General features: G+C 33.9%; 4 protein-coding genes across 5 annotated transcripts in view; 3 read left to right on the plus strand and 1 right to left on the minus strand.

Annotated features, from left to right (window-relative positions):
* The first annotated feature begins 22,263 nt into the window (after positions 1–22,263).
* LOC129228067 (mitochondrial sodium/calcium exchanger protein-like) lies at positions 22,264–76,783 on the plus strand. The gene is made up of 16 exons (XM_054862702.1): positions 22,264–22,359; positions 29,079–29,231; positions 30,789–30,841; positions 31,859–31,916; positions 33,232–33,334; positions 36,097–36,264; positions 42,932–43,084; positions 46,877–46,954; positions 53,272–53,403; positions 64,344–64,513; positions 67,196–67,328; positions 67,413–67,612; positions 67,919–67,994; positions 69,502–69,582; positions 74,841–74,911; positions 76,540–76,783. Exons 1-16 carry the CDS (start codon positions 22,294–22,296, stop codon positions 76,729–76,731), a joined length of 1,887 nt encoding a protein of 628 aa, XP_054718677.1. The 5' UTR covers positions 22,264–22,293; the 3' UTR covers positions 76,732–76,783.
* Positions 76,784–100,098: 23,315 nt separating this feature from the next.
* On the plus strand, positions 100,099–112,363 carry LOC129228702 (glucose-6-phosphate exchanger SLC37A2-like). Its single transcript, XM_054863386.1, has 5 exons — positions 100,099–100,428; positions 103,114–103,387; positions 104,572–104,739; positions 105,624–105,910; positions 111,992–112,363. The coding sequence occupies exons 1-5, from the start codon at positions 100,099–100,101 to the stop codon at positions 112,361–112,363; spliced, it is 1,431 nt and encodes a 476-aa protein (XP_054719361.1).
* Positions 112,364–113,339: 976 nt separating this feature from the next.
* On the minus strand, positions 113,340–125,825 carry LOC129227869 (serine/threonine-protein kinase 19-like). 2 transcript variants are annotated; one of them, XM_054862489.1, is made up of 7 exons: positions 125,634–125,825; positions 125,406–125,544; positions 124,304–124,449; positions 122,825–122,954; positions 118,792–118,882; positions 116,300–116,545; positions 113,340–113,934 (listed from the first exon to the last, which is right to left on the minus strand). In XM_054862489.1, the coding sequence occupies exons 2-7, from the start codon at positions 125,491–125,493 to the stop codon at positions 113,874–113,876; spliced, it is 762 nt and encodes a 253-aa protein (XP_054718464.1). In that variant the 5' UTR covers positions 125,494–125,544; positions 125,634–125,825; the 3' UTR covers positions 113,340–113,873. The 2 variants fall into 2 exon arrangements, with proteins under 2 accessions (XP_054718464.1, XP_054718463.1); XM_054862488.1 differs by having other exon boundaries at positions 125,397–125,544.
* Positions 125,826–126,187: 362 nt separating this feature from the next.
* The window catches only part of LOC129227635 (ankyrin repeat domain-containing protein 54-like), a 46,703-nt gene continuing 28,711 nt past the window's right edge, over positions 126,188–144,179 (plus strand). The window contains exons 1-6 of the mRNA XM_054862223.1: positions 126,188–126,375; positions 131,423–131,639; positions 132,971–133,018; positions 136,914–137,012; positions 142,530–142,601; positions 143,012–143,059. Of these exons, the coding sequence (XP_054718198.1) occupies positions 126,280–126,375; positions 131,423–131,639; positions 132,971–133,018; positions 136,914–137,012; positions 142,530–142,601; positions 143,012–143,059 (580 nt within the window). The 5' untranslated portion in view covers positions 126,188–126,279. The remainder of the gene's footprint in view (positions 126,376–131,422; positions 131,640–132,970; positions 133,019–136,913; positions 137,013–142,529; positions 142,602–143,011; positions 143,060–144,179) is intronic.

A 144,179-nucleotide genomic window follows, 5' to 3' on the forward strand; every position in this document is an offset into this window, starting at 1 on the left:
TCCGGGGTAAACGTCAAAACTACTCTAGGGATTTTAAACATTTTTTCACCATAAATAGCTACATAATCGGGGAACAACTTAGGCTATAATTTGTTCCTTAAAAACTTAGTTTTCAAAAGTTATGGTGGAAAGCAGCAAATTTCTGTAATTTCCCCATTGAATGAATAAATATAAAATCCATTGTTAGGAAAATTCGTTGCCTAACAACAGCAATATTAAAACTAATCGTAATGTGAATTTCTAATCAAGGCCTCTCTGGAGCAAGCATGACATTTATAGCTTTCTCAGTAGTTGCATCCTTATCTTTATACATAAAGGGCTAATCTCTGTCCGGATGTCCGGGGTAAACGTCAAAACTACTCTAGGGATTTTAACCATTTTTTCACCATAGATAGCTACATAATCGGGGAACAACTTAGGCTATAATTTGTTCCTTAAAAACTTAGTTTTCAAAAGTTATGGTGGAAAGCAGCAAATTTCTGTAATTTCCCCATTGAATGATTAAATATAAAATCCATTGTTAGGAAAATTCGTTGCCTAACAACAGCAATATTAAAGCTAATCGTAGTGTAAATTTCTAATCAAGGCCTCTCTGGAGCAAGCATGACATTTATAGCTTTCTCAGTAGTTGCATCCTTATCTTTATACATAAAGGGCTAATCTCTGTCCGGATGTCCGGGGTAAACGTCAAAACTACTCTAGGGATTTTAACCATTTTTTCACCATAGATAGCTACATAATCGGGGAACAACTTAGGCTATAATTTGTTCCTTAAAAACTTAGTTTTCAAAAGTTATGGTGGAAAGCAGCAAATTTCTGTAATTTCCCCATTGAATGATTAAATATAAAATCCATTGTTAGGAAAATTCGTTGCCTAACAACAGCAATATTAAAGCTAATCGTAGTGTAAATTTCTAATCAAGGCCTCTCTGGAGCAAGCATGACATTTATAGCTTTCTCAGTAGTTGCATCCTTATCTTTATACATAAAGGTCTAATCTCTGTCCGGATGTCCGGGGTAAACGTCAAAACTACTCTAGGGATTTTAACCATTTTTTCACCATAGATAGCTACAGAATCGGGGAACAACTTAGGCTATAATTTGTTCCTTAAAAAACTTAGTTTTCAAAAGTTATGGTGGAAAGCAGCAAATTTCTGTAATTTTCCCATTGAATGAATAAATATAAAATCCATTGTTAGGAAAATTCGTTGCCTAACAACAGCAATATTAAAACTAATCGTAATGTAAATTTCTAATCAAGGCCTCTCTGGAGCAAGCATGACATTTATAGCTTTCTCAGGAGTTGCATCCTTATCTTTATACATAAAGGGCTAATCTCTGTCCGGATGTCCGGGGTAAACGTCAAAACTACTCTAGGGATTTTAACCATTTTTTCACCATAGATAGCTACATAATCGGGGAACAAATTAGGCTATAATTTGTTCCTTAAAAACTTAGTTTTCAAAAGTTATGGTGGAAAGCAGCAAATTTCTGTAATTTTCCCATTGAATGAATAAATATAAAATCCATTGTTAGGAAAATTCGTTGCCTAACAACAGCAATATTAAAACTAATCGTAATGTAAATTTCTAATCAAGGCCTCTCTGGAGCAAGCATGACATTTATAGCTTTCTCAGTAGTTGCATCCTTATCTTTATACATAAAGGGCTAATCTCTGTCCGGATGTCCGGGGTAAACGTCAAAACTACTCTAGGGATTTTAAACATTTTTTCACCATAAATAGCTACATAATCGGGGAACAACTTAGGCTATAATTTGTTCCTTAAAAACTTAGTTTTCAAAAGTTATGGTGGAAAGCAGCAAATTTCTGTAATTTCCCCATTGAATGAATAAATATAAAATCCATTGTTAGGAAAATTCGTTGCCTAACAACAGCAATATTAAAACTAATCGTAATGTGAATTTCTAATCAAGGCCTCTCTGGAGCAAGCATGACATTTATAGCTTTCTCAGTAGTTGCATCCTTATCTTTATACATAAAGGGCTAATCTCTGTCCGGATGTCCGGGGTAAACGTCAAAACTACTCTAGGGATTTTAACCATTTTTTCACCATAGATAGCTACATAATCGGGGAACAACTTAGGCTATAATTTGTTCCTTAAAAACTTAGTTTTCAAAAGTTATGGTGGAAAGCAGCAAATTTCTGTAATTTCCCCATTGAATGATTAAATATAAAATCCATTGTTAGGAAAATTCGTTGCCTAACAACAGCAATATTAAAGCTAATCGTAGTGTAAATTTCTAATCAAGGCCTCTCTGGAGCAAGCATGACATTTATAGCTTTCTCAGTAGTTGCATCCTTATCTTTATACATAAAGGTCTAATCTCTGTCCGGATGTCCGGGGTAAACGTCAAAACTACTCTAGGGATTTTAACCATTTTTTCACCATAGATAGCTACAGAATCGGGGAACAACTTAGGCTATAATTTGTTCCTTAAAAACTTAGTTTTCAAAAGTTATGGTGGAAAGCAGCAAATTTCTGTAATTTTCCCATTGAATGAATAAATATAAAATCCATTGTTAGGAAAATTCGTTGCCTAACAACAGCAATATTAAAACTAATCGTAATGTAAATTTCTAATCAAGGCCTCTCTGGAGCAAGCATGACATTTATAGCTTTCTCAGGAGTTGCATCCTTATCTTTATACATAAAGGGCTAATCTCTGTCCGGATGTCCGGGGTAAACGTCAAAACTACTCTAGGGATTTTAACCATTTTTTCACCATAGATAGCTACATAATCGGGGAACAAATTAGGCTATAATTTGTTCCTTAAAAACTTAGTTTTCAAAAGTTATGGTGGAAAGCAGCAAATTTCTGTAATTTCCCCCATTGAATGATTAAATATAAAATCCATTGTTAGGAAAATTCGTTGCCTAACAACAGCAATATTAAAGCTAATCGTAGTGTAAATTTCTAATCAAGGCCTCTCTGGAGCAAGCATGACATTTATAGCTTTCTTAGGAGTTGCATCCTTATCTTTATACATAAAGGTCTAATCTCTGTCCGGATGTCCGGGGTAAACGTCAAAACTACTCTAGGGATTTTAGTCATTTTTTTCACCATACATAGTTACATCACCATATGTAGAGTAAAGAAATATACATAGAGAGGCCCCGGCTATGGTAAAAAGGAGATGAAATTGAAGCCGGAATTGTGGGGTACAGCGGTGCAATGATTAGCGGGGTTATGATAACGTGATCGCTTCGCGAGTATAGTTTTCACCAATCTCACAAAGAGACGGTATAAAGTAGCTGGCGGATTGGTTTGCATTTTAATTCATGTATTAATGCAATTTCAAAAACGTGCTCCATAAACTTGCAACAATATCTAAGTTTAAATTAACAACCAATTGAGATTCAGTAATGGAATGTTTGGAATCAAGATGTATCATAAAATACTTAGCAAGAAGCTAAGGATCTTTGGATACAGCGGTGCAACTTCCGGCTTCAATTTCTTAATATAGCAGGGCCTCTCTATTTATTTTCTTCACTCTATGTGATTAAACATAAAAGTCATAGTTACAAAAATTCGTTGCCTAACAACAGCAATATTATAAGTAATCATAATGAAAATTTTGAATCAAGGCTTCTCTGGAGCAAACATGAGTTTAAAGTCATTTAAACATTTGGAAACTACTTTTCGCACCCTGAGGGTAGGAGAGATTTAGTTCAGAGTTAAAACTTATAGTAGGGAGCTTTTTTTTTTTCTTTTGTGTGCGTGTGTGTACTATTTAATTAAATGAAGCACGCGCACGGTTTTTTTAGTGATCTTTGGTTTTTGTTAGTTCATATTTTGGAAATTCTTCAAAATTTTAATATGCTTAAATTCGTGCTTTCGCTTCTGAATGAATATTCGTTGGTTCTTTACACTTATTGCTATTTTACTTTTATGGGTAAGGAAGAAGCTCGATTTTTAATCACGTCAAAGCGGTCTGTTTTGAGTTCTTTCAGTTAAAACAGAAAACGAAAGAAAGTAGCGATTGTTTCTTACAATTATTACTGACCCAGGCAACGCCGGGTACATTTGCTAGTATATATATATATATATATATATATATATATATATATATATATATATATATATATATACATACTAGCTGCGTTGCCCGGCTTTGCTCCGGTCCACCTTGAAAATAAAAATTGTGTCAAGTGACGGGTATATTCAACAATCAGGCGTAAAAAAATAAAGTAAAAAAAAAAAAAAACATTATGATTTCCCTTCCAAACAATGACGACAGATATTAAAATACTTTTAAGAAATTAAATCCAGAAAGATGGATTTAAAATGCGTAATCATGGAAACACAAAATAAAATAAGTTTAAGGAATCAAAATGCGAAAGAAAATGGTTCACAATTTGAATGGAATCGACATTTCTTAAACTGGATTTAAAAAGATTTGTAACTTTTTTTCCTTTCGAGATAAAAGCTTATTTTTTCGACCAAAGGTCGAGTTAGATCTGGAGTAAAAAAGGTCGCTTTTTACAATGGCGTCAAAAAGAAAGCTGTGGGACAATTCCTTAACTTTTTATTGATTTATTTAATGAGGAAAGTAGTGCCTAAATTTCAGCTAAGCCTAAAAAAATGCGATCTAAAAACGCAAATAAGTCCCGACATAATAACGTTAGAGCATTGAAACAAATTACGTAAAACGCGGAAAATTCTACCCTTTCTAACGATATGTAATATTAATATGTCCAAGTAATTTTTCACCCTCATATTTGAGAATTTATGTGAAAATTAGACGTAAATTGTAATAAAAAAGAACTATTCATAGAATTTCATTCGAACTGGTCTGTAAACCTTTTCAGGACTTAAAGGAGCAAACTGTGAAAATTTCAGCGCAATCGGCCGGGTAGTTCTTGAGTTTTGCGAGTTCAAACACACAGACGCTTTTTGGGGACTTCATTTTATAGTATGTAGAGAAGATATGGCCAAGTTGTCCTTTTAGGGGAATTGCACTTCATCATTATTGGAGTCTCAGCGAAAATGCGTTCTTTCATGAAATGAAACAATTTAAATAGAAGCCATGATTCTTTTCGGTACGAATATATGTATACTGTGCAGTTTTTAGCTGATTAATATTCGACTGAAGCGCGTATTCTAATGAAAATATATGTTCTTCGTTGGGGTGGGGGAAGATTAATTTTTTTGTGACTATATTTCATATATTTCAACGAAATTCTTTTTCCTTCAGGAGAAGCATGTATTTTAATTTTGTTCTAATTGTACGAAGTATTTGAATGACAGTTTTTTTATTCTTTTGGTAGGTGTTACTTTCACTCGATACTGATTCTTCGCTGCATGACCAATGCAATTCATTTATTCGAATTAAAAATTATCGTCGGATTTGTTTACATGCACAAATACTGTTTTTATTTTATTGATTTATTTTTACTTATTTATATTCTTAGACGATAAATCTAAACTTAGAGCTATTTTTTATCTGTTCAGTAAGTGACTGAGCTGGCGGTGTATTTCATGTATTTTTTATCTTTTTTTTTTTTTTTTTTTTTGTCAATTTCTTTCGGAATCGATAGTTTCGAATTATTATCTTGTTATTTAGTTTTAAATGCTTAGCTACTACATAATGATTGTTGAGATGATATGTTTCTATTTTTACTCTAACGTTTTAATTAATAAATGTTATTTTTAGGCAATGGGAAATAAAGGAAAATCGTAGTACATTAATTTTACCAGAAAGAAAGAGCTGTGTAGAAGATTTTATTTTTGAAGAAAATTATTTATTAAATAGGGCATTTTTTATTAACTTTTCCTAAAGTACATTGGTATTTTTATTTATTTCTCAATGCTGGCGACTTGGGAAAACAAATTCGAGATGCTTTATTATCACCCCCCCCCCCTTCCCCTCTTAAAAAGCGCAACACATATTTGTTTTTTTATTCGTTTTTATAAAACGCATTTATTTTGGTGGGTTTTTTTTGTAAACACTATTTTAAAAAACGATTCAAGTGTTTTTTATGGAAAAGAATATATTAGCTGCACTGTTTAAAAGGTGCTGCTACTTAATTTGTTTGTTTATTATTTTTTTTACGCATCTATTTCTTCAGAGCAGCAAGGCGTATTTCTTTCTTTTTTTCTAGAAATCAGCTGAAAATGTTAAAAAGGCATGTGTAACATAATTTGCTGTCTTACGTTAGCTAATTTAGAGAATATTGATTATATACTAGAAAGTCGATGTTGGATAGAATGGGAAAGTAGGCTCGTTTAGTACTGGGCGGAACTTCTCGTTTAGTAATTAAAAGACACATACTGGGTATTGTATTTACCAAGTTTCAGAAAAGAAATATGATGATCCATTTTTTTCCAGCCTTGGCTAAACGTGACGAATTTCAAAGATATTCTCTTGTTCTTTTTTTTTTTTTAATTTTTCATGTAAAAATACGCTTTAACATTTTTCCAACTTTATTTAAACACTGGATTCATGTACTTCATTAAACAGTCGAAATAGCTGGAAATCGCTACCAAAATTGTTAAATTTCAACCATTATTTTTCAAGTAGTTCCAATTTTCAGCACTAGTGTCAAATCCAAGACGGCCGAAACTGCCTAAAAAATAATCGTTTTTCAACTGTCCATTTTAAAAATGCCCCCTGTTTCTCTAGTTTACATAAATCTCTTATATAATTAAAAACTGAGCGTACCTATGTATGTCTAAGCTTCTTCTCCCGAACGACCGTGAACTGACCATAGAATCAGGTATCGATGAATTCGTAATCTTCCCGTCTTCATGTTTGGCTATTTAACATAATCCTCCGATAATAATTAGCGGAGATATCAATTAAGAACTATTAATTATGACTCTTAGATTTCAAAATCAAATCCCTATTTTTCGAAGGTTTTCCTCCTTTCAAATCATTATTCAGTGCTTATTCTCAACTTTCTGCAACAATGCTTTTATTAAAATGTATGGCGGTGAAGAAAATCATTGAGATGAAAGATCTGTTGCCATTTTTTTTCTCGAAAAAGAACAGGTAAAATTCTTGTTTTTGTTTTGAGGCTTTACTGTAATCAGGGGATTTAAAATGTTTGCTTTTAGGGGGTTTTCCGCAATCTGCCGCAAAATTTCACTGACTTTTTCTTTTTTTTTTTTGGTTCAAGCTGAGTGCTGAACTCGTGTCACTTGACATAACTTTTATTTTCGAGGTGGACCGTGCAAAGCCGGGCGACGCAGCTAATACTTCCTTAATGTCGGTTTTTACCTCGTGGGGAAAAGAGTCGTTTAAAGTATTTCATGTCCGAAAAGAAGAAAACGCTGAATAAAATTTTGCATTACGTAAGAAAAAGAAATCCGTATAGCTATTCTTTTGCACGACATTGACATAAAACGAATCATTTATTGCAATACATTTTTAACTGAAAGCCAAACAATTGAAATTCTATTTGTTTTATCTTCTTCCAACAGATCGCTTCATTTTATGATCGAACTCATTTTTGAAGCAGGGTAAAAAGTCTCTATACCAAAAAAAGTCCATAAATCCTACTGCTGGCGTAAAATAATAGCAGATGAATCAAGCTGTTCACTTGAAGTCAGTAAATCTATCATATTTGTGTCTTTCTGTTTTATACACACTTGCGTTTGAATATGAAACGATTTTTATTTTCGTATAAGTTTGAAGAAGTACCTTTTGCGCTAGAAATATATCATAACATTTACAAGCTTATCATTTTAAAGGTCAAAATTCCCAGTTTATGTGACTCAGAAGAAGCAATGAGTACATCGATAAAAATGTTTTAGGAGTCCATTAAACAAACTCGAGAACTTACTATGTCAGATTGAATATGAGACTATATTTATTTTCGTAAAGGTTTAAAGGAATTCTCTTAGCGCTAGAAATATATCATAATCATTTACAAGCTCATCATTTTAAAGGTCAAAATTTCCATTTTATGTGGATCAGCAGTAGGTATTAATGAGGACATTGGTAAAGGGGATTTCGAAGTCTATTAAACACACACACACACACAAACTCAAGAACTTACTTTGTCAGATTGAATATGAGACTATATTCATTTTCGTTAAAGTTTAACTACTCCTTTGCGTTAGACACGTATCATAATCATATACAAGCTCATCATTTTAAAGGTAAAAATTCCCATTTTATGTGGGTCAGCATTAGGTATTAATGAGGACATTGGTAAAAGGAATTCCGAAGTCTATTAAACACACACACACACACACACAAACTCAAGAACTTGCTTTGTCAGATTGAATATGAGACTATATTTATTTTCGTAAAAGTTTAAAGAAATACCATTGCGCTAGAAATGTATCATAATCATTTATAAGCTCATAATTTTAAAGATCAAATCTCCCAGTTTATGTGACTCAGAAGTAGTAATGAGGACATGGATAAAAATGTTTTTAAAGTACATTAAACAAACTCGAGAACTTACTACGTCAGATTAAATATGATATTTTATTTTCGTAAAAGTTTGAAGAAATGCCCTTTGCGTTAGACATAAATCATAATCATTTACAAACTCATCATGTTAATGGTCAAAATTCCCTGTTTATGTGACTCAAAACTAGCAATGAGGACATCGATAGAAACGTTTAAGCAGTCCATTAAACAAACTCGAGAACTTTAGGGGAGACTAGGGATTCTTGATTCCTAGGGACACATGATCCCATAGCAAGAAATGTACCAAAATCATTAAGCAGAAATTTGAAACCAGAAAATTATATTAAAATTATATTTGTACATAAAAACTGGCAACATTTTTTTTTTCAGCCATTTTGTTTTAGCTCAAGAAATGATCGTCTGAATGTGACAAGGGAAACTTTATTTTAGGAAAGCATTCCGAAGTTTACATTATCCGTTAAATACAACTTAAAATAAATTCCGAAGTGTAATGTTAAATTATAGACAGTCTTAAATAATTGAGACATATTTTTAGTAAATTGCCACTGATTGTTAATAACAGAACAAGTATGTTTGTAAAAATCGCATACATTAGAGATACTTGATCACTTCGTTTAGAGGGATACATGATCAAGTATCCATATGACAATATAAACGCATTGAAAACAATATAAATGTTGTTTATTAACTTTAAACATTCAAAACCATGTTAACACAATAAAATTAATCATAGTTTGAGTGATAGATTTAAACAATCACTACTGTAAATATGCTAAACAATTTAAATATCAGTTCGCACTTGTAACCCACATAACACCTCAAACATCTATACATAAACTCACTCTACAGATAAATAATGTTCTGATCAGCCAAATGAGCTTGAACAAGTTGAAATAGATGTCAAATCTTTGTTTGAAAGAAAAATATAAATGATTTTACTGTAGTTAGATTTACAGCAAAAAAGTGAGTTGCCCATTATGTTGACCCATAAGCGGATATAATGCAAAGTTGGATTTCTGGAGTTCGAAATAAGTTTTCTCTGAAGCGAAAAGGTAGTATGTTTAATCAATTAATTTTTCCTGAAAAATTGACAAAATGTGTTAAGCTGCACACATCCGGTTGGGGTGAGTGAAACTTAAAGACCTAAAACAAACGAATTGTTTGAATTGACTTTTCTGGTTTTGAAAACATATAAGCTAGGCTTTCTTTTTTAGGAGTACACTCATATTTACATTTTTCTTCCCTCTTTTTAAAAATTAATTCAAGTGATGAAACTCTTAATTTTATTATTGCAAGACAAGAAGCAAATAAAATGATTTTCGTGCTTGTCATCCTATTTTTACTTTCTTCTATATCTAATATATAGAAGAAAGTACTGGATTCGTGCAAATTTTCGAATTTCGATTTTTGACGGATTCGAACGTTTTGAGGTGTGCTGAGTCCATTTCGACTATTTTTGGAAAATGTTTGTCTGCCTGTGTGTGTGTGTGTGTCACGTGTGTGTGTGACCAGTTTTTGTGGCCGCTCTACAGCAAAAACTACCGCATGAAATCGAACAAAATTTGGTACACATTTGTGCCCCGATGTGAACTAGTTTTGGCGCGAATTCCTCCAAGGGGTGGAGCAATGGGACGTTTTTTGAGTTACGCGTGCTTGCTATTCCTCAGGAAGTAACAGGCGGAATCAAACAAAATTTGGTCCATATGTTGGTATTAACAGGAACAGGTGCTGATTCAATTTTGGTGTCAATAACTCAAACGAGGGTTGAGCTGTAGAACGTTTTTTGTCGTCAATTGTGACTGCTGTATCTCAAGAAATAATGAACGGAATGAAAGAAAAATTCATCGGCAAGTAGCCCTTAGTGGGTATAAGAGCTGATTTTATTTTGGTGTCAACAGCTAAAAAGGGGGTAGCGCAATCGCCCGTTCTTTTTTTCCATTGTGAGTGCCCTATCTCAAGAAGTAATGCTACCTTCTGGATGAAATTTGGAATAAATGTCAATCCATATGTAAACAGGCGTTGCTTCAATTTTGGCGCCAATTGCTCCATGGGGGGGGGGGGGGCTTTTTTTGTGTGAATAAAAATAGCGCTTTATAAATGCAGCAATAAGAAAGGTAAATTGTAATAGACTGTCGTCTGCGTATTACGCGTGATTTTAACTGTTGGAAAATAACTAGAAAATCGCGAAGATTTAAAATTTTTAACTGTTGCCATCTTATGTTTGTTGACAAATAAAATATTTGTAATTAATTCAAGCAAGGCTTTTAAAATAACTTTCAATTTTTACTCTTTGCTTTGCTTTTGCAAAAGTTTTTGCATGTTAATTTTGTTTTTTGTTGGGAATATTGCTTCCTCGTCAAGCATGGGGAGGGATCAGAAAAAAAAGAAAAATATATAAGAACGTTTCGTGATAGCCACAACATACTAGTTTTATTTGTTGTAATTTTAGCTTCATTACGCTACTTTAAAAAAATTGTTAGTTTTACTTAATATGGTGTTTTTTTTTTTTTTTTTTTTTGCTCGTAACTGTATCGGATAATAAGTAACTGATCAAAAGCATCATAAGTTCATGGAAGTTGGGTACATTTTTTTTACAAATGTCTAGTGAAATTTGAAACTATGTTATTCTGCGTTCACATAATTATAATCTCATAAAGAAATTCAGAAATTGTTTTTTTTTTTTTTTAGAAACATTATGTAGAAAACTAAAATCCATAAATAAATTGCCAATCAAATGAAAAGTCTATGTATTTTCTCAGTGGTATAAAGTATCCCCTATGAAGGGATCAAGTATCCCTAGATGTGGGGATACATGATCCCTTTATGAAATTTTTGAAAAAAAATTATTTTACCAAAACTATCTGTTTCATTTCAACAAAAAAAAATTGCTGTCAGATAGAGAAAAAAATTATCTTTCTTCACGTATTTATTTTATTAAACTGATAATTTGTAGCAGAGAGAGAAAAAAAAGAAAACTTAAGTGGGGATCAAGTTAACCCAGACTCCCCTAAATCAGGAAGGTGTTAAGCTATAATTTTAAACCTACCTTAGTTTTCTCTGAAGGTTCTCGAGGCATGCCTGGTTTTGACCGGCAGATTTCGGAGTTCTTCAGAAGCTTTTCAGGGAGGTTACTGAATTTTAAGCGAAAAACGTTCCTGGTTTTTTCAAGATATGGTACTGGCAGAACTTGGGCACATAAATTATTTTCCAGGAACGTTTCTGAATCGTTTTTATAGTGTATTGAAATATTTTTATCACTCATTGCAGTGAAAACTTTCAAGAAAGACAAAACCATAGTCTACTGCAGGAGTTCTGAAACGATGGGTCGTGACCCCCAGGGGCGTCGCGAGATGCGGAAGAAAAGTTTAATGAAAATTAATTTATTGCTGTTTTTATTAAAAACACGCATGCGCGTCGATGTCATCAGTCATCTTTGTTTGTTTCTTTTTGTACTGCGTGTAATGATAAAACCTGAACCAGCACAAGGTCAATAACTGTCATAAAACTACTGCAAGATTATAAAATCAGTAAGGTTTATTATTGTCTCTTATCTTTATCTTTACTATAAAGCTGGAAGTCTCTCTGTCCGGAGGATGTCTGGATGTCTAGATGTCTGTAGGATGTCTGTAGGATGTCTGTAGGATATCTGTAGGCTGTCTGTGATGCGCATAGCGCCTAAACCGTTCGGCCGATTTTCATGAAATTTGGCACAAAGTTAGTATGTAGCATTGGAGTGTGCACCTCGAAGCGGTTTTTCGAAAATTCGATGTGGTTCTTTTTCTACTCCAATTTTATGAAAAAAAATATCATAAGATGGACGAGTAAATTACGAAATTATCATAACGTGGAACAGTAACAGGGGCAGAAGCCAATTGGAGAGAAAATTCGCCATACATTATTTGTAAATATACAGGCGAACCAAAAGACCTTTTGATTTTTCTATTACGGGCAAAGCCGTGCGGGTATCACTAGTTATAAAATAATTCAAGAGACAAAAATAAAATTATGTTTATTTTTCTAGCTACTTGTGTTTCTAAGTATAAACCATAACCATTTGTGTAGTTTTTAGTTACTGTTTTAGGATGGTTTAGACAGAGTTAAAACTTTGAGGGGTTGCCAAAATATTATGCCTAAAAAGAGGGTCGCAATGTCTAAAAATTTGAGAACCCCTAGTCTACTGGATATAATGCATCATCAGTCAGTTGGTGAAAACGCTTTAGGAAAGTGTAACGGAGTTTAAAGTGATGAGACGGGGAAATAAATCTTTTTTTTTTCTATTGCAGCAAACAGCAAAAACAGTAATATATTAAAACGTTAATATACCAAACAACGCGTTTTTAAGGTTTGCAAGCGATTTGAAAGTTGTAGTTAAATGACACAAAAAAATAAGAAGAAAGGAATATGCACTATGCAGTTATAGCAATTTATGTTTCACAATCAAGTGAGAAAAAGATGACTGGAAGAAAAACAGGCGGGTTTTCTTTTTCAATCTTTGTATGAGCGATCTGTTTTTGTTTTTGCACTTTTAGTATTATGCCTTTAGAAACCGTTTGCATTTGCTGTTGCCAGCAAGAAAGTAATTGATAAAAGAAAAATAATTGATGGAAAAACGGAAGAGAAACGTTGTCGAAAATATCTGTCATAGAATAAAAGCGCTATAGAAGTCTAGGCCTTCGAGGAGGCTACATACCAAAAAAAAAAGGTCATGACGTCACTACAGTCCATGCATACAGTAATATTTGCTGATTCAGTAAGCTTTATTATTTTCTTTCTTTCTTTTTTTTTTAATTTTGTAAAGACATGTTTTTTGCGGTGAAGGAAGGTACGTTTACAATAAGCATTTCAAGTTTAGCATTATTTACTACATAATTTGGTGATGACTTTACTTCAGTTCTTTAATCTTACAGTAACAAAAAGATTCATTAGCAACAAAGAAGTACTATTCCAAACGTGCAATGTACAACATTGTGAAACACCTGTTTTCTGTGGTAACCGAGATGGCACATTTATCTAAAGTTTTGGTTGCACGGTGGTCACCTTTGGAAAAGCAATACTAAATTAGCAGAATTCGTTTCCATTTAACTCAGACATGGTTCAGCAAAAATATCAAAATACTTGCTAAAGCACTAGAAAATTCTGTTTTGTCTGCGATGAGCAATGCAATAACATTTTTCAGCGTAACAAAAATACACTAAAGCCTTTCGCAAGTATTGTATGTAAATGTCATTATTCTGTTCTTTAAAACTGCTTGCATATATCGAATATAAAAATTATTCACTATAAACAATTGCTTTCAGATGCTTGTAACCAAATCATCGAAGAGTCGTTGATTTTGTTTACATTTCTATTAAGAATTTGTGCTTCGTTAATTGGAAAATATTCCATATTTTCTAAATAATGTGGACTCAATTTACTAAACACTCATTTTTTCAATCTGTTTTAGAATTTTCGTTTCCTTATTTACAGTTTTTAAATTTTTATTTTATTTTTCCTAAATCAATTTAACATGATAATGCCATTTTTATGGGGGTGAAATTTACAACTACTGCGAAAAAGTAAGCAGCTTCTTTTTAATTAACATAAATTTGAAACACGTTTAAATGTTACCAAGGGCTCCCATATAGGGGGAGGGCAAGTGTGGGCTTAAGCCCCCTCCCCCTTACAAATTAGAACTTCCATGCTTTTAGAACTTTTTTCTTCGCAAAAATGAAAAAACATATCTTCTCCAGCCATAAATGAATAAGTTATTAAAAATGTCAAATTTTAATAACTCTAATCTGTACTGAAATCGGTTTCTACGGAGAAAATATCCTGCTAAACCATGGGAAAATATCTCAGCCCCCCCCCCCCCCTTTAAAATTTCGCATATGAGCGCCCTTGAATGTTACTCTTTTCTTCCTAATACATTAACAATAAATTCAAAACCACATAGAGGTGCTATTCCTCATGTAAATAAGTTCAACAATGTGTAAAACTTGTTTTTTTGCTGAAACCAAAACTTCACATTTACCTTTATCTTTTGGATGTAAGGTGGTCTTTTTTTGGAAAGTACCCCTAAACTTAGAGAACTCTTATTCTTTTAACTTAGGATTGGTTAAGCTAAAGTACCAAGTTGCTTGAAAATTAAGTATTGTTTTGTGTGCGATGTGATAACCCATAACAGCATTAAAACTATACTCTCAATCTTTTCGCAAGTATTGGATAGAAAATATCAGTATTCATCATTTCGCATTCTGTTGGAAAATGGTTGCATATATAGTAATACATAAAAACTTCTTCCGAAATGTAATTGCTTGAAGATGCTTTTAACCGAAACATCTACTGTGTTTAGATTTTTCTTTTTTATTTCTATAAGAAATTATGTTTACTAATATCGGAAATATCTATTATTTTCTTAGAATAAAACGGACTCAATTTTTTTTTTCGAGGTGTTTTAGGATTTTCGTTTTTATTTACTGTTTTTTAAATATTTGTATTTTGCTTGGTCTAAATTAATCTATTATTATGACAGTGCCGTCTTTAGAGAGAGATTTATTGTTGTTACTGAGTGTTATGTATGCAATGTAAACCGTAGTGTGTGTTTCATGTGAGCCATCTTTCGTCACGGGTGTAGGGTTCGTTCGCTGCGTAGCGTAGTGGTTTGGCGTTGAACTCTTTCGCCTTTGGGGACAGATTGAAATCTGGCTACAGTCGATAGAGTTTCAAGATGCAATAAACCCCCAACACCATATCACATGATTCAGTTGACTCAAATACTACCGGCAGAATGAAAATCCTAGTGCAGATTCGCACCGTGAGATCTCCAGTGCCTCCATCTGGTGAGAAACGGAGTATTCAAATTTCTCCAGTGGTAAAGGCAATCCCCAGATTGTTTTACCATATAAAATAATTAATGCTAATCCTGGGGAATGCACTAGGTCCGCAAAAGGCAAGGAGTTAATGCGCAGCGCACCACATTTCAAAAATAAAATTAATTTGAATTTTGACATCTTGAATTCAAATTATGTTTTTCGCAATCACGAGTGTGTGTATGTAGGCGTGTGTGTTTGTGTGTGGGAGAGGTATGTGTGTTTGTGTGTGGGGGAGGTATGTGTGTTTGTGTGTAGGGGTATGTGTATGTGTATGTAGGCGTGTGTGTTTGTGTGTGGGAGAGGTATGTGTGTTTGTGTGTGGGGGAGGTATGTGTGTTTGTGTGTAGGGGTATGTGTATGTGTGAGTAGGCATGTGTGTTTGTGTCTGTGTGCTGGCATAAGTGTGTAAGAATGTGTGTGTGGGGGGGGGAATATGTGTATGTGCGTGAAGGCATAATGTGTTTGTGTCTGTGTAAAGGCATGAATGTGTGGGTAGTTGTTCGTATGTGTGTGCGTATGTTTTTGTGTGTGTTTATGTATGTGTAGGTGTCTGTATGTATGCTTGTGCATGTGTGTAGGTTTACGTGTATGTTTGTGTGTGTAGTTGTGTACGTGAGCGTGTGTGTGTAGGACATGGATGCAACCTGGAGACGACTTTCGCCATAGGAGCAGCATCGTGAGGAAACGGTCGACGGTGATGGTGCGGAGGGTGGCGGTGGGAAAAATCAAAAGACGCCAAAAACAGTCAAATGAAAGCAATAAGGAATCGTGATTGCTCAAAAAAAGCTCGCATTCTTTGTGCCATGTTCTCCTTTTGTTTTTATTAAATAAATACATAAAAAATACTACCAGAGAAGAATTGTTTACTATGAAATGAGGTTTATGCCTGTTCTTGAACGTATTCATTTTCCAAGACGGAATGTCAGTCAAGGAAACCATAAACGCTATCTTCAGAAATTATCACAACTTCCAAAGATAATGGTAACATCTGATAAATAATCATCGCTTCTTTTGTTTGTCAACATTAAAGAGAATGTTTCCGAAAAATTCTTCGCTCTCAACTGAACTCTCAGAAAGTTCTAAATAAATGTGTTTTATCTTCGAAGATTATATTTTTGTGGAATGAGATTTTATCATTAAAGCTCTGGTAATTTAGTTTTGCAAATTAATGGTAGTTTCCGAGAGAATTTAGAATTTTTTTAAGCCGATTCCTATCAAATGTTTTGTACAAATTAAAGGTTGAAGATTCTTTCGCAGTAAGTATTTGAAAAAAATACTTTATTACTTTTTTTTATCGTTGAATTTGTTTCTTTTCAAATCCTATGGTAGAATTCTGCTTTATTACAATGTAAAAAAAAAAAATCGCAAAAATTACTGTTATTACCGTGCAATGTTTCTGGATTTCACTGGTTTTTGTCCAGTTCCTGAGAAAATTAAGTATCATTGTCAAAAAGTTTCCTGATTTGCTACAAGTTGCACGAATGCAGACTTATCACTGTTGAGAAAAATATTTTTAGCCCAGTTTAAAGATTAACTAAGCGTATTTATTAGGTGCATCGGCTTCAGTTTGATTATGGCCCTCCAGACTAATTAAAATCACAAAAGGAGCGAAAAAGTCTCTGGATTCCGTAGCTTTGATGGAAGTGCAGGTGTTTAATATTCGAGATACGCATTTGCAATTCTGTCTTAGCTTTGACCATTTTTGCAATTCTGCTTGCGGAGCTTTCTTGTTTAATAAAAAAGGTGCCAAGTCGTTACGTAAAACCTGTCTAAGTTTACTCTGAGTTCCAAATACACAACTGACTTTAAACGTCTAAATTTTTGAATTTTTCAGGAGGCTTGCATGATAATTTCAGGAAGGTTACTGAATTTTAGAGGAACACATTCCTGTTTTTTTGCAAGATATGTTACAGTCAGAAATTGGGCACATCAACTGCCCATTATTTTTAAGGAACGTTTCTGAATCGTTTTTACAGTGAATTAACCAGTGGTTAAATTACCCAGCGCGCACTGAACTTTAAAATCATTGTAATTTTTGTAAACATGTTGAAACACATGTCTTTAAACATCTACTGCCTATTATTTTCCAGTAACGTTTCTGAATTGTTTTTATAGTGTATTTCTGTATCATTTTTGCGCGATATTTCCTATTCCTATTCCTATTCAGAGTCACAACTGACTTCAACTGTATTTATGTCGAGAACTGCATACTAAGTGCCTTGCCTCCATTATTTTTTATACCGATGGATGGCAGCACCATCACCGGATCGAACAGTTAATGAGAATTTAGAACTAGTAAAGGAGCTAATAGCTACCTAGTACTAGCACCCCCAGAGGTATCGTTTCACTTGGAGGACCTTGAGACCACGAGCATATTTAACGTCGCCCAGTCTCCTTTAATGACGACGGTGGGTCTTCGACTATCGAGGTTCGAACCCAGGACCCTCCGGCCCCGAATTTAACACTCTACCGATCGGGCTACCACGGCCCTGCGCGATATTTATGATGAACTTTTAAAAACCCATAGATTTATTTGTCGCTTTAAGCGTTTTTATCTCTGTTAGTCTTTTATTAATCTACTTCTCTAAAAGAGGAAAATAAGATCACGAGAAAAAAAACTTAATATCTCGTAGAAACATCTCTAGTGCAAAAAATAATTGAAGTCAACAAATATTTTAAAGTAAAAAAAAAATGTCCTTCCCTTTCTCCCCAGCACTTTCACATATTCTCAGCCGCTCATCTCGTGGCCACCTCCCATCGCTTGATCTGGGCTGCGGAATCGGATTCAGGCTGATTTTGTTTTAGAGGAGTCGGAGTCGGGAGTAGAAAGTTTAAAATTTCAAATTCGGAGCCTTTGTCGGATTGATTTTGAGGTACACACTGTAAAAAAATTCCGTAACGTTACTGGTTACTTCCGTGGAACGTCTCGAGATTTCACACGTTTTCACCTTTTCCCCCGTGAAAGCAAGTATCTTTACAAAAAAGTTTCCTGAATCGCTACAAGTTGCGCGCGTGCAGACTTTTCACTGCAGTGGAAAAGATTTTTAGCAACCAGTTTAAAGATTGAATGAGCGTGCTTATTAAGTGTATTGACCTAAGGCTGCTCACGGCCTGTCCAGATTGACCAAGCTCCCAGTGAGAGCGAAAATGTCGTTGGATAGCTACAGCTTTGCAAGACCGAAAGTGCAGGCAAGAAGTATGCTTGGTTCCTTCTTGCGTAGTGTAGGCAGTGGGCGCTCTGATTTTTATGAAGCCTTCTTGGTAAATTAGGAAGTTTCTAATCAGTTACAGTGAACCTGCATAATTTTACTAGAAGATTCTAGAGACATGACTGGCTTTAAAAGAGGAGATTTCGAACTTCTTCAGAAAGTTTCAAGGTTAATTTCAGAGAGGTTACTGACTTTTAGCGGAAAACGTTCCTTGTTTTTCCCAGATATGTTACTGGAAGAAATTGGGCACATCAGCTGCCCATTATTTTCCAGGAACGTTTCTGAATCGTTTTTACAGTGCAGGAGGCAGAGTCGGAATCGAATGCTCTAAAGTTCCTAGAGTCGGAGCCGGAATCGGTCATTTTCCGTCAGACTCCGCAGCCCTGCTTTCGATGAATATGCAAATAAAATTGAAAAGGGATAAATGAAGATTTGGTTCAAACCATATCTATCAAGAGTTTTCACTAAAAAACTTGATTACGTCATTAAATCTATCCAAAAAATGCGATTTTCTGTTTTTTAGTGCATTGTATGTAGAAGACTATCCCACATCAAACCATGTAAACGTAATTCTTTAAAAAATCCTTTTCAATTTTTTACCAGGATTGAAAGAGCCCGCGTCCCATCCTTCGCATGCGCCGAAAAAAGTTTTTATTTTTTTTAAATCTCTGCTGTAAAATTATTGTAATGTGACTCCTCTGACTCTGAGTTACAGAAGTATGTCCCTATTTAAATCACACTTGAAATTTATGGGCAAGCAAAACCCTTTGTGTGTGTGTTTCAAGCTAATAGTAAAAATTGCTCTCTTCAAAAAGTGAAAACAAAAAGCGTGATAGACAAAAAAAAAAAAATTGAATTTTGACATCTTGAATTCAAATTATGTTTTCCGCAATCACGAGTGTGTGTGTATGTAAGCGTGTGTGGTGGTGTGTGTGTGTTTGTGTGTGCAGGCATGATTGTGGATATGTGTGTGTATGCGTGTATGTATGTGTGCGTGTGGGTGTGCGTGTGTGTATGCGTGTGTGTGTATACGTGTGTGTGTATATGTGTGTGTATGTGTGTATGTGTGTGTATGTGGGTATGTGTATGTGGATATGTGTATGTGTGTATATGTGTATGTGTACATGTTTATCTGTGTATATGTGTGTGTATATTTGTGTCTGTATATATGTGTGAAGGTGTGCATATGTATGCGTGTGTGTGTGTGGGATATGGACGCAACCTGGAGACGCTTTTGGCTGCAGGAGCAGCATGGGGAGGAGTCGGTCGACGGTGGTGCTGTAGAGGGAGGTGGGGGGAAAATAAAATCAGCGTAACGTCAAGGACAGTCAAGTGAGAACAATAAGCAATGTGATTGCTCAAAAAAAAAAAAAAGAAAAAGAAAAAGAAAAAACGAGACAAAAACATCAAACCAAAAAAGTGTACTACAAAGTGTTCAAAAAATGTTCTTAAATGCGTTCCCAAAAGAGTTAAAATGATGTGCTAAATGAAATAAGTGTTCTGAAAGAAAGATAAGTGTTCTGAACGATTTCTGAAGAAGTGTTTTGAAAATTTTTAAAAAAAGTGTGCTTTAAATAGTTTTAAAAAGGGAACTACTGCTCGTGTTCAAAAAGTGACTGAATATTTGCAGTGTATCAAATGAAATAATAAGGAACGTTTCGGATTCGAGTCGACAGCCAAATAATCTGTGCCTGTTTTAGAAATGCTGACAGTTTGATTTTTTTGGCTAAATGTCTGTTTTTTCTTCTTCACGTTATATTTTGATTTTTTTCTTTGTAATAATAGATGTGAATGTTATAGTCATTCAATGAATGAATGTATACATTTTTGGAACTCTTTAGAGAGTGATTTATTTTCTGATAAGTTTGATTTTTCATTTGAAAAGTCTTTTACCAAACGAATTGTTCACTACTAGTTTAATTCAAATTTTTACACGCGAAATAAAATTCTGACGAACTAATGCCAAACAGTTTCCTTATCATGCATTGTATATTTGATTGCATTTTAAAACTGTAAGTTTATTTTTAATACAAGAAATGTGTGTTTTCAGAGTTTCTGACAAACTAATGCTAAACATTCTAAACTAATTTATTGAAACAAATTTCTTTCATGACTTGTATATTTGATAACTTTAGAAAAGAGTAAGTATCTTTTTAAAACAACAAACAGATAAGATAAATAAATACCATTGCGCTAAGTCTTTGCAACCATAAGCTCATTTCTTTTGCATTTGAAAAAGGCGTTCCTTGTAATGCCGAAACACGTTTCGGCAGTAATATGCAATTTCTGCTTTTTGAGGTTGTTATTTTTTATTTTACTTTCACAAATAGGTATTTTGAAAGAGTAGGTTCTTGTGAAACTTTTAGTTAACAATTAATTAGACACGATGTCTCTAAAAAAATTTATTAAATATTTTCCCCTTTTGTTTTTCAAAGTTTTACTGTTATTAACTTCAAGCATATTTAACTTGAACTGAATACTTCTGTACAAATAAATAAGTGCTCAAATAACTAGAACAAGGACATATAGTTATATTAAGACCAAAACAATTTCTAAAAATATTCTTGTAGTTACTTTGGGAAAGATAGTGCACGCTCCAAATGTCCCGAAGAAAGCAAACCAACGCTGCCAATTTTCTTAGATTTAAGAAAATGTACTCGCGGCATCCCCCCCCCCCCCCAAGTTTTGGGAGGAAAACTAAACAAACTAAAAACAAAACAAGTGATGGAAATTCACTGTTTCGATGTTAAGATAATCAGCTTTAAAAGTTGAATGCGCAAACTTTCTACAATTACTTAGCAATGCAGATGTTCATTCTGCGGGAAAAAGCTATTCAACACTGTATAAAAACCGAGCCATACCGAATAAAAGTCGATATACTTACTAAACACACTCAGTCAATCTTTAAACCGGTAGTTGAAAATATTTTTCACAACAGTGAAAAGTCTGCATTCGTGAGATTTGTAGCAATTCAGGAAATTTTTTTGCAAAGATACTTGATTTTGCGGGGAAACAGATGAAACCTGTGAAATTATGTAACGTTCCACGGATATAACCACGAATGTTTCAAAATTTTTTGCAGTAAAGGTACATACACCATGGTTAAACGAGCCCCAGGTCATCTTACGTTCAAACCAAAACATACACTGTAAAAACGATTCAGAAACGTTCCTGGAAAATAATGGGCAGCTGATGTGCCCAATTTCTATCAGTAACATATCTTACGAAAACCAGTAACATTCCTGAAATTATCCCAGAAGCATCTTGTAAAATTCAGAAATCTTCACATTTGAAGCCAATTGTGATTCAGGAACTTTAAAGAATTTAATTAGGTATAAATAATATAACAACTTGGCAAGTTCCATAAGCAGTATGCAAACATGGCCGAAGACAACCAGAATTGCCAGCATTTCTTGCAAAGCAACGTCGTCCATGCCTATTTGCTCCCTTTGGGAGCTTAATCAGCATGGACGACCCGTAATAGAATAGATGCCGATTCACTATTAGAATCACTATTATTTATCAGTTAATTTTTATACTGGGAGCTAAAAATACTTTTCACAACAGTCAGAAGTCTGCATTCATGCAACTTGTAGCAATTCAGGAAACATTTTGACAATGATACTTGATTTTTCCAGGAAGTGGATAAAAACCATTGAAACACTGGAAACGTTACACGGAAATACTCAGTAACGTTTCGGAATTTTTTTAGTGTACGAATGCATTACTTGTGTAATTTTATTATCTAAAAACGTTATGTTTGTTAATTATGACTCATAACAGTTTAAAACTTTGCAGAATCCTAATTGGAATGTTTGAAAGATAATGGCTGAGCCCATCTTAATCCAGGATGACGAAAACAGCACATTTCCTTTCGATATTGATGCAGAAGTAAGTGGTTTTCTGCAATGAAGTTTCAAAAACAATGTCATTTAAAACTATCAAGTATTGTAGCAATGCTAATAATTTGCTATGAATGTAGTTCTACTTACTCAAAGTGTAGCATGATTAGCTAAAAAACTTTTTAAGTAAATTTCCAAAACGAAAAATAATAAGGAAATTAAAGATAATTGCAATAATACAAATGATAACAGAAGGTCCATACATTCTCTCTCCCTATAACTTTATTTTAAAGTTTAACTTCTACTTTAACAGCCTCACTTTGCAAGGCGATTTCAAACTTCGGGTAAAAACTTGGATGCGAGGTAGAGAACTTGATTGCAAGAAATAATCGCCTGGGAACATATAGTCACAATCGCAATGCTGACACGTTACATGCACACAAAGCCACAGACTGAAATATCGAAACAGACAACAAATAACGACAAATTATTGCACTTCACTTCCCACTACACTGTAAAAACGATTCCGAAACGTTCCTGGAAATTAATAGGCAGCTGATATACCCAATTTCTGTTAGTAAAACATCTTGCAAAATCCAGGATTGTTTCCCGATAAAAGTCAGTAACGTTTTTGAAATTTTCCTTGAATCTTTCTAAAGAATTGGGAAATCTCCCTGCCAGTCATTTCTCGGAAAGCTTCCAGAAAAAAATTTGTAGATTTAATGTAATTGATTAAAATTTTCATGAATTGCCAAGCAGGCTCTAGGAGCATTAGAGGAACTATGGTCAAAGCTATGCGAGAATTACAAATAAGAGCCAAGTATCTACCTCGACTGCAATTCCTGCGTGGCAAAGTTGTAGCTATCCAATGACTTATTCGTTCCCACTTGGGACTTCATCGATTTGGACGGGCCGTAATCGAACTTAAGCCGATGCATTTAATAAACATGCTTATTTAATCTTTAAACTTGTAGCAAAAATTATTTTCATAGCAGTGAAAAGTCTGCATTCATGTAACTTGTAGCAATTCAGGAAAATTTTTACGCGAAGATACTTGACTTTCCCAGAAAGTGGATAAAAACCTGTGAAATCCGAAAACGTTCCCCGGAAATAACCAGCAACGTTTCGGAATTTTTTTACAGTGTGCAGGGTCCTGCACACCTACCACTGCGCGTGGTTAAGCAGGTTGGATGCGGGCCCTGAAGACCTTTTTTTTTGTTTTCTGACCCAGTTCAGGAATCGAGCAACCCGTAATCCAGCACTCCCAGGTATATTGATTTGGAAGAGGAACTTGGAGGACTTTCTGACCTTGAGTAACGTGCCGCAGCCATCATCAATGAACACGTAGGCTCTTCAACTGGCTGGCATATGTCGAACTTAGGACCTTCCAGTTGCGAGCAGGGTTACCAGATTTAAGAACAGTAAATACGGGGCAAGCTTCTTGAAGTAATAAGGGGGGGGGGATTTTTGAGACGTCTATTCATGATAAGTCTGATAAATTCAATCGCAACAAAGCATTAAACTTCGCAAAATGTCGCCTATCAAAGTATAAAAATCGTTTTCATTGCGATTGATTGACGAAGATACGCAGAAATATATTTCTAGCATTAGTCAATGAGCAAAGAAGCAACCATATGGCTCCTCATGGTCTCCCACCAAAACAAAAACATACAAACCAAATCAAAACGAAAACAATTTTTGCGATTGCTGCCACATAATGATTTTCTTAGAGCTCATTATTTCACATTTTTTGTTTTACTTTAGTTTTTCCCCATAAAATAAAGTCTCGTTCTGTAAAATATTGTTATCAGCTAAAGTACGGGACTTTAGCCGTCCCGTAATAAAGTTCTCCGGGACGCGGGACAATTTTTCAAAATACGGGAATGTCCCTTGAAATCCGGGACGTCTGTCAATCCTGGTCGCGAGTCAGACGCCTTATCGATCAGGCCTACACGCGTAATAATGCATTGCACAAGGCAACTTTACGCTGCATTTTAGTTTTTAAGAAGGACTTAAAGCAGTTATTAAAAGTTATGGATTGTAGCCGTTATACCTGCGTCACCATGACAACACATCGACGGCCGCTATTAGCAGCTATACTGACAAGCTATCATCAGTCGCTGCTTTGTCGTTGCAATGAGTGAATTGCAGCAACTAGCCGCAACTTTAAACAATCGCCGTAAAACTTTCTTGAAATAAATCTAAAATGCTATGCGAAACTACAGGGAAACCTCAATAAGTAGTCGACCGGTTAAGTGGTCACTCCGTTTAAGTGGTCGTTTTTCTTTGGTTCCGAAAAGGTCTCATTCACAGTAATGTAAAATGATCCTCCTTTGCTGGTCACCAAATTTAATTTTACCCGGTTAACTAGTCACACAAAAATTGTTTTTTAAAATTCCTTTTCCTTATCGGATCTTAGAAACTAGTGTCGGACTTAGTTGAAAGGCTGTTTGATAGTCATTTATCCTTGAAATCTCGATCCTCCGTTCTGGTCGTTCAAAGCATACTTCTTGTTGTGACTCTGCCGAGTGCCAAGAGTATGAATCAAACTCCTTTCAGCAAGACATACAAAATCTGATACCTGGAGAAAGCTAGTCAGTATTTAACATCCGTTCAAGGAACTACAAACACAGAATTTAAAGCTTGATGTATGTTAGAAGAGATCATTCTTTTCCGTAAGCAACAACTTCATGAGTCAACATTGAAAGATTGTATTAATGTACCGTAACTACATTAAAATAAGTTGTTATTTAGTAACGTATAAGTAAGAGAAAATAAAACAAAGTAACTATCATTAGTATTTTTTCCCCTTTTTAATAGTTCTACTAATTTATAGACGTTGATTACATAAGCTATTGTTTTTCTCACAGCATTCTACTGCCATTCATGAATATTTGTAAGGCTTTTATTTTTCCTTAATTTCCAACTCCACATAAGTGGTCACTCCACATAAGTGGTCAAAAATTTTTTGGGCCCTTGAGTGACGACTTAACGATTTTTTACAATATTTTTGTATAATAAAGTTCTAGCTAAAGCCCAGAATCGTAGAATAAGTAGCGACACGTCGGCCATTTTGGAGCCAAACGATTTTTTCTTCCTACATCTGCTATGTTGAAGTAGCGTGTTTTGTTCTTGATTGTCATTTCTTATTAACTCCATCTTAATCCACAATCTAGAAACACCAAAACAAGGAAGCAAAACACAATACTTCATTATAGTAGCCATAGGAAGAAAGCGAATGGTGGAAAGGTCTGTACTGAAGCTACGATCTAGGGATTTAGTTATAGCCTGTTCTGTATCTGTCAGTGTCTGGCTTTGTGTGCTTATAGTGCGCAGGCATTATTCTTACTATCACAAGTTCTTAGAACATTTCTCCACAAGGTCTTCGGACACTTAGAACACTCTACGTTAAATCCCGGTTATCAGAAATTTGCCCTTTCAACTGCGCTTGCGCGCGGACTTAGCTGATTTCAAAAATCTTGCTAAAATTAATTACAAACATTTTAAATTTGTTAATAAATATGTGAGATGGCAACAGATAAAAATTAGAAATCACAAAACTTTCTCTGATTTAGTTTTTAGGCCTCGGTAAAAATTAGGTTTTGCGTCATAATTATTAATGGATTCGAAGTCTGATTTTGTATGAAAATAAGGCCATTTTCAGGGTGATATTTTTAAATACAAAGCCGAACCCTCAACCTAAATAAAAATTTATAATACTAAGCTGTTTACGCCTAACGTAAAATATCCGCAAAAGACAAATATCTATACTCATGTTCCAATCATTTTTGAAGTACACAACGTGTTATGCGTTTATGTTAAATAAATATTTCCAAACCAATAAATATTGAAGCGTCGTTTCTCTCTTTACATTACAAAGATTATCAGTTATTCATATAATATATCACGAAATCACTGTGAAAGTATTCTAATCGCATTCATTAATTTGTTGGGACTCTAGCTCAGCCTAAATATAAACAAGCAACACGAAATCTTAAAACAGAAAGCCCAAAAAGCTATGTCTGCGCGCAAGCGCAGTTGAAATGGCAAATTTGTGATAACCGGGATTTAACGTCTAGTACTTGGAACAGCTTACAGGATGTGACTGTATTGAACTCGCAACGGTTTCTTTGTAGTAAATTGCAAGGGAGTACTGTTCGTTTTCCTAAGCCGAGACTTAGCGCCAATTTGCGCATGCGTCAGGTCTGCTGTGATTTTATCAAAACAGGGAGGGAAACCCGAAAGTAAAAGGTTCAAAATAACGTGCTCAAAGACAGCAAGTGCGAGTGGTAAGTGCTCATCCTCAACCTATCGCCCCTTTTTGAAATGGAATCTGTCCAGAGTGGTAGTCTTTGCTTTCGAGAACGGACAGTATATACCCTTAAGAGGGCCAGTGATCTTTATTGGGAACTAATAAGTTGACTGGGATCAGCATAGCTGGGCCCAGTGCCTGTTGCTGGTTGCCACATTGGTATAGATATATATACTGGTTGCCACATTGGTATATACTCGAAGTCCCGAGGGACCGCCTAAAACGTTCGAGGTATTGGTAGTTCGAGTTATGGGAAGTTTCCACAGCAGTCTCAAGAGTTTGGGAGCTGATGAAAACTTCGAGATAATTGAATATTCGAGTTATAAGCTTCGAGATTCGACTGTATTTATATTTATCTCCGCTCCAAATTTGTACACGAAGTTTGGCATCACCCAACATTTCAACAGTGTTAATGCATCTATTTGGAATAAAACAGGATGGTAAAACTCTAAACTAATATTTTATTCAAAATTAAAAAATCATAATTAGAAAACCATTTTAAATCAATTATTACCCTTCCAACGGGCGTTGCCTCTATGCCAATATGAAAGGTTTTGCGTATTTCTTGGATACACTATTTCATACACATTACACTGTAAAAACGATTCAGAAACGTTCCTGGAAAATAATAGGCAGCTGACGTGCCCAATTTCAACCAGTATCTTACAAAAACCAGGAACGTTTTCCGATAAAAGTCAGTAACCTTTCTGAAATATTAAGAAATCTCCCCTATTAATGCCAGTCGTGAACCTTATAGAAAAATTAAATAGGTTTAATTTATTTGATTAGAACCTTCCTGATTTACCAAGAAAGCTCCAGAAATATTAGAGCAACCACAGCCAAGCTACGCGAAAATTGTAAGCAAGAACCAAACATATTCCTTGCCTGCAATTCCTGCCTCGCAAAGCCGTAGCTATCCAGTGACTTATTTGCTCCCATTGGAAGCTTAATCAATCCGGACGGGCCATTAGCAATCTAAAGCCAATACCCTTAATAAACACGCTCCGTCAATATTTAAACTGGTAGCAAAAAATATTTTTCACACCAGTGCAAGGTCTGCAGTCATGCATCTTTTAGGAATTCAGGAAACTTTTTTGCGAAGATACTTGATTTTTTGGGGAAATAGGTGAAAACCTCTGAAATCACGAAACGTTCCACGGAAATAACCAATAACGTTTCGGAATTTTTTTACAGTGTAGAGTTTTGGCATACCTCGGAGATGAACCTATTGAGCCCATCGCGCTTGTCATTTTGGATTATAAGTTGAGAAAATTTTTATGTTTAGTTAAGTTTATTAATCGAATAGCAACAGTATATCTGAGTGATACGTATGACTGTTTAAGCAAGTTCTTGTCACATCCGATTTTCTATGTTTTTATATGAAACTTTTACTATCTTAAAAGCACCATTTAAACATATTTCTAGGGTCTTTTCCTTAAGAAACATGCAGGGTAGACCGACCAGTGAATGGGCACCTAGGCGCATTTTCATTTCCAAAAATTCGTGGCAGGTAAAAAATTGTAGTATCTGCCACATGACAGTAAAAACGAATTAAATGATGTATGTATTTTTTTTTTAATGGATGATTTTTTTATGATTCTGTATTTTGGGGGGTTGCAATGAAAAAAAGTGCCCGACCCAGTGAAGGAACAACCCAGCCCGTGGATAAACACAGCATTTTCTAATCGTTTTCTTTCTGAAAATGGGTGGAAGGGAATTACTACTGCCAATTTATCTGAGACAAAAGTTTTAAAACTTAATTTTTCACAAAAAATTCGAGGTGTTCATTTACTAGTCGACCTTCCCTACAACTTAAGTATCTACATCACAGAAAATCTACTATGGGAAAAACTTACTTAAAAAGTCGCTCGTATCTCTCAGATGCAAAATATCAATTGCGCAGACTGCTACTGACGCTAAAAAAAATCAGTCAAGACAAAAAGTAGATCAATCTGCGTTCACGATAAAGATGGACCAGATCTTAAAAAAAAAAAAAAGAGAAAAAAAAAAGCGCCATTTCGCGACGCGAATTGCGTGTTTAGTTTTTGGATAATAACATAATTGCTGCCAAGCAGACAGTAAATGCGAATATTATTGGTTAATTTTTATTTATTATAGAAAAAAATTCCCAAGATTAGCCCCATAGTGCACACCTTCTGGCAACCTGTTTATTTTCTTCTGGGCCATCTTTTCTGCGAACGCAGAATAGGGGAGAGAGAAAAATAGTTAAACAACACACGTGCAAGCGCTATCTGGCGTAAAATTATAAACCAAAATTTCCATTTAGTGTCTCTCTTAGATACGCGTGCCCGTAGGAAGATTAATCTGATTTAAAGTTTTCTTGCCACTTTAGTTGACTTGAAATATAGTGCGAAATGTGCTATAAAATAAATTAGTGCAATATAGTATTTTAAGCAGTTATGTTCTTTTAAAATGTTATTGGTTTCTTGATTTAGTGCACAGAAATTCATACTATTAATTCTAGTCTGCAATGCTTTTTTGCCATGACAGTAGAAGACTGTGTAGAAATTATAGAATACCTGGATTATAATTATTATGCCTTCTGTAGCTTAGACCTACAACACTATGTACCAGTCACAATTACACTAGTAAGTATATCAATTATTTTTGATTAAATGAAAGAGTTTTATATTGAACAAATACATGAATGCTTAACTTCATTTAAAAATAATGTAATTATGTATGTTTTATTGGGTTTATTTTATATATTGCTGGTAAGTATAGTTATTTTGTTTATTTGTTGCATTTCTGAAGTTGTTGTGTAAACGAAACTGTGATTAAATGAAAGATTTATTTGCTACTGAAAACTGTTATTAAAACTCAGTTTTCCTGAGAAATATATTGAAATATATAGAAGTTAGAGGTTACATGATAATTACGCTTTCTGCAGCTGTACATAATTCATTATTTGTCACTAATTATTATGCTGATAATTTTATTTATTTATTTTTCTATATTTTTCCTGTTCTTTCAAAGAAAACAAAATTTTAAATAGTACTTAATTATGAGATTTTGCTATTCATAAACATTATGCTATGCATATACATTGCACAGTTTTAAAAAGTGCGAAATATATGTTAAGGAACGTAGAAACTGATGAATAATATTGTTTCCAACTTTTTTCTTCTCATGTATAGTTACTAATTGAATCCTGAACATAAAAATCGAAAATTTTGGAACTGAAAAACGAAAACAATTTAATGTTACTTTTAACTAATTTGTACATTAAACGAAATAACTACAATGATTATGGAACGTAGAGACGAAATTGGCCTTTCGGTACAAAATAACCCAGTAATCATGACAATGCACAATGACGTTTTTTTTTCCTAAAATCTGAAAGAATCACTTTCAATGCAACAAAAACAAGAATAATTTTTTGTAACGAATATTGTGCTACTTAAGGATATGATGTGGTAATATTAACTTAAATACAGGATGATCCTAAAGTCAGGACCAACTTTATAAATGAACAATTCAAAAACGAATGAAGACAAAAAGGAGCGGTTTGCACTGAATGAATCAAAAAGAAGGTGGACTTCGAGTGGCAATGAAACAAAAATAGTTATGTTTTCGACCAACAGATGGCACTATAGCTTTTCATTTCTCCATAATTCTTATAATACAGTTTAACTAAATGGGCTTTCTCAACTATGGACAGCCTTTCGATGCGTAGTATCTTCAACTACCATTACCTGCTTCCGTTGCTCCTTTTTATATCGTTTGTTGTTTTGCATGATCCTAGATCAGAAATCCGACAGCGCCATCTGTTGGTCGCTAACAGAACTATTTTTGGTTCATTGCCAGGCAAAACCCGGCTTTTTTTCCATCCGTTTAATGCAAACCGCATCTTTATTTATCTTTCTTCGTTTTCGAATTATTCATTTTTAAATTTGGTCCTGACTTTTGGATCACCCGGTATTTCTCAACACATGTGACTGAAGATTTTGGTACTTTTCCGTTAAAGGTGCATCTCTTGGTTGGGCTCACAATGGACTGTTCTAATGATGGGGATATTTCGTCCCTATCATGATATGAAAGGAAATACAATGATAAAATTTACAATGAAAAATACATGATATAATAAATGTTAAAGTTATAATGATTTATATTTTAAACTGATATTTTTTTATTCTTTCTTTTAGTTTTTGTGGCTTTTAATGCTATTTATTGCGCTAGGTGTGACGTCCAATTATTTGTAAGTTGAAAAGATATTTCTCAGTCTTCTTCTTTTCTTTATTATTAATGCATCTAATAAGAACGAGTTCCAACAATTTTCCCCGTAAAAATAAATAAATAAATGCTTTTCTTTTCTTTTTCTTTTTACTACCGCAACCAGTAGTTTTAGAGAAAAGTTCTCTCGAAACAATGGTATGCATTTGTATATGTATCCTAAATATTTCTGAAATCAATGTGAATTTTTTGATGCTCATTTCTTCTCATGCCACAAACGCTTAACAATTGCAACCTTTCAGTATTCGTACTTACTGAAAGTTCTTTGTTTCATTTTTGAAAAATATCACGGTAATTTTGACAGGCAACGCTCATGAAGATGTCCCTCGTATTCTATATCTTTTTTCTTTTCTTGCTTTCCCCCCCACCAATCTGACAGAAATGCTTTTCACCCAACAGTTGAAAGGGGAAAAAAGAAGGGTAATTTCTAAAGAATTAAAAACATTTTTCTATACTATTAACACTTTAGAATTCATTTGTGGAGAATTTCCCGCAAAACCATATAGTGTACTTAAAGCTTCCATTATTTTTAAAATTAAAATGAAAATCTATTCTTGACACGTAATTGAAATTTTCCGAACTTATATGTAGCTTGAGCATCCAGTGCAATTATGATATTATCTGGTTTTGATGGGCTGAACTTGAACAATGAAAATGTTTGGTATATAGTGTTGTTTGGTAGTGTAGTTCTAGATTTTCATTTATAGTTTCAGCAACCCTATGAAACTAAAAAAATTATTTCAGCCCAATATTTAACTAAGAAAAAACACGTTCTTTATAAAGTTGCAGTCAGTAAATAAATAAAAAAATTCAGATAATTTCTCCAGTCAAAGAATGCTTTTGAAAATTGAGTAAATCAACATTGCTCAAATTAAAATGCACCAAAATTTCTTATGTACTCGAAGTGATTGTATGAATTGTCAAACATAATTTCGTTATTTTATTGAAAACGTGTTTTTTTTTAATTCTTTTTTTTTTACAGTTTGTGTCCTGCATTGTTCACTATTTCTAACCATTTAGGGCTTTCACAAAATATGGCTGTATCCTTTTTGCAATATATTTTTTGATTGATTGATTGATTGATTAAGATTGCGCTTAAAAACATATAGAGCTCCGTCTAGGAAAGCGACGCATCTCAAAATTTGGGAAAAAAAGAGCTAGCAGTTTATACGAAATCTAAATTTAGTGATCTTTCTTGCCACAAAACTCGCACAAATTGAACTCACATTTCTGGTGCGTAGTGGCGTGAAAACGATATAATCAATGATGATAAATTATCAGTATTTAATAATTTAAGAAGATCGAATTAAGAAGATCAAAGTATGCGTCATTAATTTAGACAGTAAAAACTAATCAGTAAACATCCCAATATAATTTTCGGCAAGTAAGGTAAAATTTGTGACAAAATCACTTAAAACTACTATTGAGCAAAACTTTGATTTGCTCCAAAGCTGTTTTTTCCCTGAAGTTGTGTCACTTTCCTAACCGGTGTGCAATATCCTTAACGATAATATAAACTCTTAATTTTCTTGTTATTGCCGATTTGATTTGCACAAAAGATCCATACCGTGTTTTACATATTCTAAATTTCACACAATTCCTTAAAAAGTAGAGTTAAGTCGCTCCCATGAAGATTGATAACGGTGGTTTCTAAGATTGCACATGAAGCGTTTAAACGTTTCGAAAACATTTCAAAAGGTTTACTACACCGCTGACAACCATTTTAAAATATTCATGAAACGAAATGAGCTGCCTAGGTGATGATTGATTTGCAATTTATGTTTGGAAAGATGAAGGAAAACTTTCTTTAAGCTATACTCTTATTATCAGACCATGGTCTCACTGAATACGCTAACGTAAGTATTCAGTGGGGCCATGATCAGATCAACAGGTCAGATAATCTTAAACCAAAATCCACAACGCAAGTGATCAGTGTGGCACATTATTCTTTTCAGCAGAGTTTGCTATTAGCGGTTCGCAATTTAGGCTTAGTAACAGTTTGAGATCATTGGAAACGAGGATTCTGCACCTTTCCACCGCAATTTGAAGCATACGACGCATAAAACATTATTGGAAAATAATAAAATGATACTTTTTGAGTATTATTATTACACTTAAGACATTTTGATAAGTGGAGAAGTCCACAGGAGCGCTCGATTTTTTTTAAAAATCCTTCTAAGATCGGTGTGTCCCGTGCCTCAAACGAGCACACAATGCGGTACTTAATTGCAAAGGACGAAGCTTGAGTTCAATCTTTCTGAAAGTACTTCATTACGAAATTTTATTTTGTATGTAAAAAATTTATTTCAATTCAGATTTTTGTTAAAGCAGTTAACTTTCCTTATCGAAAATAAGGGTGTAACGTTATTAGCGTTTGGAAATGCTTCACCAGACATCTTTTCATCTGTAGCTGGTCTACACAAAGCATCAGCGGAGCTTGCTGTAGCGAGTTTAGTCGGTAAGTCTATCTGAATGTATTCCTATAATTTCATGTATATATTACAAAGTTTTAACGATGCTTACTTATCAAGAACAGAATTTTGCTTTCTAAAACCGTTATTTGAATCACTTCTTTTTTATCTTCAGCGTTCAGACAAAAATTAAAAATCCAAAACTCTGAGTTTTTGACAATAACAGTTTAAAACTTTGATTCGTTATGAGAAACAGCAAAGCTTATTGAGTCGACCCCTAACTACTGCCTTAGAACAGGAATTAGTAAACGAAAGAAGCAATTCCAATCATTTGCTCGTTTGCTCAAACGCTGAGACCAAGACCGAAAGTCATGTGATTGTGACCCAAAGTCATGAATAGTTGGTACGTTTCGTGTGATACTATCAAAAGAAACCTGATGGTTTTAAAACCTGTTACCTGACTTGGTATCTTTGCATCACGAATGGAAGTCTTCTCTCCCTCCATTTCATCTCTTCTCAATGACTGCCACAGTAGGTTAAATTCTTCAATCTTAAAAGTGTTTAGATCAGGAATGAACAAATTGGAAATCCTGCAAAACTTAAGCAGTCCTTCACACATGTTTTATGGATTGATTGATTTTTGATTGATCGCACACCACATGCTTTAAATTTCTTCCCAAATAAGTGTTGAAGGTCGTTTTTGCTCACACATTAAGTATAAAATTGGCTCGTTTTCATAACCATATCATTGCACTCTAGCCATTCCTATGACTGGACATATGTTCTCCACCCACATCGTCATCAATGCGGTGATTTTAATTCGACTGCTGTTGAGCTGGTAGTCAACAATATGCTTGTAAATTTTACAGTACGAGAAGGTCTGTTTTCTTATTAAGAGAGATTGTAAAAATGTGTATATGTATCATCAAACTAGTTAATGGGTTAACATTAAAGCAACACGTTTTGAGTGAAAACATTTATTTTCGCCGGAAAGGGAATACTGGAACGAGGTTCCGGTGTCAGTATCAGTGCTGCGGAGTTGGTCTGATTTTCGGGTAAATAAGTCAGAGTCGGAGTTGGGAGTCGAAGGTTAAAAACGCCATTAGTCGCCCGCAAGTCCGCCAGTGCTTGAGGAGTCGGAGTCGGACTTCTTTTGGGGCTGAAGTAGTCGGAGAAGGGCCGTATACAAGGGAGGGGTTCTTAGGGTTCAAACTCCTCCCGAAAAGTTCGATTTGACATTTAAATGTTCCTTTACATTTAAAAATTTCCAAAAAATATTGTTCCAAAACTCAAATGTCTTTCATATGTATGTTAATTGCATAAAACGCTTTCATAATAGATAACCCGACGACTTTAACATTAGCTCAAATAGCGCAAAGCTCCGCATGAAAGTTTTAAAACCCTCCCCGAAATTATTTTCTGGTTATGTGGCCCTGAGTCGGAGTCGAAACCTCTAAAATTCTTGGAGTTGTAGTCGGAGCCGGAGTTGGTCATTTTCCCTCCGACTCCGCAGCCCTGGTGAATGCGCATACTGCAGTGCTAAGCACATAAGTCGTATCTGCAGCTGCGCTCAAAATGAGAATTAGCTTGTAAAAATATTACGCCTCCATGTAGATTCCTCAGATTACACTTCTTCAGATTTTTTTTAAAAATATTTTCCATTCACAAATGACCACAAAACAATATATATACGTAAAATACGTTATAAACAGCCACCTCGGGACAATAACTCAATTTTGATAAGCAGCACAAATGTGACTTTTGTCCTCAGCAAGGCGGCATAGAGTCAACTGCAGCTACAGAGGTCTGTTAAGCACTAGCGACTGTTTTCTAAAGTGTGTAAAAAAAGTATTTTTTGTCTCCTGGCAGAGAAACCGAGGTTGAAGTTTTTTGGGTCCAAAATCCACCACTACAGAATGCAACACTTTCCTGAGTCGAGATTCAAACAATTTTATAACACTTCACGTCTTTCTCTTCAACATTTTTTTTCTTCACCTTCACTAACATTAAATGCAAAATCTGTCAAGAAATTCATTCATTATTTACATCTACTTTTTAAACTTACAGTGCTGGCCAAATTATTAGACTAAGACTGTTTTAAAATCAAATTCTTTATTGATTACCTAACTATAGACGCATTAACGAACAGTGAAATAATTATCTAATACTTAGTATGCATTCCCTTGATGAGCATTTTAAGTCTTCTTGGCATACTTTTCACAAGGTTTACACCATTTCTTAACTTTTTAAAAAAGGAGGTAAAAATTGTTTGTACTGAATATTATATATACTCACATACACATACTCACTAATTACCTAAAACTAACTTTAAATATAACAGAACACACTAATAAGAAGAACTAGTGAACTGTTTCAGCTGATTGAGGTTATGTTCCTGGTAGGTAGATAAACAAAGAACATAAACAAAGCAGACAGCGCTACCACCTGCAAACATTAAATTATGCTAAAATAACGTAATAATCAGTGTACAGTACGTACTGTACTTTAACAGTAAAATAAATAGTATTTTAGTACAAATAGTGTACAAAAAACAAAAAAAATCTTTAGTCTAATAATTTGGCTAGCACTGTAAACTGGCCAAAGTTAAATCTTGCTCCCACACACACACACACAAAAAAAAAGAGTTAAAAAAAATTAGTTAGCTGCATAAAGTAATTTCAATTGTAGACAAACTGGTAAAAGAAAATACAGATTTTTAAAAAACGAAGCTCACTATAATAGTATTCATATAATTTTTTAGTAATGAAATTAAACTTATAATCCTGTTATGTTTCCTATCTGATTTTAGGAGCTGGCGTGTTCGTGACATCTGTAGTAGCGGGTTCAGTTTTTATGACTGGGTCTTTCGACCTGATGGTTAGGCCGTTCCTGAGGGACATTGCATTTTACATGATGGCCATCAGTTGGGCGTTTGGACTATTTTTTACAGGAAGAAAATATCTTTACCATGGCATCGGTGAGTTTATGGAGAAATAAAACTATTTGTAGTAAATGAATTAAATGAATCAATAACCCAACGTTTTGAAGCACAAAAATGGCAAATAACTGCAGACACGTGTTTTGGTGTTACAAGTAACTCCTTTTTCAACGCAAATAAGTGTGAGCTTCTGGATGAAAAGTCATCCGAAGACAGCAACACAGTGGAAAATACCAAAAAAATGGAATTTGACAAAACAAAAAGGACAAAAATGACACCTGGAGCCGAAATTTATTATACAGTGGTGGTAAAAAAAATTGCATCACCCGCGCCGCAAAGGAGAGGAATATCATCCCGACTACACACAACACACAGTCAAGCATCCCGTATCCCAGATGATTTGGGGATGTATTTCTGATCAAGGAGTTGGTGGGCTTCACTTTGTGCAAGGAACAGTAAACGCCCAGGTGTATATTATTGGCATTTTGGAGGAGAAATTTGCTTCCTACTATCCGGGATCACTTTACTTCAGTTCCAAACGTAATTTTCAAGGATTACTCTGCTCCGTGCCGTAGGGCAAAACTGGCAAGTAACAACTTAAAAACCTTTATCCTGCCATTAGACTTAAATTGACATGTGTGGTTAAGTAATTTCTTTTTCTCTAAACTCACACGCAGGTTCAAAAATAGAAAAATGAGCATAGGGTCAGCAGTTTGCCTTGGCCCGGAAACAACTCCGATCTACGTAAACAATTATCGGATTCCTGCAGTTAAATGCTTATTTCATAAATTTTGCAGAATTTCACATACATTCATCGTTAATCGGTTGACCAAAACTTCTTACATAATCCCATTGTTGTGAAAATGCGAGGGGATGCAACTTTTTTTTACCAGCACTGTATACACTGATTATTCTTCGGATGACTTTTCATCCAGATGCTCACTCATATTTGCGTCGAAAAAGGTGGTCCTTGTAACACCAAAACACGTGTCTGCATAGTAATTTGCTTTTGTGTTTTAAAACGTTTGTTAATTGATTCATTTAATTTTTAGAACAAAGGTATTTATTCTGTTTCTTATTGTATTTGTAACTAATGTAGCCAACAACAACTGCATAAACAGAGGTAATACTAAAATTATGAAATTATCAGCTTTTATTAATACAAACTAAAATAAAACGTGATTGTTTAGTTGCGAAGCGAGACGCAATGACAAGTTTAGCAACTACATATTTGTTATTTATTTACCAGTATAGTCATGAGGTATAGCTTGACCACGAAAAGGTGGCGGATGATCTTGAAGTAGAAACACCATTTGTATCATTTGTAATAGGTTGTTTATTATTATTTTGGAATAGATAAGATTAGCGAGACCATCCCTCTTTCTATTCGGTGCTTTCTGACAGATTCTACCTGTTGATACAAATGATGTTTCACTTCAAGGTCATCCGCCTTCTTTTCGTGGTCAAGCTTTACAGAGTCCATCCATTCTTCTGTTGATTCAAAAATTCGAAATCGCAATAGTAGGAAAGTTTTCGATTTTTCAATTTTATTTTTATATGATAGAGTAACATGTATGAACATCATAGGTGAAAAAATTTTTGCGATACGATAAGTATTTTTTTTTCAAATTAATTTTTAAAGTTCAAGCGCTTGTGACGTCAAATGGCACAGGAAGTGACGTCATGCGTTCTTCCGCGGCGGGAGAAGCCGAAGGACGTGCAGTTGACTTCGAAGACGAAATGTAAGGCATACCTCCTCGCATTTCTGGAACATTAAAAGTCTCATCCTCTCGGAAATATTCGAATACCACCATTGATGTTGCTTGAGGAAGATTAGATTGTGCTTTTTAACGAATCCGGCCTCCATAGTGTGTTCAAAAGGATTATTGAATTTCTAAAAAATAAAAATATCAGCGCGCTCAAAATGTCCGTAGCGAAAACAAGGGATCTTCGGTGGAAGGCTGCCCTTTAGTGCCCTGTGACGTAAACTCGTGACGTTTCAAAAGAGCGCACTTTTGCGCGTGGAATTTTTAAAAAATCATTAAAAATCAATCACGGTGTTTTAAAATTCGGCGATGGTGAATTTTTTAGTTTTGAGGGTCAATTAACAATATCCACTAGTCAAAATATGAACATTTAATAGGTTGCAACTTCCCTATTAAAAATTTTGAAACCATATTTCGCAAATTGTTTGCAGTGAAAATTGATTCCTCTTTTCATTGCAAAATATATTTTTCAATAAAACTGAAAAGAATTTATCACCAAATACGTATTTTTTAGTAAAGATTCAAGCTGTTAAATGAATTTTACACCAACTGAGATTTTAAGCTGAATAAATTTTGCACAAAATTTTTCTTTTAAATGATTTCTAATATAAACTTAAAACTAGATATTTTTACAATAAAAATTCTTGGTTGCTTAAGCATTTTTGTATAACGCAATACTCGATGCTTTAATGGGGTCGTTTCCAATATTTTAAAATTATTTTTTTTTTCTGAAAGAACATGCTTAAAAACATAGGATCTAGCCATTTTTTAAGTAATTTGTTTAAGTTTAATATTTTTAAAAAATTACTTAAATCGGTGATCTTTCATTGTTTACATTTCTTGCCGATGACATCACAAATGATGAAATGCCATCTTTGTTGCCATTCACTGAGCAAAATATTTAATTGCCTTCTTTACTCACATGTGTTGGCAATGATATGGTTGATAGCAAGCGTAGAGCGCAATTTTAATTCGCTTCTTGATTATCATAACGTGGAAACGCAGTACAAAGATGCGCCAAAAAGCATCATTTGTGACGTCATCTAGACCACGCCTTGTTTGAAAAATCTGACGTTTTAAAAAATTAATTAAAAAATAACAGTTAGGAAAATGAAAGAATTTACTGGGTCCATGTTTTTTTTTTTTTTTTTTTGCTTATTCTATCAATTTCAGTGAGTAAAAGTAATACTTTTGACTGAAGGAAACAACCCCATTGCCTGTTTCAACTCATGCCACTTGAACAAGTGTAGAAAATACAAGGTTAGCAGCAAGGTAGCTTCCGGTAGACATAAGGAGAAAATCTCCAAATCGAAATTTTTATGCAACGATACTTTTCAATCATATGTACAACAATAATTCCTGTATGTGATTTCTCTAAAAACTACATTGTTTATTTAGAAGATTTCATAGAATACTTTTCAGGTAAAAGGTTCGAAAATACATGTAATTTCAGACACGGCAAGTACTTCAGGGTTGTAACCCGCATCATCAGATTTGTAAAACTCCGGTAAAGCTATTTCAGTTTCCATTCTAATGTATCTGTTATCACAATAAATAATCAATGTACATTCTTTGTAATGAAGACACAGAAAAACTCTTACACATTTAAAAGTTATGAAAGCTTTAATAACTCAGACTTTACTTCATAGAATGAATTGAGGTATTGAGCAGCAAAGGAATGTAAGTAGATCTTTTATACAAGGCCCGATTAAGATGTCCAGAAGCCCTGGGCCAGGTACTTTTTAGGGCTCCCTGCAGTCAAACATTATTTTTAGCCATTTGGGGGGCCCTAAGAAACTGGGACGATTGGCCAGGGCCCAGCTGGTCTATCTAGTAATCAGGCCCTGCTTTTACCTTTAAAACTTTTGAGTGAAAGGCGCACTAAAATCAAACCTCAAGAAGGCTTTTAAGTTTTTTCTGAACCATGTAGCAGCGACTACTAGGTTAAGTCTTACCATCTCCGAAACAGACACAAATGCGAGTTTCTCTTACCTTTAATACTGTCTCCAAATGCTTAACTTTGGCACGTACACCCCTTTGCTTTTGAGGTGCTTCAATATTGTTTGAAGATTAATCGTTAATTGAAATGAAAAATACGCTTCTTTTTGCAACAATGTTTGAAGAAAAACCAGTAGAACACAACGATTTATGACTCTAATATTCACAATCATTCCCGCTGTCCTTTATTTCTTTCAAACGACCGATCAAATTTCTACATTATTTATTTTTTATTGAACGCGGACGGCAATGAGAATTATTCTAACAGATACATTCTAAATTCATAATTCAATGATAATTTTAAAGAACTGTTGTCCAAGGTGCCTTGGCATTTGAAGGAAGTGTTGCCCATAAAAAAGTTTGTATCGAGACAGAAAGAATGCAATTCCACGCGCAAATGAGTGGGTGCAGACCTTTTAGAATTATGTCTGCACCTTTTTATAATTCTGGCTCAGACTTGTTAAAGTTCTTGTTAGACCTCATGAGAATTCTGGCACAGATTTATTAGAATTCTAGTTAGACCTAGTAAGTTAGAACTAATTCTAATAAGGCAGAGCAGTCCGCTGCTTGGAGTGGCAAATTCCAAAGAGAAGCAATTTTTGCTTTTTATACTTTTTTTTAAAATCATACTTCAGAAATAAAACATCGACAAATGTTTACTTTTCATTGCAAGGGCTTCTAATTATAAATTAAATATTTTTTCTACCTATTTCTCATAAAAATGCAATATTTTCGAAGCGCAAATAGATAAATCACTTGATAAGGTGTCACAAAAGATAGGCGGCGAAAGAGCTTAAAGAGTTGGGTTTTTTAAAGTCGAGAAATATTTGATCTTTCTTCAATAAAGGAGAGGGGAGGGGCAGATTTCAAGTCAGCTAATGAGTGGCAAAGAGCTAAATTTCGGGCTTATGCTCAGAAATATTCCTTCAATTTCTGCTTCATATAGTTTAACAGTAGGCTTGAAATTTTGGAGAATATAAATATCAAACAACAAATAAATTTAAACAACCGTAATTTCTGTTTTTCATAATAACGTTCTAGAAAACAATTTCCTCATTGCAGTGAGTAGGGTTTTGCGTAGCAATGGGGTTGCTTCCTTCAGTCAAAAGTACTACTTTTAGTCACAGAAATTGATAGAATAAGCTAAAAGAATTACATGGAGTGGGAAAAGACTTTCACTTTCCCAACGCTTAATTTTAAATTGATTTTTTCAAGTGCCCGATTTTGAAAATAAGGCGTGGTCTTTATGACGTCACAAATGATGTATTTTGGCGCATCTGTCTACCGCATTTCCCCGTTATGATAATCAAGAAGTTAATTAAATATTGTGCTATACGCTTGCTACCAACCAAACTTGCCGTCACGTGAGAGTAAAGAAGCGAATTAAATATTATTCTCTGTGAATGGCAGCAGTGAATGGCATTTCATCATTTGTGATGTCATCGGCAGAAGCGTAAACAATGCAAACAATAAAAGCGCACCAATTAAAGTAATTTTTAAAAAATATTAAACTGTGTCAAATTATTTTTTTAAAAAAAGGATAAATTCTATAGATTTTAAGCATGCTCTTTCAGAAAAAAATACTTTTAAAATTTTGGAAACGCCCCCATTAGCAAGTGTCAAGGAGCAGCATTCGTGATCTCGAATAGGTAAATATTGTTATATGCGCAGTCATTGGAATCCTTGCTCTAAGATCACTAAGGCTTTGTTTATAAAGGCATAATTTGCTTCAGGGGAAAAGATTTTTTTTGCTCTTTCCACCGAACCAAAGTCTACGTTTTTTTTTAAATCAAAGGCTTTGAAGCGTTATTTCTATGATTCCCATTATATGCTTTCATTTCAACAAAGCTTTTAAATTAATGCATTTTTAATGATGCAACAGAATTTCCTTTTAACAATAGTTCACTATGTTTTTGCACTAACAAATTTTTGTTATTGCTGCTATTTTTAAGAAAGAGTACTTATGCTTGGAATTAGAAAAAATAATTATAATTCAATAATACAGTGATAATTAATGAAATCTTTTATACATGATACTAAGAATCATTCTTGATCAGAAAAGTTTTAAAGAGCGGGGATATAGTATGCAGTAATATATAACATTTGAAACTGGAAATAAAATAAGAAGTGACGATAAAAAGAAATTCTAATTTATAATTTAAGATATCAGGCTTCTAATAATGACAAGTAGAAAAATTATACAAAAAATTTAAAAGTTATCTTTACTAATAATAAAGCTGAAAGACTGAATCTCTGTCTGGATGTCTGTGACGCGCATAGCGGCTAGACTGTTCAGCCGATTTTCATGAAATTTGGCACAGATTTAGTGTGTAGCATTTCCACCTCGAAGCGATTTTTCGAACATTCGATTTTGTTCTTTGCTATTATAATTTTAAGAACATTTTACCGAGCAAATAATTAAAACGTGGACGAGCAAATTACCATAACGTGGACAACATACTACCATAACATGGGCGAGCAAATGCATGTAGCAAATTGGCGAGAAATTCATCATCCATTATTTGTAAATATACAGGCTAAACAAATGTCCTTTAAATTTTCTACTACGTGCAAAGCAGTGCGGGTACCGCTAGTCTAATATTAAGGTTGATAAAATTGGTATTAGTTGATGCAGTTTTTATTAAACTAATTTAAAAATTGAGCTAAAATAAATTATTTTTTCGCAATGCAAATGAACCATAGGCGGATGAAATAGAAGAGGGGGAGCAACAAATCTCCTTTTCTTACAGTTGACAGCACTTATTAGATACTACTTTTGTGAACAACAAAGATTTAGTATTAAAAGTCATGTCGTACGACTAATATTACATAGTTTTTTCTTTTTTAAATTTTTATTTTTTAGAACTTTGCAGGTTTGACAGTTGTTTTCTTGTTCAATGTACTTCTTTTACAAAAATCTGGTGTTTAATCTATCATTTCAGGGTTTGTTCTCTTGTATTTTGTGTACATACTTGTCGTGTTAGGAAGTCGTTACATTTATGTCACCAAATTGAAGCAGAAAGATAAAAAAAGTGAAAAAGAAGAAATTAAAAGCAAGGAGATAGAAAAATCTGGCGATAAAGAAAATCCTGAAAGTAAGGAATTGGCTTTTTTTTTTCTTTTTCCTTTTTTTAAAAATTTCTTTGTAATTTATTTCGGTTATTTTAATTTCAGTTTGCGTTCAGCTATTTACGTTCATTATTTCATTTTTTTCCTTTTAACTGCAACGAAAAAAAAACACACTATTTTTGGAAAAAATAATTTTGAAAGAATAATAGTTAAAAAAACCATAATCTTGTACACGCATTAGAAGTTGCAATCGAAATATCATAATACTTAATGAATTTTTCATTTATCTAAGAGAAATCTTAACATGAAAAGCCAATTGTCCGTGGAATGTATGACGCAATGACAATAGCTGTTAACCAGAGGTCTCGCCCGGAGAAAAGTTTAGTTTTAAATGAAGGAAAAAGTTTGGAAGGATTACAACTAGTTGTCACACACAATCCCCACTAAAGGCAAGAAATATGAGATTTTAATGGGTTAAACATGAAATGCTGCTTTGGTGACAAAAATATTGCAGTAATTATAAGTGAATATTTGACTACAACTGTATGGGAACAGTTTGAGTACCAATATTTTCTGAAGAAAAAGTATGGTGTATTATGAAACAAAATAGTGAAGGATTATATTTACTCATAATAAGGAGTATAAAACATGGGAAATATAAGATATGGTACTTTCAAAGCTAAAGAAATTGAATGTTGTGTTGACGTCCGAAATCTGAAATTGCAATGAAATCGAATATGTTAAAAACATAAAAACACTATTAGTAGGCTTGCCAGACGTCCCAGTTTGACCGGGACAGTCCGAGCTTTCAGACAAAATCCCTTTGTCCCGGCAGGTTTACGGTTTATTTCCCGGAAAAAGATTTGATTATATGACCAAAAAAAGTGAAAATGATTAACTGTGAAGGATTGTTTTGGGTAATTATACTTTGTCATTTGAAACACAGGCTTGTAAAATTAATATCGAATCAGCGTGTGAGGATTTTTACAACAACATTAAAACCAAAAAAGAGTTTCTAAAAAAAAAAAGTCCCATCGAATGAAAAATACATGTAAATATTGTTCAAGTTTTTATTCCTCGTTCAAATTATTTCTTCTTGCTAAAGTAACTAACAAGTATTGCATGTAAGAAAGAAAATGTTTAAATTTAACTGCTAGTGTCATTCATTATTACCCCTGGTTTAGGCTAAATAAGTATTTTTTCATAGCATTGAGAATGAACTACCCTCTAAAACATGCTAAAAACCAACCAGTGGTTTGTTCCCTTCAGGGGTGTTTCTAATCCGAAGTTTCTAAAACTTTTGGGCTGACAAGCTCATTCTAAAGCTGGAAAAATATTTAAAAAAAATAAATAAAATAAAATGTTTATTTTCAATAGTTTTTATTAGCATATTTCAATAGTTCTTACGGAGTGGGGGGGAGGGTATTCAGGTGTCCCGGTTGAACATTTCAGAAACCTGGCAAGCCTAACTATAAGGAGCTTGGAGCAATGAAAAGAACATTTTCAATTCTGCACTTTTTAATATGTCACAAACCGATGTAAGGACGAAAATTACACTAAAGCTTGTCAATTGAAATCTCGCCGATGGTTCAACATGTGATTTTATGAAAAGTACGGCAACTGGCATTGAATTTGGCACCAAATATGGCGGGATATTGCCAAAATGTCATCAAATAAGACGTCACTTCCGCATTTTATTTCTGATTAAATTCCTCTGTTTTAAGCTGAAATTGTAGTTCCAGCACATCGAAGAAAGCATATTTTCAACTTTAAAAAGAAAAACAAATAAATAGCTTGAAATCTTAGCGATACTTCAGTGTTGTTTTGTTGTCAACCCGTAATATGTTTTGCATTTCTGTAACAGAGTAAGAAAATTTCCTTAAAATTGGCAAAAACTATATTTTAGTTTTTATTTTAAAAAAATGATAAAATTTTTGCCTTAACTGATATTGCAACGTTCTGGAATGTATTTTCTTAGCGTTATTTAAAAAAAAACATATTTGAACATTTTGTTCTGAAGTACACGATGGAATTTCACACTATTTCAAAAACATTGTGTACCTTATGTTTCTTAATAAATTTGGTACAATGTTCTGAAAAGAAATTTTTTAAAGGATGAAATTGTATTTCTTAACTACAGTAGAAAATACAATTTGGAACATTAAAACATTATGGTTCATGTGTAATTTTATTGTATTAGTCAAAGAAAGTCAAAATCCCGAGTGCGACACATTCGGAACAGATTCGGAGCACATTTCAACACGCTTTCGTTTTAGTGGTGTTACAAATTCTGTAAATAATAATTACTTTTGTGATTAATTTGTTGTAATCTGGCTAAATTTGGTGTTTATTCCTTTATCTTTCTTCTAAAATTGCCTTAGTAACGTAACCTGTAAATAGTTTCATGTAATGAATATACAACCCCCCTTACATTCGAATGAAGTACAAGGTCCCTCCATTTCTGAATGATAAGATTTGTGAATGAATAAAAAAAAAATGAAAGGAAGCTTCGGGAACCACCTGGAATATTTAAGAGTTCTCTTTCGAGGTTTATAAATAGCCATGCCGCGTGTTCAAAGTCAGACTGGTCTGAGCGGTGGGCTGGAAAGTGTGAATTTGCCTTTGCGCTGTGTTTTTGCGTATTTCGATGTAAATACGTGTGTGACCGTTGCGTTTAAAGTGTTAATTGATATTTGCCTAATTGCTATGGTTAATTTAGCAGTTGCTAAGGATATTTCTTGTACATAGCTGTAAATAAATCTCCTGTGTTTTCTCAAGAACTGTGTCGTCATTAAAGTATCCGACTGCGTTAAAATCGACATTTTCGATGAAATATTCGTAGTTGTTTTTATGATTTCATTTTTGTAGTCTGATTCATTAGCTTTCCAAAATTGTCTTAGTTTTTACTCTACGTGAATTACAACTGGAGTTATAGCTGTATTATTACAGATTCGTACACTGAACTCCAGAACGGAAGTTGCATTTAAACGCGTTTTCTGAAGAACGATATTTTTGAAGAAAGCGGTCTACTGTAACAATGATATCTCAAAAAGTTATTCGAATATTGATGTGAAATTTTCTGGGATAGTTCTTTGTAATATGTGGATGTTTTCCTCTAAAAGCTAAGCTTAATTTCATTTTTAAGTAATATTTTCATGCGGATAAGTTTAAACAAAGGCGTTTGTTTCCGCAAAAAATACCAGTATAGGAACTTTGTTCGGCTATATTTCAGTACTTTAAAAAAAAATAAAATAAAACTTTTAGAGCAAAACACACATTAATGTCATACAAATGTATTACTACAAGGGTTTGTGTGTGATTAGAACCAAATTTTGTCCATAGCTGTTAGCGTAAGACACGTTTTCTCGCTATTTTTCTTCAAATTTGTCCATTTTTTAAAAAAATAATATTTTAAAAGCTTGTTTTTACATTTTTTTCATAGTTTTGAAACATATGTAGTTAAAAAATAACATTTAAAAAAGTGTCCAGGTTATTTTTCAAAAAAATGTCGTCGAACGCAGTCGGATACCTTAAAGAATTTCTTGAAGTGGCTGAACTCGTAACAGTGGAATATACATTCAGAAAACATTTAAATACACATTCAGGAAACGAACTCTTTTTTTTTTTTTTCTGAGTTTAAGTGTACTAAACGTGTTTTAAATGTGTACTGAGAATTTACTGCGTAGCTTCAAAAGTTTAAATCTCTTACAATTGATATAATATACCAGTTGTTGTAATAAAACTTTACTCAGTTTCTAGTTTTTGTAATTTCTCCATGAGTATGTGAAGCTGAATTTCTGTTTCTTCCTCTTTTGCAGCAAAGGAAGATGACACGCGCAAAATAAAAGGATTCAATTATGACGATGATCTAGATGCAGCTGCAGTAGTTTTAAAAGGTAAGACGAGTTCCTCCCTCTTGTCAACATTCCAGAAAATACGCTTAATTCCCTTACGTAGAAACTAGTGGTACCCGCACGGCTTTGCCCGTAGTTGAAAATTAAAAGATCATTCGGTTTGCCTGTATATTTACAAATAATGGATGACGAATTTCTCGCCAATTGGCTATGTTCATTCGCTCTCCCATTCCACGCAGTGGCATAGCTACAGTTTCTGCCGCCAGGGGCGGTTCCTCAATTTGCCGCCCTTTTTGATGGGAAATAGTTGACTCATTAAAGAGTCAAAAGTATTTTAATAAGATTTTAATAAACAATAAAATAAACTTTTTTTTTCTTCTTTTTTTTTCTTGCAGAAGAAAAAAAAAGGAATTCAGAGCCCCACCGAAACATTCCAAAAGTTAAGTCAAAATTTGGAATTTTAAGCAATTTTTAGTAACGCTTATAAAAAAGATAGTTAGAGCTCCTTCCAGATTTATTTTTTTTCAAAATTCAAATTAGTTTTATGCATTACATGGTGACGTTAGAGGGTCGGAACTTCTCAGGGCAATTTTCCGAAACCGAAGTGTTAAAAAAGAAATTTTAGGCCATCTTTGGATGCATGAAGATATTAGGGAAGGTTTGGGGATGCTGTCTGGAAGGGTTTCCAACAAAACTGAAAAACACGTAAATATAGGCTGTGTCTATAGTGGTGTAAGGGTCTCCTCTAACTCCAACAAACACTGGATTTTCCTCGCGAAATATTTTCAAACTTGAAATCAATTTTAATCTAAACTTTAATGACGTTAAAGAGAATAGGGAACGTTCAGGAGCTCAAATTGAGTTTCAAAAACGCAATTGTAGGCTATCTTTGACGGCATAAGTTTCCAAATGTTTCCAAAAATGTTGGGAAGTCAGATGGTTTTTCCGTCTCCCCTTGAAACTTTTTGAAAATGACGTCCTAAAAATCGTGGACTTCACACGTTGTTTGACAGACAACGTTATGATAGAATTCGGAAGGAGGGTTTCCCACCTGAAATCTTTTTCGAAAAAAAAAAAAAAAAACGGTTGCTTATTTTAAGCTCTTCACCACTGTCAGAAAAAAAAAAGGATTTCCGGTTTCCCCTCAGGAATTTTCTACAAACGAAAATTTGGAGTCAAGTGTGATGGACGTTAGGTGATTTCGTGCATATCTGACGTCCCTTAGGAATTTTTCTGAAGTTTAAGTTTCAAAAAACCCAACTTTAAGCTATTTTTGAAGACGTTGGAATGAGATGGGGATTTTTAAAAGTTCGAAGTTGATGTCCGAAATTTACACTTTAGACTATCGTAAAATCATTGCACAGAAAGGGTCAGGGCTTGACTACAGGAATTTTTTTGGTATTGAAGTTATAAAAAACTCGATAATCAATATTAGGCTGAAATATGAGATGTGAAAGGATGGGGTGAGCGTTATCCTTTTGGAAATGTTTTCGAGACTCAAGGCCTAAAACCGTAATTTTCGGGCGGTTTGGTGACGTTTAAGGGATATGATTATTCGGTTGCTCTTTCAAAAAATGTATTTATTGAGGGTTTAACAAAGCAATTTTAAGCTGTCTTCGGCGGGTCAAAAGTATCCGGCCTCAAAACACATTTTAAAATTTGTCTTTGCCACACTTTAGACAGCGAAAGGGGGGGGGGGAGGGGTGAAAACGATCCAATTAAGGGAGAAAGGAATGGTAAGTGACTCTCCTCCGGAAAATTTTAAGTCCTAAAAAATGCATTTTAAGCTTTGTGACAGTAAAAAGAAGTGTAAAGGTCGGGGAAAATTTCCTAATTTAAAGTTTTTAGAATCGCAAATTTAGGGTCAATTTGGTTTCTCAAAGGGAGATGTCTTCCTTGATGTAACTCCCTTTTGGATCCGTGCTTGAGCGACTCACCTAATGTTGACTAACTCAGAAGTTACCACCCAGGGTACCCCCTCACCTTCCATAGATCCGGTACTGCTATATTACCAAATTTGGATGATTCTCTTTTTTCACTAATAGAGGTCGAAATGTGAAAGGCTTTTGCCTAGAGATCATTTTACTAATTAAAAAACTTTTCCTTAAAATGAAATGACTAAATGTGAAACTCATTGTACATATGAGGGAATTAGTTGATATAACACAATATTACGAGTCATTATTATAGTTGTGAATATTTTTTTCAATAAAATGAACGTAAAATTCATTCTGTCTTAGTAAAAATTTTGTAGTTAATGACCAAACAAAGCAAGTATTGAAAACAGATAATGCTATCTTGAAAATGAGCTAGACATCGCCCATCATTTCAGACCTCTCTAATTTTACCCTTGTTGTCACTTTCCTTTGAAAAAAAAGTGTTTTTTTTTTTTTAAATTATTATTATAAATGCGATGGTTTCCTAGGAATTTACTTAAAATAGAGTGGTACATTGTTTCCTCCGTAATAATTTACCTTAACAGCAAAAGGAAGAAAAAAAAAAAAAACATGGTCCCCTTGACTTTACACTACCACCTCTTTCAGTTTGTAGCTTTAGACGAAGGAAGAGAAAAAAACACACAATAGTGCTGCGATGTCCCCCAAGAAAAAACACATGTTTTTGTATTATAGTAATTTTTTTTATCATAGTCACACTAAAATCTTACAATTCGAAGACTTTTTTTTCTTTTTTGCCTCCAGTAATAGATCCAAAGCATGATATCCTTATTGGGAAAAACACGTTACATTTTTTTTGAATCAAAAGTTTGAAATTGCCGCCCTTCAAAAAGTGCCGCCCGGGGCGGACCGCCCCCCTCCGCCCCTCCCTAGCTACGCCACTGATTCCACGTCATGATAATTTCGTAATTTACTCGTCTATCTTATAATTTTTGCTACGGAAAATGTTTCTTAAAATTGAAATAGAAAACGAATAAAAATCGAATTTTCGAAAGATCGCTTTGAGGTGCACACCCCCATGCTACAAAACTAACTTTGTGCCAAATTTCATGAAAATCGGCCGAACGTTCTAGGCGCTATGCGCGTCGCAGACATCCTTCAGACATCCAGACAGAGAGACTTTTCCGCTTTATTATTAGTAAAGATATTAATCCTGCACCGTAAAAAACGATTCAGAAAACGTTCCTGGAAAAATAATGGGCAGATGATATACCCTATTTCTGCTAGTAACATACCATGCAAAAAACCAGGAATGTTTTCCGCTAATATTCAGTACTGTTTGACCACGGATTGTATGTAATTCGGCAATCTGCCAAGTAAAGACGATTCCATCTGAATGAATCTAGCAGGGGAGAAGGGAAAATAAACGATGGGATTTTGATGAAACGCGTTTTTATAATGTCACTAGTGCCTTATTCATTTATTGCATTCTCAAAAAAGTAAATAGGGGGAACAAAAACAATTTGCCATGGAAAACAACAAAAATAAAATAAAATATTTTTCATTTCGTTCAGGAACGTAAAAGCAAAATGGTAAGCTCAAAACTTCGTTGTGAATAAATAAATCAATTAATTTTTGCCGTAAGAAATATGGATCAAATATACTTTAGATTTAAAAATATGCTGCTGTGAGCAAAATTTTCATTTCTACAAAAACTAAGGCTAAATAATAGAGAAGCAAAAGTGTACATCTGAAACAAACCAACTAACAGCCCTTTAAACTAATAGATACGTCCCATTTCCGCCTATAAACCGGATATTAGCTTTCACGTGTAATAGATGGTCAGACAGTAACTTTCCGGAAATTATCCCGGAAGCCTCCTGAAAAATTCATAAATTTTTCCCAATAAAACGTTCACATTTTATGAAGTGAATCAGGAACCTTCTATAAATCTTTACATATGTTTTATAGTAACCTGGTTTACCCAGAAAATCTGCTAAAGCAAAATATGCCTGAAGTTTATTCACAGTTATAAGCAAATACCTCAAACTGTATTTTGCAGCAATTCTTATAAAGCTACGAGATCTACAGACTGCATTTCACCCACATTTGATGCTCAGTCAATTTTGGATGGGCCGTAAGCGCCCTGTGAATGCGAAGGATGAGTTGAATGTGAAGCGCTTAGTATATTTTGACAATGGTAGCTTAAAGCATTTTTCACAACAGTGAGAAGTCTGCTTTCATAAATGAAGCAATTGAGGAAACTTTTTCCGCAAAAATACTTGATTTTCACTAGAAACTAATGAAACCGCTGCCCTGAAATAATGTGTTGCGTTTCAAGATTTTTTTTAAAACACTTTTTTGGTGTGAAATATTCGCTGGTGATATATATATATATATATATATATATATATATATATATATATATATATATTTTTTTTTTTTTTTTTTTGGATGCACAGAATTCACTCACGCTCTTTTCACCTTTCAGTGCCATGTGGTAGGGAAGTTTTTTTCTTTAACTCAAATCAAAAACGTATTTTGTTGGTGTCGTATACGTTGCGTGTACATCCTCCACTAAGTGCTGCAATTATATTCTTGTCTTAACTAAAAAACTACATTTAAATTAAAAATTGCTCACAAATCTGAATTTTACGAGGAATAATGTCTAATACGCGTACATGAATTTCAGGGTACTTATTATCAAGTCGACCGTTTTCCTCGAAACCGAAATTATCGTCGAATGAGTGATAAACCGCCGATGTTGGTGTCACCTTACTTCTTGATTATTTTGGAAAAAAATATATGGCATGATTTTTTTTTACTGTCAATTTTTCATCTGGCGACAATTTTAGGTTTTGGTTGGCGGGATACGTCAGTACTCATTTCTGAAACAATCATTCCAGCCAACATTTTGCTCTCTTAAAGAGCAGAAAGTGATCCACGAATAAATATTAGACAATTAAGTAAATCATTTTTCCGTTATTTAATACTTGCATAGTTTACTGGACAATTTCTGCTACTCTATTTTTGTTTTCATGCTATTCTAAAAAAGAAGGGAGTACTGGAGTAGTTTTTTCAGTACATTTTCTTAAAAAGCAATTGTATCAACAAAAAAAAAAATTCTTACTTTGAATGTTCGAAACGGGGACAAACGTCAGTAGTCTCAAAAAACACTATGGGTTAATGTTATCAAAAACATCGACATCGGTATTTTTCTATTGAGAAGAGATAAAATGGAGGGAGTGGGGATTGTCATTCATGAAACCGAGATCCCAAGTCACGTGATAGATTTTAAAGCAAAGCATTGGAAGAAATTAGATTTATTTCGCTTGCTTCACGCTAAACGAGCCAACCATTCGTCGTTGTTGAATCACGTGACTTGGGGTTCTTTGGGTCAGCTTTTGCTAAGCCCATGATTGGACTTGCTATTTTCGAACACTAAAATCAACATTATTAAGCACGAATTTGAAAAAAATGCTATTTACAAGTATCTTAGGTACAAGTACAATTGCAAGTACCTTTAAGGAACCTCTTTTTCAATTGAAAACCCGTTTTTGGCTTCCAACATAAAGCGGCTGTCTCAAAAAATTCGTGCCTCAATAACAATGATTTCGCATGAGTTTTTTTTCTGAAGAAATTATGAATATATCTTTCTTTGTATACAGTTTTATGACTGTTTTTTGTAGTGCACATAAATACGCTTGTGGAAACGAGTAGTATATCTAACCATGCCCTAGTAAGAAACCATGATTTCTGTGCTTATCAAACGGCAGAAACAGTGGCGGCTCGTGCCTTGAAAAAGTGAGGGGGCCAGATCATGGGTGCACTCGCAGCCCCCCCCCCCCCCCGGTTTTTGAAAAGAAAAAATATTTTTTTTAAATATATTTTTTTTTAATATTTAAACTTTCTTAAAATAATTATTTGTGCTAAAATATTTATGGAAAATAAATAAAATTAAATTCATTTTCAAACTCTAAATTATCATTTATAGTACGTTAATTACTTGAAAATAAAGAGTCAAGAAAGGAGGTAAACGGTCTAACCCTGTGCAAATGAAGGGCTTCTTCAGTTAAGGTTTGTTATTTATTTTTCATAGCCTGAACATTCAAGTTATGTAAAATAAACAGCATACAGGCAGGGTAACGGTCTCTGCGAATCCTGCTGTAAATATTGAGGTTTATTGCGTTGGTGCTGAGGGAGAAAAAAGAACAGATAATCCGCGGCAGCGTATAGTCCGTACCTCATTAATTTTACACTTTTTTAACAGATAATCCGCGGATTATGCGCAGGAAAAGACTACAATCCATTTTTTTAATACGTACGCACACAAAAAAAGGGAAAATAAATAAAAATATAAATTATTGTCTGAAAATAGTGAGGGGGCCCGGGCACCCTCCGGCCCCTCCCACGAGCCGCCACTGTGAAGAAAAAAGTTATCATAACAAGTTTTTGTCTTTCCAGCATTCTATTTTGGAGGATTTGAATGGGCAGATGGACGGCGATTATCGAAGGCAAATCTAGCGTTGGAATCACGACGATTGTCAAACAAAAGCAACGTGTATTCCATAGAAAGCAATGGAACCAACAGCTTTGGTGAGCATGTCGACATGTTTTAATTCTTCTAGAACACATTTGCAACGTATTTCTATTTCAAAAATTATTTTTAACACCAACCAGTTTCAGTATGTAAAACAACCAAGTTAGCGACAGTGAAACAAAATGTATTTGTTGCTAAGGCCTTAATAAGGCTTTTATTAAGGCTACTATATAAGGGGAGCTAACTCATCCGACATTTTGGACCCAAATCTGTCAAGAGACAAAATTAGTATTTGTACAAAAGCCTCGTTGCAGAAACTAGAGCCTAAACTTTAGCTGTGTTGCCTGATTGATGTTTGATTATTTTATTCTGTAAAAGAAGAATGTTTTATCGATACAAATTAAAAACAAATAAAGTTTGAAAATGAGATTCATTGTAGTAAATATTTCTAAATACATTTTTGTTGAGTTTGTGAACTAAATTACCTTTCTAGATTTACCTTAAGTGACATTTTACTCAACTTATCATCAACTGTTTTACTACATAGCACCCAACTAATACTATAACGTGTTAATAAATACTAGAAACAAGGTTGGATTCAAAGCTATCTTGGAGCCAAAATGTCGGATAAGCCGGCCTGTCCTTTTCAAAGGGCTATAGCTTTTCCTCCATTGACAAGCCTTACACGTATTGCGTTCCAATCTGCAACGAAGAACCAACTCCTTGTCAATTGGAATGGTGAAAAAAAAGAAAAAACCCTAATAGAATACGTTTATCTAGTACGAAAACAGGTAGTGGATGACTTGCCGAACCGTTTTTAGAAATTTGTAAAAGAAAAAAAAACGTTTATCGCCTCAGTACTTGCATTCAGGGGCGAATCTAGCTTCTGGTTTTGGAGGAAGTCATCATCGGAAAATGAAGGGTCAAAGTGCAACTTTGTTTTTCGGCGATTTTCCTTTTTTTTATATATATATTTTGGTCTCTCAAAATACAACTTTAGGCAATACTTGTTCACTTTAGTTGGTGGGGGAGGGGCTGACCACCCCTGATCCCCCCCTCTGGATTTGCGCTTGCTTGCATTGTAAAACCAAATTACATACTTATTTAAGAAAAGTTTTTTTTTTTTAAGTTGTTGACCTGCATAAACCGCGAAAAATTGATTGCAAAAACCAAATAGATTATCCAGAGTAGGAAAAATCGCAAAGGCACCAATGTAGTGAAGTTTCCATAAACATGTTTTTTTTTTTTTTGGAGTTACGTTTTTTGATTTTTTGCCCCATTTTTACACATAAATGTGTCATTTTGTCACAAGTAATAAATAGTTATTATCTCTTTATTCTCGCAAAATGATTAATGTAGCTAATATTTGATTTTTTATTTATATGTTTCTAGTTTTGTCTCATGGTATACATTTTCATGGATAGAAGAACACACATTTCTTGTACTCGAAATTACGAGTGGGAAATTTTAACTAAAATTACACCCTAATTCGCTATATTTTTATGTTAATATTTTTAAAGTATTTAAAAATCGTCCTTCAGGGCGCGTTTACAAAGAATGACTTGTCTTATTGCCAGAAGTAGGAACTTTCCATAGCAGCTGTTCACATACAAAGCTGCAGTTGATTAATATTTCCACTGAGCAATCCCCCTTTTGCACCTAGTAAAACGCAGTCTCTTCGACTTAATTTTGACTGGAAATTAAGAAAATTTAAAGGTAGTTTTGCAATATTTCATTTTTTGTTTTCATTATTATGTTTTAAATTCATTTTTGCTTTAATCGAAAAAATATAATTTCCACGTTAAATCCAGGTTTTAGTTAAAACCGGTCTACCCTTCCTAATGCTGTCTCATTCCTCTTCCTACTAGATGGCAGACTTGAGTTTGTGCCCATGCAAGTAGTTTATCATGTAGAAAAATGTTTTCACATATGGCTTTATTCGGGAAGATATTAATCAATATAAAATGCAGCTAACAACAGGAAAAGTAACTACAATAAACAATTGAACATACAACAAAAGCAACAATTTAAAATCGAAAAGAAATCTGTAAAGTAGAAGACTTCACAATTGGAGCAGAGTCGAAGTGAAAATCATTTCAGGGAGTCCATGGAGTAATCAGATCTTAATTGCAAAAATTGAACATTTTCAAGCAACACAAGAAAACTCAATCGTCTAAAAAAAGAAAAATGTCTCGGTTGCAATTAAACTTTCTAATAATATTTCAATTAAAAAGCTGAAATGTGCCTTTTTTCGTACATTACTTTCATTTCTTACCTTGGAAAATGTATATTAGATAATAGTATTACTTCTATAAAAAAAAAGATTATATTATTAACTATTTAATTTTTACCTAAACAAAACGGAACTTCATTTTTAATTACATATTTAGAATTCTAGATAATGTCAAAGTCTTGAAAATTAAAGATCTGAAAGTAAATGCACCAAAAAGCAAACTAAGCCAATATTCTAAAGAAAAACATTTTCTTGTAAGATAACCTATTCAGACTCATTCTGCTGTGACTTTCAGAATTGTTACCAACTTTTTTACTAAATTTCATTTTCAAAGGCATCGTTGCTTATGATATATCTGATCCTTCCAGAAAGAGACGATTTTTTTTAATTAATACTACTGCTAGTTCTGGAACATTGTCAAGCAAAATATTTTTTCTATACAAATTGACCTGATTTTTAGTAAAGATATGGACTTTTTATTATATTCACCACTACGCGAGTCAAGGAATATATTTGATAAATATTAAATACCAGTGGTACCCACACGGCTTTGCCCGTAGTAGAAAATTAAAAAGTCTTATGGTTCGCCTGTATAATTACAAAAAATGTACGGTGAATTTTTCGTCAATTGGCGTACACCATGTTACGGTTCCACGTTATGATAACTTGGTAATTTACTCGTCCATCGTATGATAATTTTGCTCTGGAAAATGTTCTTAAAATTGGAGTAGAAAAAGAACAAAAACGAATTTTTGAAAAATTGCTTCGAGGCGCACACCCCACGCTTACAAACTAACTTTGTGCCAAATTTCCTGAAAATCGGCCGAACGGTCTAGGCGCTATGCGCGTCACAGAGATCCAGACAACCAAGCATCCTCCAGACATCCAGACAGAGAGACTTTTAGCTTTATTATTAGTAAAGACTATTTCCCAACTTTAGTGGCAATGGGGTTGTTTCCAAAATTAAAAGTTTTTTTTTTCTTCTGAAAGAGCATGCTTAAAAACATTCGCAACTCCAATAAACTATAGGGGACGCTGCAATCACTGTCTAATGGCGGATGAAAAGGTAAAACAAACAGATGCCGTAACTTATAACCTGCTTCGACGCTTAGTGAATGACAGTAATTTTTGATCGTGTTTGTGGAAAGCTTTCTTTTCTATTCTTCTGAAATTACATTACACAACAAACTGGCTGAAGACTGTAATTTATCTCAAAGAAAACACGTGGAATGGAAGGTTTTACCTCTTTCTTTAGTATTCTTAATCACCGCAAGGTAGCGTATTCGAGCTCTGGAGATGCGAATAGGATCCTGACCGCTTTTTAAATAATTTGACTAAGTTTAATATTTTTAAAAATTTATTTTAATCGGTGCGCTTTTATTATGTACGCTTCTGCCGATGACGTCACAAATGATGAAATGCCATTCACGGTTGCCATTCGTAGAGCGTAATATTTAATTCGCTTCTTGATTACAATAACGTGAAAACGCAGTACACAGATGCGCCTAAGTACATCATAGAGACCACGTCTTATTTTCTAAATCGGACATGTTAAAAAATTCGTTAAAAAATAAGCGTCTGGAAAATGAAAGTTTTTTCTCGCTTCATGTTATTTTTATTTTTTGCTTATTCCATCAATTTCAATGACTAAAAATAGTACTTTTGACTGAAGGAAACAACCCCATTTTGAATAATTTCTGCGGAATATGTATACAGGGCCTGATTACCGCACAGGCCTACTAGGCCTGGGCCTGGGGCCCTCTCTTCCTAGGGGCCCCAAATTACTTAAAGAATTTTGCATAACATTACAACTATACAAAAAAATAATCACATTTTTAAAATAATAGCCTTCAGGGGGCCTCAAAATTATTGTGGGCCTTGGGCCTCACTTTTAGTTAGTCGGGCTTTGTATGTATAATCGCCAGATTAATCTCATTCTACTGCACATACACTCAGGAGCGGGAAATTTCATGATTTACTTGCCACTTCCCCTAATGTGGCTAGTGTATTTTAAGTGAATTGGTTTATATTTTTGCAAATTTCACATCGAGATATAAATCGCAATCACTGTATTTGGCTATATATTTTTAAAATTAATAATTTAATAAAGAAATACATAAATAACTAGTATGTTGTGGTCATCACGAAACTTTCTTCTATATTTTTCTTTTTTTTTTTTCTGATCCCTCCCCATGCTTGACGAGGAAGCAATATTCCCAACAAAAACAAAATTACACATGCAAAAACTTGACGACCATCCCAATATCTGAATTATTGCAAAAGCAAAGCAAAGAGCAAAAATTGAAAGTTATTTTAAAAGCCTTGCTTGAATTAATTACAAATATTTTATTTGTTAACAAACATAAGATGGCAACAGTTAAAAATTTTAAATCATTGAGATAATATTTCTGATCATTTCCATACAATTAAAATCACGAGAAATACGCAGACGACAATCTATTACGATTTATCTTTCTTATTGTTGCATTAATAAAGCTATTTTTATTCGCAAAAAAAAAAAAAAATATCAACACCTCATGGAGCGATTGGCGTCAAAATTGAACCAAAGCCTGTTTACATATGGATTCACATATATTCCAAATTTCAACCAGAACGTAGCATTACTTCTTGAGATAGGGCACTCACAATGGAAAAAAAGAACGGGCGATTGCGCTACCCCCTTTTTAGCTGTTGACACCAAAATAAAATCAGCTCTTATACCCACTAAGGACTACTTGCCGATAAATTTTTCTTTCATTCTGTTCATTATTTCTTGAGATACAGCAGTCACAATTGACGACAAAAAACGTTCTATAGCTCAAACCCTGTTTGAGTTATTGACACCAAAATTGAATCAGCACCTGTTCCTGTTAATGCCAACATATGGACCAAATTTTGTTTGATTCCGCCAGTTACTTCCTGAGGAATAGCAAGCACGCGTAACTCGAAAAACGTCCCATTGCTCCACCCCCCTTGGAGGAATTCACGCCAAAAACTAATGGGCACAAGTTCACATAGGGGCACATATGTGTACCAAATTTCGTTCGATTTCATGCGGTAGTTTTTGCTGTAGAGCGGCCACAAAAAACTGGTCACACACAGACGTGACACACACACACACATACACACACACATACATACACACACATACATACACACACAGACAGACAGACATTTTCCAAAAATAGTCGAAATGGACTCAGCACACCTCAAAACGTTCGAATCCGTCAAAATTCGAAATTCGAAAATTTGCACGAATCCAATACTTTCTTCTATATATTAGATATAGAAGAAAGTAAAAATGGCATTTCGAATTTTTTTCCCATTTTAAAATGCGGTAATTTTCACTGATTTTTCAAGCAAAATAACTTCAACATTTAAACGGGGGGGTACTTATATTAAAACAGCATTGAAAAATATATCACCTAAATAATTTCAAAAACTTATCGAATAGAACTCGGAAAAAAGTAAAAAACTGTTCTTTTTAGAACGAGTTTCGTCGATGTCACAGAAATACAAGACCAACACACAAAACGACAAAGAATGAATGGTCATTAGTAGGGATTCAGTAGTTTTATTGAGGCAAAGCGGAGGAGCGGAGAAGCAGCAGACAAGACCCTGGGGGAGAAGAGAAAGTGGTCCCTCAAAGTGGGAGGAAATGGGTGTGGTCTGGTGAAAGGCGTGTTTTTCGCAGTTTTTCACAATTTTTCGAAAACAAGGCTTTACTACGTGGAGAATATCAATAGAACAAATTGTCTTAGAAATAAACTTAAAATATGTTTTTAAAGAGAAATGTTCAATCTCTTGCGCTCCTTTTTCCGTTTTTTCATATCATTTTTCAAACGTGTGAAAATAGTCGTTTAAAGTTTTAAAATGTTATTAAAAAAATTTCAAAATAACCACAGAAAAAATAAAGAAGCACATCTCTAGTTCTGTGTCATAGCCATCGTTTAAAACAAACCGCATGAAAATATTCCAGTAATTTCTCGTGTTATGCTTTGAATAGGTAGCAGATTTTCCCGTAGAGAGAGCATTAGCGTCGAAAATCAAGATGGACGGTATAGAAGAGCCTTAAGGGTCAATCTCCTACCCTCCCCCTTCTTTCCCCGAGCCTTTGGCTTTAACACTGCTCTCATTTCCAATATGAGAGTTTATGCGCTAATGTTCCAGATGCTTGTCGGGCCCTGATAATATAATACAGTCGAACTCGCTTATAACGAGAGCTAAGAGACCGCGATATTTGCTCGTTGTAACCGTGTGCTCGCAAAAAGCCAGTTCGTGAAAAAAATCATATAAGTTCATCGTAGTTGCTTTTTTTCTTCTTTTTATTCACCCAAATACGTCGGTTACATTGCTTTAAAATGTCTGTCACTTTCTTATGTCATTGTTTTTGAGGAATACATATGAAATTTTCATATGTTTTTTCACTCCACAAACTAAAAAAAGTTCTGTCATCGCTTGTTCTCAGAACTTGTAATTTTTTACTAACTTTGGTCGACTTTGGAAATAAAAAGAAAATTTACCAAAAAAAGGGTAAACTTAGCTGGAAGTCAATATGAATTTTACGAATCACAAAAATATTGCTCGCTTTAAGCGGGCTGACTCGTTAAAACGAGTTCTAATCCCATAGACTTAGCATTGTTCCAACCAAGTATTTCTGATTTCCTCGCTACATTTGGATGCTCGTTAAATCAGGACTTGCTATAACCGAGTTCGACTGTATCCAGGTAATGCATTCGAATTGAGCACCGAACTTAGTTTCAGCGAGACAATTCTTTTTTTATGAGAAAACTTTTTCGTATTCACTTAATGACAAACATTCGCATGCAATTTTTATTTTTCTCACGCCATAGTAGTCTAGTTGTTACATAGTCACCATCATAAAGCTTTGCACGGGCGAAAGACACCAAGACGACAATTCACGTGGCTTTAAGTAGAAGATAAAAAATAACAACTGTTGCTCTCTGACGCTTTTACGTAGGAAAGTTCATGAATTATTCATTTATGAATAAAAATTATATATTTGTAGCTTGCATCAGAATACAATGATAGTGAAGTGTTAAAAAATTGAAGTCGTTAATAACGCTGGTAATACTGTCAAAAGCCTGTAGACAAAGCTTTTTCCCAGTGTTTATGCAGCAAAAAAGAACCAAAGCAAACAATAGGAGAAAGAGAACAATATTTTTCTCAAATAATTGAGAAAGGAAATATATAAACCACTTTCTCTGTGAAATAATGTATTTTGGAACTTTCGTAAATGCAAAATTTCATATATTTTCTCGTAGAAGAAAATCCTTTATTTTCATGCTAAAAAATACATAATTAACTATCGTCATTGGTTTAATAACTGTCCTAACGTAACTCTCAGCAATGAAATACTTTTAGGATTTTGAATAGAAAAAAATCAGTTTTGTATAAAAATATAAAATGAAATTTTGTTTTAATTTTGAAAGTTAAATTTAAGTCTAATACCGTAAAGTTCTTGGTATTGTTGTAAATATCCTGTACCAGCAGGCTTAGAACAAAGTCTTGATATTTTAAGCTCTAATGAAGTTGATAGCAAGCAATGACTGAGAATAAGCATCTAGTTTGTAGTCCCATATGCAAAAAAGAATATGGTCGGGAGGCAGGAGAGACATATGTAGCTATATATTAGGGAGACTAAAAAGTAATGTCGGTTTCTGTTTTTTTTTTTTTTTTTCAAACAAATAATTTTTTAAAGTTTTTTTTTTAATCAACGATGCAAATTGCTCTTGCTATCAACAACTTTTTGCCATGTATAGCTCAAATTTTCAATATCCGATACTTAGAAAGTAATTGGTTTTCGAGCAAAATATCTGGAGATGGAATTTTGGATGTCAGACAAATCTTCAAGGTTTTTTTTTTTTTCCTTTTTGTCACGAATAGATCGGAGTAATGGAAAATCAAACGGTGCAATGTCAATGTGAATATGGATGGGTGAAGAAGCCTTCCACAGTAGCCTACCACAGCTCATTAGATTTCAAGGGTTTGTCTTGAGCAGTGCGGTATTGCATTATCATGTTTCAGGATCACTTCTTTTCTGCTGATATCAGTGAAAATATTTTCATCACAAGCTGCACTATCTGATTTCCATTTCTTCCGATCGCTAAAACACTTTCTATGAGACAGAAACTTGAAAATTTGACTTAATATCCACGATATCATGTCCACACATTTTACTCCAAAAATCAATTGATTTTTACTTTCTTCTATATCTAATATATAGAAGAAAGTATTGGATTCGTGCAAATTTTCGAATTTCGAATTTTGACGGATTCGAACGTTTTGAGGTGTGCTGAGTTCATTTCGACTATTTTTGGAAAATGTCTGTCTGTCTGTGTGTGTGTGTGTATGTATGTATGTGTGTGTGTATGTATGTGTGTGTGTATGTATGTGTGTCACGTCTGTGTGTGACCAGTTTTTTGTGGCCGCTCTACAGCAAAAACTACCGCATGAAATCGAACGAAATTTGGTACACATATGTGCCCCTATGTGAACTTGTGCCCATTAGTTTTTGGCGTGAATTCCTCCAAGGGGGGTGGAGCAATGGGACGTTTTTTGAGTTACGCGTGCTTGCTATTCCTCAGGAAGTATCTGGCGGAATCAAACAAAATTTGGTCCATATGTTGCCATTAACAGGAGCAGGTGCTGATTCAATTTTTGGGTCAATAACTCAAAGGGGGGTTGAGCTATAGAACGTTTTTTGTCGTCAATTGTGACTGCTGTATCTCAAGAAATAACGAACGGAATCAAACAAAAATTTTTTGACAAGTAGCCCATAGTGGGTATAAGAGCTGATTTTATTTTGGTGTCAACAGCTAAAAAGGGGGTAGCGCAATCGCCCGTTCTTTTTTTCCATTGTGAGTGCCCTATCTCAAGAAGTAATGCTACGTTCTGGTTGAAATTTGGAATATATGTGAATCCATACGTAAACAGGCTTTGGTTCAATTTTGACTCCAATCGCTCCAAGAGGTGTTGATTTTTTTTTTGCGAATAAAAATAGTTTTATTAATGCAACAATAAGAAAGATAAATCGTAATAGATTGTCGTCTGCGTATTTCTCGTGATTTTAATTGTATGGAAATGATCGGAAATATTATCTCAATGATTTAAAATTTTTAACTGTTGCCATCTTATGTTTGTTAATAAATAAAATATTTGTAGTTAATTCAAGTAAGGCTTTTAAAGTAACTTTCAATTTTCGCTCTTTGTTTTGTTTTTACAATAATTCAGACATTGGGATGGTCGTCAAGTTTTTGCATGTGTAATTTTGTTTCTGTTAGGAATATTGCTTCCTCGTCAAGCATGGGGAGGGATCAGAAAAAGGAAAAATATAGAAGAAAGTTTCGTGATGGCCACAACATACTAGTTATGTATCTGGGATTGAAAATTGGAATACTAAATGGTAAAAGGCTGTTGATAACGAGGGTAATTATATCGTTGATTGAAGACTGAAATTTATTTATTTATTTTATTTTTATTTATTTATTTATTTATTTATTTATTTAATTTATTTATTTTATTTATTTATTTAATTAATTTATTTATTTTATTTATTTATTTATTTATTTATTTATTTACTTTTGAAAAAAAAACGACACTAATTTTCGGTTCTCTAAATAGTACATATATTACAGGTTGAGATGGTCTCGTTCCTCTAGAGCAAAAAAGGGACATCTAAGGTGAACACTGATTAGTCTAATAATTGTTACATTTCATAAGGCAGTCATTCTAAGAAGTATTTACGGTATTGACCTTGAATAGTTTTTTTTTTTTTTTTTGAGCAATCACGATTGCTTATTGTTCTCACTTGATTGTTTTTCGCGTCCTATCATTTTATTTTCCCACCGCCTCCCTCTGCCAGCATCACCGTCGACCGGCCTCACGATGCTGCTCCTCTAGCGAAAACCGTCTCCAGGTTGCGTCCATATCCTACAAGCATACATACACAAACACACACACACACACTCACATATACCGACACAAACACACACGCCTACCTATACACACATACCCACACACTCATGCCTGTACACAGACACAAACACACACATACACACACATGCACACACAAGCCTACACACATACACACAAACACACACGCCGACAGCTACACACTCGTGATTGCGAAAAACATAATTTGAATTCAAAATGTCAAAATTCAAATTAATTTTAAAACTTTTTTTTTTTTTTTTTTTGGAAACTTAAAATCTAGTCCTGCTATATTTTGTGGTAATTTTCAGTTGAATAATTCTGATTTGGTTTTCAATATTTTCCCCTGAAACAAAGACTGGCGTGTACTTATTTGTATCATCTTTTTTTCGAGGTGTCCCTTTTGACTTTTAAATAACCACAACATTTCCACATTCCCGATAAGTTATCTCGAGGAATCATGCTTTTTTGCAGTATATCTGTTATGGCATTTTGGTAAATATGTGCAGTGCGTCATATTTGACGAAAAAGACAGTGGTCAATGGTCAAGCTCATCAATAAAGGTTGTCAGGGAGGTCAGATGACTCCCATAATGGGTTTGGGGAATTAATGTATTTATTATTTATATGGAAGTGAGCGTTGTTTATGCTGTTTGTTTGTTGGTTTTTTTTTGGTTTTATTTACGTTGAGTAGAAAACGTTTGCGCCCTCCCCCCTCCCTTAAAAAATTGAAATACCTTGCCTGTCAATGATGCAACCAAAATGCCTACTCTAATATTTAAAACTTTTTGATCAATGGAAAACTTTACAGGAAGTTGTCAATCCATTCAGAGCAACGGCATGTCTTCGACCGAAAAACTGAATCCATCAGAATTAGAAAGCAGAAGTGAATTATGGGATTTCATGGTGAAGGTGTGCCCAGTCAACACCAAAAAATGGCATCAGTTAAAATGGTGGAAAAAGCTCATAGCAATTGTTAGAGTAAGTATTCATTTCAACACATTTTTATTTTTTAATTTTTCAGTTAAAAAATAATTTTATAAGTCCTACATCAGACTATGTTAATTATTTTATCTTAGAAGCATTAATTTGAATTGTTCGAAAAAGTGGTGTTTTTCAGAAAATAAAAATACTTCTGTGATCTTCACAGCAAAACGATTGTGGCATAAAAGCGGTAAATAAAATATTGGCTTCAGATTTTCAGACAAGTGATTGATAAAAAAACAATTTGCTTAGATAATACTTGCACTTAGGCTTATCATTTCGGTAACACTAACAAGGAGGGAGAACAATACGCCGTTCCAATGAAAATTAGCTTAGAAGTTCACCGCTGTGGTAGACATTTCAGAAACTACTATTTATTACGCTTCATGGTCTTTCCAGAACTGATAGGGTGACTGTTGTCTTCAAGTGAAGATTAATAGTAAGAATTATTACAGGCATTCAGGGTAGCTTTGAGACGTATCGGTTACCTTTGCGCCCCTTCAATTTTTTTAGTATATTTGACTTTTACAAAAAACTAGAAGATCCAGTGTTGTATTCCATCAGCTAGATAATGAAGCAAGTTTTCTACTCTTCGTTTTACAAAAAGAAGTTGTCAATGTTGTACACAGTTTACTGCATCATTCAATAATTTTGAAGCTATTGTTTGGTAGCTATTTTTGAAGTTGTTGAAACTACTCTTCCTGTGTGTAGTATTGTACGCAGTACTATAAAATATTTTAAAATATATGTTGATGATGATATGTTGTGATGGAAGTTTTTAAGCTTTCAGAAAATTATTTTGTTAATACGTTTATCAAATATGTAATTTCAAATATGTAGGTAATTGCAAAATAATTGCAAAGGAAATTCAGAGGGTACATGATTCAGTTGTTTAAATCAATCAAAATGAAAAGTGTTAACAGGTTAAATTTTTGCACGGAAAGCAGATTAGTTCATTGTTTTAATCTATTCAAGTATCAGGCAAACCTGGAAATTAGGAAATATTATTACTTTAGTAGGGTTGTGGGCACTTGGAAGAGCTTACCGGAAGAGGTTGTAATAAGCAAGGAGGTAGATAGCTTTAAGATTGAAATTGACCTTCATTGAAGACTAATTAATTGACTAGGACCATCCTAGCTTTGTCCACTGCCTGTTTCTTATCATCACATTTGTATTTGTAAATATTTGTAAAGAAACTTAATTGGTATCTCATTTCTGTTATAGCACAAAGTTAGCCTAATCGGCGAGATAGCTTTCAACTCAGCAAATAGTTCGCTTTAAATGAATTTAGAAATTATTATTTCTTAATCGCGGGGCCGTGTGCGATAGCTGGGAATCGTTTTCTCTTATTCCTACCAACAAATACAATATAACTATTAATATTTGAGTCAGTTAAAGTCTCATTGAATGTTTGTAATTGTAAGAATGGGAAAAATAGTAGATTGATAAACAGAAATACTACTACAACTTCAGTAACTAACTTACATTTTCGTTAATGAGTTTTAATACCAAATAATTAATCTCAACAATTCTTTCCTAATATAGAGTACTGCCATTCTTATCATGAAGTTAACTGTTCCTGTTAATTTGCTTTAATAATTCTTGTTAATGTGCTTTAATACCAAGTAATTAATCTTAACAATTATTTTCTAATATAGAGTCCAACCATTCTTATCATGAGGTTAACTATTCCTGTTAATGTGCTTTAATAATTCTTGTTAATGTGCTTTAATACCAAGTAATTAATATTAACAATTATTTTTTAATATAGAGTCCTGCCATTCTTATCATGAGGTTAACTGTTCCTGTTAATGTGCTTTAATAATTCTTGTTATTGTGCTTTAATACCAAGTAATTAATATTAACAATTATTTATAATATAGAGTCCTGCCGTTCTTGTCATGAGGTTAACTGTTCCTGTTAATGTTCTTTAAGGTGGTCCGAGACATAAAAATCGTCAAATTTTGCAAATTTTTTTTATCATTTGAAAAATTACTCCTTCTTCTTCTGCTTAAAAGGACGTTTGAACATTGTTTCTATCTTAATTAGAACGAAAGATAGAATTATTTTTGTTGCATGCACCTAACTAATGTGTATTTAACTTTAAAACTTAAAACGTGTTTTTCTCCATGATGCAATTTTTCTCGATTTCTTGCATTCAAACTCTTATAAATCAGGAACCGATAAAGATAAAGTAATGAAGTTTGGAGCATATCTTTTTCAAACAGTTTACTTTAACTTTTATTCGGCGAATTAAAAAAAAAAAAAAACGTTTACTGCAAAAAATATGATTTTTTTGAAAAAAAAAAGTATCTTTGAATTTTTCGAAATTTTTCTTCAAATATTTTTTATTTTTTATTGAATCAATACTTTTAAAATCGCCGAATAAAAATTAAAGTTTAGATATTTGTGTATAATTTTAAAAAAAAATTGAAAATTGACTAAGAATATTTTGAGTTATAGCAATTTAAAGCAACCCCATTTTTTGTTAATAAAACAAATGAAATTGATTTTTTTTTTTTTTTTAATATTTATGTTATGATTTTCCTTATTAAATAGATGGTAAATCAGTGCAAAAAAATTCAAAACTCTAAAGTATTTAATGAAATTCTTTTCAAAATGTGTCCCGGACCTCCTTAATACCAAGTAATTAACAGTAACAATTATTTCCTAATATAGAGTCCTGCCATTCTTATCATGAGGTTAACTGTTCCTGTGCTAGATGCCGGTGAAGAAGATTTCAACTGGAATCGTTACCTGATCTGCACGCAATGTATAACGGGGCCTGTATTCATAAGCCTCGTTACTGAATGTAAGTTTTTAGCACTTTCTTTAACTTTAATTTTAAGAAGTTGGCCATTTCAAAATAAAAGTAGATATTCTTTTTGTTTCCCAGATGCGTTTCATATGATTGGTGGCGTGTTTCCTTTCTTTGTCCTGCTGCTTTGCGTATGTATTGCCTGTTCGGTGTTTGTCTATTGCAGAGCTGAGCGTCATATACCCCCTAATTACCATTGGCTATTTGCTTACTTGGGCTTTGCGGTCTCAGTGACGTGGATTTATTGCCTAGCTAATGAAATTGTTGCTCTTCTACAGGTAATTAAATCATCTTACAAACATCCAATAACATTAAGTATGAGCATTATGTGAAAAGCATATTATTTGTTCAGGTTATTGCTTGATTGGCATTGGGAATCATATATCATTTTTCGGTTTTTCTCCCAATAGGCGACATTCTGCTCTAGTTGCCTAGTTATTCAATAAATGGCACCACTGAACTCAATTGTTCATCCTGTTTGATACAAGTGGCGCCATCTATTAAGTAATTAAATAAATTGAGAATGGTAGATCGCCTATTGAGTGAATATCAATTTTGATTATGTATTTTATTTTTATTTTTAGGTATTTGGAGTAATTTATAACCTCAGTGATTCCATATTAGGCTTAACAATCCTAGCCTGGGGAAATTCTCTCTCAGGTGCGTACAAGATCTTTTTACCAGTACAGTATCAAAATGTTTGAGTTTGAGAATTTTTTTCAACTCCAGAATTGGTTCTCTCAAATTTTAAATTAATTTGAATTCATGGATTTTTTTTTTTTTTTTTTGGGGGGGGGGGTCTTATTTAGCAAGCTTTTTGCCGTGTAAATTATCTAAAGTAATCTGAAAAATAAAATTGATATCGACAAACTTTTTTTACGCTTAAGCAATTGTCAAGTGCACAGCAATACAAATGCCAGTTATTTATAGCTAGTTTTTTTTATCGTAATAATTACATAGCAAAAGATGGTGTAATTGAAAAATTGAATAGTCGGCGGATTCAGCGGGTTGGGAGTTTTAGGGATAAAAGCGCTCTCCCCCTGGATGTCTTATTTTAAACACATATTGGCAATCCTTATGTGGTACTTTTAATTAGTAAGGCCTACTAGCACATCCATAATGTCCCTGTTGTGGGATTTTCTAAGTCCTAGCATTCCTTATCTATATAAATGATGATGGGGGGGGGGTGATCTCCCTTCCCCATCTTCTTGATGCGCCACTGATAAGAACTGTTGTGACCAAACCGACTCCATCGTAGAAGGGAAATTTTGCCTTTGCATAATTTTCTTTACCAGTTGTTTCTGTGTTTTTTATTTAAAAGGGGTCTAAGGACCTTTAGCCTTCAAAATTTTCTACTTTCCGGAAAAAATATATGTTACGCATATTTTAATTCTGAACAGTTTGATACCTTATTTATTACCATACACAAAAAACTTTTCAAGATATCGTAAAAATGCGTAACCTCTCCCCATAAAGATTTATGTTAACAGCAGCTGTTTAAGCGTCTTTTTCTCAGGTGCCGTTTTCTTCGGTTTTCTCGTTTTGCGCGCATGATATCTCAGAAAGTTTCTTATATATTTCCGTAAAACTTTTAATGTATGTTTATCTGGTTTATATTTATGACCTGAACCTAAATTTATTTACTTTTTTTAATTAATTATTTATTTTTTTGAAATTTTATAAGTAAATATGAAAAATTTCCAAAATTTTGGGCAAAAATATCTTTTTTTAATATTAATTTTTATTTTTATTTAAAATATAGGTTCAGATCATAAAAATATACCAGACAAACATGCATGAAAAGTTTTATGGAAATATATAAGAAACTTTTTGAAATATCATGCGCGCAAAACGAGAAAACCGAAAAAACCGGCACCTGAGAAAAAGAGGCTTAAAGAGTTGCTGTTAACATAAATCTCTACGGGGAGAGGTTACGCATTTTTACGATAACTTGAAAAGTTTTTTGTGTATACTAATAAATAAGGTATCAAATTGTTCAGAATTAAAATATGCATAGCATATATTTTTTCCGGAAAGTCGAAAATTTTAAAGGTTAAAGGTCCTAAGACCCCAATTCCAAAATCAACCCATACATGCTAGAAATTGTCATATACACTCCATTTTTATATGCTTCTTAACCTATATCTAGAGTTTTTGTACTTTTCAGATTTTCTTTCTAATGTAGCTGTTGCTAGGAAAGGATATCCGAGAATGGCTATTTCCGCTTGTTTCGGAGGACCGCTATTAGGTAACTGTTCAGAATTAATAAAAATAATTTAGCATTCTGATGACAGAGTTGGGTGTGTCTATTTAGTAAATGCTTCATGAAGGGCACATAACTATGACTTTTTTAAGTGTTCTCTTTCTTAGCAATACCTATAGCAGTGGCGTACCTAGCATGGGTTATACCCAGGGCGGTAATTTGTGGTGTCACCTCCCCCCCCCCTCCCCTACAGAAGCAAAAGAAAAACAAATTTTTATGTAAACATGAAATTCATGCAATTTTCAGAAACAACTACATTTGTGTCATGACGAAATTTTTAGTGAACTAATGTGCAAAAATAAAATAAAAGTGGGGGGGGGGGGTCACCCCGGAAAATTTTCAAATTTGTAGTCTTAAAAATGTTAGTTCATATTTTTCAAAAATTTGCAATTCCACTTAGGGTGTCACCCCTCAAACGAGTGACAACCGGCAGGACCGCCACCCCGCTTCACCGTCGTAACGCCACTGCCTATAGATTTGCATATACACAAATAGAGTGTCTTCGCTAAAGTCCCTCAATGATTTCTAAACGGCAAGAGCTACAGTCGTAAAAGAGAGGTCTCGGTGTGGTAAAGTTGCCATGCGTTACACTATGGAGCCGCTCACAGCACCACCTGTTGGCAAAACTCGGAGTTAGCCTTCTTATCTCAGAAACGGAACGAGAAACGGGGAAAAAAGCCAATTGTAAAATTGTTCAGTATCATGAAATTAAGAAGGAAAATACATCTCCTGCACACAGTAATTTTTTAAAAAGTGGGCGTTAAATGCACTTTTGTTTGATCGCCATGAACAAAACTGCCATTTGCTGGAAATAAGCCTCATCTATTTGTAATGCTTAAAAAGTTGTACAGTAAAACCTGTAAAGTTGACTACCCTCGTAAGTTGACCACCTGTCTAAGTTGACCGCTTTTTTCAGGCACGGAATTAGCCCTTATCATATAAACCAACCTCTGTAAGTTGACCACATGTTTAAGTTGACCACTAAAGAAGTGCACCGCAGGTGGTCAACTTACACAGGTTTAACTGTATTTCAACACAAATACATAACTGAACCGGGGACTGCACTTCCCACTGGAAAATACAACGTGGCATGAGACACGCTGGCATAAACATACGTAATATGATTTCAAAGTTCCTGCAATGTTGGTGCAAAGATTACATATACTCGCTATGTGATGTATTCTTGCCAGGAAGATCTAACGGTTCAGATTAGTTGAACGCGGAGGTCATTCAACTCAACCTCAATATTAGAAGACTTGTAGCTGGGAAGTATTGTGTGGAAGATGTCTTTTTTTACTGAATTTGAAAATGCTGAACGGCTATGTAATTAACTTTTTCCTCGTAGCTCGAACTATTTTAAGATAAGAACGCTAACTGCAAGTTTTGCCAACGGATGGCGCTTTAAGTAGCTCCGTTGTGTTGGACCATGGCCCACTTAATGCTCATAGGCCGCGACAATCGCTGAAAATCATGGCAACAAAGAGGGCTCTATAGAAAATCTATTGATTGGTAAATGCAGGATACATTGCCATTGGATGCAGGATAGATGCCCGGATACATTGCCATTGATGGGTGGATGCAAGAGTTCCATTCAGCGCCTCTTGCGATCAAAATGAGCGACGTCCAATCAAGAATAAACAAACTTTGAAACGTTGACATTGATTGGTGGATGAATGAGCTGCATCTGTTTAACTCAAAAAAGTCATAAATTGCCAAGGCCCGTTAAACGTCGGCGGCATCTAGTGGGGCTATGGATGGACATATCTAAATACACAATCGACTACATCTAAACTCGTTGTTTATGAATACAGCTTTTGCCGTTCTGGACTTACTGGGGAGACAATAAGCGTCAGCGGGCACACTGTTTATTTGAATAATCACTTTTGTCCGTCTATTATCTATGCAGATAAGTACCTGAGACTTTGTTTGGGTACGTATGTGCCATAAGTGTATTCATACTGTTGTATTGTGCGGTAAACTGTACAATTAATTCCGAAATGTCACTCATTATTTCCGTGGAACGTTTCAGATTTTTGCAAGTTTTAATAAATATCCTGTAAAATCAAGTATGTGTCAAAAAACGTTCCTTAATCGGTACAAATTGCACGAATACAAACTTCTCACCATTGTGAAAAATATTTTTAACAACCAGTTTTTAGATTAATTGAGCGTACTTGTTAAATGTATCAGCTTCAGTTCGTAATGACCCTTACCCAATTCAGTTGGCTCATAATGAGAGCGAATAATTTTCTAAAGGGTGTTCTTTTTTTTAGAGGTATAGAACTTTAAGTCGGGAACACTGTTTGATCTGTGGGCCACTTTGATAGTTGTCACTTGTTTTGTGTTTTGTTTGGTTTGCCTTTTCGTCATGAATAGACAACAGGACGGTGCAACACGCCACACAGCGCGTGTCACAATTGATTTATTGAAAGAAACTTTCGGTGAACGAATAATTTCGCTTAATGCACCCGTGAATTGCCCTGCGATTTAACTACGCTGGACTATTTTTTGTGGGACTGTGTAAATTTTTAGGTCTACACCGATAAGCCACAGACGATTGACGCCTTGGACAAGAACATTCACACACACATCACTCACATACGGCCCCCATTACTGCAAAAGTGATAGAAAATTGTACTTTCCGATTAGACGTTCTCCAAGTCAGCCGAAGTGGCCATATACCAGAAATCACATTTAAATAAAAATGGCAAAGAATCATCTTTCGAATAAAGTCAAATCCATGGCGATTTTTATCATTTAACGGTGTTTTATTCGAATCTAAAGTTCCATACCTATAAAGAAAACAATCTTTAGAATCCGTAGGTTTGCACGAATTGCAGGCAAGTCTGTCATAGTAAAGTAAGAAATAACAACGTCAAAAAGCACAAATTGCAGATTACTGCAGTTGCGTGTTTCGGTGTTACAAGGAACGCCTTTTTCAATACAAAATAAATGAGCTTATGGCTGAAAATACATGCGATCCATAAAGAAATAAAGAATCCTTTTGTCGCATGTCTTTTCATCCATAAGCTCATTTACACTGTAAAAGAATTCCAAAACGTTACTGAGTATTTCCGTGTAATGTTTCAGGATTTCAATGGTTTTTATCCACTTCCTGGAAAATTCCAGTATCATTGTCAAAAAGTTTCCTGAATTACTAAAAGTTGCACGAATGCAGACTTCTGACTGTTGTAAGAAATATTTTTAACTCCCAGTTTAAAAACTAACTGAGTGCGTTTATAAAGTGTATCGGCTTCAGTTCTAATACGGTCCGTCCATGATAATTAAGCTCCCAAAAGGGGTAAATAGGTATGGACAACGTTGTTTTGCAAGAATTGCAGACGAGTGCAATTTTTCGACACTCGCTTGCAATTGTGGCTTGACTTTGGTCGTGTTTACAATACTACTGCTTATGTGACTTTCTTAATAAATCGGGAAGGTGCAAAGCTTTTACATTACACTAACCTAAACTATCTCTGAAGTTACAGAAACACGACTGGCTTCCATCGGGAAGATTTCTGAACTTTTCAGGAAGCTTCGGGAATAATTTCAGGAAAGTTACTGAATTTCAGCATAAAACGTTCTTGGATTTTGCGAGTTATGGTACTGGCAGAAATTGGGCACATCAACTGCCCATTATTTTCCAGGAACGTTTCTGAATCGTTTTTACAGTGTATTTTGTATTGATCGCATGTCTTTTCAGCCATAAGCTCATTTATTTTGTATTGAAAAAGCGTTCCTTGTAATGCCGAAACATGTGTCTCCAGTAATTTGCTATCTATGCTTTTTGATGTTGTTATTTCTTACACTGTAAAAACGATTCAGAAACGTTCCAGGAAAATAAGTGCCCACTTTCTGCCAGTAACATATCTCGCAAAAACCAGGAAAGTTTTCCGCTAAAATTCAGTAACCTTACTGAAAAATCAAGAAATCTTCCCGTTTAAAGCCGTCGTATCTCTGGAAGTTCAAAGTTATCTTGAATAGGGGATAATATTACAGCTTGGCACCTTCCTTATTTTTAAAGTCAGTGCCAAAACAGTACAGCAAGCATGGCCAAAACTAGGCTAGAATTGCAAGTAAGTATGAAGCATCTCACTTGCTCGCAATTCTTGCAAAGCTACGTAGTCCATACTTATTTGCTCCCTTTGGGAGTTTAATCAGCATGGACGAGCCGTAAACGAGATGAAGCCGATACACCTTATAAATACTCTCAGTTAATCTTTAAACTGGGAGCTAAAGATATTTTTTACAACAGAGAGAAGTCTGCATTCGTGCAACTTGTAGCAATTCAGGAAACTTTTTGTCAATGATACTTGATATTTCCAGGAAGTGGATAAAAACCGTTGAAATCCCGAAAGGTTACATGGAAATAGTCAGTAATGTTTTTGAATTTTTTTACAGTGTACTTTACTTTTCAGCACAAAAGTATTTGTTTATCTTAAGTCTGTCATAGTTTTAGGCCCATAGTTGCAATAATGCTCTCTGAGCATTTTTGGTAAAATAGACAATGCCAAGCTGTTATTTTTAACCTACTGTCCAAATACGGATTGCATGGAATTTTCAAATGTCCAGATAAGACGAATCTGTGTGAATAAGGGGGAATAATAAAAATTTGATGCGCGTATTCCACTCATTTGAATGAGACTCTGCTTCACAAAAACTGACATTGGTAAAAAAATAATAGATTGTTTGTCTTTCCATACAATCCGTGGTCAGACAGTACTTAATTTTTCTCTGAAGGTTTCAGAGATATTGCTGGCATTAACGAGGGAGATTTCTGAATTTTTCAGAAATATTCCACTATAACTTCAGCAAGGTTGCTGAATTTTAACAGAAAACGTTCCTGATTTTCGCAAAATATGTTACTGGCAAATTGGGCTCATAAGCAGTCCATTATTTTTCAGGAACGTTTCCGAATTGTTTTACAGTGCTATCTAAAATTCAAATATATTTCTTTTAATTTCTTCTGCTTCAATCTCCAAGTGCTAAATGGTTCGAGTGAATAAATTTTTTTACGCAAAAATATCGAATGTGTATGGATTTGAAAATATACATTTAAATCCTATGGAGAAAAAAAAACGAGATAATGCTTTTTGCATTGAAAGTGACAAAAAAAAAAGGAAATTTATGAATTTATTATTTTTAGATGAACAGGCACCTGCCTTACTTATTTTTATGTTCTTTGAAATCAATATGAATGCATTATTTATGAATGTAAATTAATTTTAGTGCAATTTTTTCAGCTCTGTTACTAGGTTTAGGAGTGCCATGCATCATAGAAATTGCGAAAGGACGTGCACCAGCAAAATACCCAGTAACTATAATTTTATTTTTATTTTTAACCTACGAAAATGAAATTGATGCCTGTAATACATGGATATCGTAAGATAATGCATGCAGATTAACCTTCAATAATTACAAAACCCTAAATGAAAGCAAAGTAAATTGCATGTATAAAAACCCTCTTGAATTGCATTTATGCAGTGGCGTTGCTACGGGGGGGGGGGAGCGAGGAGGCGGTCTGCCCCGGGTGTCACCCGTCTGGGGGGTGACACCCAAGCAACCAAACTGGAACTGCAAGTTTTTGAAAATATGAAGCTAAGATGAATTTTTAAACTTCAAATGTAAAAATTTTCTTGGAGGAAAACCCCCGGACCCCCGTTCTCCCACCCCACATCGAGTTAATACTATACTCCGGATTTGGTTTATATTGTCAATACTTAGACCGAGTAGTGACTTTCTCTTATTTCAAAAATTTGAATCCCAATATCTTTCCCTGTGTTTGAGGTACGTTTGACGTAATTAAGGGGCCATCAGTTTCATGAATCCCCTTACTTTTTTGACCTCTCGACGGCCTATTGTATGAATTTCATGTTAACATAGAATATTAAACTCATTTGGGGGGGGGATTTGTAGGGGGTGGCACCACAAATTACGGTCCCGGGAATCACCCATGCTAGGTACGCAACTGATTTATGTATCCTATTTTCTCCTCGACCATAGACGTGTAGCGTGAAAACAACTTTCGTGCAAAAAAAGAAATTGGCTTTTTAATGTTAAAATTACATCCTAAAGTTTTTCAAAATATATCGTTCCTTTCTTGGTTGTTTATTGCAAAATATAGAGCATTAATTTTTGACAAACGTCAACTTAAACAACAAAAAGAATCCGCGCTATGCATCCCGCAGCTAAGCCTAATCATAACCTCAAATTACCCCCCCCCCCCCCAGCAAACACCTCATATTAAATGAAATTTTCAACTTTCTTCGTACCTTTCTGTTGAGATTTATTCCCTACATACTAAAAAAAGCTACTAAAAAAGTGCTGCTAAAAAAGCTGCCTACACCGTTAGACTTAGTTTTTCATGCACTAGAACTGCAACAGTTCAGCAACAAGCTTAATTTAAAAAAAAATAATTTTAATTCTGAAATTTTGAATTCAAATTATGTTTTTCGCAATCAAGAGCTGCGACAGGACCCTACTCATTGGAATTATTGTTTCTAGAAACGGCTTCTGTCTCCCCAAGCCTGCCCCTCCTCTTCGGGCGGTTACATGTGTATAGTTGTGTGTTTGCGCATTGGTGTGTAGTGTATGTGTGTAAAGACGCGTGTGTATGAGTGTGTATGTGTATGAGCGTGCGTGTGTGTAGGATATGGACGCCGCCAACCAGGAGAAGCGAATTCCGGGGGACAGTGCTCAGGACCGGAGGAGCCGCGACTGCTGAGAAGTGTGGGTTGAAAAAGGAACCAGCCGCCAAGGATGGTCAAATGAAAACAAATAGCAATCGTGATTACTCAATAAACTCTTAAGCATGCCTATAGCCAGTCATTTACTTAAGGACATATAATGTTTCGAAGGGCAATAACTGATGTTACTGACTAACACAATCCAGATTCTTTTAAAATGTTACGTTCTAAATGTTTTCTATTTTCATCTTTTCAGCTTCATTTTTCGGCGCAGTTCGCCTTCCTTTTCTGCACCATCGGTATCAGCCTTCTTACTACAGTATCAGTCATGAGTGCCTGGAAGTTCAAAACTAAAAGACTGTACGGAGTCTTGCTTATCACACTGTACATCGCCTTCGTTTCTCTTTCCGTGATCGAAGAACTGGACATTTTCACTGTAACTTTATGAGATGCAACATCAGAACTGCAAGGATATTTACCATGAAGCAGAAACATTGTAAATTTACAAAGAAAGTGAAAGACTTTTTCACGTAACTGTACAGAGGACCTTATGTATAACGCACAGTTGAGAAGAAAAATGAATGTACTCTGAGTTTGGATATTTCCTTGGGGGGATACGCCATCTGCAGAATGGGAGTGAGGGATAAAAGTTTGTCCCGTAATTTTCAAAATTTTATTGTTTCCGTGTGATAAAGAAATGGACCACCCACAAATCAGGAACATTATTCTGACGAAATTTCGGTGGTATTTGACTTCATATTTACTTCGTAAAGCCGACTGCCTGACTGTGTGTTGTAATGCTTTTGGCGAGGCTCCTATATAAGGAGAGCTGACATTTTGGTTCCAATATTGTCGGTCGAAGAAAAATGGTATTTTTACAAAAGCTTCATTGCAGAAAACTGGTGTCCAAGCTTTAGATGTGTTACCTGATTGATGTTTGATTATTTTATTCTGTAGATGAAGACGATTTAATTAATACAAATTAAAAACAAAAAAGGTATGAAAATGAGGTTTATTACAGTTAACATTTCACGATACTTTTTTGTTGAACTTGTGAGCTAAGCTATCTTTCTAGATTCATCTTAAGTAGCAATTTACTCAATTTATCATCAATTGTTTTACGACATAGCGACCAGTGAATGTTATAACGTATTTATAAATACTAGAAATGAGGTTGGATCCAATTCTTTTTAGGAACCAAAATGTCGGATAAGTTAGCCTGTCCTTTTCAAGGGGCTCTAGCTTTTGGGTAAAACCATTTTGAAACTAAGTAGTGCAAGTTCCCTATTCTCCAGACCGAGTAATATCGCAGGTGAGAATTATTTCTCAACCACGTTACAAGATATCCAAATTAGTACAGTACTTTGTTTCGTAGCGATGTGGTTTGTTTTTTATATAAAAATTACAGATAAAATATAAAACTGGTGCTAAAAAATGAATAATTTTTGGTAATAAAATGCAAATAAACATGTAAAATTTTTCAGTCAGGCGGCTAAATCTGCTCTTAATAATATTTAATCGTTAGCCAGCTTATCATCTAGTTGGCGTTTTTGATTTTAGAGAACGCTACATATCGATACTAGAGGTGCTAAATTAATTTCTATTGCGTCATCTATATAGAAACTATCTAAAGTCACGAGTTGACTAGATACATACCATTTTTCACATATGATAGTTTTCCACCGTCGAATTTTTTTGCGAACATATTTCATACCAGACAACTACGTTCAATAAAGAATAAGACATTTTGTGTTTCTTCAGTAAACGTATATTACAGAACCACAATCATAAAATATAGTAACAATTTCGTACCTTAGTGTAAAAGTACAGAAAGAAAAAACAAAAGACAAACTTATGGTAAACATCCATAAGAATTGCAGACCCCTGTTTTAAAGCTATCAGGAAGCCTTTTTGAAATATATTTTTAAAAATGAGAGCTTAGTGATTTTGGTTACGAGCATTTTTATACTGCTATTGAATTTTTTTTTAATTCAATCCCGTAATGAATTATTTTTCTTTTCTTATCTTTTTTTTTTTTTTTTTGCAAATTCGCAACTCTAGCGCTCGAATACGCTACCTTACGGTGATTTAAAAAATTATAGAAAAAGGTAAAATATTCTTAAAATTATTCCTACCGACGAAGTTACACAGCCGAGAACATTATTACGAACGGTAAACAGAGAATGTAGACCCACTTTTTTCGAAAAATACTTAAAAAGCCAAAATGAGGAATTATACAAACATAAAATCAATAAAAAAAAAGTGCACTGAAATGATAGATGGTGGTTTGTACAAGATGGAGAATTAATTTAAATGGAATTTAATAGTATTTTATAGTTACCTATATGTAGAATTTCAAACATGTCACAACATTTAAAACCCTGGTTTCCTAGGAGCGAATCGCCGATCTTCGATGTCGCTCCTCGCCGTGACGCTGAAATCGAAGTCAAGAGGATTTCGGCATGGCCATTCACGACGTCGATTTAGCTCGGGCGCGCATGCGCAGAATAAACAAGTTTTCTCCTAGGCGAGTTCGCTCCTGTTAAACCAAGGCTTAAGACTTAAAAGATCCACCAAATATTGAAACATCGCGTTATGCTAAACAATTCATTTCTTTACATATGTACCAGCAGCATTACTTTTAACTGGCAATTAAAGAAAGAAAAAAACAGTAAGCTCCCGATTATCAACAATCCGATTATCCGCGATTCGGTTTATCCGCAGGTCTTCACTTTTTTTTTCTTTTAATGTTCATTAAATGTTTTTTAAACTCATGATTGTGTTATTGTTCGTTTTTAGCTTTTACATTTATTTTTACACTCAATGTTAGTAGATGCAATGTAGCAATGTTTTTAGCAATGTATGTTGTATGTTACTTATATTTTTTAGCTATTGTATACGCTAGTATCGTTTTTGATCTAATATTCGATTATCCGCAGTTTTCGCTAATCAGCGGTTACCATGCCACCCTATTCTGCGGATAATCGGGAGTTTATTGTATTTATTTTTGTACAATTGGGTGTTTAGAAGCACGGACACTGGTATAGCGGTATAGCGAAGTTTTCTCCTACGAGAGAGGTGGGAGTTTGTTTTCCAAGTCTTGAGGAATCCAAAATGAATGCTGTAGGATGAGAAAGATTGCTCAAAAGCTGCGTTTCTGGTTCTTAAGCTGCCACGGTGACGCACCGGTTACACATATAAAACTCCACCGCCTCCTACAGGGACAAATAATGATAAAAGGTTTTAATTTTATGCTATTTTAAAAGAAACTAGCAAAAATACCCGGCGTTGCCTGGGTTAGCAATAATTATGAGAAACAATCGTTACTTGCATTTGTTTTCTGTTTTAAGTGAAAGAACTTAAAACACACCTTTTTGACGTGATTTAAAAAAATCTAACTTCTTCCTTACTCATAAAACTAAAGTAGCAGTAAGTAAAAAGAGCAAAATAGTATTGATTTAGAAACGAAAACACGAAATTTAAGCGTATACAAATTTGAAGAATTTACGAAACATGAAATTAAACTTCACATGTTTAAAAAGATTTATCAGTTAATACTTATTTTTTTTACATGGAGTTTTACCTTCTCTGTATGTCTATTGAAGAACGAACTGTTTAAAAAAATGTAGCCGCGCGCCCGTGATCCCCTTAAACTTGCCTTAGTTATTTTGGAAAATTTCAATTATTGTGGTTTCTTGGTGCGATTTAAAATGTTACCGACTTCGCGGGAATCGGATATCCTGGATAATGCTCCCCCTCCTTACTTTGTAAAACGGTATGTTACTAATTTTTGTTAAAGAGATATTGTCGCCATATGCTAAGATACTTTTTGGTCCCCATAAAATGGCGCTAAACAATTTCATCCGAAATGTTTCCAAAATAAGTAGTAAAATTTGGCGATGGTTTGAATTTGCACAAAGTCATATTAATGAAAGTTTTTGTGCTGTTTTTGGATTTGCCTAATTTAGTTGCTGGATTATTTTACAGTAAAAAAAGTTTTTAAAGATTCTTTGATTGACGATATTTTGTTTACATGGTGAAAACTGACAAACATTATTACGTAGTATTTGACTTCAAAAACCGCGACAGTTGAAAAAACTGCCAAATGCTTCCGCTACTGAAATCTTTCAGCATAAATTTTGGCGAGATTTCTGCTGTTAGATTGGATGATGATTAAAAAATCCAATCAGCACAAATAATAAAAAAAAACCCATTAATTACCCTAAAGTTCCGTTTAAATAGAAAATAATCAACCAAATCTAGTTATTATTAGCCAATCTTGGGGAAAAAATGTTACTTTAAGATTTGACTTGAGAAAAGCCTCAAACTGTCAGACGAAGCACAAAAACATTCAACAATTCTAACTATGAACTGGGAGTTGAGATGATACACTAAATAATGAATTGGGTTGAGGAAAGCCTTCGAACATGGAACAAAAAAAGCTCATAAGTCGTTTTTCATACAACTTAGAACTTTCTAACAGATGTCATCTTCAGCAGAAAAATAAGCGTTTTCGATGGACACATAATTTTAATATGTGCACGTATTTTTTCACCGTCATATTGGGGCATTTATGCGAAAATTTGGACAAATTAGAATAAAAAAGGTACTATCAATCGGATTTTTTTCGAACTGGTCTACAAACCTTCCCAGTACCAAACTGAACAAACGGTGAAAGTTTCAGCCAAATCTGCCAGGTAGTTTCTGAGATCTTAGGGAACAAATTTACCAAACTCCATTTTTATATATATAGATAATAAAGATATGCACTTGCATACACATGGTTATAGGTACGCCACTTCGTTGGTGGAGTTGTTTTCTCTCTCCCTTGGCGAAAATTGAAAAATTAATCACATCATCGCCGGCGAAGTTAGAAAAATTAGGCTTACACCGCCGCGCTGTTATGTTTGCTCTTCTCTTTTCTAATTTTACAAATTTATAGAAACTTTCAATTTTTATTTTTGACTCGGTTCATTTATTCAGCTGATTATGTTACATGATAATGGAGGATTTAAAATTAATTTGGCGACATATTTTGAAACGATTTTTCACATTATTAAAACGTGATGAATAATTTTACTTTGTTTTGATGAAAAATCCACTAAAAAAGACAAAATAATGTACGGTTTCCCCAAATAAATAAATTAGATCATCAAAAAGCATCCGATGTTTTATTACATACGTATTTATTGAAAGTTAAAATAATCCTCCCAGTAATGAAACAAGCCTCACAACGACATTAAAAGTTTCAGTAAAAGGTAAAATCATCCGATAAAAAACTATATTAGACAACAATAAAAGCTTCATTTTATTGAAACCAGAAGACCAAACACGGCGACAGCTAATAAAATTAAAAAAAAAAACAAATTAATTTGAATTTTGTCATTTTGAATTCAAATTATGTTTTTCGCAATCACGAGTGTGTATGTGTATCTAGGCGTGTGTGTTTGTGTGTGGAGGGTATGTGTGTTTGTGTGTAGGGGGTATGTGTATGTGTGTGTAGGTATGTGTGTTTGTGTGTAGGGGGTATGTGTATGTGTGTGTAGGCATGTGTGTTTGTGTCTGTGTGCAGGCATGAGTGTGTGGGTAGTTGTGTGTATGAGTTAGTGTGCGTGGGGGCGGGGTATGTGTATGTGTGTAGGCATATGTGTTTGTGTCTGTGTGCAGGCATGAATGTCTGGGTAGTTGTGTGTATGTGTGTAAGTGTTTGTGTGTATGTGTTTGTGTATGTGTGTGTACGTGTTTGTGTATGTGTGTAGGTGTATGTGTGTGTGTATGTGTTTGTGTATGTGTGTAGGTGTATGTGTGTGTATATGTTTGTGTGTAGGTGTATGTGTGTGTATGTGTTTGTGTGTCTGTGTGTGTAGTTGTGTATGTATGCGTGTAAGTGTAGGATTATTGACGCAACCTGGAGACGGTTTTCGCTTTAGGAGCAGCATCGTGAGGAGCCGGTCGACGGTGTTGGTGCAGAGGGTGCTGGCGTGAAAATAAAATGATAGCACGCCAAAAACAGTCAAATGAAATTTATTCATCATTTTCCGAATACTTCTTTAAAAAAAATTTCTTTAAAGAGTTCTTTAAAATAACTAATTTTAGATCAACTTTAAAGTTAGAAAAAGAAATGCTACAAGATTTTGGAACGTTTCAATAAATATGTGCATTAATTGCGCTTGAAGAACCTTTAACTAATTCTTGCATAATAAAACTAAAAAAATACTTCTCTTTGATACAATTTATTGAGCAAGTTCATGTGATTAATAGACCTTATGGTTTCGTGCATAAAATGTGATATTTGATTTTATAAGTACGCATAATTTCATTCAGAACAAAATTTTACAATAAGTTTTTTAATTCATTAAAAGCAGAAATTAAACCAAATCCTTAAAAAAAAAAAAGAAAAAGAAAAACAGCATTACCAAAACATTTTATTAACATATATTTCCAAACAGCCTACTTGTTTTCGAGCTCGTTTGAAATAGTTATTTAATGCATAAATTGTAATAAATAAGAAATGATCGATATTCAATATAACTAACTCCTATTTATATTTATTAAAACTTTAAACTTACATTATTCAAATAATTTTTAAGTATTTCGCTGCAAAATTAGAATAAATTATCATATTTTTCCCCAAAATAATTTTACAATGATTTAATTAGAAACATATTACTCAGCTTATACTCATGGGATTTTGTTTTGAAACTTATTATTACTTTTTTTAAACAAAGTTTCATACTTATTTACTTTTTGCCTAAAATGTCTTTTTAGACACTTTTCTGAAGGAGGAAAAACTCCGCCTTTAAATTAACGTGAGCACTTTAGAACTCAATTTTGAATTCTCGCTTTAAAAATAGTCTGATATTTATGTTAAAAGTTACCACAAAATTCAACAGGTGTCGCGGGAGTCGGACCGGGTTTTTTGTTTGATTGATTGATTTCATACTACAACTTTTATTGAAATGACGGAGCCTGATAGAAACACGTATAAAGGCTGCGTTCGGAAACGACCCACCGGTTACACCGCGTGGTTAGTCCGGTGTGGTTATGACGTATTTGGAATTTCTCTAGGAATTCCGGTAGAACAGCTGTGTTTCCGAACGCTCGTGGTTAAACCGCGGTAGTTCTAGTTCAGCAGCAAACGACACTCCAATCAACGCGTAACTTTCATAATAGGCAAGTCACGTGCGTTACGATCAAAACATGAAACACGACCGGATTGGCCAACACAGACTTTGTGACGTTTGTGATCTCGCTAACCGCTTCCAGACAGCGGTGCCACAGGTTGCTACCAAGTCGACCGCCAGAAAACAACCGCAGTGTTTCCGAACGCGGTTAAGTGACGTCACCGGTTCCACCGCAAGCGTTTCCGAACGCTTGCGGTTGCACCGAGGCGACCGATCCGCGTTTCCGAATGCACCTCAAGTGAAGCCTTGGTTTGACATGCAGGGACATGCTTTGTTTTGACGAGGCTGAACTGGGTCTCGTCACTTAATTGTTTTACTGGTAAGACTGTCATTTTAGGAGAGTGAAGAAACGAAAAAGTGGTCAACTGATAAAGCTTATCTACTGGAGTTTAGGGTTCATCGTCTGAAGTTAGGGTTAAAATTTCAAGTATCAAAATATCATCAAACAGGCAACTGCTTCGTTAAAATGTAGAAGAGTAGAAGCTCTCTTCACCCGTCATAACTTGACGGGTGACTTTCTAGTCTCAAGATATTTAACAAGAAGCTAAGGAATCATGGGATGCAGCGGTGCAACTTCTGGCTTCAATTTTTTAGTCTTGCAGGACCTCTCTACGTAATTTCTTTACTCTATGCATGGCCCCACTAAATACACTTACAGACCTTGACAGTTTTTGACTTTTCTGTGTTAAACCGATGCAGCTCATCCATCCACCAATCAATGTCAACGTTTCAATGCAGCTTATGCATTCATCAATCATAATCAATGTCTCAAAGTTTGTTTATACTTTTGATTGGACGTCGCCCATTTTGGCCACAAGAGGCGCCACTGGGAACCCCTACATCCACTAATCAATGGCAAAGCATCACCGTACTAGAGTCACTCTAGTGTGGTGATGGGCAAAATAATGGAAACAGGGGTGTCCTGTAGCGCCCTCTTTGTTGCTATAGGTTTCAGATTACCACGGCCCGTAAGTATTCAGTGGGGACATGCTCTATGATAAAAATAAAATATTTCCTTTGCAAAACTAGGCAAACTAAAAACTCCAAATGGAAATATTAGCAATTAAAAAAAATATATTATAACATGAATAAATATGTATAGAGTACGAATACACGGTAAAAGCTGGGTGAGTAGCGAAAAAGCTGCCTTGCCAATCAGCCACAGTCACCTCATTCTTTTTTCAGCCACCTGCACGTTACATCACACTCATCACATACCAGGGTCCCTCGTACCTACCACTTTTTGTGGTTTAACCAGTTAAATGGGACTCTGAAGACTGATCAGATGTTTTGATCCAGACTAGAAACCGAGCAATCCCTGGTCCAGCAGCCCCAGAAATTTCGTTTCACTTAGAGGACTTGGTGACTACGAGTACATTTAACGTCCCTCAGTCACCATTAATGAAGATGGTAAATTTTCGAACGGCTAGGATCGAACCCGAGATTCTCTGGTTACAAGTCCGATGTCTTGTAACCGGGCATCCTTGTAATCTTAGGTGATCAAGCCAAATAAATATTACAGCAAAATATTATGGTGTTCTGGACTCTTGACTTCAAACTTTTTTTCTTTTCTTCTTTGTTTTTTTTTTTTTTTTTTTTTTTGAGCAATCACGATTGCTTATTGTTCTCATTTGACTGTCCTTGACGTTACGCTGATTTTATCCCCCCCCCCGCTTCCCTTTGCAGCACCACCGTCGACCGGCCTCTCCCGATGCTGCTCCTCTAGCGAACACCGTCTCCAAGTTGCGTCTATATCTTACACACACACACACACACACATACATAAACACGCATAAATACACACATCTGCACACATACACTCATGCCTGCACATAGACACACACACACGCACACACCTACACACACATACACACACTCATGCCTGCACACCGACACACACACACGCTTACATACACACACACCTACACACACATACACACACACTCATGCCTGCATACAGACACAAACACACACGCATACATACACATACCTATACACACACATACCCACACGCTCATGCCTCGGCACAAACACACACGCCTACATACACACACACACACACACTCATGCCCGCATACAGACACAAACACACTCATGCCTGCATAAAGACACAAACACACACGCATACATGCACATACCTATACACACACAAACACACACATACCCACACGGTCATGCCTAGGCACAAACACGCACGCCTACACACACACACACTCGTGATTGCGAAAAACATAATTTGAATTTAAGAGGCGAAAATTCTAATTAATTTATCATTTTTTTAGCTAATGGGGGTACCACGGTACCTCTGGTGATCCCCGTGGGCACGCCCCTGTTATACGTACTATGATGAAAATAAAAACTCGAGCATCAAAATAACATAAAATTACATAGATATAACTACAGTTCAGCGTCAACGTAAGTTTCAAAACGAGATAATCTAGTTGTTTCCATCAGTCAAGAGTTCTACTTTTAGTTACTGAAGTTGATAGAATAAGCAAAAAATAATAACATGGAGCGAGGAAAACCTTTTATTTTCAAAACGTTTAATTTTTAATTAACTTTTTAAACGTCCGATTTTTCAAACAAAGCGAGATCTTTATGACATCACAAGTGGTGAACTTTAGCTAGCTATTCCACTGGCGCGCTGAATGATGACGCTTGCTGTCTACCGCGTTTCCACGACATGATAATGAAGAATCCAATTAAATATTGCGCTCTACGCTTGGTATCAACCATATCGTGCCTTCACATGTGAGTAAAGAAGTGAATTAAATATTGCGCTCTGCGTTAATGTCATCAGTGAATGGCATTTCACCACTTGTGATGTCATGTGCAGAAGCGTAGAAAATGAAATTGAATCTGCGCACCGTTTAAAATAATCATTAAAAAATATTAAACTTTGTCAGATTATTTTTTAAATTGTCAAAGCCTATATTCGCATCTCCAGAGCTCGAATACGCTACCTTGCGGAGATTAACAATACTAAAGAAAAAGGTAAAACATTCCATTCCACGTGTTTTCTTTGGGGTAAATTACAGGCTTCAGACAGTTTGTGATGTAATGTAATTTCAGAAGAATAGAAAAGAAAGCTTCCCTCAAACACGATGAAAAATTACTGTCATTCACTAAGCTCATTCACTGAGCGTCAAAGCAAGTTATAAGTTGCGGCGTCTGTTTGTTTTACCTTTTTCGTCTGCCATTAGACAGTGGCTGCAGCGCCTCCTATAGTTTACTGGAGTTGCGAATTTTTAAGCAGGCTCTTTCAGAAAAAAAAAATATTTTTAAAATTTTGGAAACGATCCCATTCAAAAACGTCCAACGGCCTTTAAATCGTAGGTCCAATCCTGTTTGCTGCCATTTTTAAAAACCAAAGTTTTGTTTTGTTTATATTTAGATTTCATAGTGTACTTTCTCATTTGGCAACATCGAATTTGACAATCACGCGACGCTTTTACGATCACAGAGATAGTGACTACCTTCTTTTCATTGACCAACTTTAAATAAATTGCTATACTTCGCATTATGTTACTGACAAAAGTTTGGGAAAGATCCATGGCAACTTTTACAAAACTCACGAAAATAATTTTTCGGTTTAAATTTCTCTACTCTATGATTTTACTGCAGCCTAGAGCCTCTATACGTAGAGCCTTAATGCAGCCTTGATGAGTATTTAATGCTGTCGAGAAGTTTCGTGCTTTGCACAGCAGACTGCAACAGCATTATTTTTCTGCTAATGTTTTAGAACGAAGGGTTTTTTTCGCTCCAAAACATTCATGGGTAAGTTGTATTGTAAAAATATCGAGAAAATTGATGGATAAATTTTAGAGAAATCACCTTATCTTCGAACGCTTGACTCGTTTTCAAAATTTTTCGCCAAACTAGTCAAAACAAAGCACTTATCTTCCTGTTAAACGCTACCAAAATCAATTGTATGATGAAATTTTATAATTGAGGTTTATTTTTTAAACAAAAAAATTTCATTACACAATATTAAAAGTTACGTTAGATTTAGAAACAATCTGCCAAATAATTAAATTAAGCAATTAAAGTTTTTAATAATCCGCCCAATAACAAAAGGTCGCCAATGAACATGAAAAACTCCCAATTCAAGTATGAGGCGGAAAAATGGTAACACCTTTTCAGCAATTTTCCTGATAATTAGGCATGTTAAACATTTTAATAATTCTATTGAAGATTTCGGGAAGATTTCGATAATTGGGAATCTGGCGATCTTTCATCATTGGCGTCAGTTTTTGGATCCAGTGCCTGCGCGAGTGGTGTTTTCGTTGCAAATCTAAACAAACAGAACCTAAACATCTATTAACATAGGGTTACTCAAAATCAGCTGGGTTACCACAGTAAAATTATTTACGCCAAAAATGAGTCGATCGAGCCAGATTCCCAATTATCGAAAAATCCCCAAGATTTCAATAATTGGAACTCATGACAATTGTAGCCGATTTTTTTCACGTCAAAGAATAAGAGCTCGTATTGTTACGTCACGCATGAAATGTCTATTTCATTCATTTTCTTTATTTTTCTATTTTTAGTGTTTTACGTTTGGCAACGTTGGTTGTGAGAGTAATTCAAAAAAATATGGTCGAGTTCGCTTGAAATGCAAAGTTTTAATGGTGGAAATAAATGTCTCGTTGAAAAGTAGCTTAATATTACTGATTATTTTAAACTGATCAATCATTACAACGCCTGTATTATTTATTAGGGTGATGGTATCATCAGTTTAGAAAGCGTTTTCACGTAACATCTGGCGTCCGTGACAGGACTGTTGTTCTGGATTGATATTTTGAATTCAGCATATTGGAATGGAGCTGAATAATTTAAAGAAGCTTCGCAAAGCTATTCGGTCTTCTTTCACGAGAATTGTTTCAAGAATAAAAATTCAGCTGGAATCTGCCGAGGCAGATAAACATGAAGTTCAAGTGGCTTTGACATTATTAGAAAACAAATGTGCTGAGTTAAAAGACATTAACGAAAAGATTTTAACGCTGCTTCTAAACGTTGAAGACGCAGATTTAGAAGAAGAAATGCAAGCTGTAGAAGAATACGATTCAAATTTTGTTGATATTCACACGAAAGGTATGTCAATTATTAATGTGCCTTTATTAGTAAATGAAAGCAGTGATACATTTTCTGAAAATAAGAATAAGCGGAAATTCAAATTACCTAAGCTAGAATTCAGAAAATTTGGCGATGATATTAAAGAGTGGCTTCCCTTTTGGAGCCAATTTCAGAAAATTCATGACGATTGTGATATTTCGGAAGATGATAAATTTCAGTATCTCATTCAAGCCACTGTCAAGGGTTCCAGAGCCCGAGAAGTAGTGGAAAGTTACCCACCCATTAAAGATAATTATTGTAAAGCCATTGACAGTTTAAAATCAAGATTTGGGAGGGAAGATCTCTTAGTTGAAATATACGTAAGAGAATTGTTGCAATTGATAATCTCAGTACACCAAACACGTCAGAACATTTCTTATTCATCTTTATATGATAAATTAGAGTCGTATTTGCGTGCACTTGAAACATTAGGTGTCACTACAGATAAGTGTGCATCTATGTTATTTCCTTTGGTAGAGTCATGTTTTAATGAAGATTTTTTGAAAGCATGGCATCGTAACGTAACTTTGGAGTCAAAAGATGATTCGAAAACACGTCTTGATAGTCTAATGAAGTTCTTGAAATCCGAGGTTGAAAACGAAGAAAGTATTAACCTGGCAGTATCTGGTTTTGGTTTACTTAGAAATAAAAGTTCTAAGGAAAATATAGAAAAGAAGCGGATTAATTTAAACACTTATAAGGACAAAATTCATACTGCATCTGCGTTGACTGCCAGCACTCATACAAGTGATTTTAAAAGATGCGCATTTTGCGATGGTAGACATTTGAGTTCGAATTGCTTCTCAGCTCAAAAAATGAATTTAGTTGAAAAACGGAAAATATTGAAGGATAAGGGTTGTTGCTATCTATGTTTAAAACCTGGTCACCAAGCAAAATTGTGTAGAAGCTATTTTAAGTGTACTAATTGTAATAAACGACATTTGACGATAACGTGCGATGAGTTTAAATCTGACACATACAGGCAACAACAAGAAATGAAAGAAACGGCAGTTGAAGAAAAATCAAAAGATGTTACCATGACAACCATAAGTAAAAGTCCAAGAGTTATTTTGCCTACGTTAAAAGTGAAGTTGGTCTCCACTTCCGGCCATAAAGAGATAGAAGTGAATGCTATTTTAGATACTGCATCGCAGCATTCGTATATTTTGAAGGATTTGGCGGCGAAATTAAATTATGAAAAAATTCGTGATGAAATTGTAATTCACTCTTTATTTGGCGGTATCGAAAGTGAACAACGACAGCAAAATTGTTACAGAATAAGGCTAAGAAAATTGGATGATACATTTACTTGTAATTTTGAAGCTTTAGATCAAGACATGATATGTAGTAATTTAAGTCCAGTCAAAAATGGACCTTGGCTGAATGAGCTAAAGAAGTTACATGTTTCTCTTACCGATGTTGATGAGAATCCTAAAGCAATTCATGTACTAATTGGCGCCGATGTATATGGGAAACTCGTAACTGGAAAACATGAAGTTTTACCGTGTGGCCTAGTAGCCATAGAAACTTTTTTAGGATGGACATTACTTGGGAAGTCACCCGAAATAGAACGAAATACCAACACAGCGATGTTGGTTACATCACTTTTTATTAAAGAAGCTGATATTTCAGACTTATGGAAATTGGATTTGATTGGCATTAAAGATCCAATTGAAAGACTCTCAAAATCTGAGCAAGAAGCTATTGCTAAAAATCACTTTCTTGAAACTGTTAAATTTACTGACAATCGTTATGAAATTAGTCTCCCTTGGTTAGAAAGTTGTGCACCTTTACCTGACAACATAGATCTGGCAAAAAGGCGATTAAATAAAGTAACTGAAAAACTTCTATTCAGCAATCATTATGATGCATATGAAGATATTTTCCATCAATGGTTGGAAGACGGCATGATAGAAGATGTTCCGGAAACAGAAATTAGTTCGTTCGGAAACTATTTACCTCATAGACCGGTGTTTAAAGAAAGTGCCACAACTCCTATTCGGCCAGTTTTTGACGCATCTGCTCGGATGGCCAACCAGCCCTCATTAAATCAATGTTTACATTGTGGTCCAAACTTAATCGAAAACATCCCAGATATATTAATGAGATTTCGCATGAAGAAAATTGGAATAGTAGCTGATATAAAGAAAGCCTTCCTCCAAATCGGTGTGTGCAAAGATGACAGAAACTACTTGCGTTTCTTGTGGTGGAAAAATAAAGATTGTAAAGAGTATAGAATGTTTCGCCACAAAAGATTAGTGTTTGGAGTGAAAAGCAGTCCTTTTCTTCTTGAAGCCGTTCTGAACTTTCACATACAAAGCTATGCTGAATCCTGCCCTGTTGTGGCTTCTATTCTTACAAAAGGATTTTATGTGGATAATCTCGTCACCAGTATAGATAGTGAAGAAGAAGTGAAACTGTTTGTTGATGGAGCCAATGAGTTGATGCTTCGAGGTGGCTTTGAACTTCGGTGCTGGGAAAATTCGTCATATGGCAAAGAAGATGAAACAGCAGATGACTCTAATGTTCTAGGTATGAAATGGGATAGCTCGTCTGATGTTCTTAGAGTTAACATGACATGGTTTGATGAAGTTAACTTAGAGAAAATTTCGAAACGAGCTTTACTGTCGACAGCACATAAAATATTTGATCCGATGGGGTTTGTTACACCCGTGACACTTTGCCCAAAGCTCTTGTTGCGAGAAGCATGGCAACAAGGTTTAAACTGGGATGAGGAAATAGCAGAGGATTTGAGAAAGAAATTTCTAACCTGGTTTGATTGCCTAAAAGATCTCAATTCAATTAGTTTTCCTAGGTGGATAAAATTTCCTTTAACTGACACTCATTCATGTTCTCTGCATACGTTTTGTGATGCAAGTAAAGATGCATATGCAACTGTTGTCTTCTTAAGAGTGCAAATAGAAGATAATGTAGACGTTTATATCTTAGCTTCAAAATCTCGCTTAGCTCCGACGAAAGGTGCGACCATTCCTAGATTAGAACTTTTAGCGGCTCTGATTGGAGCGCGATTAACAAAACACATCATTGATTCATTGGGTTGCACAAGTATTAAAGTGAATTACTGGAGTGATTCGACAACGGTACTCACGTGGATAAGCAAAGAGGAAAATTGGTCCATCTTTGTCAAAAATAGAATTGATGAAATTAGAAAATTAACTTCCACGACATGTTGGGGATATGTACCAAGCGAAGACAATCCTGCCGATTTACCTTCAAGAGGTTGCAATGCGAGTTCCTTTTTAAAAGGCAGATGGTGGGAGGGGCCACATTGGATGAAAGATCCGATTGAAAATTGGCCATGTTCCCTTGTAAATTTTCCGCTTATTGACGAAGAGCAAGTTATTAAAGAGAAGAAAAAATGTCCAGTTTTGTTAACTACTGCAAAAATAATGAACAAATCAGATTGGATGCATCGCTACTTTTCAGACTATAAACAGATAGTTCGTTTAGTGGCATGGATTCTTCGCTTCAAACATAATTGTTCAGTTAAACAAAATTTAAGATTGTGTGGAGAGTTGAATTCTCACGAATTTATCGAAGCTGAAACGAGAATTGTAAAAGTAGTACAAGAAGAATCATTTTGTGAAGAAGATAGAAAGATACGCAATCTCGAAACATTTAAAGATAGTAAAGGTGTCATACGTGTTAGAACAAGGATTTTGTACCGAGATGACACAGACGATTTTCTTATGCCAGTACTACTTCCATCAGAACACGAAGTCACAAAAAGACTTATTTTGTATGAACACAAAAGCAACTGTCATGCTGGTACACAGGTTCTTTTGAATATATTGAGAGAGAAATATTGGGTCCTAAATGGTAGGAAAACTATTAGGAAAATTTTATCGAAATGCGTTACTTGTTTAAGACACAAGGCAAAGTGTCTTCAGTCAGACCCGACACCTCTTCCAGCCGATAGAACAAAAGATGCAGCCGTTTTTCAGATCACGGGAATAGACATGGCAGGTCCAGTTTTTATAAAAGAAAAGCAGAAAATCTGGATAATAATATTTACATGCGCAGTCTATAGAGCGGTGCATTTAGAATTGGTGAATTTTGCATCTACTGAGAGTTTTCTGATGGCCTTTAAGAGATTTATGTCTCGACGTGGTAGAGTGTCTGTGGTATATTGCGACAACGGCCCAAATTTCGTCGGTGCGGCTAATGCACTAAAGCTTATTGATTGGAACCAAGTCCTAAAGTCTGGAGCCGTGCAGACTATTGTATGGAAGTTTAATCCCCCTGCTGCCCCATGGTGGGGCGGTTGGTGGGAGAGGCTCATTAGAATTGTTAAAGATCTTTTAAAGAGAGTCTTAGGAAAAGCATATTTGACATATGAAGAAATGTCAACAATATTAACCGACTGTGAAAGGATCGTTAACGCGCGACCAATGACTTATGTTTCTGAAGGTGATAGTTTAAGACCTCTATCCCCAGCAATGTTTTTGCATGACATTAAAGAGACTAGTTTACCAGATATAGAAGTTTTAGACCAGAAATCACTGAGTAGAAGAGTGAAGTACAGACAAAGAATTTTAAATGATCTAAAGAAAAGATTCAGATCAGAATATCTCGGACAGCTTGTACAGAAACCTAAAATCAAAAATCTACGTTCCCTTCGAATCGGGGAAATAGTACTGATCGGAAGCGATAATGCTAAACGTGTTGATTGGCCTTTAGGAAAAATTACCGAAATTATCCCTGGCAAAGACAACAAATCTCGACTTGTAAGGGTGAAAACCGAACGTTCAACATTTCTTAGACCCATTCAACGAATATTTCCGTTGGAAATACCGTCAATAGATGACTTGCCTGTTGACGAGATTGCTGCTGCAGATAAACCATCACGATCAGCAGGAATCAAAAGTTCAACCTTAGTTCCTGAGAGGGAAGTCAAGGACTGTGAATCGAAGACTTACGCTACAAGAAGTGGTAGAGTTGTTCGAAAACTTCAAAAATTGGACTTATAGACATACATTAAGAACTTTAAAGTTAATAACAATTTAATGGTTTTATATGTTGAGTTGCTCCTAACTCAAGGTGGGAGAATGTTACGTCACGCATGAAATGTCTATTTCATTTATTTTCTTTATTTTTCTATTTTTAGTGTTTTACGTTTGGCAACGTTGGTTGTGAGAGTAATTCAAAAAAATATGGTCGAGTTCGCTTGAAATGCAAAGTTTTAATGGTGGAAATAAATGTCTCGTTGAAAAGTAGCTTAATATTACTGATTATTTTAAACTGATCAATCATTACAACGCCTGTATTATTTATTAGGGTGATGGTATCATCAGTTTAGAAAGCGTTTTCACGTAACACGTATAATTTAGCTTCGTGCCGAACGCTTAATTGTCAAAATATCCCCAAATAAACTGAAGGGCATATTAAGCTTCGCAACATGTTAACTTTCTACCTTGGAAGAAACGGTAAATATTGGGAAAGTTATCGTAACGTGGAACATGCCAAACTGGCAAAAAAAAAAATTCTCACTGCTGAAATTGCTATTGCCATGTTTGCTCTTCGTACTTTAGCTCTGCATTTTTAAGAAACAAGTCCTTAACTATCTCAACTTTCATGATAGTTAAGGACTTGTTTCTATTTATTTGGGGAATTATTTAATACTAGCAAATGTACCCGGCGTTGCCTGGGTCAGTAATAATTATAAGAAACAATCGCTACTTTCTTTCGTTTTCTGTTTTAACTCAAAGAACTCAAAACACACCGCTTTGACGTGATTAAAAATCGAGCTTCTTCCTTACCCATAAAAGTAAACTAGCAATAAGTGTAAAGAACCAACGAATATTCATTTAGAAGCGAAAGCACGAATTTAAGCATATTAAAATTTTGAAGAATTTACAAAATATGAACTAACAAAAACAAAGATCACTAAAAAAACCGTGCGCTTCATTTAATTAAATAGTACACACACGCACACAGAAGAAGAAAAAAAAGCTATCTACTATAAGCTTTAACTCTGAACTAAAGCTCTCCTACCCTCAGGATGCGAAACGTAGAGTTTCCAAATGTTTAAATGACTTTAAACTCATGTTTGCTCCGGAGAAGCCTTGATTCAAAATTTTCATTACAATTACTTTTAATATTGCTGTTGTTAGGCAACGAATTTTTGTAAAAAAGGGTTTTATGTTTAATCACATAGAGTAAAGAAATTACATAGAGAGGCCCTGCTATACTAAGAAATTGAAGCCGGAAGTTTCACCGCTATATCCAAAGATCCTTAGCTTCTTGCTAAGCATTTTATGATACATCTTGATTCCAAACATTCCATTACTGAATCTCAATTGGTTGTTAATTTAAACTTAGATATTGTTGCAAGTTTATGGAGCACGTTTTTGAAATTGCATTAATACATGAATTAAAATTCAAACCAATCCGCCAGCTACTTTATACGGTCTCTTTGCGAGATTGGTGAAAACTATACTCGCGAAGTGATCACGTTATCATAACCCCGCTAATCATTGCATCACTGTACCCCACAATTCCGGCTTCAATTTCATCTCCTTCTTACCATAGACGGGGCCTCTCTATGTATATTTCTTTACTCTATATATGGTGATGTAACTATGTATGGTGAAAAAATGGTTAAAATCCGTCCAGTAGTTTTGAAGTTTACCCCGGACATCCGGACAGAGATTAGACCTTTATGTATAAAGATGAGGATGCAACTCCTAAGAAAGCTATAAATGTCATGCTTGCTCCAGAGAGGCCTTGATTCAAAATTTACATTGTGATTACTTTTAACATTCCTGTTGTTAGGCAACGAATTTACCCAACAATGGATTTTATATTTAACTAGCAAAAATACCCGGCGTTGCCTGGGTCAGTAATAATTATGAGAAACAATCGTTACTTGCCCTTGTTTTCTGTTTTAAGCGAAAAAATTTAAAACAAACCTTTTGACGTGATTAAAAATCGAGCTTCTTCCTTACTCATTAAACTAAAATAGCAATAAGTGTAAAGAACAAAATAGAATTCAATTAGAAACGAAAGCACGACATTTAAACATATACAAATTTGAAGAATTTCTGAAATATGAAATTAAACTTTACATGTTTAAAAAGATTTATCTGTTAGTACTTTTTTTTAATCTAAAACCTTCTCTGTATGGCTATTGATGTACGAACTGTTTTAAAAAATGTAGCCGCCCGTGTTCCCCTTACACTTGCTTTAGTTATTTTGGGAAATTTCAATTTTTGTGGGCACTGGTGCGGTTTAAAATCTTACCAAATTTGCGAGAATCATTTTGGGACACTTTCGATAATACTCCCCCTCCTTACTAATTTTTGTTATAGAAATATTGTTGCCAGATGCTGAGATACTTTTGGTCAAAATAAAATGGCGCTAAACGGTTTCATCCGAAATTTTTCCAAAATAAGTAGTAAAATTTGGCGATTGTTTGAAATCGTGCAAAATGAAAAATTAATGGAAGTTTTTGTGCGGTTTATGGATTTGCCTAATTTAGTTGTTGAATTATTCTTAAACGGTATTTTTTTTTAAGTATCTTTGATTGGCGATATTTTATTTATATGGTGAAAGCTGAGAAACATTATTACGCAGTCTGGGCTCAAAAACAGCGACAGTGGAAAAAACTGCCAAATGCATCAACTACTGAAATCTTTCTGAAAAAATTCTGGCGATATTTCTGCTGGTTGGTTGGATATAGTGAGCAAGTGTCCAATCAGCATAAATAATAATAATAAACCATTAATTACATAAGTTCCGTTTAAAAGTAAAATGATCAGCCAAATTCATTTATTTTTAGCCAATCTTGTGGAAAAACGTTACTTTAAGATTTGATTTGAGAAAAGCCTCAAAAAGTCAGACGAAACGCAAAAATATTCAACAGTACAACAATTCTTATGAGTTGAGATGACACACTAAATAATGACTTGGGTTGATGAAAGCCTTCGAACAGTGAACAAAAAAGCTCATAACTCGTTTTTTATAAAACTTAGAAACTTCGAACAGATGCTATCTTCAGCAGAAAAATTGGCGCTTTCGATGGACATATAATGTTAATATGTGCACGTTTTTTTCCACCCCCATATTGAGACATTTAAGCGAAAAATGGGACTAAAATTGGAATAAAAAGGGAACTATCAATCGGATTTTTTTCGAACTGGTTTATAAACCTTCCCAGTACCAAACCGAACAAACGGTGAAAGTTTCAGCCAAATCTGCCGGGTAGTTTCTGAGATCTTAGGGAACAAATTTACCAAGCTCCATTTTTATATATATAGATCATTCAATGGGGAAATTACATGAAATTTGCAGTTTTCCACCATAACTTTTGAAAACTATGTTTTTAAGGAACAAATTATAGCCTAAGTTGTTCCCCGATTATGTAGCTATCTATGGTGAAAAAATGGTTGAAATCCCTCCAGTAGTTTTGACGTTTACCCCGGACATCCGGACAGAGCTTAGATCTTTATGTATAAAGATTTTAATCGCTTAATTTATTACTTTGGTGAGGGTTTTTTTTTTTTTTTTTTGAACAATCCCGGTTGCATATTGCTTTCATTTGACTGTTTTTGGCGTTCCTATGATTTTATTTTCCCACCAGCACCCTCTGCAGCACCACCGTCGACCGGTCGCCTCAAGATGCTGCTCCTCTAGCGAAAACCGTCTCCAGGTTGCGTCAATATCCTACATTTACACGCATACATAAACGCACGTACACACACACACAAACACATACACACAACACACACATACATACACCTACACACACATACATACACCTACACACACATACATACACCTACACACACATACACACACAAAGACATACACACGCACAAATACATACACACACTCAAACACATAAACACACGCATACATACAGACACTCACACATACATACAGATACCTACACATACACACACACCTACACACAACTACCCACACACTCATACCTGTACACAGACACAAACACACATGCCTACACACACATACACATACAAATACACACAAACACACATACCCCCAGCACACACACATAAACACACACGCCTACATACACACACACTCGTGATTGCGAAAAACATAATTTGAATTCAAGAGGTCAAAATTCAAATTATTATTTTTTTTTGAGCAATCACGATTGCTTATTGCTTTCATTTGACTGTTTTTGGCGTGCTATCATTTTATTTTCCCACCGCCACCCTCCGCACCATCACCGTGGACAGGCGGGCTCCTCACGATACTGCACCTATAGCGAAAGCCGTCTCCAGGTTGCATCCATGTCCTACACACACGCGCATACATACACAACTACGCACACACACATACACACACATACAAACACATACACACATACACCAACACACATACACACAAACACACATACACCTACACACACAAACACATACACACACAAACACACACGCACACATACACATACACACAACTACCCACACATTCATGCCTGCACACAGACACAAACACATATGCCGACATACACATACGCATACATACACACACATTCACACAACTACCCACACATTCACATTCCTGCCTGCACACAGACACAAACACATATGCCTACACACACATACACATACCCCCCACATACACATACACATGCCCCCCCACACTTATGCCAGCACACAGACACAAACACACATACCCCGTACACACAAACACCCTTCCCCCACACACACAAACACACATGCCTACATACACACACTCGTGATTGCGAAAAACATAATTTGAATTCAAGATGTCAAAATTCAAATTATTTTTTTTTTGTTTGTTTGTTTGATTGTTTTGATGTAACTCAGTCTTGTTTATTGAATTGTTTCACTTAAAAACCAAACAAGTTTAAGATCTTAGTAGCATGCGAAAAAAAGACCGGAGGTATCTTCAATTGTAGTTGGTCACTGCAATGATAACACTTTTTTTTTCTTTATGTTTTTCACTTAAAAATCAACGTTGTGGAAAAAAAATGAGAATTTAAAATGTTCTTCAAGGACTAAGCAAACCCTCGTTAAATGTTTTAGAACGAAGTAAAAAAATAAGTGAAGTACTGTCTGACCACAGATTGTATGGAAAGACAAACATCCGTTTTACAGCCGGAAATGGACGAATCTATTATTTTTTACCAATGTCCGCTTTTGCAGAAGCAGAGTCTCATTCAATTGAGCGGAATACGCGCATTAAATTTTTTACTTTTCCCCCTTATTCACATAGATTCGTCTTATCTGGACATTTGAAAATTCCATGCAATCCGTGGTTGGACAGTATGTACTTTTTTCTTTCTATTTTAACCTTGTCAGTCAATAATTCAAAACTACGTCAGTTGAATCGAAAGAAAAACATCAAATTATTAATTTATTTATTGAATCTGTAACTTTATTACAAACTAATGCGGAATAACGGAAATTACTCCGGTTGGGACGTCGCTCCGGCTATGACGACACTTTGCAGACAGTCCCAAAGGTATATCGTGATAACGAGAGTGCACTTTATGCAAAAGCTAAACAGTATGCTTCTCCGTGGACATCAGCTCAAAAGGTCCTGGGCCAGGGGCGGATCTAGAGGGGGGCCATGGGGGCCATGGCCCCTCCCAAAGCCTTGTAATTGTAGGAATTTTTTTCAGAAAAAAAAGGAAAAATATTATGAGAAGATAACAAAATTTAACACGTGTTTTACTGAAAGAGTCTCGATACCCCGAAAATTGAGTTTTTAAAACTTCATTTTAATAAATTTTCTGGGGAGTTATCAGGGCCCAATTTCCCAGTAGGCAGCTGCCTAGGACGGCAAACTTCGAATTAAATTGTTATTCTTGAAAGTAAAATATTAGCATTCTTTCATTTTCCACAGAGACAATTTTTTCTTGTAGTTTAATAATAAAAACTTTCACACATCTTATAAAAGTCAAATGTTTTCCAATCATGGTATTTGCCAAATCGTCAGAAAACTTTGCCGAATAAAAAATTTTTTGGGAGATCACTGCTCATTTCATCGGTTCGCTCAGAATGTGAAACGCCATCATTTCTTCATAAGTTTGACAGTTAGAATCTGGGGAACACTTTTTTTACGTTTTTTTGAGTGAAGGATATTTTGCTTCTTTCAGGGGGGGAGGGGGCGGCAGATTTCAAATTTCCCTAGGGGTGGCATGGAGCTGAATTCGGCCCTGGGGAGTTACATCAAAAATTTCGGATGGCCCCTCCCAAAACAATCGGCTGGATCCGCCACTGGGTCCTGCTATCATTCCGGACCCAGGGGGAGGGAGCATTCTATTTTACATCACTAAGGTTTATTTGTGCATTTACGGTTGGCTCTCTATTTAACGACTTTCAAGGAACCATAAAAAATCGTCCTTAAGTAGAATTCGGCCCTAAATAGAATGCTTCTAAAACTGCAGTGGAGCATCTGGGACCGTGAAAAGGTGTCTTTAGATAGAGAAAGTCGTTAAATAGAGCGTCGTTAAACAGAGATCCGACTACTTATTTTCTTTTTCAGGAGATCTATTTATGAATGAAGAAGTTGGGGGTATACCTTACCTCCTAAGGCTTCTGAAAAGATTTTTACCGAAGGATATAGAAAAACGAGAAACACTAGCTCAGATTCTAGCCTTAGCGTTAACCTACATTGTATACGCTGCCTTCAACTGCGTCCGCTATCCTAATTCTGTTGTAAAGACGCGCATAATCTTCCAGTGCAATGTGACCTATGCAGACAACTGGAAAGAAAGTGAATTTGGCATACCCGAAGAAACTAGCTGGTGTGACGACATAAGTGGAGGCTCCTCGGTGGAGAACCGTATGGGACTGTTGGATGCTCTCTTCATGGCATCTTACGCTGTAAGTGGATTTTAAGTCCTATTTCAGGCAAGAATGAAAGAACCAATTTTCTAAGGGTATAAATTTTGTGAGGTTTATAAGACCTTTCCGGAATGCCACTGAAATGCAGGGTTGCCAACATCTCAAGAATGGCAAGAAGAGCACTGAAAAAATTTGAGAGGAGCATTTGGCCACTTTAGCGTAGCATTTTAAAATTGTCTTAGGTAAAAGGCATTCAAAATAGTATCAACAAAGTATTTAACATAGTCGCTAACTAAGTTTTTACATACATGTCTGTGAATTGTTGCACTTAACTAAAGAAAAAAACTCGGAAATAACTGGAAAATAGTTGGTATGGTAATGATAAAATTTGTTATTTTTTTTAATAACAGATAGGTGGCCTTTTCGACTTTTTTGAATTCCTCATCACCAAACATAGAATGGTAGCAAAACTTATCCCCTGCCCAAGAAGCACATTTTTCAAAAAGCAACGCTTGTAATGTGTCATGGCTTAGGTTACAACGATAATCAGTAACATTTTGACGCACAATACTGAAGACACGCTCTTTCGATCGTCTCAATTAGGGAAGAAAAAAAGAAAAAAAAAAATAGACAATTTAAAATTGCAACGAGAATGCGGAGAAAATGAAACACTTGGCGGAGAGGGCGGAGTTTTAAGATTTAGCGGATTAGCTCAAAGCGGAGAGGTTGGCAACCCTGGAAATGTAAAAAAAAATCCGAAACGTTTCTCAGTATTTCCGTGTAACGTTTCGGGATTTCAACGGTTTTTATCCACTTTCTGAAAATATCAAGTCCCATTGTCAAAAAGTTTCCCGAATTACTACAAGTAGTCCGAACGCAGACTTTTCTCTGTTGTAAAAAGTATTTTTAGCCCCAGTATAAAGAGAGTATTTATAAGGTGTATCGGCTTCAGGTAGATTATGGCTCTTCCATGCTGATTTAACTCCCAAAAGGAGCGAATAAGTATGGACTACGTAGCTTTGCAAGAATTGCAATCAAGTAAGATGCGTGATACTTACTTGCAATTCTGGCTTAGCTTTGGCCATATTTGCAAAACTGTCTTGATAAAGCAGGGAGGTGTCAAACTATTATATTATGCCTACCTACAACATACCTAGAACATAGAAACATAACAACATGGAAAAGGTTATTATTGTGTATTGAGAAACAGGGTATATCAAAAAGTGTTAAATTATGAATCAGAGTTAAACCATTTATTTAGCTTCACAACGAGCTTTTATACTCTTTATGAGGGTGTTAATAAATGCTTGGCGCAACAAAGCTCATTTTTCCAACAGCGCAGAATAAATTCAGTGTAATATAATCCCGATGCACCTTCCCGATTTATTAAGAAAGTCCCATAAGCAGTACTGTAAACACGGCCAAAGCCAAACCACAATTGCAAGCGAGTGTCGAGAAATTGCACTCCGTCTGCAATTCTTGCAAAACAACGTTGCCCATACCTATTTACCCCTTTTGGGAGCTTAATCATCATGGCCAGGCTGTGTGTATCATGTATTTGAGCTGAAGCCGATACACTTTATAAACGCACTCAGTTAGTTTTTAAACTGGGAGCTAAAAATATTTTTTACAACAGTGAGAAGTCAGCATTCGTGCAACTTTTAGTAATTCAGGAAACTTTTTGTCAATGATACTGGAATTTTCCAGGAAGTGGATAAAAACCATTGAAATCCTGAAACATTACACTGAAATACTCGGTAACGTTTCGGAATTCCTTTACAGTGCAGGCTACTCCAGTGGATTGTGCAGTGTGCACTGTCCAATACACTTTCTCAATTTCTTCTGAAGCCCAATATTTAGTGATTGTTTTCGAAATGGCTTATAATTTTTACGGATTTTCGCAATCGCTGAACGCATGAACACTAAAACCTTGAAAGAGAGTAACAATTAACTCTCAGAAAAATAAACTCTATTTTTATCGCTTTCTTAAATGGTAAATCTACCGTTCATCATATGAGATATAATTTTTTTTTTTTTTTTGCTCTTCTTTCAGATATACAAGAAGATGATTAAAACTTCAGATGATATTTGTAAAAATATTCGCTTTATGGACAGCGAAAATTGGGAAACGTTTGCATTGAAAATCGGGATTTTGCTCTCAATCCCGCGAGATTATACCTGCTAAATATCATGCGACAATCAGGATCTGGATTATTGGATTGGACTTTGCGATGGTTCTTCCTAGATCATCCCAAGCATGTTCAATAGGATTTAGAACAGATCTCGAGGCCAGTCAGTACGTCAGATATTCTCTTCCTCGACATGTTTGTGACCTTAATTTTGGACATGAGTGTAGATACAGTCGAATCTCGATAACTCGAATATTCCTTTATCTCAAATTTTTCATCGGGTCCTAAACTCTTGAGACTTGTGGAAATTTCCCATAACTCGAACGTTCTGACCGGTCCCTTGGGACTTTGAGTTATCAAACGTTGACTGTATATGGATTGATAGAAATAAACATCAGATACAAATAGTTATATTGATGAAAATGGATACACAAATGGACAGATAGAATAAATACAGGGACAAAGAGATACAGAGTGTCCTACAAACTCGGTAGCGGTATTTCAGGCGCCAAGATTGATGCAGCTTTTTTAACGAATATTCTGTTTAAAGAATTTCAATATGAGGATGTTAATTGCGAATCTTTTCCTTTTCCAGATATGCACCTTTATAAGTGGCATGCTTGTTGACCGCTACAACCCTAGGTACTTCTTGTCCGCTGGTTGCATCTTTTGTGGATTCATTGCATGCCTCATTGGTTTAGCACAGACGTGGGTAGTTGAAGATTATAATTATTTAATAATGTGTTTAATTTTATTTGGAGCTGCTCATTCGACGGGGTGGCCTGTTGTTATGTCATGTGCCACACATTGGTACAATGGATCGAGAAGAGGACTTTTCTTTGGCTTCTGGAATACTCATCAATTTTTAGGTAAGATTAAATGTTAATCCTGCATCAGATTTAAAATGAATTTCACACTAATGATGGACATTTCCATTTAGACAGTAGGCACTTGAGGCATTTGACTCTCAGGTACTGCATATTTCAGGAAAACTTCGGTTGTGATGGTTTTTGCCTTGCCTTGTTTACCAAAATAAACGATAACATTTTAATGTGGCATCCTTGGGACGAAAAAAAAATCACGTGGCAACCGTAGTACTTCTAGCAATTTCTGAACAGTACTTAATTATTTTTTTTATAATGCTTTTACATCATACTTGCTCTGTCTTGGATCCTTGGGTTGGTTGGTTGGTGGGTCAAGCATTTAAATCGATTTCAAAAGCAAAAACCAGTAAGCAATTTAAGGGGGTCCGGGACACAAAAATCGTCAAATTTTGCATTTTTTTTTTATCATGTGAAAAATTATTCCGCTTTTTCTGCTTAAAAGGACGTTTGAATCTTGTTTCTATCTTAAATAGAACGAAAGATATAATTATTTTTGTTGCATGCACCTAACTAATGTGTACTTAACTTTAAAACTTTAAACGAGTTTTTCTCCATGATGCAATTTTCCCAACCTTGCATTCAAACTCTTATAAGTCAGGAACCGATAAAGATAAAGTAATGAAACTTGGAGCATATCTTTTTCAAACAGTTTACTTTAATTTTTATTCGGTGAATTTGAAAAAAACGTTTATTACAAAAATTATGATTCTTTTAAAATAAAGTATCTTCGAATTTTTCGAAATTTTTCTTCAAATATTTTTTATTTTTTATTGAATCAATATTTTTAAAATCGCCGAATAAAAATTAAAACTTAGATATTTGTGCGTAATTCATTTAAAAAAAAATTGAAAATTGATCAAGAATATTTTGAGTTATAGCAATTTAAAGCAACCCCATTTAAAAAAAAAACTAATTAAATTTTAATAAAAATTTTTTTTTTCATATTTATGTTATGATTTTGCTTATTAAATAAATGGTGAATCAGTGCAAAAAATTTCAAAACTCTTAAAGTATATAATAAAAAAAATTTCAAAATGTGTCCCGGACCCCTTAAATGTTAATTGTTGTTTAGATCACCAAATTAGTTTCAATGCTGCAATAAAAGCATATTTTCGTCATGCATAGTTGTTTTACTACACACTAGTGTTCTGTTTCAGGAAGCTTTTTAGGGATTTTCATTGCTAGTAGATATGTAGAGCAAGAATGGGGATGGTGTTTCTACATTCCAGCCTTCATAATTCTTGCAATGGCTGTGATCAACTTTTCCCTATTTGTCGCCGATCCCTCGGACTTAGCATTCTTGGACCGCAAAAAAGAAGTTCCTCTGCAAATAGAAGGTATTGTTTATTATGGATTATTCTCAAAAAATGCTGCAACAAAATATTGCCCATGACCAAAAAGTATCATTTGATAACCATATGAAAACTTGTGGTTTTTTGCTGAATAAACATGTAAATGAGTCCCAGTAGGGTCATTTGGGGTAAAGGGAAACAGAACTTCAATATTTAAATAGGGTCAGTTGGGGTAATGGGAAACAGAATTTCAATGTTTCAATAGGCAGTGCATCTTATAGGTGAATATCTGTTTCAGCATCATAAAAATCGCTGCTTAAATGCTAAAAAATAATAATAATAATAATAATAATTTAGGGTGTGTACCAGTGCTTGGATATGCAAAACACAGTTCGGAATTAAACAAGAAATTCAATTTAATTTTAGAGGCGTCAAATTGCGTTACTTAAAAAGTCGTTTAAAAATATTAATATCTGTTTCAGTACCATAAGTTGCACTATTTTAATGTTAAAAAAATAGTTAAAGTGTGTACCAGTGCTTGGGTGTGATAAACCTAGTTCGGAAATTAACCAGAAACGCACTTTAATTCTAAGCACTTTACAATTATTTTTATTTTAAAAATATAATATTGTTATTTTATATTATTATTATTCAATGGGAGGGGGCGGCACTTGTCAAAATTGCCTAGCGCAGCAGAACTACTAGAGCCAGCCCTGCTCGGTTATTCACTTTTCCAGCTGAAGTCTACAACAAGGACGAAACTGCAGTCTCTGGATGTGGTAAATGGTCTGTCAGTTGTATTGCTTGTAGTAATGCCCTGGCTTAAGAGCGATAACTTACTACGTATAATAAATATCCCGAAACATATCTTTCAGATGATTTGGCGTTGCCTTCATGGATGCGTTTGAAGCGTTCCATCAAATTTTTAGATGCATTGCAGCTGCCTGGAGTTCTGGAGTTCAGCGGGTGTTTGTTCTTCACTCGGATAGTCGGTTACGCATTCATGGGATGGCTTCCTGTGTGCATATCCGTCGTCGGCAATTTGAGTGCGCAGCAAGTGACTATTTACCCACTGTGTTTCTTGAGTGGAGCCTGCATCGGCGGACTGATGATTGGAATTCTGCACGATAAGTTTCACAAAAGTGCCTTCTTGTCTTCAGTGTTTCTTTTGCTGTCCATCCCCTCCGTGTACATCTTTAATTCAATATGTTTACAGGTAAGAGTCGAAGAGCTAAAGATATTTTGTAATTTATAATTTGATTATTATATATGAAGGGGGCAGAGAGAAAATACCGTCTGTCAAAAAAAGCTGATTTTGAGAAAAAAATGACGTGCCTAAAAGAGTCATTTCGATTCAGGAAGCTATTTGGGAAGTAATAGATTTCTTTTTCAGCTTATGAAAATGCAAAATGTAAGAAATCACATGGTAGTTTCTTTGCAAAACCATGATATTAATGGAAACAACATGCAGTACCAAATGTCACCTCAACTGTACCATCACCTTAAGAAAAAATCAGTAACTGTTTTGAAATAGTTTCTGAATTCTTCTATGAAACTTATGTGTTATGAAGCTATGATTTTTTTTAATTACATACTATTTTATAATTAAATTTGATACTCTAGCAAAATTTCTTGCATCAACCTTGACAGATCTTGATATTATACTGACAGCGTCAATAATGACGTGTTTCATACTGCATAAAGGTTGCATAAGGATTAAAAAGCAATATTGCAACAACAACACGTATGCAACATTGCATTCATCTTAAAATACCAATATTGATATTACCTTACAATATCAGCATTGCATACATGTTGACGCCGTCAAAATGGTATTGATTTCATGCTGTCGCCGTCAAGGTAATTAGTAAAAAATAGAACAGGTAGATCTTCGTTGATACTTGCGCATGCGCACAGTTCTTTCTACCCGGCGTCCCTCGCATTGCTGGCACATCTTCAGTCGCACGATTCAGTCGGTTCAGAGGAGTTGCACGTGGCGTTGGCGTTGCGTTCTTTAGGCTTCGTTAAGTTGGTGTTGCTTAGTTATTAGTGTGGAATAGTATTATTTTAGGAATAACTTATGAATGACTGATAACTGCATTGGTTTATTAATAAAGTACTAAACAAGTCATATCGCAGACGATGTGCGATCAATGATAGAAATGGCCGAAAAAAAGGTTTTTCGTCCCTAGACTTTGAAACAAAGGACATGCAGACCAGAATTTTGTAATATCACTTCAATCTCACGAGTAAGATTAATTTTATTCAATGATTATTTTTGTTATTCTTTAAGATAAATTCATATGTTTTGTTCGGGATATTTTCAATGCTGACATCCATTCGGAAATGTACTTTATTGTATTTATTTATTTATTGCTATCTTTATTCTTTAATGGGCAATAAAAACTTCCGCAATTATTCCTAACTAGGCATTTTATGTCTTTATAATACAATTAGAAGCATAAATTCAAAAAAAAAAAAGTCAAGTATGACGCAAAACGAAGAAATTTTCATTTTTTTAAATTAAATTGCGAGTACTATTAATATCCTTATATGAATTTCCGATCAGATGTCAGCTTTAAGAAAATATTCTTAGGCTAGAAAACTAATCAGCCTTGAAGAATAACAGAAATAATCAAAGAATGAAATTTAACTCTCGAGTTTGAAGTGAAAACAATACAAATAAATAAATAGACAAAACACCTTGCAAACGTACTGATTTCATACTGTCATGTTAATGTATCCTGACATTTTCCTGTCATATCAAGACGTATGCAAGATTACAAAAGCAAGATCATCTTGCCTAGGCCTTGATTGCATGCTGTCATGACAGCATCGTGATATCATCCTGTCATATCAATACGTATGCTTGATTACAAAAGCAGCCTACCTTGATATTTTCCTGATATTATGCTGCATACACCTTGTCAGTCAATATTGTGGCAGCCTGCTGACAGCATAAATGGAGTAACATAACAATACTGAGGCAGCATTAATGCAAGATGATTTTTCTTGCATGTCAACCTTTATGCAATACAGAGGCAAGATATTTGGCTTACTAAGATAAAATAGGTAGTTAATTTATAAAAATTCAAATGAGGTATGGATTTATTTAATAACCTTGCCCTTCTGTTACAATCATTATGACAATGTTCCGTTAATTGTTCCAATTAAAACCGTTAATTTTGTAGCATTTTGGTAATATTATATTTCTCAACTCCAGCGCTCGAATACGCAACCTTGCGGCTTGCGGTGATTTATAAACTTAAAGAAAAAGGTAAAACATTGCATTCCACGTGTGTCTGTTGGTAGGCAGTTTGTTATGAGTATTTATTAACGCATTCGATGCGTCTTAGATGGCTTTCAGCAACAGAAATTGTTTCATCCCTTAATGGTATTCTCGAGCTTCTGAAAATAATGTTAGTTTTCATTATTTTCCTCTAAAAAGTGAGATGATTGTCGTAAACCCAAGAAAACTCTGGATTAACAAAATTCGCATTAGCATGAAATTCTCGTCTGTTTGATGCTTTTTTTTTTTTTTGGAAGAGGATAACGTTATTAGTTTGGTAAAGGTAAATTTGTTTTTATTGTATTGTGTGAATTAGTAAGAATATGTTTTTTTTTTTTTATAAATCTTGTTCCAAAAAATTATTTGATAACATTAGCAAAAGAATTAGGGCTTTCATCTCCGCCTAGTTTAAAAATAATTAATTTAACTAACCTAATTTTACTGCAGCATTTAATTGAAATGGACAGTTTGCAAAATATTTTCTTTTGAACATATTATCATATAACGAAATGAAAAATGTTTAAAGCTGAGAATTTTCATCGCCAAAATAGTGTTAGGGTTTTATTAGTTTAGGGTTATGGTTTTAATATTGTGCGAGCAAAGAACCCTTGGCGAGATTTCGCATGTCAGTTGTAAACTATTTCCATTTTTTATCATGTGTGGAATAAAATGGTAGAAAGATTACACAGTTCGATAAGTTTAAAGAAATAATGGAAGATCAATTAGAAAGAAAACTACCGCCATGCATCCGTGAGAATTTTATTGATGATGTATGACAGAATTAAATCATAATTCTGAAATTAGAAACATATGAAACAGAAAAAATCAAAATTAACCGATTCGGCAATTTGAGAAATAACTCAGCTACAAATGTAAAACAATTAGCGCTAGCCAAACAAGACAAAGAAGTATCATCTTCCTCTTTTGATAACAATGGTAAACAAAGGTTTTGTTACATGAACTATTTATAGTGTTCTTATGGCCACAATGAAAATGTAATTCCATCAAGAATTGATAAATATCGAATTCAACATCGTGGAAATGGCTGCTTTAGAACAACAAACTACATGTTCTGTATTAATTTCTAACGTTTAGTAATGCTTCTTGAATTCTCTTTTCTTTCTACGTGGGCCAGAATATCCGCAAGACTTTAAAAATTAATTTAAAAAGAATAAAGCAAAAAAAAAACTAGTATGTTGTGGCCATCACGAAACTTTCTTCTATATTTTTCTTTTTTTTTTCTGATCCCTCCCCATGCTTGACGAGGAAGCAATATTCCCAACAAAAACAAAATGACACATGCAAAAACTTGACGACTATTCCAATGTCTGAATTATTGCAAAAGCAAAGCAAAGAGCGAAAATTGAAAGTTATTTTAAAAGCCTTGCTTGAATGAATTACAAATATTTTATTTGTTAACAAACATAAGATGGCAACAGTTAAAAATTTTAAATCATTGAGATAATATTTCCTATCATTTCCATACAATTAAAATCACGAGAAATACGCAGACGACAATCTATTACGATTTATCTTTCTTATTGTTGCATTAATAAAAATATTTTTATTCGCAAAAAAAAAAAAAAAAAAAAAAAAAAAAAAAAAAAAAAAAAAAATCAACACCTCTTGGAGCGATCGGCGTCAAAATAGAACCAAAGCCTGTTTACATATGGATTCACATATATTCCAAATTTCAACCAGAACGTAGCATTACTTCTTGAGATAGGGCACTCAAAATGGAAAAAAAGAACGGGTGATTGCGCTACCTCCTTTTTAGCTGTTGACACAAAAATAAAATCAGTTCTTATACCCACTAAGGGCTACTTGCCGATAAATTTTTCTTTCATTCCGTTCATTATTTCTTGAGATACAGCAGTCACAATTGACGACAAAAAACGTTCTATAGCTCAACCCCCGTTTGAGTTATTGACACCAAAATTGAATCAGCACCTGTTCCTGTTAATACCAACATATGGACCAAATTTTGTTTGATTCCGCCAGTAACTTCCTGAGGAATAGCAAGCACGCGTAACTCGAAAAACGTCCCATTGCTCCACCCCCCTTGGAGGAATTTGCGCCAAAAACTAATGGGCACAAGTTCACATAGGGGCACATATGTGTACTAAATTTCGTTCGATTTCATGCGGTAGTTTTTGTTGTAGAGCGGCCACAAAAAACTGGTCACACACAGACGTGACACACATACATACACACACACACACACACACACACACACATACATACACACACACAGACAGACAGACATTTTCCAAAAATGGTCGAAATGGACTCAGCACACCTCAAAACGTTCGAATCCGTCAAAATTCGAAATTCGAAAATTTGCACGAATCCAATACTTTCTTCTATATATTAGATATAGAAGAAAGTAAAAATCATGCATATAAACAAAAATTACAAGGCTTATTGGCATTTTCTACGCTACGGCGCGCGTTTGTTTTACCTTTTTCATCTGCCATTAGACGGTGGCTGCAGTGCCCCCTATAGTTTGTTGGAGTTGCGATTTGGTTTACCATTTAATTCGCTTGAAATGTTAAAGATGTTTTACGTCCACATTCAAAGCATATTAGAGCAAAAAAAAAAAAGTACCTAAAAAAGCCTAATTAGCCTTAAGAGATCCTTAAAAAAACATAAAATAAATAAATAAAAAATAATAATAAAATAAAGTCACGAAAACTTTGGCAAGAAACATTGTATGCGGGGGGGGGGGGGGGGGGGGGGGTCCGCTATTCAATTTTCGAGCCCCCTCCAAAAGTTATTTCTGTATTCGCCCCTGGTGTAGACCAAGCAGGTGTGGCATATTGGGGCATTTACTCATCTTTATGACGCAGGGACGGCGACTGGGATTTACAAGTGGGGGGGGAGGGGACAAAAATGTTTAGAGGCTGAAGGCTTTATTGTAGGTTATCTTTGGGTGAATTAATGGAGAGAGTATTCGGAGGCTCTTCCCCTGTAAGTATTTTGGAATTGTAGTTTTAAAAAAATGTTAGTAGTAATAGTTTCGTCACGTTTGGGGAACGGAGGAAGGTTCGAAGGGTCCTCCCCGGAAATCCTTTAAAGCTAAAATCTTTAATATATATACATAGGTTTTCTAAAACATGGAAAAGTGGAAGCTTTAAAAAAATATTTCAGGCTATCTTGGACGACTTAAACAGGAAAGAAGAGGTTCAGAAATTCTCCCCCGAAAATTTTTCTAAATTGATGAAAACCTAAAAATTGAACTCAACTTCCTTTGGTGACTTCAGAGTTTGTTTCGGGCCGGGGTACTACTTTTGGAGATTTTTCTAAATTGAAGTCTTATAAACACGGTCGTACACTGTTTTTAGTGTTGAAAAGGTAAGAAGGGTTCTCTTTCTAGAAAATCATCCAAAACTCTAGTCCTAATACCTCAAATTTAGCTCAGCTTTGAAGCTAGGAGGAGATTTGGAATTTTCTTAAAATAGAAGTCTTAAAATTTCAATTTAAGCTATGTAGGGTAACATTAGGGTTCAGGGGATTTACTCAAAATTTTTTTAAATTAAAATCTAAAAATTGTTTCGGCGATCATTGTATATGAAAAAAGTGCGGGGGTGGTCACCCCCCCCTCCCGCCCGAGTCGCCACCACTGTAATGATGTACCGTTTTTTGATTATATAGCACTTTAAACTTCACTTCCTCCTATATCACAAAATTTATACACTTTTTCTGTGCTAGTTCTACTTTGTAGTAATTACTGTGGTCTAACTGGGGTACATTGTTTGGTTTCAGTAACACTGTTCGTTTTTATATGGTTTCCAGAACACGTACCTGAGAAACTGGTGACGCAACTTGATGGCAAATTTGGAAGACCTATGGTGGCCATATACAGGGAGGGGACAAAGCAATAGTATCACAATATTAAAAACTTCTCTCATTTTAAATACCAGATTTACCAGAAGAAAATAATATGACATTCTTATTATTAAAGTAATTGTTAAGATATAGCTAGATAATTATCACTTTCCCCCTTAGGTACATCCAGACAACAGCATAAGCAGAATGTTTCTCTTCATGTGGATAGGATTCATAACAGAAGCACCAGTCATTCTCATAACCACTTCAATATCGGCAGAATTGGGTACTCATAAGTTGATCAAGAGAGACCACAGCGCAATGGCCACAGTCGCAGGGATCCTCGAGGGTACTGCAGCACTCGGTCAAATATGGGCCCCGATTGTCAGCGGATACTTTATAACGGAATACAAATGGATCTACATGATTTACCTGATGATGGTGTTGCAGTTCCTTGCGATGATGTGCCTCGTGCGCCTTGCATATCGGGAATTCAAAAAGAAAACCGATTTTGTATTCAAGGAATACGTCAGATCACATTCCTTTTTCTGAAATTTTTAAGTGAGGGATAAAAGGAGAAAATTGCAAGCATATATGGTGTGGTAATAGAGAAAGAGAAGACTGGTACATTGGTGCTTGGAGACTTGTTTACAATCTAGTTTATTAAAAACATAAAATTACTGTTCATTCTACATTTCATAGAACTTTTGTTTCTTAATTATATGAAACATTTGGCGAACTTAATGATGTTTTGTCACTAAATGACTAACAGTTTTAAAAGTGAATGATGTTAAAAATCACTGGATTTGAAGTTCTATTTTTATGTTTTTGTCAATTATTTTCTAAAATTGTTAAAAGCAGGTGTTTATCATGAAGGTTAAAATCGGATAAAATAGTCAACTTTCAAAGCATGCCAACTCTTTTAGTTTACTTAGATTCACAATCATGAATCTCATAGTTGAATTGCTTATCTCATTCCTTAGGGTAAGCAGCGCTGTAGTTGGGGGGGGGGGGATGCTGGAGATGCCATCCCCGAAAATAGTTGGCTTTTTGTTCCCCCAAATATTTTTTTCTTCCAAATGCATATACGCAAAGGAAAATCTGTTAACAGAAGAAAATCGCCCGTCAAGGCATGACGAGTGAACATTGTTTTTACACTTGAACGAAGTCGTTGCCTATTTGGTGATATTTTGATAGTTGAAATTTAACCCTAACTCCAGCGGATTAGCCCCAAACTCCAGTTAGATGGCTTTCATCATTTGCCTCTTTTTACGTTTCTTCATTCTCCTAAACTGAGTCTTACCAGTAAAACAGTTAAGTGATCGGATCCAGTTCAGCCTAGTCAAAATAAAGCATTTCCCAGCATATCAATCATCACCAAAAAAAATTATCAAACTATCATGAGGCGCAAGTTTTGTTGTTGATGACGTTGGCGTTACTCGATCAGTGAATTCGCTATTATATATATGAGGATATTAAATAACTCTAGACATGAAACAAGAAAAATATTTTTTATTATCTAGTTGAATTTGGGTTTCATATTTTCATAAATACATTGAACGTCAACGTACACAGTAAAAGCAAAATAAATGAACAGTTAAATGCAATAAATAATTTTTAAAATTCATTCAATAAATAATTAAGCGTACAAGACAATAATAAACATAACAAACAAAATTAGAATGCACTACTTTTGGAAGACATATAAGACACATCACAAATATTTTGGACAATATTCTATGGTCTAAAATTAAAGTAGAAAATTTTCATACAAAAATTTAAGCTTCTGTATAAAATTTACATGAAAGCAAAACCATTTTTTCAAATACATAAAAATAAATAATTCAGTGTTAGAGTGTTTATTAATATAGAAGCTGAGACACATAATGCTCTAGTCTCGTATAACCAACATAGGAACAGGAAGCATTTACAGTGCTCAAAACATAAATAAATGTCTTAATAAATAAGAGGGCAAACGCAACAACTTTATATATTTTTAATTCATATAAATAAGTTTGAACTTTTTATAAAGAGGTAGCAAAATAGTCCATATTTAAAACTGCTATCGATTGTTGACTAAATTAGTCTGCAGTCGAAGTACAGTACCCATAGAAGTTTCAACACTAAAAGAGAGAGAGAAAAAGATAATAAACAAATATACAGAAATAAAATTAGTTTTTTTTATATTTAACAATAGCATTAATAAATAATTTAAAAAATGTACTGAAAGATAATACAGCTCTTTTGTCGCAGAGCTTTATCTTAATAACTAGATCAGGGGTCTTCAACCTAATTTCCATGGAGTCCTAGATTTCCCTGTAACATTAACAGGGGTCCCCACCCCCACACAAGTAATCGCTATTTGCGCAATCAAAGCCCCATAATTTTAGTGAAATTTTAATTTTCTTAAAAGATTAAATTCTTAAAAGCAGTTTGCTCTCTAAAAAATTTAAATAAATATTTCATTTATTGCTTTAGTTTATTATTTATCGACTGCATTTTGGAAAACCAATTAAAAAAAAAAAAACCATAGTAGCTAATTACCGCCATTCATTATGCTATTAAGATGTTAGTGTTGGGGTAAAGTAAAGATGCAAAAATGCTTTTGTGCATTTAAGCAGGATAAAGCTTTTGCTTAAATATCCTATTTATTCTGCTCTTTGATCAAGAGCTTTCTTTAGGAAAACAATAAATTTATAGGATTCTCCAAAATGCAAAAAGTTGAACACCTCTGTACTAGATTATAGCAGTAGGCTTATGAGCACAAGAAATGGACGATAATAGTTTCAAAACATCTTTTTACCATCATTTTGCTTGTAATTCCAGAATGAAATAATGTCAAATACCATTTTTAGCAAAAGATAATTTGATGGTATGTGTGCATTTAAAAAATCATCTTATTAAGACAGATACAAAAGAAACTATAAAGAAGCAAGCATTGCCTCCAACTGTCTCATGTTTAAATTAATAACTTAAACACACTTATAAAATTGTCTTTATAAGTAGTTAACATAAACAAGCCCACATTGTTTTGTGTTATGGTAATTGCATGAACACTTCAGTTAATTTTGCCAAACATCATCTTGTAGAATCATCTAACTTCAACTTTTTTTCTAAACAATTGTGTGGAACTGTTTATATGAGGAAAAATGTACCATTATACCTCACATTATCCGGCATGTCGGAAAAAAGCATGCTGGGAAATTCACATTTTCTGGCATGCTGGATAATTTGAGGTTTATTTTGCAACAAAACAAAAGTAAATTTCCCCCTTCAGTTCAATCAGATAGCAAATCACTGTAAGGAAAAAAAAATTAAATCCCGAAAGTAACCTTCTTACAAAAAAATATTTGTGTTTGTCATTTATGGTAGGTCATTATTAACGGATTTAATTATATGCCAATAAATTAATCAATTCAGAAGCAATCATTCACACGGAGATTCGTTCATAATTTTTTTAAATAAATTACTTTAGGTCCCTTTTAGAGAGGTAAGTTTAATTTTTATTTATTGAATAGCTATGGTAAATTCTTTAGCACTCGTAACTTACTGCTTAAATGTTAGCTTAGTTTTAAAATAATTTTTATAAAATTATTCGTTCTTAAACAAAATTTTTCACGTTAAAATAACAAGTGGCATTGTAAGTAAATATTTTTACAAAATTAAACTGTATGGAATTTATATTAATTTTTAAACTGAATATATATTTTTTATGGTATTATTTTTTTTCCTAACCTCAATTTTTCCAGCATGCTGTAAAGGACCAGGCAAGTGTTATTGAAATTCTGGTGACCCCCGGAATTTACCGCATGCCGGCTAATGCGGTAATCTTTTCTCAAAATAAAAATAATGACATTTATACTGAATGACAACATTGAAGAAACATAAAAAATGCAGGAGCAGAACTTAGGTGTTCTTTTAAATCTTAAAGAGGCCTACGGTTTATATAATTAAAAAAAAAAAGACTATGCACAGTTCCCACAGATTAGTGCAGTCTAGATTTGATACTGCGTAATACAATATTTTTACATGTAAAATATTTCAGAGGATTTTGATATTTTTTTAAACACCATGAGCAAGCTAGTACTGACTATGTACGTACCTACCAAGACTGGACTAGCTATGCAACAAGCAAAGATTCAATATGCAACCTTCTTCGAAGAAGAAAAAAAAAAAAACTTTTGACATTTTAGATTTCATAGTTCTACAATTTAGTAAACTGTACAAGGGTACATGTTCTAATGAATTATTGTACATGTTCTTAGTCAACTCATCATAATACTCTAGAGTTTCTGTACCTACCACTAGAGATGTAGATAGTTTAATTGGTTGGATGGAGCCCTGAATACTGTAGTTGTAGTCTTAAGAGTAGGAATTGTGCAACACTAAAAGTGGGGAGTGTCTAATAATAGCATTTGATAATCAGTAACTGATAACATCAAATGTCTTTTCCAGAAAAAAAAAATAGAAATTATAAGCAATACATACCAAGTGACTGAATCTGAGCCAATAATGTCATAAATGTGATACAAAATTCCTAATAATGCCTTTCTGGGTAATTTCCTTTGCCGCAGTTCTGATTGCAAAATTTCTTTATATTTTGTTCTTCGAACATACTGTAATGTTGCTCTTCGACCATATAAAAAGGTTTTGACAAATTCTCCAACTCTTGGAATAGAAAGCCAATAGCAGCCAACATCTCTTGCTGTTAGAACACCTTGCTGGATAAGCTCACTGCAAAAATTTAAAACCATTCTTATTTTTGTACAGTTGAAGTAAACACCTATATAAACATAATCTTGAAGTAATTAATTATAAAATTTTAACTTATTATAATTTAGTATATATATCAGCAAATATAGTAGATCATAATAAGATAATGACTTGTTTGAAAAAATATTTAAAAAATGAAATTGCACTGAATCTTTCAAATAGAAATGCCTTCACGATTTCTTAAATTTAAAATGACAAAAAGCAAAGTCACTCAGCATTCTCAGATAAGGCTTTAAATAACATTAAACAATTTAAACAAAATTTTTATTCACAAATACAACTTACTTTCAGCCCCTTACTAAAATCTGAAACTGTCTTTAATAATTTAAAATAAACTACATATTTCAGAAGAACTATCTAAAAAAATAATTTTTATGTAGTCTCTATTTTTACATGGTAAAAAGACGTCAAGCCTGTAAAGCTGTAATATGTTACTAATTTGCTAATTTATGTGTAGTCACACAATCATATTTGAAATACAGTAGAACAATAGTAGTGAAACCATGCCTTGGTAATATCACAGAATTGGTTATGTCGTTGGTGCGATCATGTCCCCTGATATTTTAAGAAAAAGAAATATCTGCAGTTTCATAGATCCAAGATTTTAAATGTTTGCTATATACTTCTGTATTAAATTCTAAGCTCATTATGTTCTAAGACAATGCATTAGCTGTCCTCCAGAGTGAGTTTCAATTACATTTAGGCTTTAATTAATTTGTGTTTATACATTTTTGTTTAATTCTAGTTTATTAAAAGTTCCATATGCAATAAAGCATGAGTTCATTTCAGTCATACTGTACTGCGAAAATTTCTGTTTGAAGTATAATTCGGTAAACATTAAGTTGCATTATATTATAGGGGTGACATGTGACTCTTAATCCCTACAGTATAACAGGGTTCTACTGTATGTTAAAGTATTTTTATTACAACATGACTAGTTGCCAATTTAATTCTTCTATTTTTCCACATAAAATTTACTCCAAGAAATAAAGTGAATATTGAACATGAAAGATCTAAGTGAAATAAAATAAAGTAACGAATTAATGAACAAGTTAGCAGGAATACTGCAAACATGTGTTTTGAATTTACAAGGAACCATGTTTTCAATGCAATAGAAGTGAGCTCATGAATGAAATGACATCTGACAAAAGATTATTTTTCTTTTCTTACACAAAGTATTTATTAAATTTTTATGAAAGGTCTAGTTGGCCAAATCAAAGTGAAACTTGCAATTCAATGTTAAAAATGTGGTGTAAAATAGCAAACATTTAGCACTGTACAGAATAAAAATTGTATTTTCAATTCGAGAGAATGAAATATAAAACTCGGTAGGATAAAATTAAGTGCAGTATGTACATTAGGGTGGATCCAAAAGTTTTTATTTTTTTTCGGAATTTCAAATAGGCCAGGGTGAGAAAAGTAGTTTATTAGCACTAAGCAATTTTGTGTGAAATTTCAAGTTAATCTTCATGCTCTGCACGGCGGTCAAAGTTTGCAAATTGAGCCCAAAATGCATTTTTTCTTCTTTATGAATAAGTGATTGATTGCTTTTTGTGACCGGCATGAATTATTTTAATGTTCGAAGCAACTTTTCTACCTGTGGTCGATTTCAAAAGTATTTTCTCACTCCTGATGAAAAGATACTATTTTAGGGCTCGATTTGTGAATTTGGACCATCAAACAGTGCATGGAGATTTTATCGGACTGTGACGCAATTTTGTATCACAGTACTTCACCCCATTGAGTACCTCTTTTTACCCTGACTGATTTGAAAAGTTATTGCAAATGAATGTATTCGTAAAGAAGAAAAAATTCATTTTTGAACTCTATTTGGGAATGTTGACTGTTGTGCAGAGCATGAAGATTTTATCTGACTAACTTGAAATTTCCACATGTTTATAGTCCACTAGCGCTGAACACGAGTTTGTTTAGTACTAGTAGACAATTTTTTTCACCCAGGCTGATTTGAAATTCAGGAAAAAAATATTTTGATCCACCCAAATGTATGCATTATTTTACATGCCTACAAAAATACATAATCACTAACTCCTCTTTTATATATATAGTACGTACATCTAAATGGCTGTTTGGATTAAGAAAGTTGGGTTTAATAAGGTCTGGATAATGAATGTGGACAATATACAAATGTTAATCTCAGCTAATCATTCTATACTACTTTTTTATGTATGAAATTCAGAGGACATTACCTTATGTTTTCATCTTTCATTCCATATTCATTTAGGACATTTTTACTGTAACTCATGTCTGGACATTCAAAAACAATATTCATGAAATTGGCTAGAAATATAAAATAACCAAATATAAGTGAATGAAAAACATAGAAACAATAAGCATATTTGGCAGATACATGACATTTCAGAAACTGAATGCAGTATTGCATTTAATGAAAGCCTAAATAGTACTCATTATTACTGAAAAAACATGAAATTATAAATTATTGCAAATACAGTCAAATCTCGATAACTCGAAGCTTATAACTTGAATATTCCTTTATCTCGAAGTTTTCATTGGGTCCCAAACTCTTCAGACTGTTCTGGAAACTTCCCATAGCTCGAACTACCTATACTGCCGTGCTAAGCACAGATGTGGTATCTGCACTAGAGCTCAAAATGAGAAATTGACGATTAAAGTTTTACAACTCATTTCTTTTGATTTATGACTTAATTAAATGCTCAACTTGCGGTAGTTGTTTCGTAAATAACTTATCTAAAAACCGTAAGAGAATATTTTTGTAAAAATCTTAATTTAAAATTAATAAACGTAGTTACGACAAATTTTCTTTTCAAAACCTTTTCATATACTAAGCTATTTTCACCGTAAGTTACAATTACTAGGCATTTTTAGGGGTATCTGCACAGATACGACAAAAATAGCTTCGTAAAACGTGCTGAAAGTATCATTAAATAATACTGAAAGCATCTGCTTTCTTTAGACTTAGCTGTTTCGCTTTGTTTTGTTAATATAAATCTAACAGAATCTACCTTCTGAAAGATACCATTTTCAAAACTCTGGACAGTTAAAACTGTAATCCATAACAATTTTCCGTTTTTTGCATTCAAAGAATGGTTTTGATAATCTTTTATTTTCTAGATTCATTTTTACCGAGCATTAAGATAATTTTGCCAGCAGACGATACTTAAATAAAAATATTACTGGCCGTAGAATGAAATGCGTTTTTTTTTTGCATGAAAGAATTAGATATGAATATTTTACATGCATTTCCTTTTTAGAATTTGCATTTTAAATAAACATTTAAATAGAAAAAGCTGAATATTTACTTTAACAATTATGCAAAGTTGTATTAGTTTTTAATATCAACCTGTATCAACTATTCAACGGTAAACTAATTTTAATATTCTGTGTTACAATAAACTGCTACATTATTAAATATGCTGCTTTACTAAGGTATAAAAGTCGTATCTACAAAAAATACTAAGCAAAAAAGTGGTAACTGCGCAGATACCACTTTAAAGGCTTAGTATTTGTCACTTACGCTCAAATTGCCTTAGGAAACTCCGCTAACTGTGCAGTTACGACTTTTTTCTTAAAGCTTTTTTTAATATTTCGCGTTCACAAATCGCCAAAAAACTTGACATTTAGTTTAATTAAATTACTAACAACCACCTGGTGACAATAACTCAATTTTGATAAAATGTGCAGATACCACATCTGTGCTTAGCACGGCAGTATAATCAAAACGTTTTAGGGTGTCTCTTCGGACTTAGAGTTATTGAGAGTTGAATGTACAATGATGATTTTATTGCTAATCAGACAAGAAACTTAGCAGAAATACTACAAATTTGTATGGATATTAATTAAGTTTTTTTTAATTACAAAATCAATTACAATTTATTCATGAAAGGAATCAATTTATTAAATTATGTTAATCATAACTTTTATTGCATCCGCTTCACTTACAGGAGTCCCACATCCGAAATGATTGAAATATGTTATTGTGCAAACAGCATTTTTGTATCCGAAAACAGTAAAAGCATTTTTATAAAACAATTCCTCAATTAGTGTTTAAAATAACACCAATATTAGTACAGCTGTTAAAATAATTACTTCAAACACTGATTTTTTTTTTTTTTTTTGAAAAGTAAAATGTGACAAAAAACCTATTAAAGCAAACAGATGGTATTAATTTAGAAAGATCTTAAAAATCCTAAAAACATGTCACAGATTAGTAAGAGAATTACAGAAAAAAATTTAACAATGAAAGTAAAAATGTCCTTTTTTGCTGCTAACCACTTGACTATGTCATTGAAAGAAGCGGACAGCTTCCCACTACCAGACTTTGTTGGAAAGCAAAGACACTTCAGGGAGAGGAGCAGATACAGAGCCCAAAATAATAAACTGATGGTTACTCTATGTTACTCAACTTTAATTTTCATCATCCATATTTTATTTAAATAACAAAATAAAATTCAAAACAAAAAAGCTTGAGTGACCTAAAATTTATGCAACACAATAACATAAACATACACTTACTCCAAACTGACAAAGCAACAAAAATAAAAGAAATTCCTCATTGACAATTAGTTGTTGTCCCTCCTACTTAGAGTGAACTTAACAGTATGTTATTGGTTTAAAGTGTCCAAATGAATCAATTATATTGCCCCTGGCCTAATTCCTAGAGCGAACGGATTAGGTATGCTACTGTTTTAAAGTGTACATGAAATCCCATGTGGGAAAAGCATCATATCTCCCCTTCAAGGCATTAGAAGACTTAATTACCCTTGCCACAATATGATTCAATTTATTTATAGTGAGGAAAGGACACTATGTAAGCAGTGTACGTGATTGTTGTTATACACATAGTACGCATTGTACGTAGCAGTAGTCAAACAAAATATAATAAAAAAAAATTACTAATATTACGAAACTATAATATTAGTAATTGTGAAGCATGCTTCCTTTAAACATAGTTTATGACAAAATTCATGAATACCACAATCATTTTTAACCAAAGAATGCACTAGTTAGTTTGGAATTTTTTTGAGCAATCACGATTGCTTATTGCTTTCATTTGACTGTTTTGATGTGTTATGATTTTATTTTCCCACCAGCACCCTCTGCAGCACCATCGTTGAACGGCTGCCTCACGATGCTGCTCCTATAGCGAAAACCGTCTCCAGGTTGCGTCCATGTCCTACACACACACGTATACATATACACAAACACACACATACATATACACCTACACACATATACAAACACACACACACACACACACGCATACATACAGACACCTACACATCTACACACAACTACCCACACACTCATGCCTGCACACAGACACAAACACATATGCCTACACACACATACACATCCCCCCCATACACAAACACTCATACAGACAACTACCCGCACACTCATACCTGCACCCAGACAGAAACACACATGCCTACACACACACATACCCCACACATACACACACACACTCATGATTGCGAAAAACATAATTTGAATTCAAGATGTCAAAATTCAAATTAAATTTTTTTTTTTGTCATATAGGAGAAAAATTATATATTAGTTCTAATTAAGTTCATGATTGGGATTTATGATATCAAACGCTCATTGTTATCAAAATCATTCAGTCCAGCTATTCTCTATTCATTTGTCAATTAGAGTTATTGCTTTATAATAACTAGTGGTACCTCCATGGCTTTGCCCGAAGTAGAATATTAAAGGATCATCAGGTTCGCCTGCATATTTATAGTTAACATCTATTATGCATTGTTTTTTTTTCAAGATCTCTTTATATGTTTGGCAGATTTGAAAACTTAGCATGTAGTAATAACAGAAGAAAGAGAAATTTTGCACAGTAAAAATAGGCATCAGAATTAAAATAATAAATGAGGCATTGAAAAGCAAAGGGATGTAAGTGGACCTTTTCAAGTTTTGTGTAAAACATATTTAAAGATAAGGTCCTAGGTAGGCTTTCATTGATTTTTTTTCCCTCTAAATCAAGCTGTACAGCAGCACCTACAAAGGCGACTATTACTATCTCTTGCCCTAAGACAGAGGAGAGGTTCACCTGCCATTTATACTGGTTATCTCCAAATTTTAAACTTTGCCACTTGCATCGCTTTGCTTTTCACTACCTGAAATGAAATGCTATCATGACTATGTACTTCAATACCACACATACCTTCTTTTTAAAATTGTAGAAATACAATGAATTAATCCCTGCTTTCAAAATAATGATATAATTACCAACAGTAATGTTGTTTAGGCAGCATTTTTCCACATGCTGCTTGTAATCTTTCATATAAACAACTAATACATCATCTTCATTGCTGCCAAGTTTAAAAATTCTAACAACACCTTGCTTTTTCATTTCATTCTGGAAAAAAAGTATCATATATATGATTTCATAAAATTAACAAAAAACAAGAACATTAGTAAAGCATGAATTAAATGCAAAAACCAAATTTTAAATAAACTTTAGTAATAGAGATGAAATAATCACATGAACAAGAAAATAGGACCATGAGATTTAAGATGAGTCTCAAACGAAAGAAGTTCCCAAGATTTCCTTCCTTACCTTCAGTGAAAAAGATTAGGCTAAATGAACATCTCGGCAAGGGCGCCCATATGCAAAATTTTAAGGGGGGGGGGGGTGGGCTCAAAAATTTTCGCCATGGTTTAGCAGAATATTTTCCCAATGGAAACTGATTTCAGTATAGATTAGAGGTATTAAAATTTGACTTTTTTAATAACTTATTCATTAATGACTGGAAAAGAAAGTTTTATACATTTTTGCAAAGAAAAAAGCACTAAAAGCAAGGAAGTTCTCATCTCTAAGGGGGGGGGGCTTGAGTCCCCCTATATGGGCGCCCATGCATCTCGGTTTTAAGCACAATGCAAATACATGGGTTTGTCCATTTTTTGCCATGCCAGAAGACAAGGAAAAATCCCACGTTACCTCTTCTCAAGGTGGAAACAAAGCCAGCAATGTACACCATTTACTTAAGGTCCATTAATAAAAAAAAAACAATTCATAACCAACTAGTCATATTTCATGAAATTAAAGTAAAAACATCTGATGAATTTAAAGTAAAATCCAAAATATCTAAGCAAAATAAAGTCAATGAGACCACACATAGCACAAGGTTTCTGTACAGCATCTTACACATCATGCCTACTTCAGTGCAACCATCATAAAGAGCAGTTATAATTACTCCCAAAAACTGTTAAGAATAATATTCAAGAAATTTCATTTCAGTAAATTTAGTTCCTTATAAAGGCTTATTCAATGTTATGTATTCATTTCACATGAATTGCTTACAATAAAATAATTCTAATCAAAACTCTTTTACTGAGACAATACTGAAAGCTCTGTGAACTATGAAGTCAAATTTGCATCTTTTATTGCAAATAGTGGTTAGACTATCGCTACATATTTCAATGACAAGAACTAGAAAATTATAATTGAATAGTTTGCCTCAATTTTTTTGAGATTGAGACATAGTAAATCATTAATACACATGCTACAGAGTAAATTAGAAGAAGCAAGCAATACCACAAGTCCCAATCACTGCCACTGCATTTGTCAGCCCCAGCGGAGTCCTAGGCCATGGCCAAGTTGGCCTATTTAGTACATAATCAGGCCCTGGTCTCAAAAAAATCTCTTTAAAAAAAATAAAAGCTATGATGTAATAAACAAAGAAGAAAAGCATTGAAAAGTCTTACCAAGCACCTATCCACTTCAGTACGACACTTAACGAAAGCATAAATTTGATGCCTAAAGACTAATGGTGGGAGACGATTCTGAAACTTCTCAGTAGGAAAAATGGATGTTAAATACAACAAAGCACTGCCCGTGTCTGTAGGAGTATCTACAAAACAAATGGAAACAGTAAGTGTTACACATAACTGAAAGTGAAATGTTCTTATATAATTGAGACAAAATTATTTTCAAATAAAAAAAGCTAGACCTGAAAAAAGAACCATAGCTAAAATTAAAGATCCTTGAGCCTCAGAATTTCATGATGCATTTGGGGGGGGGGGGGGAGAAAGGGCACCTGTCAGCCCCTTGTGATGGATGTTTACTAGTGAAAGATTACTGCCAACAGCTATATTTAAATTCATATTTGCAAGTCTGTAAAATAATACTTGTAGTGGGCCTTCTTACTCAAGAAAAGTACCTGTGTAGTCTTCCACCTGGATAATTATAAAGCTTAAAGCCTTTTCCCTTCTGACACGAGATTCAGAGCCATGTAGCTTCAGAGTGTGGATCTAGCTTCTGGTTTTCGACAGGGTCATTTCCAGAAAGGGGGCATCATAACTGTTATTATTGGGCCCAAATAAGGGGTCTGGGGCAAAGTTTTCAAAATGTAAGCCCCAAAACCTAGCCTTAGTTTATCTAGCCCTCTGAATCCCATCCTCTGGATCTGCACCTGGGTCTTCACTACATATTATGCATTTCTCTTTCACAACTTTCTACTTTTTAGGGTTAGGCTTTGTATGTTGTAATGATCGCTATGCATTGCCTCAAATTACTGGAGAAGTTATCTCTTCTTCCCAAGTCAGGGTACATCCTCATATTTCAGTAAAAGCTTTGTCTTTTAACAGAAACATTGGTGTGCACCACACCTAAGTTAAACACATACATTGAAAGGAAAATTTTTTTAAACTAATGTGTGACATTACAATACCTCAAGCTTGATAGTTAAATCTCAATGCAAAGAAAAGGGTATGAAGGAAGAGCATTTCAATTGAAAGAAAAGGGTATGAAGGAAGAGCATTTCAATTGAGAGAAGTGAGAATAAAATATTCTTCGTACAATTCTTACCGTTAGTGGATCCATTTTCTTGAAGCGAATTTAGTTTTCTTCTCTTTGATTCACAAAGATCACTCAGCAAGGACAGTTTTCGAATCATTTCTCAAGTAAATTAAAGAATGGAAAAGCATCCAACGACATATACTTTCCGCTATATAACAAAAGAAAAATGAATACAAGAAAAATGGGGATGACAAGGATTAAATTTAGAAGTTATTGAGAAGTAAAGACAACACTTACCAATAAAGCAGTTTTTTTTTTTAATAAAAAATTTTTACTTTCTTTGTATGTGATTTTTGAACAGAACTTCTTTTTGTTTTCGTTCCAAAATATATTCAAACAAAAGATTATTGGTACCAGAGACTACTGGATAAATTCATTTAGAAATACAACAATAATCTAATACGGAACTTCTGGATATCGTCTGCCTGCTGCCGAAATTTCCAATAAAATGCAAATTGAAGTATTGCCAAACAGGAAAGCGCTCCAAGCTAAATTTAGGCTTGCTGCGTGGAAGATTGCAAACCAATAGGAATGCGGAAAATTGCTCCCAAGAAAAACTCTTGCGCAATTTCACGAGTTTATATTAATGTTGTGACAAAAAGAAATACTTATCTGCTAATTAAAAACATCAAAACGAATGATCCACTAAGTCACATATGATTTTACACTAAAAAAATGATTGCAAGCTCGAATCAATGTATTTCTCCTTGTTTTTGACCACTCAAATCTTAATGAATACTTGACTGTAACTGCAAGAGAAAAAAAACAATAGGAGAAAAAGAAAAAAAAGCTGAAGCTTGTTGTGGCAGACAGCTGATCGCATTCAGAAGGGAATAAAGTTTAAAATTTTTATCCCTTTAGATTGGTACTAAGTTCAAAAAATATGACAGAAAGTGATTCTGGAGTTGATACAGGAAGTGAAAGTAATGAAAGCAATTACATGTCAGTTGGATCTCCTCCTCGTTCGGATGAAGATAAGGTACGCTTGGTTATTGCATTACAAATTAATAAAGGCTCTTTTGTAAAATATACTTTCTATGAATTTTTTTATACATATCATATTTAAGTAATATAAGCTCAGCTTTTCAATGCATCTTGAAGAGCAATAGAATGTGGATATCTTTTTTTTTTTTTTTTTTGCATGCATTTCCTTCCTGTTGGCAAAAGCAATGCAAGAGTTTGGAAATAATACTTTTAGTTTCAACAGAAGTTAAAAAATATTTCTCAATAATATCTCAAGCTCAAATTTTGCTCAGTAAACTCTATTTGCATTATAAATTAATCTTTACCTATAAACAGTAAAGTATAATAAGCTATAATATTGCATAATTATTTTGTTTATGAAAATAACTATACAATAATAGTTTTTGTCTGTTATTGCCTGCATGTTTTTAAAAAAGCATTTGAACTTCACACAAGGACATTTTTTTGTTGAAAGAAACATTGAAAAATCTTTTTTAATATATCCAAAAAATTGATGTTATTTGACATAAATAACAAATAAATACCTTTGAGCTGAAAATTAAAATAATCAATTATCCAATGTTTTTGAAGCGCAAAAAATGCCAATTACCGCAGACACGTGTTTCGGTGAACACCTTTTTCAATGCAAAGAAGTATGAGCTTCTGGATGAAAAGTCATCCGAGAAAAAGTCCTTTTCTTGGATGACTTTTCATCCAGAAGCTCATACTTCTTTGCATTGAAAAAGGTGTTCACCGAAACACGTGTCTGCTGTAATTGGCCTTTTTTGTGCTTCAAAAACGTTGGATAATTGATTATTTTAGTTAGTTGACATACTTTCATTGCATCAACGTTTGTGTATGATTTTATGCATCTAGCCGCTGTGCATGCGGTGTTATCTTGAGGTCCAATTTCATACACGTTTGCAGTGTAAATTAAGCTGCATGGAAGCAATAATATGTCAAATCTTAACTTTCAATGCACAATTGATCCAGGTTTGTTGGTGAAGTTGTGGGATTTCAAAAAATTCCAAGAGAAAATAATTTAGAGGGTGTTGACTTGTGTGACTAGAATAGCTACAATATATAACCGTGTATAAGTCGAGAAAATTATTACAAAAAATGAGGTTTAAAGTTGAGTATGAGGTCAACTATACAAAGGGCAGAATTCCTGAAAAAATTTCCAGATTTTTTCTTAGAAAAAAACACTTGAAAACATGAACATTTTCCTGCTTTTAGTCCATCCCTTTTAAGCAGAAGCTAAAGAAGTAAATACCTAAACATTCTACTATGATTTTACATGGCCTGACTGAAGTAACGAATAAATAGTTACAGTAAACGGCTAACTACGCGAAAAGTGAGGGGATCAGCATTCACGAATTTTCCTGATAGTGCCGAATTATTGCTCATTTTTAAAAAATTATATAATATGGGGCCATTCCAGGGAAAACGGTCATTTTGTCCCGCAGGTGACGCTTCATATATTTCATAAAAAATAATAATTTAAAGGGATGATGAACAAAATTTTGTTGCTTAAGAAATTAAAAATGCATGTGTGACTTCTAAAGCAAAAACTTTCTTCAAAAATTATTTTTTTTATTCATGAAGTATAGGAACCGTCATATGCGGGACAAAATGACCATTTTCAATGGAATGGGCACATAAACATTTTTTTTCAATGGTTTAAATAATTATTTCTAAACTAATGAGATATGTTTCCTTTACGTTGGAACTATACCCTTAAAAATCTACAATTTGTTTTGTATTAATGGAGCAAAAATATCAACTTATTCATAAGCAAGTTACCAGAGGTTGACTATGGATGTCCCGCACATGACACATAATGTTTATTTTAAATAACAAAATTGTTTAATAAAAATGTAATTGGGTCAGGAGTATCTTTGTATCAAATGTAAAGATTAAACAAATTGCTTACCCCTGTTTCATTAAAATATTAAGAGATATGACGAAATGTTAATGAAATTTAAGCGCAATTTTGTCCCGCACGTGACGGTGAAATGGCCCATGGCTACTGTATAAAACTTTATTGATATAAAATCAAAATAAAAGCTACAAATAAAAAAATCGTAACAGCGAAATTGAACCTTTTACAAAAATGGTGATTGCGAAAGTGTACCCTTTTGGTGCAAAAGAATAAAAATCTGACATTTTTTAGCATAAAAATGTTCATCACATTTCATTTTCCTCCTTTTTATTCCATTTAAATTCTAAATTAGAGGCTAAATGCTCCTATTTTTTTCCAAAAGTAGAGACTGGATTTTTCTCAGGTTTTTTTATTTTCTTCCCAACTTTTCTCCTAAAAGGTAGGGGGGTCGACTTATACACGAGTTTGACTTATACCCAGACTTAGATAAAATGAAAAGCTTTCTGCAAACACAAATCCTAACTGGAAAATTTTCTGCAAATAATTATTTTGCCTAACTCACCCTTGAATAAAAAATTAAATTTATATTCAAATGTGAAAGAGACAAAAAAAAAAGTGCTTTAAATCATTTTTTTTTTTTTTCACAATAACATATAATTTGCTTATTTTTCATCAACTGAAGAAAACTGCCAAAATCATTATTTTTTTTACACATGTGCTTTGAAAAGCTTTAACAGAAATAAACTCTGGGATTTTCTTAAAAATTATCTTTAAAATATTTTTTTTTTTTTTTTTAAATCAATGTTATCAGTTTGAAAAAAAATTTCTGCAGAGCCAAAAATTTTCTGCAAACGCCGTTGGCGTGTTCATCTATATTATGCAAGACTGCTTATACCCAAATATATGCGGTAGTTTCCAGATCCATTTCATGAAATTAATCATTCCTCAAATGTTCCTTTCTAAAAATTAATTGTGCACTGTTTGTGGTAACTACATGCATATGAATAATCGGCTCAGATGTAAAAATTTCTTGCACGTGAAAAAGATACAGGGCTGCCACACACCACAGGGAAACTTGCAAAGGAAAACAAAAATTCAGGAAATTCAAAAATTTACAAAAAAAGGGGGGAAAGTCCAGACAAATTTGAAAATTTATGTAAAAACCTGGAAAACAAGGAATTTTATTTTTTTTTGAAATGAAAGTTGCAAAAATAATGCCCATATACCTAAAAAATGCTTTAATAAGTAAAATTAAGGATTACATGAAATAAAATAAAAAATATTGATTTTGCTTTTTTTTTTGCTTTAAGTAATAATTTGACTTTCTGTCATTAAATTATGCATTCAGAAACAAATAAATCTTATGCTAAAATGCTTTTTTTTTTTTTGGTTTAAATGTTTCTTTTATGTTCAGTAGTCCACATGAAATCATTAACTTTATTAATGCAACTTCTAAGATAGCTTAATTTGCTCTCATACCAAACATATTTTTTTTCTTTATGACAAAGAATGCAGTTCATAAGTCTGCAACCTTATTTCTTTGAATGGTTTTAATGGAGAATGTAATAATAATTTGAACTCTCCTCTCCCAATCTAGCTCGTTCAGTTCATTATTATTTGTAGTTTCTCCATTTTTTTGTCACAAAAAAAAAAAAAAAATATGACAGCATTTTTTTTCAGCCTGGGTTATATTGGTCCCCTCTTAGAAAAACTACAAAAAACTTTTAGAAGAATTAGAAAAGCAGAATTATTGTAATAGCTACAGTCATGGGCGGCTTTTAGTCAAAAAAAAGTGGGTGTCAAAACAGGTGTGAAGGGTTGGGGAACGGGACTCTTAAAGCTTTTTTTTTTTTTGCATAAAATTGGGCTAAAAATTTGAGTTTTAACATTTAATGTTTAAATGACTTCTATATAATATAGAATATGGCCTCAAAATTAAGAATGGAAGGCCACCGTCGAACTGTACACTTTCATTTCAAATCATTCGTTGTAAACGATCGATTTGAGATTGATTGTTTACAACGACAAGCACCGGACCGTGCAACACCTGAAGGACAACAACCAGCTAGCCATTGCCAGCATTCCTCTTGATATGCTTGAAAGAGTGGAACAAAACTTCAAATCTAGGGTAGATCAGTGCATTGTTAATGGGGGCCGCTCGTTGTCCGATATAATTTTTAAATCTAGTTAAAATAAAAATTCGGAATGTGTACAATATCTTATAAAAAGAAATAAATTGATATATCAAGTATCTACTTTTTCTTTTATTGACTTTTCAAATCAGAAAGTTTCCCTGCCTCACCCTGAATTATCGTGAAATAGATCAATTCATTGAGTAAAAAGTCATTTTTCATTTTTCAATCAATCTTTAACTTTGAAAAGTGAAGGGGCTAGGCCCCTGTACTTTTGAAAGTGAGGAGGTAGATGACCCCTCGTACGAGCTGCCTATGGCTACAGTAAATTTGATTAAGACCCAAGTTTTGCTTATTCTTAAGAAAATAGAGATGCTTCTGAGGGCATAAATAGCACAAAAGTAGGAGTTGGTCAATTTAATATTGGAATATTAAATTAATCTTTTAACTTTGTTTTTCCATCCTAAGCATAAAAAAGCATCAGTTTGTTTCAAAAGATATTGGATAGTATTATCGCTGAAATTGTTATAGATGTTGTTTTGTTCAGGACCAACATGACCCAGGACTGGGCCATTTTGGTCTGCTTCAATGTTCTATTAAAAAACTAATGCAGTGAAATCCCGTTACAACGAACTTCATTGTACCACAAATTTTGTTTGCTGTTATGGGAATTTCGTAGTAATGGAATTCAAGCAATGTAACAGCAATTAAGTTGGGACATAAAATTCACATCGTTGAAAAAATTTTTTTGTTGCATTGGTATTTGTTGTAACGGGATTTTACTGTACGAATAAAGTTAATGAATTTAATTTTCAAAAAAATCTGGGATGATGAAGAATATTTAATGAAACTAATCAGAGAAAATCAAACTGCCTATCTATTTCATTTTTTAAAGAGATTAAAAATGAAAAGTAGAAGAACGGACCAACGTACTCCTACTCGACCTACAGTAAATTATCCAGTAATAGAAAATAAAAAAGATGGGAAAAATTATGATATTATTTTCTCAACTATTTAGATGAAATGTAAATGATTTCATTACTCTTCAGGAAATAAATGATTTCGTTGAAAAATCTCATCCTGTTTATGTCCATAATGGTGTGCCTTTTGGGAATTTACAACAAAAGCCCTTACAGCAAGCAACTTGCAGTTATGGATTCAGTGATTATCGCCAACATGACCAAGTGAAAAAGATGAAGCAATGTTTCAATCGTAAGAGTGCTGTGAGATGGAAAAAGCAAGTTATTCCAAAAACAAATCTCATTGGTATGCAACATTTTTTGTGTATGTTTAACTTAAAAGTTCTATTACATTTTTTAAAAATTTTGTCAATATATGTATTAGTTATTCATAATTCCATTGAATTACAGAATGGCATTCGGTTGAAAATAGCTTTTGGGTCATTTAATTGTAGGTTCTCGAAACAAATACCAAAAATTAGTTATTTACAGTGAATCCTCTTCGACCTATCACCTCTTCACTTCAGATGCCCTCAATTTCAAAACAACCTGGAGTTCTAATTTTTGAAAATATCTGATATTTTGATCCGACTGACTCTCAACAGTGTTCGTACACTCTAAAAGCTTTTAGTAAAACCAAAGTAAGGCAGAACTGAATTCAAATATAAAGTCCTTTTTTTTTCTCATCGCTATGTTATTCAACATAAAACTTAGTAGGTTTTTTTTTTTTTTTTTCAATTATTATCTGATTTTCTTTTTCAAATTTACTAAAAAATGAAGAGACAGAGAAGTAGCACGCCACAAAAGTCATCCTACACTGAAATATTTTCAGATAAATTCATGATTAAAATTATATGTTGTTTTTTTTTTAATTATTTTTGCATTGTGTTACTAAAAATTTACATACTTTATCAAGTAAAACCTCCTTACCTCTTTTTTAGATGTGCATGATTTAAATTTAGATTAAAAGGGGGGTGGCCCACTTACCCCCTGTTGTGGGGTAAGTGGGACACCCATCTGATTTAAGTATGATCGTTAAGAAAATTTAAATCAGTATTTTTAAAAACATTTTTTTGTTCATTTATAATGTCGAAGGTAAAATAAGACGATAAGTTTTTTTTTTGCTCCAAAACTTTTGTATAAGGTTTCGAAAACAAACTGTCCTTCAACCAACCCTACTGAGTTCTTCTCAGATTTTTTTTTTCTTTTTTAAGAATGAATTCATTTCATTTAAATAAAGGTACATCATATAATATAAAAAATAATTAATAAAGTTGTAATTTTCCGACTAAAATGGTAAATAAAGTGTTATGTTTTTATTTTTAACTTAATCTGGTATTTTAATCTAACTGTATGGTAGTTATAATCAGTGATTTTTTTTCTGGCTTTTTTTATGTCATGAAAAAGAAATTCTAAAAGCTTTCAAGTATTGGTTTTACTTAAATACTCAACAATTACTTGAACACTTTTCCGCAACTTTTCATGCCTCATTTACCTTAATATGGGCCTGTTTTATATGTAGTGTTAAAATTTTGACAGTAATTTATTGTTTTTATTTTTACAAGGTGCACATATTTTATCTGTAACTTAACTCTTAAGAAATAATCTACAATGTGTTTTTTTTTTTGCTCTTCACAGATGAAAGAAAATTAAGATCTGCTGCAAATGCAAATGATATTGAAACTGGTAATATATATTTTTTAGAACTCTTTTAAAGTTTAGATTCTGTTTTAGAGCTATTATCAAACAATTGTTCAATATTGCTTGATAATTTATAACCCTGCTTCCCAATAGTAAACAGGAAGTATGAAACTGTAAAATCTAATGATTTCTATTGATCTGCAATTCTTATAACATATTGTAGCTCCACATTATAATCATGTGTTTAAAAACAGAAAAAGTACCATCCTGCTCAGCATTGTGCCTTGAACCAGTTATTGTATTCGGATAGCAATAAAATTGTAAATTAAATTTATGAAGCTGAGATCAATCACAATATGCACGATTGAAGACAAATTTCTGATCCTAGCATTTTTCAATCTTTTATAATATAATTGATGAAAATAGCTAAGGTTCAGGAATTCATTTGCTCCCAGAAATATGACATTTTAAAACGAATGAAAGGAGCCTTATGAAAACTGTGCACTGCAGTTAGGAGTCTGTTGTGATGAAATGTGACATTTTTGCTTTATATTTCTTAGCAGCTAACTCTTCTGATTCCTATGAGAAACTCTCAAACTTTGGTATCTTCACCTAATGGAGTAAATATTTTTCAAGTTCACTAAAAAAGAAATTTTTTAGTGATTAGAATTTCGGGAAAAACCTCTGCAATAAAACGATCAACAAAGCGAAACCTTTTCATACAAGAGTAAAAATTGTATCCGTCTATTGAAAAAAATTTAATTGATTTCTCCTTTAAAAATTTTTTTTTTCTCAAGAGATTCAATAGAAATGTTCCCGATTTTCTCTGAACTTCCTAAACTTTCACCTGCTGCAAAGAGAGTTGATTGTTATTTATAACAAAAAATAAAATTGCGCCTTTTAAAATTTTCTATTTTTAAACTGAAAGTTGTAGCTCAAGAAAGTTGTGGTAATAATTTTGAATTTGGATCCTGGCGAATTCCCCGTCCAATACAAGTTCAGATGATTGCACATGGGGGGGGGGGGGGGGGGAGAGAAGGGATGCTTGTTGGCTCAGGCCCTAGCCTAAAGGGAGTCTGAGATTTTTATAATGAGAGTTGAAATATATGTAGGAGACTAGGATGAACAATATGAAGAGAGCCCTTAATAGTCATTTGTGGCAGGCCCCAAAATTTCTGTTCTTACCTCTGTACAGGTTTAATTTAGGAAAGTCCTAATTATATTTTAAACTAATTTTTTTTCTTGAGAAGTCACCCCTATGTACCGCTTAAGCCTCCATAATTTTCTGCTTTCAAAGTTGATAGCTTTGATATTTTGAAGTCACATAAACCCCTGCAAAGATTTGGAGATGAAATGTCACTGGCAATAACCTTTGAGAGGTTGAAAATTCCTTTTTTGTAACCTGTCAAAAGTTCATTGAGATTCTACCACATTGTAATAGAGTTTATTCCCGAGACTGTTTATGATGCAGCTTATACTTTTAATATTGTATGAGGCAGAAACTAGCTATCAGGATGAAAGTGCAGAATGCAATCAAGAAGAGATCAACTTAACTGAGATTTTTCTTAAGCTCTTGATGAATTTTGTACACAATAACTTTCCCCGAAGAAACACTTAGACATGAATTAGTCTTACATTATTTATCCCGAAGTATTTTGAGGTATCACAAATACTTGGTAATAACTGTATTAAACAAGTATGGTTTGTTTATATAAAACAATTGTTTTGTAATATATAAACAATGAATACATAAACAAAATTTTATAACTGGATAATGTTTCGTAAATGGAAAAAAAAAATTTAAACAAATAATTATGTTCTGAAAATATATTGTAATTTCTAGTATTGGTTTCCTCTAAATTGGAAAATAAAATTTACTAGTTAACGATAAAAAATGAGGGGTTGGACGGTTGCTCCCTTGCCCACCCCCTTTCCCCCCAATCTCTGCCACTGGTATTGGGCATCTATATAGCCATCAAAGGGAAATCACATACCTGTTTAACAATTTTTATTTTAGTATGTTTCATAAACATGATTATTTTTTAAACAATTTTTCATATTCAAAGTTGGAAATCACCTTTGAAGGGATTAAATTCTTCTTTCCAAAGTGTTTCATTAAATCCAAATGCACTGCAAAAAAAAAAAAAAAAAAAAAAAATCCCTTTATTTTTAAACTAAGTTTTAAAAACCACTTGGTTAACACTAGAATTACGGCAATCTTTTTATACCTAGAAATACGGTGGGGGTCATTTTGACCCCTGAGAAGAAATCTGTATAGTTCCCTAAATGATATTAAATACTTGTAAAAATTTGTTTAAAATTAATTATCATATTTATAATAAATGCAGTTTATTTTTAAAATTTGGAGATTTTCTGGGTACATAATGAAACATTAAAAAAAAGTTGAAAATGCCCTTCCAAAACCAGCACTATTTCAGTTGCATTTGAGAAGCTAGCGGCTAATGTTTCCTTTTAGGTACAAAAACATTATAAATGCTTCAAGTTCTTAAAGTGATATGTTCTAGGAGATGTTTTTGAGTTTCTGCTCTGTTTCAGCACCAGTAACTGTATTCGCAGTTTGTTATTTCTTAAAAAGGGTCAAAATGACATCTGCCCGCAATTTTAATTGTAACCCTTTAGTTTGGGTTTAAAAGAATTATAATTTTCTTGAAAACTTTTTATTATTACACAGCACAATGATATAGGAAAAGTCAAGGAAGGATTAAGCTTTTTATGAGAATGCAGATTAGCAGTTCGCAAAAAAATTTTGATTGGGGTCAAAATGACCCCTCCCGTAATTCTAGTGTTAAAAGTTACATTAATATGGTCTCCAAACATTTCTGAGAAGAATTTCATGTTGACAGCCTGTAAGTCATCAATTATTTATTTATTTATTTATTATTATTATTATTTTAATTAATTAATTAATTTAATATATTATTGCAATATAAACTTTTATATTTTGTTTCCATTAAAGTTAATCGACAAATTTTTAAACTGTCCCTGCTCCCCCTTTCTATATATATATATATATATATATATACAGTCAGACCTCAATATAAGGTCACTCGCAAATAAGGTCACCTCAGATATAAGGTCACTTTTCTAGAGTCCCGGCTCATTGAATAGGAATTCTATGTTATGTCTTATCGGATATGTGGTCAGGTCTTAATACATTCTTCGCTTATAAGGTCACTTCTGTCTGATTTCTTTAAATGATTTCAGTGCTTAATCACTGAGAGAGTCACTTCCAAAAATTGTCCGCGATATATAGTCCTTAAAAAGTGAAAAGCCGTATTCCTATTAACGTAGCTTGTGTTGCACCGAATGCAGTAGAAAGTGAGTAATACGACAGTAACTTTAAAGTATAAAGTAATAACGAGGACATTCAGAGTGTACTTTTTACCAATCATGAGAAGCCGAAGCTGCAAATTTTCAGAGAACATTTAAAAACCATTGTGCTTAAACTAAAGAAAAAATCTATCAGTTCAGTATTAATGATAATTTTTAAGTTAGATACATTGCACATGAGTTCTCTGCTTAGGCATATTTGTTAGCAGTTTTACTCTACATGAAAGTCCTAAAAAATCATTTTAAAATTTCTTATCGATTCCAAAAGTTTTTATTCGTTCAAATCTATTAAACTATTATAACCTAATTATTTATAATTGTGAATGTTTTAAATTTTAAAAAGAATTAATGTATATACATGTTTATTCCTTAAACACATGGTCTTAAATCTATATTGTTCGGTTATATGGTCACCCCGCTTATAAGGTCAGTTTTGTTAAGTCCCGAAGGGTGACCTTATATCGAGGTTCGACTGTATAATTAAAAAAAAATATCTTTCTGATTTCTATAATGAGTAAAAACTGTTCTAATAGTAAAAAAATTTAGAAGTTTTCTATAAAATTAAATGGAATTATTTTGTTTTATTTAGTTAGTCGATTGTTAGAAAATGACGTTGATCCATGCGCTTCTGATGGGAGACAGAGAACTGCTCTGCATTTTGCTGCAGCTGGTGGACACACTGAAATTGGTGAGCGAGGTTTTACTGTTTTAACTTCAAAGTATAATTTTTAATGCTGGCATGCATTCAGAGATCTTTCCAACATTTGCTAAGGTTTTTCAATTAATTTACTTTATTGAATAAAATATAACAACGTATATAAAGTACAAATTCAAAATGAAAAAAGGTTAAAAAACCAGAAAACAGCTGTTTCGGCACTCTAAAATACAAATGCCATCATCAGTGCAATTAAAAACGAAGACAGGTTCAACCCGACTAAAACACAGTGGAGGCGAACATTGGAATGAGAGACGAGTTGTAAAAGATATGAGAGCAGTACCGGAAACGATGACGTCAAGGTTACGTCAGAACTACAGAGGACAGTTGCACTCAGGAGAAAACGTCACGGACAAAAAATAAATCAAATAACAGACTTCCAAACATTAGGAAAAGGGGGAGTGCTAGACAAATCATTGACGATTAAATTAGCATTTTTCCATATGTAATATGACTCCCAAAATCTAAATCATGAATGGACGAACACTCGTGAATAACCTTGGCGGAAGAAAAAATAAAATTATGGCCACAAGACCAACAATGTTGAGCAATAGAGGAGCGTTTGAGATCCTGTTTTTCGACGTAGTTTTTTCGTGTTCTTTTATCCGGAATTTGAGGGATCGTCGAGTCTGCCCAATGTAGGCCAATTTGCACTGGCAGGAAACACTGTAAATGCCCCATTTGTCAAGGTTCTGAACAGGGTGTTTAAGCTGTGAAAATTTTAATTTATTAACAGGAGAAAAAGTGACGGAAAAATGAAACTTTTTAAAGATTTTGGCAATTTGTAGACTGATTTTAGGAAAAAAGTCATCATTTTTTTATGTCTGCTAAAATAAATAAAGTGTATAACAGGGGTGGTTGTGTTATGATTATTCACTTGAAATCCAGTAGTGTTCGTTTTTATGCTTTTACCTCCCTATATCTCCAATTTTCCCCTTTTCCTCAAATGTTCAAAATTACTACTTTATTAAGGTTGTGGGTATTTGGAGCTTACTGAAAGAGGCTTTAATCAGCAAAGGGGTAGATAGCTTAAGGAAGGTCATTCATCTTCATTTGGATCTAATAAATTGACCAATACCAGCCTAGCTAGGCCCAGTGCCTGTTGCTGGTTATCAACAGGCACTGGGCATGGTATTTCTATGCAGAATATTTTGACTTAATAAACTATTTTATGAATTGTATGCATAGCAAAAGTTATTGTTGTACATATGTATATTCAAGTAATAGGAGTCTTAGTTTTAAAAATTATTCCCCCCCCCCCCACTCGCCCCATTTTGCTCTTTGAAACTTTCAGGCAATTTTTTATGAACTCACGAATCACAATTACATCTGAATATTATTGCCTTTCTAAATTTAAAGTCTAATTTCAACAATAACCATTTTTTCCCAAAATAAAACTACTTTTGTCATAATATATGTCAACTTCTTGTGAATCTTTTCAATTTCGAAATATGGCTCTATAAATCTGAACTTGCACATTTATTGTCTATTGCAAGTTAATCAATGAAAGCTGAATAGGATCAAGTTTGCATTCAGAGTATTTATCACTGCTTAAGCTGCTTTTGTATATTTTGAGGTGTAGAGACTGGACTGTGGACTTTCATAAACTTTTCTTATTTCCTAATTTTTAAATTTACTCGAGGACAGTTGAAATGCCTTATTGGCAGAACAGCTAATAAATACATATGAATAATTGATTTGCGTACTTATAAATGATTTGCAAACCTAATATTTTTAGAACTTAATAGTGCAAACTGAAATAACTTTCTGGGTAGTGTTTTTGTCCTAACCGCCCTTATATTGTAATAAACCACTGTATAGATATTGGAAATAAATGTTGAAACCGGTGGGGGGGGGGGGGGGGGTGAGTGACTTCAAAAACTCCTCTCTGGCAATGCCATTGAACTTGGATATTTTAGTTTCTTCCCATAAAAGTTAAAAGCACTTATGAAAGGCTTTTTTTTTGTATTAATTTGCTGATTCTAGAAAATATACAAACCTCTGACTGCAGCAACCTTTGAAAAACCTCAAAATTAAACCTCTTAGTATCTGCTTCTCTTTATGACCAAACTTTTCAAACATTTTCGGAAAAACTTTCAACGCAGTAGATCTTTCATCAAAGCGTCTCTCCTTGTAGAAAAAGCAGTTTTGTTTTCCTATACTTTTTTGTATTATTGCCTTATTTCTATGTGTTTGTAGTAAATGAAATCTGCATACAATATTTTTAGTACAAATTTATGATATTGCCTTGAAAACAAAATTTTTTACCTTGAAAAGTACTTGAAAAGTGCTTGAATTTTTTTCTGCCTAAAGGGTATGAAGCCTGTTTTTACTAAACTGTGAATGCCTAAATTTTATGGTATGATGTAGAGATGTACCGAGTACCCGATAACTACTTGGTACTTGGCCAATTTGCCGAGTACTTAGTACTCAACCAAATTTTGATCAGATACTCGGCCAATGCTGAGTAGTTGCAAAAAATTGAATATTCTCCAAGACAGATATTAAAATTTATAAAAAAGTGCAAGCATATATATAGTATTCTGCAATCATTTACAATTCAAATTTTCAAGTCAATTTTAAATTTTGAGAATAATGACGTTTGTGATGCTTCAATGGAATAAATAATTATTTTAATGTCCCCAAAGTTGATAAAACTTATATATTAAAAATTGTGCAAAAAAGGTAATTATAGAAAATATGGAATTTTTATATTAAAAATGGATTTTTGCTACAAACAAAAAATTAGTTATAAGAAATATAAAAATACTTTTGCTTAAAAAATAAAAGGAAATAAAACAATGTTAAAAGCACAGTGCAGACATGTGTTCTGGCATTACAAAGAATTCCTTTTTCATTGCACAAAATGTGAGCTCGTAGATTTAAAGGCATCTGACAAAAGTCGGATTTTTTTTTGTCGAATGTCTTTACATTCTTTAGCTCACATTTTATGCACTGAAAAAGATGTTCCTTGTAACGCAGAAACACGTGTCTGCAGTGTTCCTACACATTTGTTTTATTTGTTTTTAAAACTTATTTATGTTTGGCGGACTAGAACTATAATAGATTGGTATAATTTGTTTTAATTCCTACTTGATTAATCATCCCTTTATTTATTTTTAATTAAATTTTTTTTTTTTTTGAATTTTTGACATAAATTTTTTTTTAAATAATACTTAATTAAATTTCAGCAGGAATTTAGTTTTAAAAACTATTATATGAACAAGGAGGACTATACTACTATTCCAATGAGTTCAAAATTCATCACATGTGTGTTGGTGGTTCTTCTTAAAACATAATTGGTACTTGGTAACTCAACCGAGTAGTGAAAGGCTGAGTACTCGGTAACTCGATACTCGGCCGAGTAATGAAAGGCCGAGCACTCGGTACTCAGCTACTCGGCCAAAGTGCTGCTCGGTACGCCTCTAGTATGATGTCATGATCACCAATTGATTAAATGTTTTGTTATAGGGGAGACCAGGGCTAGTAGTGACACTTTCGTTGTTTTTGAAATTACCGTAAGATATTAACTGATGTGAAACATTTAATGCATCATATCATTAGAGTAAACCTTGAGCAAGATATTTATAAAACACTTATCAACATTTCAAACGTTTTTCATGACATAAAATGGAATTTGCATAGCCTCTAAATTTGTCTCTACTTGCCCCGTAGCGGGGGCTAGTTGTGACATGCTTGACACACATTGTGACACCCAAAGAATGCATACAAATGTGCTGTAATATGCACAAATTATGTAAGAAATGCAGTTAAATGGGAGATTTTAAGTTAAGAGTGAAATAATTATTCATTTATAATGCTCTGAACACAAAAAGGAATACCTTCATGTTTTTTTTCAATAACACTTGAATGAAATGAAAATAAAATAATTAAATTATTAACACTTATGAACTCTTTTTTAGAGACACTTTAAAAAACTGCATTAATCAAGAAAGATAAAACGTAGACCAGCATTAATTTTTGGCCTTATTAATCTTTGACTTGGTACAATGTGTAGGCTCATTTCCTACAAGCCTACCTATTTTTATAATCACTCAATATCATCGCTTGTTTCAACATCCGATGTGCTGTTAATGCAAATAAAATAAGGTTTCTTTTTTGGTACATTTGACATGCGACCAGTTTTTAAGTGTCATGCATTGCACCCAGTCTACTATGGGTCTAGAAACTTTGTATTGCTTCAAGCAAACTAGACTTAATCAGTTTTTATCATCTTTAGAGCCATCCGAATCTTTTTTCTTCATTTTTTTAAAAAAATAACGTTGGTGTGATTTTTTTTTGCACTTTTGGCATTTCTGTACAGTTTAAATTTTGCTTTTTCTTCTTCAATTTGATCCTTGCGTTCTCTTGCTTTTTGTTTTGCTCAAATTTTCTCTTTAGATGCAGTAGCTAGAATAACAGGTTTTAAACCATTTACGATCGGAGTACTTGCAATTTCGATTTTCAGTGTTAGGTAGCAGTCTTTTTTTCTATAAAACATACAGCTGTTGGAATGCTAATGTTAACTACCATAGACTCATCTACGAGTAATTTAATGAGATTTCTCTGTTCTGAAAACTACTTTGCATTCTTACTCTCATTGACTAAATTCATTGCGGAAGTGCGGGATTTGATAACAGCTTTGTATTTATTATTTTCACTATCATTTTGGCTATCAACACTCTCATCTCTGATGGATAACGGATTGGGGCATGTAGGGACACTGTCACAACGTGCCTCCTTGACTTTGTCACAACTAGCCCCGTGTTACACCATTTTGAACTTTACTGAATAGTTTCCAAAATAGTATCGTGATCAACAAATAAAATGCATAGAATAACAGCTTGAAACATAGGTATTTATATAATGTTTGGATAGTTTTCACACCTCAGTGTCCTTAGTGGCAATGACGATTCCAACACAGGTCACAAAATTTACTTTTGCTGTAGAAAACAATAAATATTTTTATCTAGAAAACAGTCCAATGCTTAAACTTCCAAACTTACACAAGGCACTGAGAACATCAACCTGCTCACTCACATGATGTGACAGGTGTTGAAACCTATTTGCTCAGTCAGGAGGCTCGATGGCACAATTTACCCCAGGAACAACTAACCCCGGTCTTCTCTACTATTTTATTTATTTATAAAATAAAAATCAACTTTTGATGAAATCTTTGCCATTAACAATCATGTTAATTGAATAAATCAATTTGTCAAGTTTATGTACATGTATTTATCTTTACGTTGTGAAATTCTTTCAGGACTTTCCATTCTATGTATAAATTTTAATAGTGACAGTTTTAATATATCTGAAGAGCTGAGATGTAACTTTAAATGTGAGATGTTTGAGATGTTTTTGACAGCATGTGTGATAAAAATCCAAAGAAGTTCCTAATCCTACGACTTTATTCTCTTTTCTTTTACTTATTTTGTTTTTTTGACATTGCATGAAATAATTATTATTATTATTATTCGGTTTTTATTGCAGCACGGCTTTTAATAGAAAGAGGAGCTGATCCAAATCAAAGGGATTCAGTTGGAAATACCCCTTTACATTTAGGTAAGTTTAATATTACTTTGAAAGACTAATGTGTATTTTTTGTGTAGTTTATGTGTCTATTTTTGTATTTTACATTTTTTTTTTTAAATTAAACTTCAAAATAGAGAATCTTACTTGCATTTTACCCTATTAAATTTTTTTATGCACATGATATGCGTTTTGAAAAACTTATTTTTTGAGCGATTTATTGTACGTATTTTTTATGTGATTAATTTTTGAAAACCTATACTTGCTTAGCATTTTAATAAACACAAGGTGAATCAAGTTAAAAAAAAAATCTATAATATAATTTCAATAAACTGGTAAAAGTTTTTTTTATTCATCACTTATTTAATTTAGTTTTCCTTTTTAGATATACATAATGTCATTTCTCTTTGTATTTAGGTGTAATAATATAATTTTTTTTACAGCGGCATGTACCACACACATTGAAATGGTGACTCTATTGCTTAAAGGAGGTAAACTTTATTTAGATTTTTTTTTTAAATTTAGAATTCATTATTGATTATCATTATATTTGTAACCCTACCTTGCTCATTCAAAATTTCCTTTTGTTATTTGCTGTTTATGATGTTTTTAACTTTCCCCCTTTTTTTCTTCAGTTTATGTACTCTCAACCTCTACATTCCTAAATTTTCTTTGTTTTTTGCATTTAAGTATGAGGTTGGAAATTAATAAATAAATTAGAATCTAAGTTTGTGTTGGCTTTTGTTTTGGTAAAACATGCTGTTCAGGCCTTATTTTTTTATAAACTGCATTAAGAAAGATTAATTTGTCTGTTGGAACTTACTAATGGAAATCTCACTGGCCATTTAAAATAGCTACAATTCCCCCTGTTTCAAACACATGTGCATTAGTAATAGGTTCTAAAATATAGTTGCATTGAGTTCATTCTTTGAAGAAAAAAAAAACAATTAAGTTGTACGTTCTGAAGAAAAGTGAACATAAAAATACTCTGCTGGTAGCTAAAATGCTATCAGATCACCTAAAGATTGTATTACATTAGACTCTTGCTTATCCACGTTGAGGATTATACACTGTCTTTCACTCTTAAAAAGTTTCCTTGCCAGCATAGGCGTGCGCAGAGCTTCAGTAATGGGGGTACCACTGCATCCATGCCCGTTCTTTAGGGGGTTCAGGGGGAGAGCATCCCCCCCCATCTTTGTAAAATTAAGAATTGGATACAAATGGCCGTAATTTTCATCGTTTTCTAATAAATCTTGAGTTGAGCTTTGTCCTCCTCCCCCCTATACACACTGGAAAAGTACATGACTTACCAGAAAGTACATAACTTACCTCACACTCTTTTTAGATCGCTAATGGAAGATGTTTGGTCATCTTAGCTTTGAACAAAAAGCTCCTTTCATTTGTCCAATTCATGTACAGACACCCGCATAATTTTGTGTCAGAACGTACTAGAGTGCAAACAATCTTACGGAAAATAAAAACCGATAAAAACACATCCTATAACAGAGCTCTAAGATCTACAAGAACGATACGTACGTCTTTAAAACTTAAGGAAACGACAAATGAAAGTGTAAACAATTAAAATAATCCTGTTTTGAAATGCTTGAAACT

The sequence above is a fragment of the Uloborus diversus genome, chromosome 8 (genome assembly GCF_026930045.1).
Source record: "Uloborus diversus isolate 005 chromosome 8, Udiv.v.3.1, whole genome shotgun sequence".
NCBI classification, from domain to species: domain Eukaryota; kingdom Metazoa; phylum Arthropoda; class Arachnida; order Araneae; family Uloboridae; genus Uloborus; species Uloborus diversus.

Excerpts from the sequence above, each read along its gene's own strand:
- LOC129228702 (XM_054863386.1), top strand. The coding sequence starts at position 100,099 with ATGAATGAAGAAGTTGGGGGTATACCTTACCTCCTAAGGCTTCTGAAA. Across the intron at positions 104,740-105,623 it reads AGTTCCTCTGCAAATAGAAG|ATGCATTGCAGCTGCCTGGA; the intron begins GTATTGTTTATT and ends TCAAATTTTTAG. Across the intron at positions 105,911-111,991 it reads TTAATTCAATATGTTTACAG|GTACATCCAGACAACAGCAT; the intron begins GTAAGAGTCGAA and ends TTTCCCCCTTAG.
- LOC129227869 (XM_054862488.1), bottom strand. The coding sequence starts at position 125,493 with ATGATTCGAAAACTGTCCTTGCTGAGTGATCTTTGTGAATCAAAGAGA. Across the intron at positions 124,450-125,396 it reads ATCCACTAACGGTAAGAATT|ATACTCCTACAGACACGGGC; the intron begins GTACGAAGAATA and ends TTTGTTTTGTAG. Across the intron at positions 113,935-116,299 it reads GGCTCAGATTCAGTCACTTG|TGTTGAAACTTCTATGGGTA; the intron begins GTATGTATTGCT and ends TCTCTCTTTTAG.
- LOC129228067 (XM_054862702.1), top strand. The coding sequence starts at position 22,294 with ATGGCTGAGCCCATCTTAATCCAGGATGACGAAAACAGCACATTTCCT. Across the intron at positions 43,085-46,876 it reads CGATAAAGAAAATCCTGAAA|CAAAGGAAGATGACACGCGC; the intron begins GTAAGGAATTGG and ends CCTCTTTTGCAG. Across the intron at positions 67,995-69,501 it reads CTGGGGAAATTCTCTCTCAG|ATTTTCTTTCTAATGTAGCT; the intron begins GTGCGTACAAGA and ends TGTACTTTTCAG.